This window comes from Patella vulgata, chromosome 1 (assembly GCF_932274485.2).
Source record: "Patella vulgata chromosome 1, xgPatVulg1.2, whole genome shotgun sequence".
NCBI classification, from domain to species: domain Eukaryota; kingdom Metazoa; phylum Mollusca; class Gastropoda; family Patellidae; genus Patella; species Patella vulgata.
In genome coordinates, this window is record NC_065879.2 from 40122684 (window position 1) to 40237255 (window position 114572).

Sequence of the window (114572 nt, forward strand, 5' to 3'; positions counted from 1 at the left end):
CAGTAAATAATGGTTAGAATTAATTGTGGATAGATTCTATGTTTTCATGTTTATTATAGGACCGTTAGAGTATACCGCCCATGAAATATCTCTTTATGTCGTGTACGTCCAGCGCAAACCGATTCTTTTAAATCGCCGGGGTTGCGAAGCTCGGTAGGTTACTAATACAATATAACTAGAAAAAAATAATCTGTTTTTTTTTTTTGGTTTTTTTTTACAATACGACATGATTGGTTGGTATGTTAACGTGATCTGAACACTAGAGCTTCAAAGAAAATGATCTGTACATCAGATAGGCAACTGCTATTTGATTTTAATCAAATTAGCTAAGGACTAACCCCGAAAGTCTTCATCTAGTCTATACGTTTAGATCAAAACTGTTTATATTAGATTGTGGTAACATGTACCAATTCATTGATACATTAGTCAAACCTTGTGATTTCTACATAACTGGTTCACGATGGTATAATATGATCTCCTCAAATTAATTACGTTCTTGGATTTTTGATAGAATCTAAAGTTATTTTGGCAGATGAATTTAAAAAAAAAGTGCGCAGTAGATCAGCAGGTCTATTTAATACGTAAGCCATGGGTCCCATCCCGGGATTATACGTCACAAGAAATATTATTGCATGTCTAGCCTCGTGGTTTTCCTCGCGCTTACAAAAGTGAATTATTAAAATATACCATATTATTATATGTTGGTCTCGAAATGACATAGCAAATGACCTAGTAAATGACCAAGAACTCTTCCTCTCTCTCTCTCTCTCTCTCTTTCTCTCTCGTTACCTCAACACAAGACATCCCTGTCAAAACACAAACACGAAAATGTCCTATATAAGAATGGAAAAGAGAGAAAATAGTAAAATATTGTTGATTTAGCGTCAAATGGTATCGGAAGGATTAGTAAACAGACGACATCTTGGATTAACATGTAATATTTCAACCGTCATAAAACTGACACACGCATTTTTCTATTAATCTCTTAATTTCCCATTGAATTTGATATCACCGATAGAATACGCGCATGGTGGCAAATAGCCAAAATACAAATTATAATATTTTTTCGTGTATTAAGATGTTTCCTATTAGACATATTAAACGATTTAAGCTCGGGATTCAGACATTCCATGTTAAAGTGGCGAAAAGACTGAAATGGAATAAAACTCGTCAAAACTAAGGCTGACTACACAATCTGATTAAAACACAGATCCTATTTCGTTTCGTTTTTTATAGTTCAAAATTTCTTTTTACTTGTCTTTACTACACTAGGATCTGGAATATATGTTATATTACCGGCGTTTTGGTTGAAGTGAGGGATAAGCCAATAAACAGTCTGTTAGTGTTACGGCGACTTCTTGGCGTGTCATGCACGGAACTCTGGGTAAACCACTAGAAACGCCAACACTGATTGGTTAATTATTGTCTGACGTCATAGGGTCAAAAGCCGCTCGTACGACCCCCGACACGACCATCGAGTAGGTCATCGAAAGTATAAAAAAAAAACGAAACAAATGTAGATCTGTATTTTAATCAGACTGATGTGGACAGTATTAATACCAAATAAATAGAAGACACTCGTTAATTATTTGCACATTGATCTATTTATAAATTATCGAGCAATCAAATTGATTATTAACCTAAATAGAGATTTTGGTCAAGGTATTGTTATCATCACAAACCACTGACAAATCAAACTGCTTATCTCTACACCAGAATATGTTCATCATCTACACCACAGTTTGTACATTCTACCGCAATTAGAAACAGATTGTTTTCCAAAAAGTGTGACGGACAGACGGATGGACATATTCTAGCTAACGCAGTTTTCTAAAAACATTGTCCAAATAATCTTTAGATCCATCCACTTGAAACCGAGACTCTTGTTAATTCCAAGAAATAACAACTTTTAACAACTGTCCCTGTATAACTTAAGGGCAGACCCCTATTAGGAAGTTAACATCAAAAGCGTCTTCTGTTGCTACTGTATAAACCGACAAAAGGGTTTTCTCAACTCTTGGTCAAAATAATATTCTCAAATTTACAGTGTTGGGTTTTTATTAAAGGGAATAAATAATTTACAGGTAAGATAATGTGGGTCATCTGCATGAAGAACAAAATCTGAAAGAAGAGTCGGGTAAAGAAAGATTGCCAGGCAATTTAGGAAACATACATGAAGTTCAATGGCGCCGACAAAAAAATATGTCTTGTTTACCATACACGCGGGGGGTTGGATGGCCGAATGCTGTATCATAAGGTCTGTCATTGAACCATATGTCAGTTCCGAAATTACATACCCTCTCTCTCTCCTAATCAATAACGTCCTACTTCTCTGCACTAAGGACGCCAGTTCAAGCTTAAAATAGCAGTAACTTAAATCTACATTATGTCAGAATTAGATAAAGAGCTAGTCGTTCTTGTTATAACAGTTCACAAATAGGAAATCAAAAATGAATACATTGAAAATTTCGGTCAAATTACTTTATTCGATGTTTTGAATATTTGGAATTTTGACAACAGATGGCCAGATGGAAACTACGTCCACGGTTCATATTCTCGATTGTCAAGTGACATTGGCATGATAATAAACACAGTCTCGATTGTCGATCTTTTTATCGAGCACCCAATATCTAAGCCATCTGAGAATTGCTTATGTGCTCGGCATGTCAATAGTGTCTAAATTTCTCTAAAGCTAGAGAAACGTCCCACAATAAACAAGTTTAGCTCTCGTGTAATGCCTCTTTAAATAATGTTTTTTCAGCACTCCAAACACGTGTTACATTTTATACTGTTTGGAAACTTTCTCATAAAATAACACAAAGACAAATAATGAAAATTGGACCAGAATATTACATGGGCACAAAGTCTGTCGACCCGTTCTATTATGAAGGCGAATACTATAAGGGAGATCCACAATCATGCATGGATGGCTCTTTGATTATTTTCCTCGTGTGGTAAATAAATGTTTTTTGATTTGACGTGATTTGTCTTTAGGATTTTCCATGTGGGTCCCACCACCCTCTCGTGCTTTTTAGATTCTCGTATATAAATAAACTGTGTTCCCAATATCGATATTGGTTTCATCTACCTTGATCATTTCAGCGTACCTCAATACAGGTGCGGATCCAGAGGGGAGGTTGGGGGGGGGGGGTCTACCGCGGGTTCACTAGTCCGCCGATATCTATTATTGTCATTTTTACGATTGATGATCATATGTAAATGCACACCCGTAACAAACTCTGACAACACAACCACCCTAACAATGAAACGTAACGCACCCACGCTGATAATGAAATTATGCACCCACCCTGACAATGACATAACCACCCACCTTGACAATGACATAATGCACCCACCCGTATATAACGCACCCCAACCTAAGAATGAAATATAACACACCCACACTGACAATGAAATATAAAGGAGCAACCCCGACCGACAATATGAAATGTCCAATTAAAACGTGGCTATATGTGGCTGGCAACAGCGACTTGGATAACTATTGGAACGCCGTCTCACATCTTGTACATCATTTATGAGTATGTTTGGCTGTAATTTCCTTGCAAGAGGAAATAATTTCCTACTACGGTTACACTTTCTTTCCACACCACGGACATTGCAAAGTGGTCATTTTTGATAACTGTATATAGTGTAAAATAACTTACACTTATCAATTATGTATAAATATGGACATCGCAATTCCAAAGTCTAAGACTAGACATGTTTTCCTTCCTGGAAAGATATGTGCGTCAAAAATGAAACTTGTACCTTTAAGATATAGGCACTGATCTGACGTTTTTGAATTTAGGTTTTATCATTCGTTGTATTGTGATTTGTGTGATATCTATCAATAAAAAATGTATGTCTTGCATTTTTCAAATCTTAGTAGTTGTTTCGATTGATTGATATCTTTTTATATTCGACATATCGTTCTAATGGTTTGTTATATTACAGTATCGTGGTGTTTAGAAATGGTTCCACTACTGATGTCTTCCGCCTTACTCCAGCCACAGTAGTGGCTCGTCCTACGTACGGAGTTCCTTTGCGCAAGTTTTTTTTTAGTGAAATGACTACAAAAAGGTTACTGGCCTATAAATCCCTTAATTTACACATAAACTGACCCAAAACTGTACTGCACATAGCGTAACACATAATAAACCAATTCTCATTGAAGTAAAGGTGAAGCCTTACCGCATAATGATATGAAACCCAACTGCTACGCGAAATTTCTCGCCTGCCGAACTTATTTCAACTGGCTGGTGTCACGGCGGCTTTCGCATTATAAGAAACATGGCTTTGAAAATGTAGAACGCATTACCACAAAGAACAAAGAAAAACTGTTCGGTAACTATTTTAGTGGTCCAGTCTTCACTATTTTTGATAGAAGTACTTATTTCAATACAAACGGTAATCGATATGTGTTGACAATTGTCCGTTTGAACCTATTTGAACTTGCGTAAGGAGTCTTAGATTGTATCACTTGTAGCGTTAAACACAGTTTAACGATATATTTAATTGTAGCTACGTGGTGTTGTGCTCATATAAAATGTTCTGAAACCTTCAGGAGGTCATGAGGTCGTTGGTTCTTTTGATAACCATGTAACAATATTTTGACTCTTGACTTCCCTGTCTGAGCTTGACAAAACATGGCGTAAAACCTTCAGTACGGCCTGCTGTTTTTTTGGGGGGTTTTTTTGCATTCTGAACATCAGAAACCCGCAAATTTTCATACGTTTGTTACGTACGTTTTTTTTTTGATACCCACCAGCGGATTAGTGCGCCCTAGGACTAGTAGACCCCTCTCGAAATTTTCACATGTGTTTGTCCCCGCCAAATGTGTCGCCCTGCAGCCCCTTTCACAGGCTTCTTCATAATATATTTATCATTTATTTAATTTTACTTTTAAATAGACGCAACCAATAGAATTCCATTTTCTGCGAACTAAAACTGGATGAAACAAAATTATTTCATTTTACTGTCCTTTAGGAGAGAGAGAGAGAGAGAGAAAAAAAAAACACACACGTTCACGTTTTTAAAATTTACACCAAAAGTCAACTCGACCTGCAGATTTAACAATTATTCATGTCGGTTAGAGCAATTTAAGATCCCGATTGATAGTATTGCATAAATTGATTCTATCTGTTAAACGTGGTACTGAAATGGTGATCGATAAAATCATCAATCAATGTTTACACAAATAAATATAAATGTTTACACAATTAAATAATGAATTACATGTGGTAAATATAAATCAACTTGCACCCAAATATATAACAGAAACGGTTCAGATATAGGCAGGGGGCGTGGGCTCCGTGAATAAGATGCTAGCTTGTTCACCAGGTCTCAGGTTCGCTCCTGGTGTTGGCCAAGAAAGTTCCTCGGGGTTTTCCGGCAAAATTTCCCATATATATAATACTGCATGACGTAACTCATCCGCGGTTTCCATGTGTAGAAAGGAACGATACCACTGGGAATACCGAGGATGGGCAGAAGTAAGCCTGTCTTCATTACCCCAGTTGGTGCAGAAAAGTAGCAAGTTAAACCTCTTTTCAAATAGACATGTGATGACATTTTCATGTTAATCGTCAGTAATTTTATACAGTGCTGTTTTACTTCAATTTTCTTTTTACACAATACTAAAAAAATACATATATATTCTAATGATTTATTTCAACTTAACATCTGTATTACAATAAAGCCTCAAACCAACAGCATACCAGTACATGTATAGGTACTTTACCTTGGTCCCATTAAATATAATAACCATGCCTATAACCAGTATATGTTTTAATGAAAACATGTATTTTATTTGAATAAAAAATCTTGACACATAAAGAAATACTTGTGCTAAATGTTCTGATTCATTGATTATTTCCATACTTTCAATTTCCACAAGATAAACTTTTGAAATTGGGCCGGTTTTCACCACCTTTATCCCAACCAGTTCTATTATTATATCAATGGAAATCATTCATCCATCTCTATCCTGTTGAAGATGCCAACTTTATTTGGCATTGGGCTTGGTCATACAGCATTTACTGTAATTCAAGTTACTTTAATTGAGCATTTAATGAACACAACTGCATGTACTAATTATCATTCCAGTAAGTCTTTATAACACATTATAAAAAATACCAATGTACATTTTGGTTTTTAATCAATATGGTTTTTGAAAAACATTTAAACTTTTGACAAATAATACTGGGCACAAAAATTTTAATTAATTCTTAATATAACAACACCAGGATATAACAGGTTTCTTTTATTTCAACAGGTTTTTAACTTGGTTTGTTAATACATGCACAGTGCTTTAAAATAAAATATAAACTATTTGCAACATACAGACCCCCCATCCCCACTTGTTTCTCTCCACGTTTCAACATGAATTGTTCATATAACAGAACCAATCTTTAATTAGAATGTCAAACTAATAACGGATTTAATTAAATATAGAAAAAATATCTGTAATAAAGAAAAATATCAGAAATCTTATCATGGAGGCAACTTATTTTCACATAAAAATTTGAGATCAATTATAAAGATCTGGCCACGGTTCCACAAAACATTCTCAGAAACTATGTGCAATGTTTTGGGTTCCTCATAAACAGTGATTGAAAGTTGAGTAAATTCTTAAGTCTGGGAATGCTTTGTGAAACAAGGTCAGGTATTTTCTGAAACTACAATTTAATACGACAGAAAAATAACATTCTTGTCCATATAACTGTACCTTGTGTTTGAGTAAAAACAATTTTGAAGTGACTTCAGTAAAGTTTAAAGTATATTCCTGTATTTTTTTTTGTTTTTATTTAATATCAATTCTAAAAATATGACTTATTTACCATGTATATCACTCACAAAATATTCTTTAGCTATCTCTTCTCTTCACACACTATTCAAATTTATATTCTTTTATACATAAATTCTTATATACATATATTAACAATTTAACAGTTTATTTACATTTAGGATCTATTTTAAACTGGATACCATATACATTTTGTTCAAGGAAAAAATTTAAAATAAAAAAGGCAATTAAAACGTGTTCTATGAATTTGAATCCTAACACCAAGCTCTTAAAGTAAGATAGCTATCTAATCAACAATTCTAATACATAAATTTTGTTCACAAGAAAACTATAGAATGGTAGACCACGAATATTTACAATTTTATCATAGTAAATCCAAATATTATAGGTATCGCCAGATTTCACTTTTACTCCTTTTTAAAATGTTAGGGTTATAAGCATAAAATGATATTTTGCCTGGAATGTGGAGGTTAAGATATGAACAATAATTACGACCAATCAACCAGCTAGCAAACTATAAATTATTGTAGTGGACCAGACTCTTTATTGGGCAAAGTCTCATGGAGCCTATCACGAGTCGGATGAAATGAGACTAGGTTTTTACTAGTAATGTTGGGTAACTAGTTCTAATTTGAACATACCTACCAACAATTAACCATTTGAGTATTATAATTAACATCATATCTTTATATCCTTTGGGTATAATATCATTTTAAACTATAAATCAAAGGCATGACTATACAGATTATTTTGTGTGACAAGGTACAACTAATCACAGTTGTCTATTAGTTGTGTGACTCAATTTTTGACAATTGAGTTCTCAGTCTTTTGTGTCAGTAATGACAAATACCTTTGAACACCAGTCATTACTGTAGAATTATAACGCAACAAGATTTGGCACAACATAAGGAAGTTCCCCCCCATTTGTCTTTAATATGCCCCAGGTATCTAAATATCACATTACAGACAATGACAAGGACTGAAAACTGTTTTAGTGACACTAAAATGAAATCATTAAGAAATGATTACCAAGGGAGGTAAATCTAATAATGGAATAGTCATAGAATTTAACAAATTTCCACAGAATGGAATGGATTAGAGTTCAGTGTTTTGATCAAAACAGACAAGTACAATTTATGTAGTACATTAGTAAATAAAGAAGTTATATACTACGATATCCATTCTCTTTCTGTCATAAAATATATTCAAACATATAAATCAATGTCAAGGTTCCGTCTAATATAAATAATCAAGTGTACCAAAGTTAAATATAATAAAGACATCCTAATTTGATCCTCGTTTTTGAGCAGCATATTAGTATTTGAAGAGTAATATTACATAATACACAATATAAAATCATTCACTACCATGACTTTCTTCTAAAGCATGATAAACACCATGTCACTTTAAAAATACCCAAGACATAATGATGAAATTCTATATCAAAGGTTTTAAAACAATATTTCATTTGTTTTTTACAAATATATACTGATACTACTTAAATAAACTTGGGTGGTATTTATCGGGTTTCGGAATAGAGTTCTTCAAAGGGTTTATCAGTCATGGGTTTTTTCTTGGCATCAAGTAGATATTTTTAGTCTAATATTGACAATCAAAATATATGGAATAATTTTTACTAATTTTCAAACGACACCAGCATCTTTGACATTAGCTTTCTTAGAATAAATAGTCTCCCAATCACGAACCTGACAACCACAAAGAAAGTAATACATATTCTTGCACAGTCCCTCATCAAATGGGTTATATTCATCGTCCAAATACTTCAGGTATGTAATTCTTTCACGAGAAGCGGCCTCCCAAGTTGTCATACCCTTAATCATGAGGTAACTATGGAAAAACAGTAAACCCAACACAACAAAACCACCAAAAAATAAAATCAGGATATCAAAGAAGAAAATAAAATTGCTGTTCAACCAGTCAGACCATTTATCATCATGGGTAATACCCTTCCTGAAAAACATTAAATACAAATACCGGTACTTATATACTGTAAAATTAAAAGAACATGCTTAGTTATTTTTATAAGAAACCATATTCATTGATTTTTATTCATTCATGTTTTTTCCCTGATTTTGTAGAACAGAATCACTACTCAATTAAACGCAACAAATATGTTTCAGCTGTCATGCTTAGTTGCGATATTTTCTTATGCAGTCGGCACATGTGCTGTAGCTCGAAATCCATTGTCACCACTCTTTGGGATTGAGAGAATTCAATTCCGGAATGTTCAATCAAGTTTCCCCATTTACTCAACAGTTATAAATCAGGTGCAATAACTTTGGAAGACCTTTTATGAAAACATTCAAACTTGATAAGAATCATCTGTAGCTAAAAACTAACTATTAATGAAAAGTACAGAAATGTCTACTAACATTTACTTTATAATCATATTTTTCTATTTAGGTTTGAGCAGCTCACCGCGTTGTAATGTAACAGTGATGTTATTTAATCATGTTTTTTGATTATCTTTTGGTACAATAGTCACATTTTAGACAACACTGAACTGACCTTGGAATACAAGGATAAACTGTCTTATTCAATGTACACTCAAAGCCATTAAATGTACATAACAATTGACAAAATCGAAATAATAAGCATCTGTGGATAATTTCATGAAAGAATTCACTACAAATGCACAAAACTGAAACATCAGAGAACCATGAAACAAAGCCAGGGCCAGCTGAAGTCAATATCGGGTATGTCCACCCTGAGCTCTTACACATGCCTGAAGTCGCCTTGGCATGGATTGGCACAGATGTCTTACTACACGCTGTGGGATTGTTTGCCAATAATTTTGGAGTGCCTGTGCCAACTCTGCAACAGTTTGTGGTGGCACGGCTTGAGTTGCAACCCGTCGTCCAAGTTCATTCCTTTCCAGCACGTAGTTAAGAGCAAAGTGTTCATGTCAACGTCGGTAGATACGGTGACGTCCATCAGGAAAGATGACATTTTGCCATGGTGTGTTGCTTACTGGCAAGTCGATGACGATGCAAAAGGATTTGACCTTGGTAAAGTTGACGGCAGTGTAACCCAAGAGCAGCCAGACGCCTTCGGACTGTTTGAGGGCTGATCTGACGTTGCCGTGTTCCAACAGTTCCCTGGCATTAGCAGTAGCTGACTGGAACCTGTTGCGCATATGCTGTAGTCGGATGTGGCGATCTTGAGCAGCAGTTGTTACAGGTGGCGCTCCAGGTCGGGGTCGACTGGCAACTCTTTCAGTGGCGTGGAAGCGTTGTCTGAGGCGAGCAATGGTCGATAGGTGGACATTAAAGTGTCTGACGATGGCTACCTGTGAAGCCCCCTGATCCAGCATGCCAATAGCTCTCTTCCTGTTTTCTTGTGTAAGGCGTGGCATTTTTCCGAAGTGATGAATGTTGATCTTTATTTAAAGGGCCAGAGTGCAGTGAATGCACTTTCAAAACGTGTGACATGGGACTGCTTAAAATTTGCACGAACAAAGTTCATTAACGAGAACTGATATTGGGTTCAAACCCAGAACTCCACAAAAAGAGACCATCACAAGTTTCACCTATGTGCCATAAGATAGGAAAGCCCAAGAAAACGTTTACCAGAAATATTTCACGAATTAGGCATTGCATTTTTAATGGCTTTGAGTATATCAAGGATATGATACCCAGTCATTCTACGATCAAACTGTTTAATCACACATCTCTTCCTTTATACAAATGATCTAAAAGAATTACTCAAACTTTTTCTATTCTTAGTTTTGTGAAAGTAAAACAAATGTAAGACATATCTTACCAAGTAATATAGAGAGTCCAGAAGACAAGCGTTGTTGTTGTAAGAAGGAAGAGAAGAAAGTATTTATGATTCCGTTCACCAACACATGCTTCTAACCACGGACAATGATGATCATATTTACGTACACATCGCTTACAGTCTTCACAATGCTTAGCTCTCATTGGTTGCTGAATGAAAACAAAAGAGTTATAAACAAGCCAACAGTGAGGCTGATGTCCCCCGCCGAAATCCCAAAATAAATAGATGACACATATTACACTGTAACCTAGGTATCAATTAATCTTGTATATCTGGCACTTATTTCATTCACATATGTTTAATATCAAATTTTTGTTTAAAAATTCGAAAAACCGTTTAAAATCACCATAAATCATCTAATTTGTACTTGTGTCCAGTTTAAAGCTGACCATTCAATTTTGATATATCTTGCTCATGTGTCCAATAATAATACTGATATTATTCGACTCAAAAGACAAATGTAACAGATCAAACTGCCCTTGTAATATAAATACACTAGTGTACATCGTGGCATCGAGTAGCACTCTGAAGCATCGTGAATACTACTTTTTGTACATGTTGGAATAAAGTTCTACTATTTTTCGTGAGACAAAAAAAAAAACTGTTTTTGTATAAAATTAAAGAACTACCTGAATTTCACAGAAATCACATCTTCTATATTTATACTGCTGATCTGAATGTTTATCTGTGTTTTGGCATTCTAACATAGTACAATTCTCATCATCTTCATCATCATCAGAATTATTATTAATTGTAGCCTTCTGTAAATATAGAAAAGGATGTTTGCCAAGCAACGAAACATATGCCCACCGCAGCCAACAAGGATTGCCTCATATTTTTTCTTTTCTTGGTAATGAAAACATTTACAGCACACTAAAATCTGATTAAGTCTATCAGAGGTAAATTTTCGTTTCTTGAGCATCTACAAGATTTTTTGAAGTGAACACAATAATTCTGGCAATAACTACCAGAAATTTTTGAAAACCAACAAAACAAAACAAAAAATCTGAAAATTCTAGACTGAAGAAAACGATAACAGAATTATTATTACTTTGTCCATCATTATGGCAGTATCAAATCAATAGAAGCCAATGTATAATGTAAATGGTCATACCTTAAACTACAATTGTTTGATTTGAACTGAAGTAATTATTAACCATAATTTTTGTTAATAACGATATCTTCGATTGTGTACGGTATTACACGCTATATTTAACCTTTATTTTGGGATGTTGGGGAATAAAGCTTACCTTCTGTTTAAGAGGAATAAACCCTGGATCAATAAAACAAGCTGTATAGTACATGGTTAGAGATAATAACAAGACAAATATATATCCTATACCATAAAATATATTATCCATTTCTACCAATGCTCGTCGCAAAACTGAAAGAAAAATTTAAATAAACAAATATTTAATAATTATAAAGAATTTTTATATAAAAATTGAATTCACCTTTTTAAATAGAATACAGGGGTATTTTTATTATATTGATTAATGTTTCATCAATACAAAAGATGTAAAGGCACTGATCACCATCAAACTCCTACTTGCTACGGGGGGTAGATGGCCGAATGGTTAGTACGTGCGTGCTGTATCATAAGGTCTGTCATTAGTCAACTGGCTTGCCTTCGATTCCCCGGTTGTACGTGACAAGGAGTAGGGTTGTCTGTATAAACCTTGTGGGTTTTCTCCGGTTCCTACGGTTTCCTCCCACTGCTAAAGACCCATACGCGCAAGCAAATTATTGAAATAAAACTGAACCATGTGTTAGTCCCAAAATGACCTAGTTTGTGTTGAGTGGGTGTTAAACCCCATTTTTCTCTCTCTCTACTTGCCCCAAGGACTAGTTAGTAATCACTCACTCCCCTAAAGGATTAAATCCATGGAAAAACAATATAACATCCAACATCCTACGTCACAGCAATATTCACACTTCAATAAAGTGGTCAGAAAGGAGTGATGTCGGTTACAGCCAGTCTCATGTCATCCTCAGTATCCCCAGTGATCTCATTCGGTTCTAACTCCACTAACTCCTGGGTTAATCTATAGGGGAGACACGTTTTCAAGTTATCCGCCTTTGATGATTGTGCTATTTTTATCGACTAATCCCATAAATCGTTAATTGCAAAGGAAGTTGGCAAAGGGAAGTTGAAGAGACAACGTTAGGAATTAGCCAGAAGGTTGCCTATTATACTAATTTATTAACAACAAATTACAATTATTATATAATATATTAATGAAGACCAGAAGTTTATATATACTATTCAAAAAAAGTAGGGGATATTTGATTTTGGGGGCATAATACTAAAATATGCAAATGACTACGAAAAAAGTCACTATAGAACCTAACAGAAGAAACATTTCCAGTTACATGTGACGCCCAAACGCACCAATAGCTACCGCATGGAATGCAGGTGATGCTTGGGATCATCATGGGGGTCCAACCCAAGATTTGCACGACTCTGACTTTGAATGTTACAGTCATTGTGGCATTGAATTCCAGGGTGGAAACATCAGTTTAATTGTTTTAGTGACCAGAAAACAAATTTTGATATGCGTCGGCTTACCCAAAATGAAAGGTTACGTGCCCTTGGCATGCTACAGATCGGCACAACACAGGCGGTTGTGGCGCGGACGATGAATGTTTCTCAGTCTGTCATAAGCAGGCTATGGTCCAGATACCGTGATACACAATCTGTACAGGACAGACCACGCTCAGGTCGACCAAGGGCGACAACTCAAGCCCAGGATCGATTTATCCGTACCTTGGCCTTGAGAAATCGTGTCATCACAGCAAATCAGATCAGCGCTCGTCTTCAAACAGACACTGGTGTGAGAGTGAGTGGCCAGACGATTCGGAATCGACTGCATAGGGGTCACCTTCGCGCCCGACGTCCTCGCGTGATCCCTTGTTTGAGAGATCATCACATTCAGGCAAGACGTCGTTGGTGTAGGGATCGTCAACACTGGGATAATCGACGCTGGAGCAATGTGATGTTTTCAGATGAGTCAAGGTTCACTGTTGATTTTTTGGACAGACGTAGGAGGGTGTGGCGTCGTCGAAACGAGCGCTTCCAAGACGTTAACGTCATCAGACATGATCGATTTGGGGGTGGTTCTGTTATGGTGTGGGGAGGCATCACTGTTGCTGGAAGAACGGCTTTACATGTTGTTGCAGGGCGTGTTACAGGCCAGTACTACCGGGACAACATCTTGGCAGTCCATGTTGTGCCGTTCGCACGACGTCATGGCCGCCGTTTCATCTTCCAGGATGACAACGCAAGATGTCACTGGGCCAGGATCGTTACAGGTTACCTCCAACAACAGAACATCACCACATTACCTTGGCCAGCACTGAGTCCCAACCTCTCCCCCATCGAGCATGTCTGGGACATGTTTGGACAGAGGTTATGTCAACGTCAACAACGTCCTGCCAATGTCCAAGAACTTGCTGCTGCGTTGCAACAGGAATTGGACAATCTGGACCAAAATGACCTTAGACGTCTCATTAGGAGTATGCCACGTCGGATCAATGCTTGTTTGGCAAACAGAGGAGGATTTACCCGTTACTGACTTGGTTGTGATGCTGTGGTAACTTTGCTGTTTGACCCCGGGTATCATTTTACCCTTATAATGGTCAGTCTGTGCCTTACTTAGTCTAACGATCATTTGGAATAAATCGATGAATGTGAACTTCATTTCATTTTGTCATTTGTTTCTTCGTCAGTTTCATTAGGTGACTTTAATAACACTTAAAAATCAAATATCCCCTACTTTTTTTGAATAGTATATTATGTAGATTCAAGAGTTTTATTGAGAACCAAATTGACAAGTATAATTTCAATAATAACAAGATGACTAGTCATCACCATCACGCGCCCTTGAACTTGTTTGGAAGGCATAAGGAAAAACAACTTCTTGGAATATCAATGGATTATTTCAAAATCTGCAAGTAAGTCATGTGACTTGGACCCGATACCCACATGGTTATTAAAACTTTGCTCATCTGCCGTCTATCCTGTTGTTACACATATTGTGAATCGCTCACTAGAAGATGGGGATGTTTCCGCATCCCTTAAGAATGCTCTTGTCAGACTCTTACTAAAAAAGGCAACTCTTGACCCAGAGAACTTAACAAACTACCGCCCTGTCCCCAACCTGTCATTTCTATCGAAAGACATAGAGAGGGTGGTCGCTGCAAGGTTCAAGTCTCACATTGAAATCAACAAACTTGATGAACCATTTCGATCGGCTTACAAGAAATGCCACAGCACGGAAACTGCACTCATACGAGTACACAATGACATTGTCAAAGGAATGGACAACAATGACTGTGTGTTTCTGGTACTACTAGATCTCAGTGCAGCCTTCGACACAATTGACATTTCGATACTCTTGCACCGTCTTAAACATCGTTTTGGCATTTATGGATCTGCTCTGTCTTGGTTTTCGTCCTATTTGGAATGTCGCAAACAGATGGTAGTTATTGGTGATTGCAAATCTGACCCACAGACATTCAAATATGGTGTCCCACAAGGCTCTGTCCTTGGACCCTTACTTTTTACGGCATACACTTCACCTCTGGGTGACATCATTCGGCAGCATGGAATAAGTTATCATTTGTACGCTGATGACACTCAGCTCTACATTGCACTGAACGGTTCCAATGAAGAACAAAATATTATTAAACTTGAAAAATGTATCGCAGAAATAAGATTGTGGATGAAACAAAATCTGTTAAAGTTGAATGATAATAAAACTGAAGTTATTCGTCTTTCAAAACGTAAAAGTGTTCTGAATATAAACTGTGATTCCGTGAAAATTAGAGACTCAATTGTTGGACCGACACCCAGTGTTCGCAACCTTGGAGTCATGTTCGACTCATCATTAAATATGCAGTCTCATATTTTGTCAGTATGTAAATTGTAAAGCCTGTAATTTCAACCTATATAAGATCGGTAGAATTCGACCATATCTGAATGTTGAAACTTGTAAAATGCTAGTTAATTCTCTTATAACCTCACGTTTAGATTATTGTAACTCTCTATTAGTTGGCCTTCCTGCTACAACACTATACCCTTTAAAACTTATACAAAATAAAGCAGCAAGAATTGTGTCGTTAACCCCATCACGCTACCCTATTACCCCAGTTCTAAAGCAGCTTCACTGGCTCCCTATTCCCTTTAGATTTATTTTAAAGTTCTCTGTCTCACTTATTTATCTTTACATTGTCCAGGATCGCCAATCTATCTCCATGATATGTTATCAAAGTACGAACCCTCACGCCAACTACGTTTAGTAAACCAACATCTCCTCAACATTCCAAAATCCAAATCTCTTTTTAGTGAACGTTCTTTCTCAGTGGCAGCTCCTAAACGTTGGAATGACATGTCCATCACCACAAAAACTAGCCCAACTTTCAGTATTTTTAAAAAGAATCTTAAAACAGAGTTATTTATTACTTAGCTCTTAACATGTTTTAGTCTGTTTGAAATATATTTTTTGATATACTTTTACATGTCCTGATATACTTTTACATGTCTTTTATATGTTTTATAAGTTTACTGAAATACTTTTACTTGTCTTTTATGGTATCTTATAAGTTTACTAATATATTTTTATATGTCTATTATATGTTGTAAAAGCGCCATAGAGCAGCTTTTTCCAGCTGGATTCTGGCGCTATATAAGTTTAATAAATTATTATTATTATTATTATAGTCAGAAGATTCAAACTCTGATCATAGTAGCTTGGCAAGGCACAGTCGCTACTCCCTGTAAGGTTTCCACAACAACCTTTGCCTACCTCAATCAGCTGCTGTATGTTAAACATTAAGCTTATACATCAGAAAATAAAATACTTTAATAGTTCGATGTTTGTATTTTTTTTTTAAAAGATTTCTCTGAACAGATAAGGTCATCAAAAAATAAAATAATAAGTTGATGAATGTAAAAGTGTTATAAAGGTACCTTGAACAGTTTCTGAGACATGCTCTAGAGAATAATAATTATATACCAAAAAATAATTCAAATGTGTAGTAAAAATCATTCAACAGAGAATTTTTTTTCCATGGCAACACAAAAATTATTAAATCCGACAAATTTCTAATTAGCAAAAGGCACAACTACTGTAATAGGATGATGTGTGTTCAAAGTTTCAAAAAGATATTTTGAACGATTTATGCGAAATCCATGGAAACACAAAACTGATTAAATCCCAGAAATTCCAAATTAGCAAAAGGCACAACTAATATAATAGGTCAAAATTTGTAGTAAGTTTCATGAAGATTACTTGAATGGTTTATGAGATATGCTCTGTAAACAAATTTGAACACCAAAAATAAGTCAAATTTGTTTGCATGGAATCACGAAAATCCCAGAAAATCCTAAATAGTATACAACTATCACTGACTGATGTTTGTACAAGTCAAACTTGTTTCCATGGAAACACAAAAAGTATAAATCCCAGAAATTCCTAAATAGCAAAAGGCACAACTAGTGTAATAGGTTGATGTGTGTACAAAGTTTCAGAAAGATATCTTGAACGGTTTATGAGATATGCTCCGGAAACTAAATCGTGACAGACGGACGGACCCCATTTCACTATCCCTCCCTAACTTCGTTCGGTGTGGGATAATAAACATAACAGGTTACAGAATGAAATATTTTAGACAAAGAAACGAATAGTAATAATAATAACAAAAGTCAACTATATAGATGTTATACATATTTGAAATCGGCGAAACATACTACAGATTTTGATAATACAATTAAATATAAATGAATTAGAAATATATACATTATTTACATAAATCATTCAGTAATTGGACATGAATATGGTTATCTACCCTTATAAAAAAAACGAACACAAAATCACTGGTTTGTAAACTTTTTTTGATTGGCTCGTAGACTTTAGCTACACTTAAGGCCAAAGCAGATAATTTGAAATCGTGGAAACCCCCCTATGGATTAACCCAGGGTGTAGTGGAGTAGAACGGAATGAGACCACTAGGGATGGTCTCATGTATTAGAGCAGGTTATCCAGTCTAATCCAATCAGCTGTTCTAATTGTGGAAATTCAACACTGATGTCATGGATAGATATTTGTCTTGTGTCTAAATGGTAAATGACAAGTGCATAGATATTTCATTGTCTCAAGAAAAAGTTTGTCTCTGTCTTGATCTCTTAGATATTGATAGTACTAGCATAATCCAGACTAGCTGCATGCACTGACCTAAAAATAATCGTATCTTACAGAAAACTATATATTATTAATGTTTCACAATATATGATTATTTACTTACTAGTGTCCTTGAATAAGAGAGAAGTTGGCACACCAACACATAACAGTGTGTGAAATATACGAACAAAAATGTTCGCACCACACTTGCATTTACGACAAAACATATTGATGATGTTAATGATTAAATCAGTATGTTATTAGAAGACACTGTCCAGAAGTTCTTGAAGGCCGGTCCTGAAAGACACAAAAAAATGAGAATGATGTTACCTTGTGCTTCAAGTATACTTTGTAGTATTTTAAAATAAACCAGTTTATAATTATCAAGAAATAAATCTTTCTTAAACAGAATAATAAATGTAACCAAAATGAGAATTTATTTTTATATATACGCTACTGATGTATCAGGAATATAACCTAAATTTATGATTAGCAAAAACTGACTATTGAAATTTAATAAAAGACCAACACTTGAAAAAAAACACTAAATACAGACTTTCAGGCTGTAAACAAATAAAAGGCTGTATTACAGAAAAATATTTGGCTAAATTTTTTTAGTAAAATTGATCAATACTATGAGTGTAAAATATTGCAATCTAAATTTCACATTACTTTCTATGGGGATGCTCAATTGTCAACCCGGAACGTCCTGGTTTAACAGAAATGCAATCAAGTGATGCAGAATTTAGTGCTGTCCCAGTTCTGTTAGTTCCGACAAGGGAGGAGGTGTGAGTAGAATTTTGGCCAGCGTAATTACATGTAAGCACAATGCATCTATTTCAGTTGTCCTGAGAAAATTTCTTATGCACTCCACTCATGCGTTGTAGCCCGAAGTCTCCAATTTCGCTAGATTGTCACTATTTTTAGGATTGGGATAATTCAATGCCAGAACGTTCAATCGAATATACCCTTTTATTTTTATACCACCATCTTTATTATTCAGTAATCGTCTGTTAACTTATTTTGTATCTTTACTAAATTTAAATACCAATGCAGAAAAGGTTTAATGACAATGGCATCTATAATATATAGACGTACAACTGTACGGATTTGGTTTATGCAACTAAGTGAGACAACAACAATTCATAAAATTACCCAATTTGAAACACTTTATCATAAACTCATTTGCCTTTAAATATCTCTTGTCTTGTCTAGCAGAAAGACAATAACATTATTGAAAAGAAGATAAATAATGACATGTCACATGACATGCACATCAGCCTTAGGGCTCACTTTATATGGCTAACCACTCAAGATTTAACAAGCATTTTGAAGCAATATGTGTCCCCTACTGGCCCTTTCAGTTTTACAATGTGTACATTTGTAAGAGGCTGCGAATACATTTCTGTGAATATATAATCCAAGTATGTATAGGTGGAATAAACTGTAATACTAAATAGACAGACAACACAATTAGTTTCACTAACTTTTGATGTGCTTCAATTTAATCTGAATGAACCCACACCAAAAGATTAAAAAAATTTTATCGTCGATTGATTCATGTAAAATTTGATATTTTTCTGAAAATGCAAACAGCACCCACAAATTTAAAATAAAAGAATCAAGAAAAACAAAATGGATGGACAACGAGAAAACCTATAGCCTAGTCGCATCAGGTTTTACTGATAGGGGAGTTATAAAACCGAGCCAGGGGCTGGGAAAGAGAGGTTATTTGCATCCAGGTGGCAAATGTCCTAGCTCATAGTCATTCACCAACCAAATTAATTAATAAGCCTAATGTTCCAGGATATTTGCCAATAACCTGGCGGCAAATAAGCATTCCACTTTTTTCAGCAATGCAAAAGATCGAGCAGTCACCATTTTATGAACATGGTCCATGGAAATAGCTTACCGGAGAAAAAATTGAGTATTCTAGGGTTAGGTTTAGGGATAGGTTTAGGTTTAAGGTTAGCAAATAATGAACACAGGTGTTAAAAGTACTTGTTGCAAACCAAGAGTGAATATTCTCTGCCAAACTGTGACATACAATTCCAGAAAAAAACAAATAGATGAGCATCAACTTTTCTAAAGTTTATAAATCACAAATCATATTATGACATTTTATGATTTTTTGTAAACGACAACCAGCACAAAACTAGATCTGGAACATATATTTCTCTAGGGTTAGGGTTTGGGTTAGGTTTACAAATTACATGTCAAACATACAAATTGAAGCTGTAAAAACGGTGGATTGTGGGTAAAACTTTTCTGAAGGGTTAGGTTTAGAATTAGGGGTATAAACATGGAAAGATATTTTCCAGATCGTTCAAAGATCCAATCTGTTTCACACAGTATTACGAAAGTCGTCTAATATCTCTGTAAAAGATGACAGCCTTCAACACATGACGTCATATCAAACAGCGGTAGCTGTCAATCATTGGCTCAATGGCGCGTGCATTGTTTTACATAAGACATTACTGATTCGAGCAGAATGGGGCCATTTACTTATTTTAATACACATTTACACTAAAACAGAAAATAATTTTTACCTACAAATACATCAAATATCAAACGTCTTATTTATTTTTCTAATACATAAAAAAAGGTTTTAGAATTTAATTTGTCGGAGGAAAAAAGTTAATATTTGTGGCTCATTAAGCCACATAGATGTCATCTTTATCAGTGAATGTCGCGGCCTAGCGAATATTCACTGCGGATCAGTGTGACAAAGATCTAGTACCAACAGTCACACTCACAAACTCACCACAGGAGGTGACAGAATCAGATTCATCATTCAGTTTCAGTACGAAAATACTAGGCCTAATACAGTTTGCCATACACGATTCTTGTTTTTACCCTCAACATTACGTAATTTACAGAATTCCACTTACTTCTACCTCAATCCCTTCATTTCTTTTCATTGATGTTAAAATGACAGTAATAGTAATACATAATATAATTTATGTTTTCTTTTTCCATTACGACCTTGACCCATGGAAAGGTAACTCTAAGTTAAAAATTACCCAGGGGCTGTAGCAAATATGGCTTACCTCCCTTGCATCATCACGTCAGAAATTGCATAGACCTTCCAGGGCCTGACTGAGGCAAATATGACTTGCCTCCCTTGCATCATAATAGCAAAATTGCCGTAGAAATGTCTATTTCTGTTATAATTTAAAGGGCCAATCCCGATAATATTTTGGAGAATAAAACTGTTTAATTTTGTTTTAAAACCCCTTACTAGGGCCGAGCAACTAATTCAATATTTGTGATATGTTTTCAAACAACTTACACCCGTCAGTCTTCATCTGGAAATGGAGACCGGTGTCCCAAGCTGTATTATGCGGTGTATCTGCATGGATAAAACCAGACTTTTATTTTATAAAAACAATGTGTAGGTGAAATTTACCTTTCGTTATCCAGTACGGCACATGGGTCATTCACTGAATAGACCTCTAAAGGAACAGCGATAGATTATCAGGTCACTCAGCGAAAAAATTGACCAGAAATCTTAAAAGGGTTACGTGTCCAGATAAGAATTTTGACGTTCACGTCCAAACAACACAATATTTTGAGCTGAAATTTTGAGACAAGGTGAATACACCATTCCTCATTATTTTGGCGCTTGAATTTCATACGAAGTCGGACTTTTATTTTTAAGACTCTGTTCAAATCGGGAAGTCCCTTTAAGGTCCTTATTGCAGAAAATATTTATAAACATATCTTTTTAAAGTACCGGTAGCTAATTTTAAGTCTCTAACTCAATAAGAGTAATAACATAAGACAATGAATATCATCCAAAGTCTTCGACATTGAAAACACTAATTATTTGTCAACTTAAATCAACACTGAAATTGTCATTGAATATTGATGTTGTGATCTTGTCGGGAAAAGATGGGCTGACAATGATATCCAATATTTAAAGTATAGCCAAGTCTCTAACTCAATATCATACAAAATCTCGGACATTGAAAACACAAATTATCTGTCAATTTAAATCACCATAGATGTTGTGATCTTACCGGGGGGGGGGGGGGGGGTATGGGGGGGGGAGATGGGCTTCTAATATCCAATATTAACTTAAGTTAAGACGCAATAAACATTTACCATTGGTTTGGTACCGTACACGATTCGTGAACCATGCCATAATTCGTTTCAGTGCCATTTTTAACAAGCGACTCGTTCTTTGAGTCTAGACATATTCCTCAAGTCATGTCAAATGGTGACGCCATATTCTTATCTGGAGAGCATGCGCAATAAATAATATCGGTGTAGAATGGAATAGCAAGACACTATATAGAGGTTGCCATTCGATTGAGTCTTCTGCCTTATTACGCCGAACATAACGGATTTGAAACTAGAGTAAAAGCAGAAACGATTGAATGTAAATCAGTTTACATACATTCATATTACTATACGCGTTACGACCCATTTGTGTCAATTTCTAGGTCCTAAATATTAGCAAGTTAGCTCCTTTAAGACAAAATAAACATTTTACCATTGGTACACGAATTGTGTAGGCCTACCATAGGCCTAATGCATTTCAGCACAATTTGTAACAAGGGACTCGAAGAAAGAGGCTAGACATATTTCACAAGTCAGTCAAACAGTGATACCATGCATATTCTTATCTGAAGAGCATGCATAATAAATACTATCTGTGTAGACTAGAGACTGCCATTCGATTGAGACTTCTGGCGTATTTCGCAGAACATAACTGATTAGAAATTACAGTAAAACCAGAAACGATTGAATGTAAATCAGTTTATATACATTCACGTTACATTATTATATGCATTGCGACCCATTTGTGTCAATTTCTAGGTCCCAAATATGACCGATTTAGCTCCTTTAAATTTTAAAGAAAAATGGCCACTAAAAAATACCGGGCTCTTTCAAAATATTTTTTCTGCCTACTATAAATCATTTAAAAAAAAAAATAATCTGTTTCTTTGTTCAAGGCCGATGCATTTAAATGAAATTATAATTACCCGGTTCTTAAGACAAATTATTCCAATTATAGCTTCACATTCAACCATAGCATAGGCATTTTTCAGGTTTACCTGCAAAATGGGACTGTCTCTAAAATGATGATTTAATTTATTTTGTTTTGTTATAATTTTATTCCTGTGGCTTTGACTGTCGCCATTTAAAGTGATGTAAATGAGATATTTATCTATTTCTTTATTGATAAATTTATTTATTCATTTACTTGTATTTAATTTTATCCCTGTTTTAGAAACCAAATGGCAAAACTAGAAAGTAGATTCAAATTTTAAAACCTAGTCTGTGGCGTTTTCTTAAAGAATTCAATTCCGTCAAATTTTCAGATAGAAATCATGGAATAACTTTATTTTGAAGGTTTGGATTTTTAATGACAAAAATCCAATGTTGACATTTTTTCTGAGTAGGTCTTCATTGTGCATGGACTAGCCATAAAAATTACAAAAAGTTACTTACAGTAAAAATGACCACAGACCTATAACCATTTAACTATCTACCTATATTTAATTTTAGCCATGCTTAGATTTATCACAAACCGAATGGCGAAAATAAAGTTTATAATTTCAACACCTCTCATGCAGAACCGTATACACTGTAATACATGACGAGACTGGAAAAAAAACAAAAGTTATAATAGGCCTACTTATAAAGACGCTGATCATCATTTGAATTACTTGGAATATATATAATTTTTTCTCGGATTAACCCACGCTAAAATATACCCATATTGATTATTCGTCATTGAATTAAGAAAACAAAATCAAAATATTAACGTTACATAATTTCCCGGCTTGGATTCAATTATAAAGAGGCCCATCAAATGCTTTTGGAGCCACAGTGGCTCATTGGGTAGGACATTGACTCATTAACTTGGAGGTCCCATGTTCGATCCGGCTTGGTTCCCTGGTCTTGTCAGTTATAGTGCAAGACTGAGGGCCTGGCAATAAGGGACAGCGTATAGTCGTTCGGATGGGACAGAAAACCGAGGTGCTATGTACACACAGGCGTACACATAAAAGATCCATTGGCAGTTGGAGTTCAATATAAGAGTAGGCTATAGTGCTGCTGTCTGGGCAAAATGTCCCTCATAGCACACCGTCCGTATGGCATATGCCTATTGTCATTAGCCAAGTCTGAGCAGAACAGTAGGACGTTAAACTCCATTTCATTTAATTTCAATTCAAATAATTTCAGTGAAAATTATAGGTGGCGTTGGCTGCATGGTTTTGACCATATATCCTATCGTCTGCAGTACGTGCATGCCAATTTTCAATTCGGTCATATCTTTGGGGTCTGATATGTTTGTAAATAGGCTACTGAACAGAATTAATTGAATCATTTTTGGATTGATACTTCTTTAAGAGATTCAATTTTAACAATAATTGTAGTTTGCAAGGGTTTCACAATCCTTCAAATGACGAACAGAGACTTTAAGATGAAAATTTCCACAGACCTATAACAAGGTCAATTGTAAAACGGTGTAGACTAACATATATATGATCCGAACTATAATCTGTGTTCATGGAACTATACTGAGCGCCATGGAAAACGCATCACTTTTTTTCCCAAATATTTTATTACTAGGTGGTTTTGTATGTATAATATTATGCAATACTATGAACTATTGTTTCACACAATGCTCCCTAACGCAAAAAATATCGGCCCTTGTGCACAAAAAAAAATTGCACGAGATGCACATGAAAAACCAAATATATTCACGTGCAGCATTGTGTGTGAGCCCTTTAAAAGCATGTTTTCAACTTAATGTGCAGTACATGAACTGTGAAATGTCAATCTGTCGTAATTTGTTGTTGGACGTGTGAAGGAATCGAGCTAGAGATGCTGAGACTTACTGAAAATCAACGGAATGAAGCCATGGGAATATCCCGGGCTGGCATGTCTACATGTGCTATTGCCAGACACTTCAATTGTCATTAGTCCACTATTGTAAGGTTGGTGGAACGTGTTCGAGTTACTGGATCAACACGTGACCGTCAACGTCCTGGTCCACAACGCGTTACAACCCAGGCTCAAAACCGCTTCATCCGGGTCACTCATCTGCGTGACAGATTCCGCCCAGCGCCTCGAACATGTGCAGCAGTCGTCGGAAGACAAGGACCAGTAAGTGCCAACACCGTAAGACGTCGTCTAAGAGAAGTAGGACTCCGTGCACGACGACCTTATGTTGGAGCTATCCTCAGGGATCATCACCGTCAGCGGCTTTTGATATGGACTCAAGGACACCAGACATGGAGAAGAGTAGACTGGCAAAGTGTGCTCTTCAGTGATGAGAGTTGCTTTCATCTTTATCACGCTGATGGCCGTCAACTTGTGTGGAGACGTCTTGGGGAACGTCTTGCCGACTGCTGCATCTTCGAAACGATTCGATGGGGTGGGGGAAGTGTAATGGTGTGGGGAGGCTTCACATTTCATCACCGGACCGCCCTACACATTTGCAGGGGTTGCGTTAATGCTGTAGCCTACCGTGATGATGTCTTGCAACCAATTGTTGATCCGATGTTTCGAGCGCACCCACAACTTCAGCACTTCCAACAGGATAATGCACGTCCGCATACCGCCTGTTTTAGTATGGACTACCTGGCTGCTAACAACATCAATGTCTTGGACTGACCAGCCATGTCTCCGGACATGGCACCGATAGAACATGTTTGGGATAAGATTGGACGCCGTCTGTATCGGAGACCACAGATGCACACCATTGCTGCTTTAGAACTAGAAGCTGCTCTTGTCCAAGAATGGAACAATTTGCCCCAGGCCTTCTTTCAAACATTGGTTAATAACAATATTCCATGCAACGTCGCTGCACAGCGTGCGTAAGAGCCCGTGGAGGACACACGCGCTACTGACATCTGTGTCGTACTTTTGGTTTTGACCCCTCTGACTATTTACCGTTGATTACAGATTAAACATCCATAAGTGTACAAATGTGTTGTTATTTATGTGTTCCCATTTGAATATTGTTCACAATAAGAAGCAAAATAAATAAGATATGTTTACAGGACCATTTTGTTATACAAAAAACTAAGTGATGCGTTTTCCATGGCGCTCAGTATATATGATATGCAAATGTAAAGTTTTCAATACCGTAGCGAGAGGTCGATTCGTCAAACACTTGCACTTAAGGATCCTGAGCTAAGATCTGTCACCATTTCAATCAAGTGTCCTGGTTTCGGATCAAGACACATAAGACATAAGATTAATTAATTTAAGAAAGAAAAAAAAACTTCGCCTCACTCCGCTCGGCAACCATACATTCAGTCATTCACACGGTTTTTGTTTTTGAGTTGGGGTTTTTTTTTGTTTTTTATTTTTTATTTTTTTTTTGGCATGTAGATTACAAGGATTAGGTCTACCAATGGTTGATATTTTAACGTCAATAATTAACGTTCCTGAATTTACCCCTTCCCCTTCTTGATTCTAGCAAAAGAAAACAAAAGTTGCGTATTATTCATCGTTGGGTCAAAGTTCACAGGCAGAACCAGCCTCGTTCCAAATTGAAAGGAAATCAAGATGGCGACTGCCGATTAATGGAGGAAGTATAGACTTTTAAATGAATTTTGGTCGACGTTTGCTCAATATTATGACCTAATACATGGAAATATATTAATCGCAACTTTCAACCCTTAGTGTGTAATGTAAAAATGTGGATTAATGGTGGCATACCTGAAAGTAAAGGCGAGAATTAGGGCGAGTCAGCCGCGCGCTCGTTCGCAGAATGGGTGCTCAGGCATCAAAAGAAGTGCGAACGAACACTAGTAAACCTAAAGGAAAGACAAAAGAAGCCCGTGTTCCATCAGTAAATATATTTACTGAACACAATGGTAAGTTTAGGTCATTAATGATCGATACCATATATCATTTTCAAACGAAAACTTCAAGATAGAAATGTGGAATTTGCTTGTAAAAAGACAACTCCCGATGATGTCAACATTGATTGTTACAATAATAACATGAAAATTTTTACAATATTGTTGCCATTTTAGTAACAAATACAATAGCCTAATTTTTACAAGAATGGAAGTCTGTAAGCCCATTTAAACAATCTTATATCTTTGTTCATTTAACTGAATGGTCATGGTGATCGATAGATCCAAGTAGAGGTCAAATTATAAATCGGGAGTCCATCATTGATGACAAGTTCATTGACATTAGCATTATTCAAGGCCTGAATCATCAGATTTATGAGATGAAAAACTGTCTCAGAATTTATAATATTTTCTTCATTTGTAGGGTGTATATATAATTATATGATTTTCTTAAAAATTTGTGTTGTGCAGTTAGTATATGATTGTGTAACTTCTTTTTGTCTTTATTCGTCCTCTTCAGTTTTGCCCGTTTATTGAGAGATCTTATCTTATGACTGCTTCTGAAAAAGTTGAGATTAAAGACTAATCTATGTTTGTTTCTTTGTAGTGACAATTGCAATAAACTGCACTGTCACCAAGAAATTTTATATATAAAATTGGATATCATCAAATTATCAAAATCAAATAACCATGAACTTCAGACAAAGAAGCTATGTATTACTGTAATATATACATACTAAAACAAAAATGTTATATTCGAAATTAGGGCCATTTACCAATTTCCGACATACACTACATGTACATATACTAACCAAACAATTGATTTTTGAAGGTAAACTAATATGAAAAAAAAACATGTTCAACATTTTCCATTTTCTGACTCATGAAGCCACAATAACATGCTTAACAACTTTCAATTATCATTCATAATTATTGCAAGTGGAGCAGCTGATGAACTAAAATATAGGTAAGCATATGTATACATGTATATGTATAGGCTTACATGTGTAAAGATGCAATGTGGAGATTTACTTTCATGTACTTTTGGCTCAAAACAAGACAAGTTTACATTACAGTTACTAGAAAACCCATAGAAAGTGGGCACTAATAATTGGAGCAAGAGAGTTATTATATCGAATGTCTCAGTTTCATTCAGTTCTATACTGGGTCTGACTTTGTATCTTACTTTATTCTTTATTTACATGTACAAAACCAGCGACCTTAACTATGACATTTTTTATTAGGCATATATTATACATGTATGTAAAATGGTACATCTACTCTACAATCTACATACATGTGCTAGATTTACTAGTACTAGTACTAATAATAATAAGTAAAAAAGAAAAGGTTTGATGTGATAAAATATACAACTCAAGAAACAAAGTCAAACTGTGATGAGGTACAAATGTACTAGTATACTTTGGAGATCTGTAACATTATATTCTTACTTTGTATTCATCCCATTGCAGATTTCAATGAATAAATCATCTTTTCTACTCAGTGGAGGGACTTCAAATTTTATTCAAATACACAGTCTAATAATATGTTCTTTGCTCTCATTTAAAATTGGGGGGTTGGATGGCCGAATGGTTAGCGTGTGCGCGCTGTATCATAAGGTCTGTCATTGATTCAACTGGCTTTGTTTCAATTCCCTGGTTGTACGTGACAAGGAGTAGGGTTGCCAGTCCAACCTCATGGGTTTCTGTGGGTCCCCCGGTTGCCTCCCACTGCTGAGGACCCCTATGCGCAAGCGAATTATTGAAATAAAATTGAACCCTATGTTAGTCCCGAAATGACCTACATGTAGTTTGTGTCCAGTGGAGGTTAAACCCGATCTCTCTCTCTTTCTCTCTCTCACTCACATTTAAAATTAATTGTTTTCAAGTACATGTCATAGAAAGTTTGTAATCTTTGACCCAACCCAGTTTAAAAGCATTTGGGGTAAAGGGATGAAAAAAGAATACATGAAGGTGACAGAAGATTACAGCATTTCTACACAAATGATGTTAAACCAGTCTGAGCTTATTCAATTGACCACTTTACACAACATGTTCATTAAAACCAGACTGGTGTTAGAACTTGATGGAATTACATGTAATTCTTTCTTCTGAATCAGATATTTACATGTCTCAATGGAAGTATACTATATTCTAAAGTTTTAATTTTGTGTTCTTAAATATATTTTTATGAAAAAATTTATGATTACTGGTATTTATTTACTGCCCTGGAGATAAATATACACACTCCCAGATTAATTTGAATTTTGAGAAGCTTAAGAAATACATTATTAGCTATTAATATTTTAAATGTACATGTACATATAGCGTACAGTTTTGTATTTCAACAAGAGTACAATGTATGAACCAGGAGCTGTAGCCATCTTGGAATCAAAATAAGTCACTTGATGCGCATTCAGATTTGCCAAGTCTTAGACTTTTTTTTTTAACGAACACCACAAGAACAAAATTACAAAGCGTAAGCTTATGCAACCAGTTTCTGGTTCAAAAATCCCCAATGAAAATAGGCAGTTAAATTGATATACAAAATATATCATACATGTAGGCCTAGATGTACATACAGGTACATATGCAGCGTACATCAATCCAAACGCCTGAGAATAGCGAAAAATTGGTTGAAATCTGTGTTTTGTCTTATTGTGAATAACTCCTCAAAAGTCATGAGTGTAATTAATTATTGATGTAGAACCACGGTGGCTAAGTGGAAAAGACGCTCGCTTGCTAACCTGGAGGTTGCGTGGTTGATCCCTGCATTTGCCGAGAAAGTTCATCGTGATTTTCTGATGTGGTTTCTCCTTGTCAATCATGGTCCAAAAAACTGAGGTCCCGTGTATACGTTGGCGTGCACATAAAAGATCCCTTGGCTGTTGGAATTCGACATAAGAGTAGGCCATAGTGCTGCTGCCTGGCCAGCCCGGGCAAATTTCCCTTATCGCACAATGTATGGCATATGCCTGTCTTCATTAGCCCAGTCGGAGCAGAACGGTAAAACGTTAAACCCCCATTTCATTTCAATTATTGATGCAATTCAATTGTCTCTTATTTTTGATTGTGTTCACTTACATTTACACGTAGTTATGACTTGCATGTGGACATGTAGTCCTCGGACAGTATTTGGAACTATGATTAATGGATTGGGTTGGGGTATTTTATCAGAATGTTCTTTCTTATGGACTAATAAAATGAACAACAGCCTGTTTATAATCAATTATTTATAAATATGGTATAAATAGCTATGACTATGAGTGCGTGTATATGTAATATGATTAGCCTAAAGCTGAATACATCCTTCTAATTAGATTTTTCTTGTCATTATGTCAATCTGTGATCAACTGTACTTTAATTAATGAATGACTGGACAGCATGAGATACATGTAGTTACCATACTGGTAGGAAGGAGGATACTATTTTAATTGGTCTTAGTTAACATCAGGTTCCATTGAATATTTGATTGGCAATAAATACAATGATTTGTTGATTACATGTACATGTATTTAATTGTTATTAATAATTAAAGGATCAATTAATTTCTGGATTTGTATTTGGTCATTTTGAATACAGTATGACAATTACATAAAAGCAGTCTACCCAAAACATAACATAACAAATCATAAACGATTTATGATGCTTTGATACATGTATCAATCCTGCCAGAGAGCTTTGAAATCTGCATTTAGACTTACACATATGAATGAATACATCCAGGTAGATGTACATGTATAATACAAAATACTGTAGTCATTGACTCATTGACAATGACATTGCTTAACCTGTTATTCATTCCAACTTTACTGGCTGTGTGCGTAAATGTATAGAGCTTTCACTTAAAAATGATTACATTCCATTCTTATGCAATCCTTTAGTGTACATGTCTTGTACATTCTATAATCAAATACATGATTATGAAGATAATGTTCCAATTCATTCCCCATTCTCGGGTCCTTCACAGTTACATTATGGGAGATTAGATAAAGAGCTGGATAACTAGATAATGTAAAGGGAATTAGCTGAAAATTTCAGTCAAATTAATCCACTCTGAACCGAGAATTTAACGATTGAATTTTCGCCCTAGCCTTGATCATCATTACTAAAGTCGGTACAATAAAAAAACATAGTCTTGATTATCTATTTCATGATTAAATCATGAATGGAACTTGGAAGTCGAACAGCAAAGCGGAACCCAATCCAAGAAACATCGCAGGCTAGCGATTACATCAAGAGTTAATTATGGTCTGGATAAGTTAATTAATGTCTAATTAATAATTTAGATAACATTTCACAATCGGGCCTAAAGAAATACCTGAAATAGGCATATTTACATGTAGCTCTTGCATAACGTATGTTTAACTGAACTACATTTTACAGTTACACTTTAATTTTTTTTTTCTTTTAATGTACATGTTTTAAACAAAACATTATTGTATATAGTTTTGTATACAATGAATAAGCTTAAATTTGGTAAATGTACTACACTGTGTTTATATTTTAGACCAAACAATATGGCTGTACACTATTGGGCTTTTTTTTCTGGTATAATAGGCTCAGCTGTCACAGTTGCTTTTCATTTGCATTTTTATTTTTTCCCTTTCACAATGCGATTGTCATGCTACTATGGCCTTTATAGATTTTTCTTCCTTATTCCTGACTTTGGAAAGTGATTGATGTGGAAAGAAAAGAAATGGAGGAAATTGAGAATCAGTCATTCTAAAATCTTTGCATCCATTTGCTGAAATTGTATTTCAATCGATCACATGTACATATAGGCCTACATAAATGTATATGACATTTCTATTTTAAACCATCAGAATAAAGTCAATATTTATTAGTTCCCTTTTAGTACATCTACATATGCCATTAACTGATTTATTTTAGAATTTGATATTGGCCTATACATGTATATACAAATGTAGCTTACATTTTCTGTGCCAGGACTGAAATTGAAATGTCTTATTTTATAGACCTATACCTGTAGTACATGTAATTTAATTATGTGTATTATCAAGGGTCCCAAGAATCAACATCTATAGAATTTATATGCAGGGCTGGTGTCAGACTATCTTGTGCCTTAGGCAAGACCATTAAGATAAAATGTTCTTGTTTTGTGCTTTAGACAGCAGCCTAGTTGAGTTCAGTGGTCCTTTTTACATCAATCATACATGTACATGTAGGCCTACATGTAGACAACCCATGCCATTGTTATTTGTTGAAAACTAATGATTTGTAATGTACAAAATGTTAGTTGAGATGTGAATAAGGAATGAAAAGTAAAATATACTTTTCCAGCCGTTTCTGGATCATCAGTGTTGTTTTTGACAGTATTGAGAGATAAGTGACCTTCAACTTGCTTCTCAACACTACATTAATCAATATTCTTGTGGAAAAAGGCATATCTGTGTTTGATTTTAGATTACAGTCTAAAACATAGTCACATCAAGTGAGGTCTCCATTCTTCTAAAGATACATGTAGACAGCCATACTTAGAATATTTTTCAGTAGCTTCAGCATGTCAGAATTAAAGTTAAAGCCCCTGAATGTCATATTTGATATTTTTATTTTACAATATCTAATTTTTACAGCTTAATCCACACTGAAAGGTACCATACCCATTATTTAACATATAAAATTTCAATCGTTCATATGTAGATACATGTAATCTTCCAGCTTGGTTCAGTCAGATTTTAAAAATTGTGGCACTGGCTTGTTTGGACCATATCCAGAGGATGCCGAATGTGGACAAATTTTCAATTAGTTACATTGTATGCCTTTTCAAATTATACTGAACTAAAATTGAATCCATTTTGATCTGTTATTCCTTTTAAGGATTCAACTTTCACAATATTTTACATTTAGTTTGCAAGAGATTAAAAATATTCGTCAAATATGATGATCAGAGACTTTGAAGGCTCAATACCACTCTTGTTGTAACTGAATAATATGTCCCAATCTTTATTCTGGTCAACAAATTGTACTATTTTACAATATTCTAATTAAACATACATTATGCCAGAGCAAAATCTGATTATTGCAAGTCTTAATTTAGGCTTCAGATGTTATAGAAATTATAAATTAGATCATTATTTAAACAACAAGCCCAAAATCAACTCTGTAGACCCACGGATGGCTCGGCTACAGCTCGGATTTAAATAGGAGTTCACTTATTGATAAATTCAAATATGGCGCACCCTGATGAGAATACGTCAGTTAGATCGAGGCTAAATGATAGAGTGTACTTAGCGAGGCCGCTGTAGAGCGTTTCCGCATGCCATTGAAAACTTTACTTGATAATCGAGATATGTAGGTGGAGTTAACGCCTGTCAATCAAACGATCGGCCAAGGTGAAGGCACATTTCACTACCATTTCTAGTCAAATATTACAACGATGATAACTATGTTCAGAATAAAGTAATTTGACTGAAATTTTCAATATATTCTTCTTTCATCATCTACATGTACTTTTGAACTGTTATAGCAAGAATGGCCAACTCTCTATAAAAATCTCCCATAATGTATCTTTAATTGATGATACAAATTTCATCTTAACACACCTAATTTAAAAAATTGGAAAAATTCAACTAAATTGAAAAGCCTGACGTAAAGTTTTTCAAATGTGACTTGGATTTAAAAAATATCTTTGAACCCTCTGGACAAGTAAAATAGGATTTAATGGATAATTTACTTACACAACAGGTAGGACACTAACCCATCTAGTACTTAGAATAAGGCTATTTTTTTATTTTCTGGAGCTGTCAAGCCAGCAAGAGTGTTATTGTCCCTTTAAACATAGATTCTGATACTGTTCACAATCAAAACTACTTTTATTTAAAAACAGTATTGTCCAAACAATATTTAAATCAATAAATTCTAACTTGGATTTATACATCCATTTAAAGGTGACATACATGTAGGTTTTTATTGATTTAAAACCACCATGTTTATATATCTTAGACAAATAAAGTACATGTAATGATAATTCTTCTTTCGTTTCTGGCAATATCGCTTTGATGGAAGCGGATGTTAAATAAACGCTATTTCACACACACTTTCCTTTTCGTACAAGCAACTTTGTTTTCATGAACGTTTTTTAGTAACCTGATGTACTTACATGTACATGGATTTACATAATAACAACAGTCTTGACTCTTTACGTACGTATGTACATCAGGACAATCTAGTTTGTTGTGCCTTTAATCTGCTTACTTAATGTAATGTATTTGTTTTTATGATGCTTAAAATTAGGGTTCTAGTTGACCAAATAACTTGCACTGGTTTAAAATGGTTTCAGTATATTGAGAAAGAATTTATCTTACATGTATGCCATATTGATGTTAGTGTGAAATAGGCTAAGTTAAGATAATATTGATATAATTATATCAACAGAGACCACAGTAGCTCATCATATCCAATCCATAGGATGATTCATATCATGATAAAGTGGACACTTTTTTGTCATTTAACACCACAAGGGCTCAACAAGAGAAAGCATTTCAGAAATTACAATCCAATTATATATAATGGTTTGGAATGGCAAGCAAAAAATCAATAGTCACTTTCCATACACTGTTAGTAGACAGACATTTGGATGTGTCCAGAATATTTTACTTGTGTCTGGGTTTGAGTGCCGTCTGTTTATGATAAATGTACATTACATATGTACATGTAGGTATCCTGACGAATATTTTTTTTAGTGACAGATGTCTTTTATACATGTAGCTTTATGTTGGAATTTGTTGGTTGATATCGGTCCTCTTTAATTATTGTGTCAAATTTAAAGGTGTAAGATTTTAGTGTGTTTTTGTACAAAAAGATAAATAATATCGGTAACTTAATTGTGGCGCTGTAACTGTGTGGATGTTTTCATTCAAAGGCATACAGTAGTGTAAATTTAAGCTTTTAATTCAAACCATAATTCAATCGTTTTCAAATATATATTAAAAAATGGAATACAGTTGGCATGAATATGGAATACCTTGTTATTTTCTCAAAGGTAAGATTTTCTGTGTTCAAGCTGTGCTTTTCACAGAATGATAATGCTTGCAAATAGCTTATCTTCCAAGATTTTGTTGTTGCATGTAGGTGGTGTTATTTATATACTTGACTGCTTTACTTTGGCAGCTTGGCACTGTTACATGTAATGTACAAAATTTAATAGACATATATGTATGTAGCTTATCCACTTCAAGATTTTTCTTAAGTTGCAGGTCCCCTTCCCATTGCCCATTGCAAGTTTAATTCGACTTTTGCGTACATTTTTCAGATGTCGCCAAAAACACTGCTTAATTAAGAAGATCCACAACCCTTCCTTCCTCCCTTAAGAACGCAAAATCCCCTTCTATCTTGGATATGGACGACAAAATGGGGGGGGGGATGGTGAAATGGCCAAAACTGACGATTTAAATTTAAGTCAACTTAAGGAAGAGTCGTGGGTCTTCTTAAGCAGTGTTTTTGATGACATCTGAGACTCGTCGAGGTATGCACAAAAGTAGATCGTTGTACACAAACGTCAAATTAAATTGTCATTTAGGTTATTTCACTTATGGGTCCCCTGTTTTGTCGTTCTTATCCGGGATAGAAGGAGATTTCACGTTATAGCAGACCAATAGTGAAACTTTTAATGAAAAAAATTATGTTGTACACAGAAGTTGAATGAATTCATCAGGGAGGTAAAGGAGTGTTTTTAAGGGAGGAAGGAAAGGTCGGGAATCTTCTTAGGCAGTGTTTTGGTCAACTTATGCAAGAAAGTCAACTGTTGTACTCAAAGGTCGAACTAATAAACTCGAAATTTCAACATTTGTCGGACTGCCCACCCCTATGATCGAATGAAAAGGACATGTCTCATCTGAAAGACTGATTATCGAGTCTAAAGACTATTTGGCATCTATTCCTTTTCCTTCAGGATGTAGATGTATTAATGGTAGAATACATCTTTCAGACAGGACCACCTATAATAATTTACACATGTATACATGTACATTCCAGAATACCAAAATTGTGACATTTCATCAATGGTAGGTTTACATGTAATTCTGAATAAGGCCAGTGGCAGTATTACCGGTAACAGTAGCTATGGAGCATCTTCAGAAATGAACAGAAACATCTTCTGACTGCTTTTCCTGAGAGTCCTTCACTTCAGAGTTACAAATGATTATATTTTATGCATTACACTCACATTGTACATGCAGTCTGTCTGGAGCTCGAAAAACTTGCCATTATTGAACTGGCCATTTTGGATTGTTTTTATCATTATTTAGTTTAAATGAATCAGGACTGGATATGTACGTAGAATGATGTAAATGATGCCATGAGACGGATTATGAATCACTTTGGTCTGATATTGATTGATATTATAATGGAACTTGAGTAAGGTCAGATATTACAGTTAAACCTGTCATTGATATTGTATAATGGAGGACACGTCCAGTTTTGTGATTCAATATTTTTTTCTCTCTGAAATATTCTCACTAAGAGTAAGAATAAGCAAATTTAATTTGTACATGTATGATGTACATACTGTACATGTATGTAACTTGAGAAAAAGTCAAATTAAGTCTGGTTGAATTTTTTTGAAAATGCTTGATGTTACTGAAGTTTGTCATGATGAATTTACAAGTTATATTGATATTATGAATATGATTCACAAGTGGAACAGGTGACACCAGACATACAATTACCTGTGATATTAGTTACAGAAAATTTGCTATAAAGTTTGTTTATCTTAATGAAAAACTGCATTAAATTATGTATTTATAAATTATAATAATGAAAACAGTGTATACATGTACATGTGGTGCAAAAAAGAAAATACTGTTAGCAAGTGCCAAAAATATATGTCATATTATAATTATATTTTACTTCCAAAATGACCTAGTTTGTGTTGAGATAATGTTACACTGCCTGTCCCTCATTAAATTTGTTTGAAGTTCTATGCTTTATAAAGTTGATTATGCAGTTTGGATACAATTGTAATTAAGAATATGAAGAGTCTATACTACTAATACTATGTAACTTCATTAAAAGGAAACCTTTTGTCTTTACAATAGTAATTACATTCCCAGTGGAGTTCCTAGGGGTGGTAGTATTTCTTTTTAACAAGGTATTCGGTGGACAAGATCACTGCTACTAATATATACATATCACATGTATGTCGGGTTGGAAGCTTTTCACTTGGAAAGGTTTTGGCACCTACATGTATCTACATGTATGAATACTTTTAACTTTTAGGTAGAAATGTAAGCTTTGACCTTGAAGGATATTAATGAACATGTTATAATGTTAGATTTTCTCTATGTTCCTCAGGGTTTTTAAGCCTGGTTTCCTCTTGTCAGAGGTTAAGGAGAGAGGGCTTTTCAAGGAGCATTGTCGAGGTGGATAAATCGAAGTCCCATGTACCTGTTTGCAGTTTAAATTTGACGAAATACATGTAGCACACTGCAGGATGTATGTACATGTATGATCATCTTCATGAGCCCATTTGGTTGGTGAAAAAAAGTAGGATATTAAATATACGTTAGTTAAGAGTTTAATAAAGAATTGGCCATTCTTGCAATAATAATTCAAAAATAGATGATAAATTAAAAAAAAGAAAATATTGAACATTTCTGTCAAATTACCTTATTCTGAACAAAGTTGTCACTGTTGGAAGTTTGGACTAGAAATAGACAGCAACTGTCTCTGAGAATTGCTGAACTTTTGACGATACATGTAACTCCACCCACATATTCTCAATTATAAAGTAGCTTCTCAATGGCTACAGTACCCTCGATTAGCAGGCCATTCATCGGTAGTCTCCGGTATTGGAGTCGGTGATAACGGACCGGTAAACTTTCACTTGGTCAGCCATTTATTGATTTAATTAATATGAAAGTGCTTAATTTGATTGTTGTAATACTTAATTCAGATATTTTTGGGTGCTGTAAGTTGCCTACATTTTGTCTTCATGTTTAAATTCAAGCCATCCAAGGGTCTACAGAGTTGATTTTGAGCTTGTCATGTAAACAAAGGTCTAATTAATAATTTCTGTAACATCTAAAGCCTAAAGAAAGACTTGTATTAATAGGCAGATTTAGCTCTTAATTAATGTGGGAGGGGGTGGATGGCTGAATGGTTAGCGTGCATGCGCTGTATCATAAAGTCTGTCATTGAGTCAACTGGCGTGGTTTCGATTCCCCGGTTGTACGTGACAAGGAGTAGGGTCACCTGTTTTATCTCACAAATCATTATTGATTATGATATCAAAACTGGCTGTTTTCTTTGTCAACAATTTACCTTCAATTAAATGAATTATGTGTATTTGATCATCCTTAATATTTGTAAGATGTAAGATATATTTGTATAATTCTAATAAACAAAGTCATAATTTAATTGTTTATATATACATGTACAGTAAGTTGCAGCATTTCAGTTATTTTATCTTTATCTGAGTTTTATCCACGATGACCGTAAGTTGTGCTCTATTAATTAAACTAATAAATGTAATTACTATCATTATACTTATATTGACATTTTATACCAATTATGTAAATAACTGTTGAATGACAAATTGACGCATACCAATGTGTTCACTTACTTTGTCTAGATTTGAAAGTTCGGAAAAATAATGCCAAATATAGTTTGGTTTATCATGAAACCATTGTCTGTGACAACCTAATTTAAGGAGTTTATTGTAACAATCTTTTGCAAGAAATGTTTCAACAATCCATGATAAGAATGGACACTCATACAAATGTACATGTAGCACAGCCCGGTGGCCTATTAAAATCCTGTTTGCAATCAAATAAACGTGGATCTTTCTTAAATAATCTTACTATTAACCGAAAGTATTGTCATCCAAAACCTTGTTCACAAACTGAGAAAATTGATTATTTACCTCAATATTTACGATCTATATCTTGATGTGAACCCAACCCTTTACTTGATAACATGCCAAATTATACAGTAGTCATCAACTTCTGAGACTTCTTTGACAAGTGAGTCTGTTGATCTGATACAGAGTCTGAACCATGAATCTAGGTCAAATTTTGAAGCAGGTGAGATGGTATGAAAGTAATTCTGTTAAGACAATTGTCTGTATCTTCTACAAGTACAATACAAGGTAGTCAAGGTGGCTACAATATGTACATGTGATTAAGCCATTGGCTCGCTAACCTGGAGGTCCTGTGTTCGATCCTGGTGTTGGTCGAGAAAGTTCATCAGGATTTTCCGGCGTGGTTCTCCCTTGTTAGCAGAGCAGGGTGGAGAGTCTGGCAAGGGAAAATGTGTAGTTGTTCGGATTGTATGGAAAACTGGGGTCCCGTGTACACATTGGTGTGCACTTATTCCAATTCGAAATAAGAGTAGGGCGTTCCTGTAGTGCCGCTATCAAGGCAAAATTTCCCTCATAGCACACTTGTTAGCCCAGTCAAAGCATAACAGTAGTAAAACTTATGGAAAAGCTATTTTTTATAGACTTTGACTAACTGTTCATTATGGAATACATGTACATGTACATGTGTATACTGTATGTTGATAATATTTGGAATTTAATCAATAAACTCAACTAGAAAACAAATCTTGATATGAATTCATCTGTAATACAGGTTATTCATTGTTGCAGTACATCTGTCTAAAAATCTAACCAAATGTTTTTTAACATTGTTCATTAACAGGCAATAAATTCTGATATTTTTAGACAGTGGCATTTTTTTTTTATTTCACATACCTCCAGCTGAATTGCCATGAAAATACCTCTGATGCCAAACTTCAGTTGCACTTTCAGAATTGTTGGAAGATTTTTTGAACACCTTAGATTTGAACTGGGAATTATATATGTATAAAAAAAAAATGTAAAGGATAAGCAGTGTGTCTGGCGTATTAAATGAATGTAACAGATGTTGAAAAAAAGAATGATATAAAATGTATTTAGTTACACTATGATCATGATGTGAAGCAGTGTCAAGCGTACATGTATATTAGAGTTTAAGATAGTCAAGTTTACAGTCAAAGATGTTCTGTTTTATACAAACAAAACTTTAATTTAAACCACACAATGCATATTTCTTAAATCAGTAACATTGATTCATCTCCCTGGGGCACACTGGCTTTATGGAATGTTTTTTTTTTCCCAGAGTTAGATTTGAATTAAAGATACATTAGTTAGGAGTTTAATAAAGAGTTAGCCATTCTTGCTTAGCCGCTTAGCCCCCCCCCCCCCATGTGTAGGACATTATATTACGTCCTGGACAACTGCCATTCACTTGTGTGAAGGGCGTAATATAACGCCTTGGAGGTATTTTACCTAACCTATTCTTAGACCATAGTACATAGTTCTTCGTCACTTCGTCAAATTAATTACACAATAGGGGGTAGTTAACATTTTAAAAACGTCACACTTAACGAGTAAAATGTATGTTTAAATTATACATCATCTCGTTTTCATTGTGTAACTGTTGTGGTAAAGTCAATTTAGACGGACTCCTCACAATCGATTATTAATGTAAGCTTACTATTGTTTGTTGTCACATTCAGAAAAAAAATATATAATTTTGTTAGTTTCAGATAGGGAAGTGTTTATTTGACATTATTAGTTTAGTGTTTTAGTTTTGGCCAGAAAAGTAGAACTTCAGATCACTGATGAAAATTTAAGACTGCCCTCCTCCAATACATGTACAAATGTAATGTACATGTGATGTACATGTATGATAAAAGTCCCAATATTTCAGCTAACGGCACATTGACAGTAAGACTATACACAATAAGATTTGCATGTAGTCTTAACCAAATTAATGTTGGCCCAAATATTAGGAAGACAGATCAATCATTTGTATCCACAAACATTCAAGGCAATGATCACATATCATGTAACCTAGGGTTTTTTGTCTCAACCCTTAATCTTTACAATGCCCATTAATGTGGATATATTTTGTTATCCCCTTGACCAGCCACAGTTTCTCTCAGTCATAATCAATCAATCATTTGGAAAAATTACCTTAATCAGTATGTTAAAATCCACCTCTACTTGAGAGTATTATACGAACAAAAAAAATCAAATTGGAATTTCGGATGTGTATATTGTGTAAGTCTTAATGACAATGTACCAATTATTCTCAGATGAAAGGAAAATCTTTTTAGCAGAAGTAATGTAAGCGTGGAAAATCAACAAAGTATGGTGAATGTTGTTTGAATAAGCCAGATGTTTCATCATAGTCAGTTGTAATAAATCACAACTGTTAGTTTACTTTCTCTTCTCATATTCACTATCTTTACTGTACACCCCACTATCTTAACTATTAGTCTTACTATGCATGTACATGTACATGTATGTTTAATTTTATAAGGAAGTTAATATAAAATAATGTTTTTTAGCTGTTGAACTGTGATTTTCACCTGACATCTTGAGTTCAAGTTACAGTAATACAAGTTTATTTATAATATTGCATTATCAATTTCATGTGGAATACTGGTGATTAATGATGGATATTACATTATCTACGTACTCAACTAAGGCATGCATGTCAGTCATGTCACCTAAACTTTTTAACCCATTAATACTATCTCTAAATATGGAGCTGTCGGAAATCCTCATCATTTATTAATAGGGCATTAGGTAAGATTAGATAAAGAGCCGACAGTTCTAAAAAATAGATAATGAAAACAGTATATGTTGAAAATTTCAGTCAAATTGCTTCACTCTGAACCAAGATGTTAGCAATTCAATTTTAGGCTTGTCTTGAACGTCATTACTGACTCTGTTGCGATAATAAACCAAGTCTTCATTATCCATTTTTACGTTAAATTATCCATCAGAAAATGTATTCAAATCCACTAAATACCGCAGACTAATGATGGAATCGAGAGTTGATTATTGTCTTGATAAGTTAATTGATGTCTAATTATTAAACATACTTTATGCAGGAGCTAAATCTGCCTATTGCAGGTCTTTCTTTAGGCCTGAAATGTTATCTGAATTATTAAATTAACTTATCCAGACCATTCGAATTCTTAATGTCATCTATAGCCTGGAATATTTAGCGGATTGGAATCCCATCTGCTGCTCAATGCTCATTGATGATTAAAATAAAATCAAAAAATGGATAATCAAGACTTCAGTAATGATGATCGAGGCTAGGGCTAAAATTCAATGGCTAAATTCTTGGTTCAGAGTGGATCAATTTGACTGAAATTTTCAGCAAATTCCCTTTACATTATCTAGTTTTTAACTATTATAGTGAGAACTGCCAGCTCTTTATCTAATCTCCCATAATGGCATAATGTATGTTTAAATTAGATAACACTTCAGGCCCAAAGAAAGACCTGCAATAGGCATATTTACCTCATGTATAATGCATGTTTAACTTTAAACATTGAAATGCTTTGACTGATAAGTTTCTTTTGATTTTCTAACATTTAGCTCCAAGGTCATTATCCACTGGTACATACAGTACATTATGTACATGTATATTGCTGTACATGTACCAACTCCCACTGACACCTAATCGTCAGGTGTGACTTCAGTGGATTATTAGGATCCGGTCATCATCTAAACATTTAATTAAGCATATCAATCCTACTGCTTTGATTCTATACTAAACTACGACACATTTTAGAAAAAACAAACATTCCAAGACATCCAAGTCTTGTAGGCCCATGTACGCTGTACATGAAATGGTGTGATACATGTAGGTTCAACTTGGATTCAGAAGTCCAAACTGTTGGAATGAATAGATCCTCGGTAAAGGTAAAAGTTTGCCAACCAGTCCGCTTTTTGCACCTTTTGTTTATCTCAGATAGCAAGACATTCAAAGAAAATGATCAATTTATACATTTTTACACATTTAAAGTGTCAAAAAATTTAATTATATTTATTTTGTTTTTTGGGTTAAATTCTTTGATATACTTGAATTTATGGCATATAAATTGACGATTCAACCAAGCAGTTAATGGCCTAAACAAGAGCCCTCGAACATGATTTAAATAGAGGCCCCAAAGTCTATTGAATTGGTCTATATTTTCTGTAACACAAATTTTAGTACATGTATATGATTAGGCTTAATCAGTATTTTTTAATCTTCAGTTGGTTATCTTTGTGAAATAAAGTAAACAAATATTAAGGAGGTATTTTATTTACTTTCAATATGACACTAGTATAATACTGTATGTAAAATGTTATCATACAATTTGTGTACTGGTAGTTTATCAATTGGTTATCTATTTATACTGTGTATTATAATACTTGATTATGTTTATATTAGAATGATTAAACCCAGAATCAATACACACCATATTAATCTATTACAAGAGGTGCCAATATTGGTAATAAATGAGTGTATAGTGTTATAAAAGTGTTATGATATTTGATCTATTGTTTTGATATAAATACAAGGTTTTCTTAGAGAAGGAAAGTAAATTTATTGAGTTGAGGGAGTACTTTCTGTGTATTTTTAGTACAAACAAGAACAATATAGATTTGGTAAAAGTCTTAACTCAGGATATGATCATTATAGGATTTGATTTGTAGTTAAATATTGCCACATGAAATTATCTGCAGATACGTTATTGTAAAATGTTGATGTGAGTGTGAACATTGCATGATTATGACTCAAGGTCTTATGATATGTAGTAAATATACATCAGTGAGTGCTAGCGATTTATCAGCCAAATTATTGAAAACTTAAATCTCACGATTATAAGGTCTTTTCATAATATACATGTAAGTGCATGTAGTGAACGTTTCTCTGTGCTAGCTGTTGATCAGTCAAATTACTGAAAATTAAAATCTCACGATTATGAGGTCAATGATGTACATGTAGGAAACATACATCTGTGCTGGATACTGATCAAGTCAGATTACTGAAATTTAAAATCTGTTTAAAGTGATCAACAGATTCAGCCTGGAATATGTAAACATCATCAATTGAATTAACATTATGATCTGTGTCATAATTCAATATATATGTACATGTATGTATCCAATCTAATAACTTGTACTTGTGTTAATGTAAATTTGGTAAGTCTTGTCTAGATGTAAATATTGACTATCTACCTACTAATGTACTGAGTAAGTACTGTTACTGTACCCAGACAAATCAACCATGTTGTTCAGACCCAGACGACCTTTATGTACACCATGTGATTAAAATATATGTTTATTTATACTCTATCTCCAACCTACAACATTCATGAGTGCATTGTATATTTTCATAGCCAGGTGAAGTCTACCTTTTTTGTTCACAGGATTTAAAGGAAAATAAAAATATATTTGCAGAGAGTTAAATGGAGGATTAAGTTTAAAAGGGTGAAAACACTTAGATGTAAAACGTGTGTTGGTCAAAGACATACATGTATTATGTTGTTAGTCTAAATCTAATTTCCGTTGGTTTCTTTTATCATGGAGGTGTGATCAGAAGGTTTAGAATTGTATCTGCTGATTGATTCAATAAATGTTCATTTCTGATTTTTTTACGTTTTGCCCAAGGCTGAGTTTCAAGAACGTGCTCAATATTTAATGAAATTGATAATTTTGTGAAGTCATGAATTTAACCCATATTTCATTGACATCACATTAACCAATTAATAATGTGGATAGTACCAATTTATTAACGGAGCTAAAACTGTTTGATTTTGAAATGGGTTGAACTGATCTGTTATTATTTCGATTATTGATGAGGCCAACTCACTCAAAATTCAAAAGATTACAAATTTTAATTTCTGGGTTTCTGTATTGACAGTGGAACACAAAATCGGTTACAGTTCAATGTATATAAACCTAAACTTTATTTACATTTATAGACGTAAAATGCTATACAAAATAGATTAGATGGTCATCATCATACAAAACAAATCAGCATATAAATTCCAATGAAATACATGTATACAGTTTTATTTTTGGTTAAAATCAGAAGTCTCATCATTCTAACTTTTGTTTTTTAGAATTGTTGTCATAATTCGTTATACTTAAATAAAACACAAACCATTTTAAGAATCGTTTTAATTTTTAATCTCAAAGTAATCTATACTAATATTTGTGACTGTCGTTTGTCTGTCTCTCTGTCTGTCTGTTCGGGGTTGGCGGCTACACTAGGTCTGCTCCGAGTCTGAAATTTTGGGGTAAAGGGGTAGCTCGGACCGGGGAGTAACATAGGCCAGGTGGCGTTGGTCTACCACTTTCGGTTTCGGAGTTCTGACCCCCGAGCGAAGCCGGTCTGTTCGGGGTTGGCGGCTACACTAGGTCTACCCGAGTCTGAAATTTGGGGTATAGGGGTAGCTCGGACCGGGGAGTAACATAGGCCAGGTGGCGTTAGTCTACCACTTCCGGTTTCGGAGTTATGACCCCCAAGCGAAGCCGGTATGTTCGGGGTTGGCGGCTACACTAGGTCTGCCACGAGTCTGAAATTTGGGGTATAGGGGTACGTAGCTTGGACCGGGGAGTAACATAGGCCAGGTGGCGTTAGTCTACCACTTTCGGTTTTTAGATCCCTGGCAGAGTGTCTGTATCATTGATGAAAATTAAGTGAATTTGGTTTATAAATTATAAATGGAAATTTGATTTGCACTGAAGCAAATACAAAAGGCAGCAGATCCTCTGAAAATACACCAAGAAGGGTTGAATTACCCCCCTCCCCCAAAAAAATTTTCCTCCCTTCGCTTGGCAGCTATTATTTCCACCACTCAGCAAATCCTGGCTACATCCCTGCATTTGTACACATATGTGAACAGGTGTGTATTTATAAGTGTGTCTTTCAGCATATCCTCTAAAACTGACCAGGTGATACCCGATTTCTCCAAGTTACCTTGTTAATCAATGACTGGGAAATTCTTGTGACCTTGGTCACTGGTAGTGGTCATTGTTTGTCTATTGATTTCCAGCCTCAAGCTGTCTATTTATTAGAGATTGTGAAGATAAAGCATTTAATCCACTTCACCCCATGTTTACTTCACATTACACTGCTGAAAACATGTCAATATTACATGGCAATGTGCACAGTCAGTCAATGAACAGGATCTCGGTACTGAGGGATTAAGAAAATCTCAACTATGTAGTAAACAGACTGTCACTCAAACAAGAAAAGATTAAAACTTTTAATTCCAATGTCATTCAAGGGCTTCTAACATTTCTATGATACTCATGGTATAATACGCTGTTCAGATAACTATGTAGCGTTCACAAAGACTGTAGAAGATATTAAGTGAAACTTGTCCAACTGTTCCATACCCTTGGTAATCTTTTCTGGTTGTTCCTGGGACAACACTCGTCGAATAAAGCCCAAGCCTCGGCTAATTCAAGTACAATCAACATTCAACTTGGCATGCTTATTCTGTGATCGATTGGCAGACTTAGATTTATTGTTTATAATGGTGTTTATAAATTGTCATACTACATGTACGGTATGTACATGTAATGCAGCTTTAAAGAATGAATACTGTTTAAAGGAGATGCTACATGTATGGCAGCGATGATCAGAGATTGCAACCTACATGTACTTCGGTAATTATGCACAGTATCTTATTTGAAACAGCAAATTTTCCTCAAAAAGGGATGAAATATTCATGCACCAATTTTTGTCAGTAATAATCTAGACATTGTGAGACATATAAATGCACAAGGCAGTCCAGTCCAGAAGACATAAAAAATCATACATGTGGACAAAAAATTAAAAATATCATTTTTATTATTGAATTACATCGCAACCTACCTACATGTATTAATTGTGTTGTAAAAAGTCGCATTGCAATTTAGCTAAGCAAATTTTGCTACATATTTGGAATTAGAATGTCTGATGGCAATTGTAAAACACCAAACTGTTGTAGCTTTTTCTGCACATTTGAATAATTGTTCAGTTTTGGTTAGAGTAAGTGGCAATTTATTGATGTCTCTTAACTGTTTGAGTTTATACTTAATGTGGCGACATATATTACACAATTATAATTAACATAATTCTTACTATGTTCATATTATCTTCTGTATTTAAACATCTGTTTCCTATGTACAATTTACATTTCTTATCAAATATAATTATTTTAATCCTTAGCTTATACATGTATCTTTCTGTATGTACATGTAATGGTACATGTTCAATTTGGTGACCTGCTCATCCTATGATACCTATCGTTATCACTCACTGATAAAAAGTACAGTTACATGTACTTTTTAATTTGTCATCATTAACTAATGCACAACCTTCAGAAAACAGCACTACAAAATTATGTCTGAATCACCAATAATTTACACAGTATTTTTGTTGACTTTAGAAGCTCATCAATCAGAAGTCAATTTACAAACAAAATAAACATTTATTATGAAAATATGCCAAATTTTGTATTGTTCAATGTACATGTTTAGCGGGGGATACATGTAGTATTGCAGTATATTTATATTCAATTTATTTTCACAGCCCAAATATTTTAAATACATATTAAATTATAATTCCATTAATCTCAGTACGTTTTCACTGAAACAATCCAAAGATCCAAACTTCCTTCCCCACTTCACCTTACATTTAATAATTTCAAATAATATAATATCAGATTTTAAACTTGCAACCCCCATTAATATGAAAATTATTTCCACATGACTGAAATATAATTATGATCAAGAATAGACTTGATCTTAATTGTGTATAAATTTATCAGAATGACATTTTATTGATTGAAGATTTGTATGGTCTGTAGTTTCAATGGTTTATGTCAATTTGACATGAAACAACTATGTCAGATAAATCGTTATTTGAACCCGTCTGCTACTCAGTACCAAGGCTGCTAGAGATATTTTCTATTTTAATTCATATACAACCGCTTCCTGTAGCATTTTAATACCAGGAACTTTTTAATAATGATATGTCATGGTGCTCGAATGTAGTTGGTTAATGCATTTTACATTCACTCACACCCTTTCGATTTGTTCAACTTATTTTCTCAATCAAGAATTCTGGACTATTTTTAGACCACTTCCGTCTTTAAGATGTGAACTCCAAGATGATGCTAATGTAATGCACATTAAACTAAAGATTATACTCTGGTCTGGCCAATAGCCCAACTCGATAGAAATCCGGATGCTTGACTCAGATGTTAAAATCATTTTGATTACATCACGTAAACAGTACCTTTTAGATGGAAGCCAATCTAACATATTAAGAAATTAGTTCAAATTACAAATTAAAAGAATCACAGTCATGTAAACCTACATAGTTTGTTGACTACGTGTAAATTTTAGTTAGATATCTTATTTAATTTCTCTAATTGGCATCATAGAGATCGACGTAATAAATCAGACCTTTGACAATATCACTAACGATAAATTAGTCTGGAGGGCACAGCTGACTCTGCTGAACAATTCTCTGAAATGAATATTGGATTTAATCAATTATCTTATGTACCGGTAACTGTTTTAGTCATAGTTAATAAACTGTCAGTTCCTAAAGTGTGTGTGTGGGGGGGGCAGACAAGCTTTTTTTTTTCTCCCGATCCCGCTGATTTTAAAAATTGTTCAAAAAATCGCACGTGTACCTTCGCATCAATGACGATTCTGCTCGACGAACCATTCATAACTAGGTTTGTGTAGATATGCGATTTATAGCCGACGACAGATCTGTTGTTCTTCACATCTAAATTATTCCATCAGTTTAGTGCCATTAGTGATATTAGCCCTGGGGGAAAAGTATAGATTCCTGATGTTAATAATGTAAACCTGAACTGTGTGGTTCTGGTCTATAGACAATAGGAGGTCAGAGGTGAAAATTGTTCAAAAACCTTGGTATACTTGACCTGATAATGGTGAAAGTTGAGCTACAATTAAAACACATGGAATGATATTGATTCAAACCTCTCTAACCAATTTGTGTTAATTAGTAAGATAAATGAAGTACTATCTAGGGACCAATTTATCCACTGTTATTACTATTAATGATACTTGATGATAAAATGTAATAAGATTACTATGAATTTTGTATTATTCTTTTAAATATGATTACATAAACGTTTAATTAACAAACTCAATTCAGGAATTAAATTGATAATTTCATTGTTTAACGACTTACATATTTTTATATGTACATGTACTTGTTGTCAATTTATGTGATGGTTGGGCTATGTTTCACAGGTCTCAATAATTTATACACACGTTCTCAAGCCTATGCATTTTTATCTGCCCACATTAAAATGTAGTAGTCACTCTGTTGGTCAGTTGTTCACTATTTCTTGTGAATGCTCTTAAGGTTATATTTATCATCTGATCTTTTTAATATTATATGATTAGTGATACTTGTACATGTATCTGATAACTTCCAACTGGCATGAATATGTTTCATTAAATGGCAACCTATCTTAGTAGAATTAACATTAATTTATCAAAATGATGATGCAACTGGCTGATAGAATTTTTAGGAATAAGCAATTCAAAAATATTTCACAAAATTTCAATTATTCAGATACCATGTAAATGTACATATATGTACCTGTACCTGTAGATCATCCAGGATTTGTTGAAAATCTATTTTAGTTTCCTAGAAAAAAGAAATTCCCATCTAGTCATTCCCTCTTCGTCTAACTAAACTAGTCATGTTTTATTAATTTTCCAAGTATGTCAATGTTGTTCAGTAGATATGAAAGTTTACTAAATCAGTATTTGTCTGATTAAAGGCATACATGTATCTCACACTAGTATGTCTGATTTGGCAAACTTCCCTGTTAAAATTATACAACTTCTAGCTCCCCTGAGGCCATCTTTATACCAATCATGTCGGCTTTATATTGGTCAGCCGACAAACTATGATAAGCTATAATGTTACAATGTCACTATATGACAAAATCTTGTATTATTATCTTTATACCAAATGACTGTCGATTTTTATTTTATTTTTATTTAAATATAGAAATAGGTACATGTATATGTCAATTGTCAACTAATCAAATCCAGCTCTAATACTAAGGTCACAAAATGTGTTGGGGTGGCCTACTTCTTTTGACCAAAACCAATATAGATATTATATATTATATATATATATATAATCTTGACAGATATTTTTTAATTTCACAATCTGGAAATTAATAGTTGTTACAAATAAAAAAATATTAAAATTCCTGTGCCCTAGCATTGTAATACATGTATCTTTCTTGAATGCATACACTTTATGCACCATACTATATGTGAAGATGTTTTATTCAGTGTACCTGTATGTGTAATATTTCTACATTAGTTGAGTCATAATACTCATCAAACTGTTCTTTCAACACTGTGAAAAATGGCATGACCTCGAGATCATGTCTACTTTTAAAGATACATTCCCACATACAAACTGGGTGATTTAATGGTATATATGGACTAAAAACATATTCAAACTAATTAATTTGTCATAATTTTGCTTCAAATCCTTCTCAAACACTGTAATTGCGAGGGATTCCCTGCTATAAAAATTTGATCAAACCAGGTCATGTTTACGTCACGTGACTTACCTCTCTTGGAAGTCAGAGGAGAATTCATTGTATACATAAGACGATGTTGTCTTTAATTGCTTACTATTTATTAAAAATATCGAATCCTAATTAAGTCTAACTCTTCATAAAGTTTATTAACTTACATCAAGCGCTCAATGTTCACGTGTGACCTTTGACATCACGCATACCGAAATTCCTAATCGCCAGGCTGTCGATTAGGGGAACCCTTACATTTTTGTCCTGTATACACTCCATGAGTGTTTTTCGGGGAATCCAGTATTTTTCTAGTAAGATTGGATATCTCTACTTTCCATATATACCAAGATTGCCATATTTTTATTGGAAATAACCACCCGATAAATACTTTTCTGGGAACCCATCTTTAACTGTTTAAAATCGCTGATAAAAATTGCACAATAACTACCCTATCTATTTGCTTCAGATCTATTTTAAAATGATACATTTTTATTTTAAATAATTTCAAAAAATAGTTTAGTATTGATGAACCACTAACTCTTATCCCTACATGTATTTCATTCGACTCAGAGGTACGAGATGTACATATCCGTAGTTGCAGTCAAGTGAAAATATACTGCGGATCAGTTTGAAGACTCATAAGCTGTAAAACAAAAATTTGTTATTTAGTATTAAAAGGTCATTAATGGTTTCCTTATCAAGATTAAAATATCCAAACTTTCTGCCCCTCTCCTTAATATTTATGTCTCTACTTTCTACTTTTTTTTCCCTTTCTTTTTTATTTAACACCTTTTACTCATAGTCGTACAGTTATTATTTAACTTAAACCCTACTATAGATAATCATTACTAGATGATCATTAAAATTATATTCATATCAGCCTAGTATTTATATAAACATCAAGTTGCTTGTTTAATGTATCATATTATTCCCTATGAATGTATACGTATAAGACATCTGAATTAATACTGTTTAAACTATCAAAATAAATAACATTTTGAATTAAGTTGATATTTTGTATTATTTCGATTACCTTATAGTCCTTGGGCAATTTCTGTACAATTGAATTCTCATTTTGAGAAACAACTATTGGCTTAAAGCTGAAAAAACTTTGATCATAAAACTAAACAAAACTGTAAGATTGAAGCCAAATTATATTTAATGTATGCCAATGAGAATCACATGTTATGCAGTTTAAATTGAAATGGGTGTATAATGAGATCTGCACTCTTTCACTTGAATTCAAAATTATTTTCTCAATTATTTATACAAACCTACTTTTGTAGAGACAAATGTATATTTTGTATAATTTCAAAAGTAGATCAGTTCAAGAGCTATTGTATTTAGTTAACTAGATAATTCAATTGTAGTGGCTATAAAAATATAACAATAACTTTATTTACTCTAGGTTTGGTAGTAAGATTAGATAACGATAGTATGTAGTGATACAATCAATGTTTACATTCATTTCTATCTTTCGTACCATAACAATTTATGTAGATTTGTGACCTTTCTTTCATTTAGTTTAGTAAACTAAGATATTTTGTATGTAATGTATATTGACCGTTAGTACATGTACATGTATGTATATTTGACCATGTTTGTTGTTGACTTTCTTTCTTCAATATAAAGAGACATTAGAATTTCCCAACAGGAAAAAGACATTTTCCTTTGCTAATAATCAAGAATCTAAGATCTTGCTAAATTTGATCAAACTTCATCAAACCATTTGTTTACAAACATGGATATAGTACATACAACTCATATATACTATTCAAAAAAAGTAGGGGATATTTGATTTTTAAGTGTTATTAAAGTCACCTAATGAAACTGACGAAGAAACAAATGACAAAATGAAATGAAGTTCACATTTATCGATTTATTCCAAATGATCGTTAGACTAAGTAAGGCACAGACTGACCATTATAAGGGTAAAATGATACCCGGGGTCAAACAGCAAAGTTACCACAGCATCACAACCAAGTCAGTAACGGGTAAATCCTCCTCTGTTTGCCAAACAAGCATTGATCCGACGTGGCATACTCCTAATGAGACGTCTAAGGTCATTTTGGTCCAGATTGTCCCATTCCTGTTGCAACGCAGCAGCAAGTTCTTGGACATTGGCAGGACGTCGTTGACGTAACCTCTGTCCAAGCATGTCCCAGACATGCTCGATGGGGGAGAGGTCGGGACTCAGTGCTGGCCAAGGTAATGTGGTGATGTTCTGTTGTTGGAGGTAACCTGTAACGATCCTGGCCCTGTGACATCTTGCGTTGTCATCCTGGAAGATGAAACGGCGGCCATGACGTCGTGCGAACGGCACAACATGGACTGCCAAGATGTTGTCCCAGTAGTACTGGCCTGTAACACGCCCTGCAACAACATGTAAAGCCGTTCTTCCAGCAACAGTGATGCCTCCCCACACCATAACAGAACCACCCCCAAATCGATCATGTCTGATGACGTTAACGTCTTGGAAGCGCTCGTTTCAACGACGTCACACCCTCCTACGTCTGTCCAAAAAATCAACAGTGAACCTTGACTCATCTGAAAACATCACATTGCTCCAGCGTCGATTATCCCAGTGTTGACGATCCCTACACCAACGACGTCTTGCCTGAATGTGATGATCTCTCAAACAAGGGATCACTCAAGGACGTCGGGCGCGAAGGTGACCCCTATGCAGTCGATTCCGAATCGTCTGGCCACTCACTCTCACACCAGTGTCTGTTTGAAGACGAGCGCTGATCTGATTTGCTGTGATGACACGATTTCTCAAGGCCAAGGTACGGATAAATCGATCCTGGGCTTGAGTTGTCGCCCTTGGTCGACCTGAGCGTGGTCTGTCCTGTACAGATTGTGTATCACGGTATCTGGACCATAGCCTGCTTATGACAGACTGAGAAACATTCATCGTCCGCGCCACAACCGCCTGTGTTGTGCCGATCTGTAGCATGCCAAGGGCACGTAACCTTTCATTTTGGGTAAGCCGACGCATATCAAAATTTGTTTTCTGGTCACTAAAACAATTAAACTGATGTTTCCACCCTGGAATTCAATGCCACAATGACTGTAACATTCAAAGTCAGAGTCGTGCAAATCTTGGGTTGGACCCCCATGATGATCCCAAGCATCACCTGCATTCCATGCGGTAGCTATTGGTGCGTTTGGGCGTCACATGTAACTGGAAATGTTTCTTCTGTTAGGTTCTATAGTGACTTTTTTCGTAGTCATTTGCATATTTTAGTATTATGCCCCCAAAATCAAATATCCCCTACTTTTTTTGAATAGTATATGTACCCACCAATATAACTATCATATCACGCCAAATTGTTAAACAACCCAAAAATTTACCAAACTGCAGAAATTCTGAAAGTTCTAAAGCCTCTTGAAAATGTACATGTATGTAGATGTTTCTGTTTTCTTTTGCATGTTTCTTAGTGCTTTGCCATGTGTTAATATGCTTTTGCAACCCGCATGTAAAACCAACCTTTGTTTCCTGTTTTCAGGAAGCCTTTTTTCCTTTTCAGAAGCCTTACTCCAGAATCGTCCACTTCCTGATGCCCCTTTAGATCCAACATCAAAATGGATGTCAAAGGAAAATCTTTTAGCTGGTCAAGAAGAAGATCCAAACTTGTTTGTGGCTTTGTATGATTTCCAGGCAGGGGGAGATAACCAGATCTGCATTGTTAAAGGTTAGCTATGTTATTTATGTGGTAGAAATGTAGTTTTGTGACTGACCCTAGTACATATATACTATGACTCCATGTTTTATCTTTATATAACCTTCTAATTTTGATTAATGAAAATTACTCGGGTTATTGTGAAGTGGCATGGTTTCAATCCCAACCTGGTATTTGACAACCTCATGGGTTTTCTCCAGGTCATCCTGTTTCATCCCTCTGCCATAGACCCCTATGCGGAAGCGAATTTTGAAATAAAAAAAATGACCCATATATATGTAAGTCCCGAAATTTCCTAGTTTGTGTCAAGTGGACATTTTAAACCTCATTTCAGTTTCTCTCTTTGCATTACAAAATAGAGTCCAGATGAATGGAAATTTCAAGTAATGTTTATATCATATATAGCTTCAATGCGAGCTTGCAGTGCACATAATTTAACATAATTATCAATATGGGTTAAAGAAGTTAATACTTGAACTAAAAGATCTCTTTTTATGTACATGTACTGTGATATGTTTCTCACTACCTATTGCATGTAAGATATGTAAACTTATAATTTTTGACTGTTGTATGTTTTATATTTTAACATTTGTGGTGATTATTTCAGGTGAACAAGTGACCATATTAGGATATAATAAAGGTGGCGAATGGTGTGAAGTTAAAAACAAAGCTGCAGACGTAGGTTGGGTTCCTAGTAATTATATCGCTCCCGTCAACAGTTTAGAAAAATTTTCTTGGTATCATGGTCAGATATCACGTAACGCCTCAGAATATCTTCTCAGCAGTGGTATAAATGGCAGTTTCTTGGTGAGAGAAAGTGAAAGTAGTCCAGGTCAGAGATCAATATCAGTGAGATACGATGGACGAGTATATCACTACCGAATTAGCGAAGATTCTGATTTAAAGGTAAGGATATGTTTATGCTTGTGCTTTGAGGGGTAGCCTGGTGATCAACAGCAGTGCATTGCAGACCTTGAGTGTGTTACCCGATCTAGGCCAGTTGAAGAGTCCCCTGCCATTCAGTTTCCTATAACATAATTTGATCGTCCTTAAATCTGTGCAATTTGTCAGTGGCATGTAATATTTGAATCTGATTAAAATTCTCCATTGGGTTGCACAACAAAGGTCATTATATTGTCTGAGACTCAATTCAAGATAACCTTTCTTGATTGAGACACATTGTATTAAATAAATATGTTTGTATTGACTGTAGTTTAGAAATTCTAATAACAAGAAAGCGTCACTGTATTTTATTGTATTCTCAGGTTTATGTGACATCTGAACATAGATTTAATACATTAGCAGAATTAGTACATCATCACTCCATCCATTCTGATGGCCTAGTCACCACATTACTGTATCCAGCACCAAAACGTAATAAACCCACTGTCTTTGGTTTTAGTCCTGAACCAGACAAGTGGGAAATAGAGAGAACTGAAATAGCTATGAAACATCGACTTGGTAAAATGCATTTATTTGTTATTTAATTCATTTGAATACATAAAAAAATATTTTCGGAATTGTTGGTTATTTAGTTTACCCCTTCTGCCTGTGTAAGTTTATCTCTCTGTCTGTATAAAGAAAAAAAATGGGTAAATATTTTTTAATACTAGTGTGGTTGTTAAATTATATTTGATGACAAATTCCATCCGGTTGCTCAAATACTTGCATATTGGCTAATGGAGCCTTTTACTTTTTGTTTGGCAAGAATACTCAAGGTAGCTGTCCCAGGTTTATTTTAGATAATATTATTAATATGAACAACTGGTGAATTATGTATTAACAAGAACAAAACGAATAAACATATTAACAAAGAAGCCTCTTCTTTGTCAAAGATATCTTACAATTACATGTAGGAATCTTATAAAAGGACTTGTCAAAATATTGATGCTTTTGTGTTTATGTCTGGCTGATCAAGTCTTCCGTTGGTTGTCAAAGGATTCTTATACTAGTCACAGGTTCAAGTATCAGAAAAACAGCCGGCACTAATTTGTTCTTTGTTATAACTATGTCAGTCTTTGATGGGAAACTCTTAGTGATCATTTCTGAATATCAATATTTTGATCAAAAACTTTCAGACAAGGTATTTGCTTATATGTGTGTCAACATATACCTTGTGAAATCTGGGATGGGTCCTTTAAGAAATGTTGACAGTATTAATAGTGTGGTTGTCAGACTCTAGAAAAACCTCTTATTTTATCCGTGAAGTGTACAACTTTACATAAGCTAACACATGACGTATTATCTAAGTTTTACCACATCCATACCCTCCAGATGAACAATTTAGATCTCAATTCTCAGTAAGGTGCAGGTTTTTACTGTTATAGTTTATAGCCCTTTCCTCAAATGTGTACCCCACACCCCGACCCCCTTTATTGGCATGACAAAAACCGTGCACATGTATGATGTATTTTTAGGTGGTGGACAGTATGGTGACGTATATGAAGCAATATGGAAAAGATATAACAAGACAGTAGCTGTTAAAACTTTAAAGGTTCATATATAATTATGATTAAATTATACTCTTGGCTTATTTATTCAAATACCTTCTGGATTTATTTTAGTCTTGGCTAAAGAGAAAACATAGATATTCAGACCACACACAATAGAAACTAGCTAGTCTTACCAATGATTATATTGATTCAGAAATTATTAATATCATCAGTCCCATGGTCATCGAAAGTTCACATTAATTTGAATTGATTTCATACCACCACCTTTATTGTCTTGGAATCATCAGTCATTGACTGATGGATAACTTATTTATATCAATAAACACCAAGTCTAAAATTGTATCTAAGCTAGGGTCTTTTTTCGTCTTAAATTGAAATGAAATGAAATGAAATGGAGTTTAACGTCCTACTGTTCTGCTCCTAACCTGGGCTAATGAAGACGGGGCGTCTTAAATTGAGTAACACATCTAGTGTATTGTGACTTTATAAGTATTTAAGATACTGGAATTTAGAGAAGTTAGAATAATAGAAGTACATGTCATTGTTGGAGTATTATAGTAATATGAAAGATTTACATGTGTTTATAAATGACATTCAGAAATGGCTAGTTAATTATATTTTGTGTATGTATTACAGGAAGATACTATGGCCTTAAAAGATTTCCTAGAAGAAGCCTGTATTATGAAGGAAATCAAACATCCAAATTTAGTACAATTACTAGGTATGTATGATATTATATTTACTTTGTTTGGATGATATTTGGGTTATTTCAATAAAAACCATTATATAATAAATATTATTGTTATTTATGTCAACCTTTATATGTATTACCATCTGTGAGAAAATTCTGCAGCCCATTTAATGACGCTGAAGGGGTTGTTGTCGGCTATAATACTACAAACAAGTATGCAGACTAACCTTTCTTCTCCTGTTATTTTAATGTCTGCCACCACAATAGTGATATAGCAGAAGTGATGAACCATGGGTCAGACTCTTAAATAGTTAAGCACAACCGATGGGATTTGGGATGGATTTGATGGGATTTGGGATGGATTCGGGGTGTTAGTCAGTCATTGAAATCTTTCATTAGTCAAATGAAAGACAATAGGTAGCAGGCTATATGCTCATTAATTAATACGTTGAACAGTTTTACCCAAATATCACAATCTTCCAGAGCTACCCGTCAGGCATAAATTTATGACTGCACACATGACATAAATAGATGCATTCGGTGGAAATAAAATCCGAATTGAAGAAAATAAATGTTTCTGGTAGATATAAGATTAAGAAATTGCTTTTGATTTTTCCTGGCATATTGGGTCATATACTGCAATAACTCACTATCCCACCCAGGGCTGCCGACAACCAGTATCACAGTGCAATTTGTGATACATATTTTGTCCGTTGCTAATCAAAAATTAAAATCTAATGTTTTTGATTCGGAGTAACTGCGAATCATTAATATTCCTGTCATTTTGGCTATTGACATGAAGATTTATCCAAATCTTGAAGACTAGAAGGCTTTCTCAACAATTTCAACGTGTATAAAAAAATTAAAAAAGGAAAAGTACAAATTTATTTCTTGATTATTTCCTTCAAATTGGTCATAAATAAAGCTCAGAAAGCTCAGGTTTCTTCAGTCAGTTAAACTCATTTCTACTTGAATTATTAACATTCTTACTTTTGAACTAAAGATAAGATAATTTTTGTGAACCATCAATCCATTTTTCCCAATAAATTCTTACTTCGACTTAACTTTTTCTTGTAGGTGTTTGTACTCGGGAGCCTCCATTTTATATTATAACAGAATTTATGACCCAGGGTAATTTATTAGATTTTTTACGTACTAATAATAAAGAAGATTTAGGACCAACAGTTTTAATGTACATGGCTACCCAGATAGCATCTGGTATGGCACATCTAGAAGAAAGTTTATTTATTCATAGGTAAGTGGAAATAAAATTATATTCTTTAGTATTGCATCAGTCCACAAAGGATTACATTTGAATAGTCTTCATTAATTCTTGGTCTTGCTTTGACCAGGTTGCTCATCTTTTTCTTGGAGGCCGATGCTCATCAAAAAAAGCCTAATTTAAGTACGATCAACATGAAACTTAGCAGTCTTGTTCATTTGACAATTGTACATCAATTGACTGACTTCGAATTTTGATATGACGTCAACAATTGCAAGCAGAGGTCACAGTCACGCAAAAATCAGCGTTTTTCACGCAATTTTTTCAAAATAAACGCAAATATTGACTGACGCTGCGTAATTTACACGCAGAAAATTTACCGACGTGAGAATAATTAGATTATTGTATATGTGGTAGTTTGTACACTACGTCATCAATTTATGTGCTTCACGTGGCATTTACAAACCGCTACTGTACGTAGTCTCCGTAGGTTTTTATATCCTCTTATTTCATTCATAATCTTTAAGTTCATGGCAGTAAGCCTTCTATACGTAGCTATTCTAAGACACCCCCATTTTTTGCCGTACTCTAAGCAATAAACTAAAGCACATTTCATACAATACTTTGGATTGGCTAAAACACAATCTACTGTTTACATTCCGCCAATCAAATATTGACTTTCGTAGCGATAGTTTGCTCTTTACTTCTTGTCGAAGTGAAAGATTGAAATGACTGCCGTCAACCATAGATATACCATCAACCTCCAGTCTTCATTAGACTAAATACAGTATCAATAAAATAAAAACGCTTAAAATAGGGTTGTTCAAAATCGATTTTACTTGCTTCTATTGAGTATTTTGAGAGGCTCTAAGTCACGCAGATGTGAAGTAAAGGGCAAAAAGGCAAGATTTTGGAATGTCTGCGTATATTTACGCAGCTTGAAATTGATTCACTGCGACCTGATTCCAAGATGGCTGCGATGACGTCATACTCAGTTCCTGGTCCATATAGTACTATCGTACTTGTTTACAATAGATAATCATTAATTATTTAAAAGTCTAGAAATTTATGCCAATGGGATAATGCCTTAACATCAAGTTTTTGTCCAGAAATGAGCTTGTATTCCGAAAATATGATCAGTTTTAACATGCAGTGTACAGGATACGATTCTATAGAATTCTAGTAAAGACTAGACTTAAGACTCCAAAGTAGAAATAGAACTCAGTAATTGTAGTATATAGAATTGTGGCCTTTGTATTTCCAGTTCGATTACTAAATACAATATGGAACCCTAGCTCCTAATATTTCAGTTTTTGTTACTCATAATTTAGCTCACAAGGGATATGCATTGTACAATATCGTTTTCAGACTTAGTCCATGTCATTAGATTTACTACATGTAACAGTTTGAGTTTGATCGCAAGATATTTTGTATTTCCAATTGTTTATATTCTGATGATGTTATAGTTATAAAATGGTTAATGACTTATGACTTTGTTCCAGTGACAAATGAATTGTGCTTAATTATATTACAGAGACTTAGCTGCTCGTAATTGTTTGGTTGGAGAAAATCATCTGGTAAAAGTGGCTGATTTTGGGTTAGCGCGTTTGATGAAAGATGATACATACACAGCTCATGCTGGTGCTAAATTTCCTATTAAATGGACAGCACCTGAGGGTCTGGCATTTAATCGTTTTTCTACTAAATCAGATGTATGGGGTAAGATATTGTCTTTATCAAAATGTTGTTTTTAATAATCTTTTAGTTAAAAATTTGCCATCCTAGCTCAGCCTAATTGGAAGAAAGACATACCTGACGCTTAAAACTCAATACTAGAATACAATGAAGACTGCTTTATGAACTATGATTAAAAATTGTGTTCTTTGTATGTTTTATTTGCCCGACATGTGTAAGTTTATATTAAAAAATATCTTGACTATACGTGAATCAAGGGAGTTAACTCTTTTTTAGGTGCCCAAGTACAGGGCTTGCTACGAGATGCGATGACTTTCGCATTCTCAAAACTCACGGTGACTTGTTTTTGCAGGAGTAGATAGTTCCTTGCGCACTTCGTTCAAAGAATAGTTTTTGCCAAACTCTTTGCTTTTTTGTCAATATTTATCTTTTTTACAAATCAATCTATTTTTGGCTCAATTACAACGCGTTATTATTACTTATTGATTAAGAAGTCAATCAACGTACTTATTGACTACAATAACAGTCATACCATGTGGTTCGTAATCCGAGAAATTAGCACATTTAACATTAATTTTGATAATCCGGTAAAAAAAAACATGTATTCTGATTATTCATAAATGCTCCAGTAAGTTGCCTTTAGTCAAAATGGCAAATAAGGATTTTCTTGGCATCTTCGATGCTTGATCCGTACGAATTCCAGGTAGAATAAACAATAATAGACAAAAACAAAAATTTGTGTCAAATATAAAAAAATACCACTGTGCTGTATCAGCTTATTTTGGCAAAGGCATTTTCTGATAAAAAATCCAAATGACTGATGAACTACTGTTATTACGAACATCTCGCTTTATCCATCGAATAAACAAAAACAGTAATTTATTCATGAATTTTACTGACGTCACCTTCAAGCTGGTACATGAATTAAATACGGAAAATTTCCTGAAAGGTGTACAATGTACCTAAGACTTTCAGAAGGATTACAACGTACCTATTTGTCGTTATTTTTTTGTGGTAATCACATATATTAGCATATTCAGAATACGAAATTCTCCATAACAAATTACCAAAAAAATTTGTTGAAGTTTGGTTATGTTAAAGTAAAGCAGCTAATAATTACCCTATTTCCTACCAGGACCTCATTTGGCCCAATTCTGACAGGTTCATTTCACAATGGATTAAGAACCCTGGTTCTTTACTCATTCATTTTGTTGCTGATTAAACAACTATTTTATTCCACATATGATATTTTTGACTTTATTGGTATGCAGCCTATGGCTCACGTAAAACCAATTTGCGTGAGTAAATTTAACCACTCGCCATACTCGTGCAAGATTAATTTTGCGTGAGCGCTTAATTGCTCGCCATCATTTTCTTGTGGCAAGCCCTGATGTAGGTGTAGCACTGTATACAAGTCATCATTTGTGTTTCTGTTTTCAGCATTTGGTGTATTATTATGGGAATTGGCTACATATGGTATGTCTCCATATCCCGGTGTGGATCTAACAGAGGTTTATCATCTATTAGAAAGAGGCTACAGAATGGAACGACCAGCCGGTTGTCCAGCTCATGTTTATCAACTAATGCTCAAGTGTAAGTTTTCATCCTCCTGTAATATAATGAAACAGATAGGTTAATAATTAAAATTACTATTGACGAGAAAATATTGGTATATTTGTTATATTTTAGGCTGGCAATGGGAACCGAAAGATAGACCAACATTTAAGGAAATACATTATCTATTAGAAAATATGTTTGACATGTCCAGTATTAGCGAAGGTGAGCATTAATTTACGGGTGACACAGATTAACATGCCTCGAAATGTTGAAAAAAAAGCTATCTTGTAAGCGACAGGTAGCTTTTCTTCATACTTGTTGCTTCAGTGGCTAATCTGTCACTCTCAATTATACACTACCAATTACGTCATTGGTTCACAAATACTCTTAAATTGTTTTCGTCCTTACGTATATATATATATATATATATAAAAAAAATTTATCTGGACAGATTTTTTTATTTATTTATGCATTTATCTACCGTAAATGACATAATATGACACAGCTTTATTTCTTCAACATCAGAAGGCCTAAAAAAATTCCAGTAAAAATTCTTGCAAGTCCGTGAATCAGCTTTGGCTCAGCGACTTGAAGATTCGCGAAATTCTCGAGCCTAATCCAAATACACATGAATTCTGCCAAGTATCAAATATGTACCAAACTTGAATATAAAGGCTAATGACTTTGCCTTTGAATATCAAAACATGACTTCACACCTGTGCATGCACTGAGCCTATATTTACCCCGTGTGGAGGACAGGGGGTTGGATGGTCAAATGGTTAGCCTGTGTGCGCTGTATCATAAGGCCTGTCATTGAGTCAACTGGCATGGTTTCGAATCCCTGGTTGTATCTGACAAGGAGTAGGGTCGCCTCTCTAACCTCATGGGTTTTCTCCGGGTCCTCCAGTCTCCTCCCACTGCTAAAGACCCCTACGCACTGTTCATTTGAAAATAAGTGTGCCCACAGTAATAATTTTACTTACCCGATTCTGACAGGTCTGGATTTTTATCAATCGAAAATTACCTATATATATATATTATCGTAAAGGAATATATTTAACTGCAGTGTGTTCAAACTGTTATTTTGTACCTTGTATTTATTCAAAGATGTGTGTTCTGGATGTGTGTAAATGGATAATTTTCTCTTATTTAAATCCTTTATTTTATTATCAACAGAAGTGGAAAAAGAACTAGAGAAAAACGATAAAAAGAAAGTACCAGGTCTTCCGTCCAAGAAATCTCGTGCCCAGACTATTGAAAATTCAGATTTTATGGAGGGAAGAAGCAGTGCAGGTATGAATACGAATGTTAAAGGTGGATGAATTTCCGGCGTTGTTTCCCCATGTCAGTTGTGCAGCAGGAAGTGTCTGGCAAAGAACAGTGTTGAATCTTGCAGGATTTAACAAAAAAACAAGGTTAATGTACATGTTGGCATGCACGTTAAAGAACCCTGGACAGTTGGAATTCGAGATAAGAATAGGCGTTAGCGCTGCAGCTCGGAAAAAATTTCCATCATGGCACACTGCATATGGTGTGTGCCCGTCTTCATTAGCCCAGATGGTGCAGAAAAGTAGGTCGTTAAAACCCATTTCATTTTATATCCAATAATCTTTGTTTCTATAATACTTTGGTAGGCCTAATTAATTATGAATAATTGCTTTTCTTTCAGGACCCACTCCACCATCAGGTAGACGTGTTCTGCCTCCACTTGATGATACAGATGTTATGTTACGTCAGGCATCTGATGCCTTGAGTCGTAAAACATCTAAGAAAAAGGCAGGTCCAGCTCCAACCCCACCCAGAAGAACAACATCGTATCGAGATAGTCCTAGTGAACAACCTGATTTAGATTCTGAACTAAAATCACGAATGAAGCTTCAGAAAGCAAAATTAGAAAGTGTAACAGTTGTTGAGGATATGGAGGATCCAGATGGTCTCGATAATTTATCAGCTGTTGATCCAGCATCTAGAACTGCTAAGATTACTTCGCGCTCAAAACATGAAAGTGGCTCACCTAAATTTCAACCGCGAGATGCCTATCCATCACCTGATGACAGTGGAACAGGAAAATCAAGCTCAGATATTTTAAAAATGGCTCAGATAGATAAATCAAAATACCTTATTTCTGAACAAAATGCACGAAATTTTGAACCAGGAACAACAGAGAGGAGTAGTGGCAGACAACGTATCCTGCATCGTAGTGCTAGTCATGATCAGAAAAAAGTGCGGCCCGAAAAAGAGACGAGCACAAGTGAAGAAAGCGCAGAAGCTGGACAACATCATGCTCAAACAGGTGGACAATATCCTAAAAAGGCAATTCCCTTACCGCAACATTCACAGTCGGTTCGTAAAAAAAGTACGCCTCACCGTCCAGATGTCCAACATATGAACTGGACTGCCGAGGATGGAGATAAGAGAAATGGTAGTGGTCAGCAACTTAAATTAGGTAAACTCGATGTAACAAATGTAACAAAAGCGATTAATCGTTATGGACCCATTCCAAAAGGTGTTCGAATAGGAGCTTATTTAGCTTCTATGGAAAATGAACAAAATAACCACAATCGTGAATTATCAACAATAGATGATCAAGATTCTGGAACCGATACAGCTAGTGTGATATCATGTCCTCAATTAAAAGAAAATGGTAAAGTTTATGCTAAAGGGGGACGAGGATTAGGTGGGGGTCAGGCTAATGCTGATGGTGAACAGGGGATAAAACAAACCCCCAATTTAAAGCCATCGGCTGTTGTCAAATCACAATCTTCACATATAATAGTAGAAAGTCCTAGCACAAATGCGAAACCACAGTATTCTAGCTTACTTCAACGCCATAAATCAGATCTGACGTCCAAGAAAGGTAACAATTTGTCTGGAAGTAAAACGGATCTCACTTCACATAAATCAGAAACAGATCTGACGAATACGGGCGAAGATCAGTCGCCCAATAGGGCAGACACACCGGTACAAAAGCCAAAACCCAGTCCCAGATTTAGTAGAATTTTTGCTGATGTACAAGATCAAATGTCGGCCAGTGTTAACTTTGGATCACCTCAGGATAATGGAGGGTCATTCCGAGGTATTCATCAAAAGCAAGACTCTGACCCTGGACCTCCTCCAGGTGAAGCTTCTTGGGGTCCAAATACCTTTCATGTCGGTGATAGTGCCAAGATTTCAAGAACAGCTTTCCATTTGAAAGCTAAGTCAGCCGACGACAGTCTTAGTGGTGGTGGTGAGGTAGATCCCACATTGGATAGACAGAGGAAGGACAGTACTCAAATCCAACCAGAAGATCAAACAAGCAAAGTTTCTTCATTTAAACCTTTTAATAAAACAAATACTGTTAAAGAGACCAACTTGGATCAAGTGACCGCGGAATTATTAGCTGGAAATAATGCAAACCAGGATAAACAAAAAGATGAGACCATTTACAAACCTGTGTTTCCTTCTTTAAAACCTGTTGGAGGTAAATCTCCGGATCCTATGACAACTTCCGTCATCGAATTATCCCAAAATCTTGATCCAGTATCTTCGGATTCGGACGCTCCAGCTGTTTCTAAAGATGCTATTTTGAATGCATCAGACAAACTTAAATCGTGTATTGATAAACTGGCTTTAGTAGGGAACAAATCTAGCACAAATTTCATGTTGTTGTCTGAGGAAGTGCAAGGATTTTACAACCTGTGTTCTCAATATATAGACTCGTTACCACCACACGCAAAGTTTCACACACGAGAACTCTTGTCTCGATTACAATCCCATAGTCAGAATTTAAAAACATACACTAGTAATACTCCATCGGGAGGTGGTCGCCTTCTAACAGACATTCAAAGCACTAATAAAGAAATAATGACCGTTATAGAGAGGTGCTAATTAGGTGTCTTTGAATGAATGGATGATAGAAATAATAATTTAAAAAATAATATAATGTGACATGGATAAAAGTGATTACCTATTAGGGTTAATTTTATTTGTATAACCTAGTATTTATAAACGGTGAATATTGGCGATCGTTGATTTAGGCATTTGTGTACATCAATAACTTTGTATTATTTCATTTTATGGTTGTTGAAAGAAACTAGTAAGATTATTGCCGGATTTTATTTATTGATATTGATTAGATTATTTCTCAAAACTTAAAAGCAAAAGATCAGTAATAATAAATTGTGTTAGATGAATGATTTTCGAATTTGTAAAATTGTCAGTGTTTTGGATCACTAGTTAATGTGGCTAAAATTGTGTGAAGACAGTTTTTTGCGACCATTTGCAACCTCATTGTACAATAAACCTTTTTTCAATGGCTTTGGACAAAAAAAAAAATGGATTTACTCATCTGTGTGTAGATGTATTGGATAATGTGAAAAGGATCAATCACTGATGTTTTTGCGTGTGACAAAATGATATTTAAACGCTAGCATGTTTTGCTTCAAATTATATATTTTTTCTAAGTTTTTGTTAAATTATTACATAATTTGTATTCAATGTTATTGCAACTTTCATGTTACTCATCCGAAATACATACGTACATGATCAGATTATTAATCAAGGTTTAGATTGTATCAATGTCTTAATGCCATCAGATTAACATAATGGTTTCAAGCTTTGGACTTTCATATTACACATTATTTTGCTATTTTTGCAATTTTTACTTCAAAAATATGAACATTATAACATGCTTGTATAAATACAGGATTATTATGGTTTTGTTAGACCAAATCGCCAAAAGCAGGAAAGCTCGACACACGTTTCTTGATAGATATTTGTAGATGAACAGTATTTAAATAATTGTTTAAAACAGTTATATTCAATCTTGTTAGATTCTCAGCTATTTTCTTTTTGTGTAATGTTTGTACATGTAGATAGTCCAAAATATAGAATTGCTCAGAATTCAATCAATTTGAAATGTTAAGGTCACAGTTGAAGTGATGAAGATATGAAAGTAGTATAACAGTGTACTATTCTGCCTTGTTTATAGACTTATTTTAATGGTGAACTTTTGTACATTCAGTTGTGTTTTAACTTGTATTTTAAAGCTATGATAGTATTTACCAAGCTCTTGTATATTGTATATAGAAAACTGGTTATATTCTACGTATTAGATGAAAGAAGTACAAATGGAACAAAATGCTTTATATTTTTTAGCCCAATCACTCATATACATATAGATGTGTTATATAGAAGTATCTTATATAAATATATAGAAAAATTTTCCTACATTTTTATAAGCCATTTGTTTGTTCACCTTTAAGAATTATCAACTGACTCAAGAATGTCATATTTTTCTCATACATGGGCTTTATGATAAAAGCGTAAAACAAACGGCTAAATAATATTAATAGCCTACATTGAATCCCTTTAATTCAGACTTTTTTGCAGAAGGCAAAAAGTTTAGTCTTCAACTTTTTCATTTGTACTTGGTTGACAGACAAAAAAAAATTACCAAAGTCTAATGAAATGCATTACATGTATCATTTATATTACTGTGTTTTGCCTTGGTCCTTCTTTGAACTGCAAACAATTTATACCAATTATTACAAACATGGCTTATAGATTTATACAAGTGATGCTTTCCTTTCTTGCTACACTACAGGGTTTTATTATTCTTTCAACAAGTTCCTTTATATATTATATCTTTATTTTTCATCAATTGTTTCCTATATGTTATTCTAATTTGACATTTATAGATTTACTCATTTCACATTAAGAGTTAGCTTCATTATTTTCACATAAATGTACATGTTTGTCAACTAAGTTCTAAGAAGGTCTAATTAATCTGCATCCATTCAATGAGGGGATAACTTCTGTTTTCAAAACATGCAACTACACCATTCATGAATTTGATTTTATGTGCATCTAACACAAAATTATCAAAATGCAAACTATCTTATTTTGAAATGTTGATTGTCTTGATATCTGATTTGGGTAGAGCACTAGGTTGCGTTAAATATTCTAATAATCAAGTATTGTGAATTTGTCTCTTGGAACTGGCTAATAAGGTTGTAAATTTACTGTCAAATTTATTCATTTCTGCTCAAGTATTTGTTTTCAGTATTGTAAGTATTATGCACCCACAATTATATAAGTACCATTGTAGAAATATACATTTTATTTAATCAGAATTTTATTTTGTGTTTACTTATATTATGTAATTAGGTAATGGCATTTAATTAAACTAATCATTTATTTCATTTCTGAATGAGCGTAGATCTAAGAGCCATTCTTCATTTTTATACGTCCACATTCATAATGTGAACGTATTATGCCGTCGCCCCTGTCTGTGTGTGTGTGTGTGTGTGTGTGTGTGTGTGTGTGTGTGTGTGTGTGTCTGTGGTTCGCCTACAGGGCGCAATTCTTCATGGATTTTCTTCAAACTTGGTATACTTATTCCTTATACCCCAAGGAAGATCCCTATTGTTTTTGGTGCATGCCCGACCCCCCGGGGCAGAGCCACGCCCATTTCTAGTATTTGTTTGTTTGTCGTCTACAGGCCACATTTCTTAACTAATAATCTTGAAACTTTGCATACACATTCTTTGTACCCTAAGGAACATCCCTATCGTTTGGGGTGCATGCCCAACCCCCAGGGGCAGAGCCACGCCCATTTTCTTTTCGTGTGTCTTTGTGTCGCCTACAGGGCGCAATTCTTACTGGATTTTCTTCAAACTTGGTATACTTATTCCTTATACCCCAAGGAAGATCCCTATTGTTTTTGGTGCATGCCCGACCCCCAGGGGCAGAGCCACGCCCATTTCTAGTATTTGTTTGTTTGTCGTCTACAGGCCACATTTCTTAACTTATAATCTTGTTTTCTATTATTTTTGGTGCATGCCCGACCCCCTGGGACAGAGCCACGCCCAAAATTTGTGTGCCTTTTGTGTCGCCTACAGGCCGCCCAATTTTTATGTTTATCGTTTACTTGGCAGATGTATTCCTTATAGCCTAAGGGCATCAACTATTGATTTTGGGGAATGCCCCGACCCCCAGGGACAGAGCCACGCCCAATTTTTGCCTTTAACGCCCAAAGGCCACAATTTTGAATGGATTATCTTGGAACTTGGTATACTTATTCCTTATACCCTAAGGACGGCAACTATTGATGTTGTCATTTCAATAACAGGATATGGTCCCTATTTATATTGTTTCCATATCCAACCCCCACGGGCAGAGCCACGCCCAGTTTTTGTATTTATCGTCTACAGGCTGCAATTCTGAATGGATCATCTTGGAACTTTGCATATTTATTCCTTATACCATAAAGACAGCAACTATTTATTTTGATGCTTGCCCCGACCTACTGGGGCAGTCTCACACCCACTTTGTTAGTATTTTGTCTGTAAATTTGGCAAAACAAACCCGACGCCTAGCCTTCTTTGCCTCTGATCATATTACAGGCATTTCATATTTCATTCTCTTCATTTTAAAAAGTACCATATCAATCAAAGCTGGAATGTGGACGTATATTGCAGCGTTAGCGATGCTCTTGTACTATGTAGAAGCATAAAAGGTATTTGATAGACAACAGCTCAAGCTTCATTTAGGCTAATAAAATATATTTTAACATTATGGTCCCTATTGATTTGATCCCAAAGATTAGGATTAGGTAATTTATTAAACATTATGAATTGATCAACCAGATTAAAGCATTTGTGATTATTTAGACATAATTGTAGAAAAATAAATAATTCTAAAGAGATTATACTGTTTTCTGTGAATAATTTATTTTTATAATCACTACTCTCTTTTTAAAACTTGTTTCTGACACTTATGGGGAATTACATTACTGATCATATAAAATACTTACCATCAGTTGTATAATTGCTAAATACTGTATCTATATAGAAAAATAGAAATGCAATTTATATTATAAATGTTATTGAGGTTTTATTTCAATTTTGAAAATGTCAGGCAATTAAAAATTGGATTAGCTAATATTTAAACCTTCTTATAAAACAAATCATTCATTACTTTGTTCAGAATTTTGTGTTTTTACAAGATGATTCTAAATGAATTTATATAATTAAATTATTAATCCACTAAAAATTAATGGCAAATATTGCATCTAAACTCAGTATTTTATCTTCCTAATAATTTATTATGCTTAAAGTAGCTAAGTCTCTAACTCAATATCATCCAAAATCTTCGACATTGAAAACACGATTTATTTGTCTGTTTAAATCAACAATTATGTTGTGATCTTACCGGGAAAAGATGGCTTTCTGATATCCAATATTTAAGACAAAATAAACATTTTACAATTGGTACACGAATTGTGTACCATAATGCGTTTCAGCGCTATTTGTAATAAGGGACTCGGAAAACTAGGCTAGGCATATTCCACAAGTCATGTCAAACGGTAACACTATATTCTTATCTGGAGAGCATGCCCAATAAATACTATCGGCGTAGACTGGAATAACCAGAAGCTAGAGATTGAAATTCGATTGAGAATACTGGCGTATGTCGCCGAACCTAACTCATTAGAAATTACAGTAAAAAAGAAACGATTGAATGTAAATCAATTTATATACATTCATATTACATTATTGTATGCGTTGCGACCCATTTGTGTCAATTTCTAGGTCCCAAATATTAGCGACTTAGCTCCTTTAAACTTTGCTTATTTCAACATAACTGGTATAAAGTAAGCAGGACAATAATATTTATTTTTAGGATACAGAAGCAAATCAATTAATTAGTTTATATTAATCAGTTTCCTAATAATTTATTTATCTCAATATAGATATAAAAATATTTATGTTTTTTTAAGTTTAAAATTGCTAGAGTTTTTTGAGTTGTGAAAAGAATAGATTTTGTTCCACCACTAATTGAAATAATCCATTTGATCAACCAATTTCAAAAGTATTTTTTTTTTACTTAAATAAGAGGTTATCTCCTTCGCAAAAAGTTCCTTTATGTCCTACTATCTGGATGAGTAGGAAAACAGAATATCTTGAGTGCTAGTAATAACCAAAGTACAGCACACTTTCGAACACATTAATGATTTAATACTTAAGAGATACAAAGGATAGAATATTATTAATACAAAAGTACAACAAATACTGTTACCTATGTAAATAGAGTCCCAACCTTGTTAATCCGTACATTTAAGTTCCAATAAAATTGTCTGGACTGCTGGATCAGACCTATTTATTATAACATCTTTTCTCCCTTTTTTGTCTGAAATTATTTCGCAGGTTGATCTATAAGATATATTTTACTTTATGCCAATCCTGATGAGTCGGACCTCAACAAATACCAAATGATACTTTCTACAATTATTTTTATAACAATATAGGAACTTATAAAATATTGTCTTGGCTCTATGCTCATTATATATGTAATGCACATCTAAATTTGATTTATTTTTCTGTGATATAATTAATATGTACTTCTCTGTTTTATTGTTATCAACAGTATAAAAAGCTTCAAATTTTCTTTTCATATCAACAGTAAACTACTTTCTTATTTACTTGACGATGATATCATTAATTAATTTAATGATCGTGAAAATGGTTGTTTATTTTTGTTTGTTTTTTTTATTTTTTATCCCCCCCATTTCTCCCTTGTTTAAATGCATTTTCTTTATCATTTTACTAACCAATTGCTTGTATATTTTTGTGTCTTTCCTAGTCTATGATTTATATTATGTAATATGATTATTGTATATTTCATTTTGTCATATCACACATCTGATATATATATATAAACATATGTAAATAACAATATTTATAAGTATATAATATATATATATTTCTCAGCTCCTATTGTCTGAGTGTGCTGTGAGTGTAAACAAAGCCTGCATCAGAGTATCTTTGAAGAATTCTCCCTGGGATGGGAATTTTCAATAAGGTCCGAGTTTCTTGATATTAAAAAAAAAAAAAAAATGTGAAGATGTAAATCAAATCTATTATTCATATAATCCATTAACAGTAATATTGTATTAAAGTATTTACTTGTAAATTTAAATGGGGCTCAATCTAGGATTTATTTATAGTTAGTCCAGACATGGCTAGTTTTACTATGCAGTATAGATTATAGTCAGGGAATGCCAATATCTTCTACTTATAGTGAACACCCATTCCCTACAAAGTAGGTTTAACTTTACTCTTTCTTTCGAAATACTATAAATATATAATGGACAATAGTCTATGATTGAACTTGATGCCACTATACTTGAGTAGGGAGCCCAGCTTATGTTATACAATGTGGAAAATTGATTATTAAAGGATTTATCTAAATTAAGAAAAGGATTTAACAAGCTTTGTGCAATGTAAGTCTGTATTATGTAATAAGCCAAATTTTTTTGTAATGATTTTGCATTACAAAGGAGGAATGAGTGTGTTTTGGGAAAAGGGGGTGGGTGGGGGTAATTCACCTAATGTACATTTATGTCTAACAAACTTAATTAAAAACTGGAAAATAATTGAAATATGTCGTTCTCTTTTGTGTTTAATTTATAGAAAAGGGCTGTTTCAAGATCCATTTAGCTAAATTAAGTAGAACAGATCTACTGCTTGACTTTTGTAGCTGAACATGTATTTATGAATATACATACTATGTCCATGTGTGATGTGTTTTGTTCAAGGGTTTGTCTTGTGTGTTTCACCTTCACTTACTATTAGGTCAGAATAAACTATTCAAGAGATTAGATCTGATTTGTATTAGTGAGGGGGGTTTGGTGGCCGAATGGTTAACCCCTGCACGTTGAATCAGAGGGTCTGACATTAAGTCAAGTGGCGTGGTTTCGATTCTCTGCTTGTACGTGACAAGGAGTAGGGTCGACTGTCCAACCTCGTGGGTTTTCTCCGGGTCTTCCAGTTTCCTCCCACTGCTAAAGCCATGTACGTGTTGGATCAGATGGTTTGTCATTAGTCAAGTGGCATGGTTTCAGTTCCCTGCTTGTACGTGACAAGGAGTTAGGTCACCTGTCCAACCTTGTGGGTTTTCTCCGGGTCCTCCAGTTTCCTGCTAAAGACACCTACATGCAAGCAAATTATTGAAATAAAATTGAACCATATTTTAGTCCCAAAATGACCTAGTTTGTGTGGAGTGGATGTTAAACCCCAGCTAGCTCGCTCTCTCTCTCTCTCTCTCCCTCTCTCTCTCTCTCTTTATTCTAATGATAGGGAAGGCTCAAAACTTTCTAGACAGGTCCTGGTCCCAACTAGAAATGGAAAACAGAAGAAACGCTACTCATAAAGTGTGTGCATTGTCAAACACCCTGCCTCTGAAAAAAGGAGAAACCAGGTTTCTAAAATCATGAGGTTCTGCTTGCCCCATGCATACAATACTGTCCTTATACAGCTCTGTGCCCTTACATTCATAAAGTGGATTCCAGGTAAGGTATATTAAACACCCTTTTTGGACAGCCTGTAATAATATATAATTATGTCATATCAGAAGACAATATTGAAATGGAGCATAAAGAAAAAGAATGAAATGAATAAACAACCTGTAATATATAATTATGTCATATCAGAAGACAATATTGAAATGGAGCATAAAGAAAAAGAATGAAATGAATAAAAAAAAGTATGAAAGATAAAATGGGACAATGTAGGCCTAACATATTAAATATTAAAATTGTAAAATGATTTATTAATTTCGCTTGACAAGGTAACAAAGTCGTTGCTTTCTGAAAGTATCTAAAAAAAATATCTAATTTTTTAAGTTAAAATCGTGAAATGAAAATGTCCATAAAAATATAATAAATATCCAACATTACACCTGTGGGCGTTGTAATACCAACTTACACCCATGCCGAAATTGAAACATAAAGTGAATATTTTGTTTAAAATGTTAATTTTGTGCATGAAATGTCGACATAAAAATGTAGAATTAGAAACAACAATTATGAGTTTAAAATATTTCTTTCGTTATGGAACTTATAATACAATATAACAAGGTCCATACTTTTTTGAAACTGAAATGTAGAAACACCAATCATGAATATTGTCCCATTTCGTCTTCCATATAAAAGTTCTGATTCAGCCATCGAACTGTACTGAATAATACGACCCATGATTCAGCAAAAGCGTCAAAACAAGACTTGTTTATCCAGTCGCTCACTCATCGCACATTTTGTTTAGGCAATAAAGAGCAAATATCTAGTTGGTTTGGGGGTTTTCTTTTTATTAGAAAGAGGGGGTATAGTCGGAGGGGCGGGTAATATAATTTTATATGTAACTGGGTATAATTAAATCTTTTGAAGCAGTACTTAAAATTATGGAAAATAATGCCACAACAATGTCCAGGTATTCAAGTCTACAGTGAAATAAATGGACTATTCCATCTAATACGCGTTATTATTGAACTGACCCGTTTCTGTATTGGCCACAACAAGCCAGAAAAGTGAAAGTCCGATATATTTTAAGCTGTTTGTATTTTTCAAGAAGGTTTTTAGCACAAACTTATCATGTCGGAAACGATACCGATATTTCCGAAAGTTGGCAATATTTTAGTACAAAGTGGAAACATTGTCAACTGGAATAGATTAAAGAGAAAACCAAATAACACATCAACAGAAGAGGTATGAATCAATGTTAAAAATATTTAATATAGACAAGTTGGACGAGGGGCAAGGGACACGGAGCAATGGGTATGGTGAGGGGGGGGGGGGGGGGCTCACAGTTGAGTGCAGGTGTTAACAGTAGGCTACACAAACAAAAATTTGTAGCTTACAGTTACCGGTACTGGTTTGCTGGTAATGTATCTAATAACTGCAGTCTAAAGCCCGGCCCATACCGCCACGACTTGCCCAGACTCTACCCAACGCAACGTTTTGTCTCAGATAATCAGTGCAGTGTGGACAGTCCCACGACCACGATTCATTCGATTTCCATCGCGCCGTGGCCCGTCAGCCCAATTGAACATGTTCAATCATAGTCGGATGCAGTTGGTTGCAGTCGTAACTTATCGTGTAACTCACGACGCATAATCTGTGGTCGGGCCTGTGTGGACTGGTACCGTCGTAGGCAAGTGAAGTAAAGGCGCGACCCAATTTTTTTTTACAACTAACCAAGAGCTGAGTCCTGTCGGCTTGCGTGTAGTCGTAGCGGTATGGGCCGGGCTTAATATAGTAAAAATACAAAAAATCACTTGGGAACCCCAATCAATCATAGTTTTAACATTTTGAGGGGCCCCATTTTGACTACCGTAGTTACTTTAACAAGAGCTAGCCACTATCAGACATCATTGCTAAAGTATTAACTACATTAGAATTAGAGTATTGGTTTGCTGGTAGTAATTAGTATATCTATAGCTCCCATCTAATAACACCAATATAATGTCCACTAAAATCATGATAACGACAACAATTTCAACAGACTAGAAACATAGTTTTAACCTTAGTGAATGGCGTCCGTGCTGACCCATCTTTGCCAATCACGTCATCTCATCTCATAACAATGAGAAAATGCAGATTTAAGGGTGGCACGAAGCAGGTTGCAGCAGAGCGGGCATAAAACTTGAAATAAACTTCTTTCTGAAGTTCTATAGCTGGATATAATCCCCTAATTACCTGGTCTGATTGTAGGGTGGTCTATGGAGGGTCACCTATTTATTCAGTATTGGTTTGCTGGTAGTAATTAGTATATCTATAGCTCCCATCAAATAACACCAATATAATGTCCACTAAAACCATGATAACGACAACAATTTCAACAGACTAGAAACATAGTTTTAACCTTAGTGAATGGCGTCCGCGCTGACCCATCTTTGCCAATCACGTCATCTCATCTCATAACAATGAGAAAATGCAGATTTAAGGGTGGCACGAAGCAGGTTGCAGCAGAGCGGGCATAAAACTTGAAATAAACTTCTTTCTGAAGTTCTATAGCTGGATATAATCCCCTAATTACCTGGTCTGATTGTAGGGTGGTCTATGGAGGGTCACCTATTTATTCAGTAAATTCAATCATCCTGAGAGCTATTAAATTTCAATTATGAGATTGATGCAAATCACCATAGATAACTTCCCCCTTAACTGTCTGGCAGATGGGTAAAGTGAAAAGAAATTAATATTGAGCCTATCATTTGGTTGGTCAAATAAAGTGCCCCGAATCTAATAAAACAGTAATTTTACTTTTCTTTTAATTGAATACCTTGAATTTGACTATGGAATAAAAAATTTTGACACGGGGGGGGGGGGGGGGGGTCTAGTGGTTTAACACATGCTCATGACACCACAAGGTCTGTCATCGAGTCAAGTGACATGCTTTCGATTCCCGGCTTGAACATGGCAAGGAGTAGGGTCATCTATTAAACATCGTGGGTTTTCTCCAGGTCCTCCAGTTTACTCCCACTGTAAAATATCCCTGCACGCAAGGGAATTATTGAAATAAAATCCACCCATATGTTAGTCCTGAAATGTGTGTCGAGTGGACATTAAACCCCATTTCTCTCTCTCGCTATATCCACTCTGTGCGACATTTTTCGGGCATACTTACCAAGACCTTAACTCTCGATGCCATCGGATGGCTCCGATATTTAGTAGATTCTATTACATTTTGTGGTTGATGAAATAAGCGTAAAAATGGATAACCATCACTTTGTTTATTTATTGTAATAACGATAGTAATGACAATCGAGGCTGGACTATAATTGTATTGACGATAGCTTGGTTCAGAGCTGAAGTAATTTGACAGAACTTTTCATATATATTCTCTTTTCAGTACATGTATCTATTTTTTTTTAACTGTAGCGAGAACTATCAGCTCTTTATCTAATCTTACCTAATGCCGCTTTAAAAGTTAACTCATGGGCTAGAATAGCAGAAAAGAGCATTTACAGAGGTTAAATATTCTTGGGGAGAGTGAGGCCCCTCATACCCTTCTGCTCCTTGGACATGACGATTGATTGGTTGTCTGGAATTCATGTCAGCCCACCTAAGTTGCATGAAGACTATATTGGACCATGTTGCTGCCATTAAATTTTCCAAATTTTCTCCCGGCTGTTGCGCCTCCGTGGACTGTAAACTATAAACAATTGAATCATTGAATGGAATGAAGGTCAGCCACTTATGTTAGGTTATATTATTAGACCACTTTAAGTTGCTGTATTCACAGGCTGGAATAGCAGGAAAACATGGTTCTGCAGCCGTCAAATTTCCTTGGGGGCCCCAACATGGGTAACTCTGCACGATTGGCTCTCACTGATGACCAGCGTGGCTGTCTGTAAAGGGAATGTTTTCGGGCATTGCAGGTATGCCTCTCTAACATTCACCGGGCCTGAATACCTGTGTAAATCACAAACTGAAAAATTACACCACTTTGAACAGATGACACATGAACTCACCCAATCAGTGATATTTCTTTATAAATTATTCTTAAATCCTTTTCATTCTATTTTTTGAATGGTGGCTTCTATATATCTGTTATATATCAAACATTCTTATGGTTGCCGAAACTGAGTGTTCGGAAAATAAAAAAAGTGAGTTATAAAAATAGTGTTTAATATAATTTTCCAGAGAATTTAAAAGGAGTGACTCAGTATTACACTTAGTCATGCCATGACAGATCGAAAATCCTACTAAAAATTTGGGAGAAAAAACAATCATCGCAACTTTAATGATGTTGAGATATGTATTGCATGGATTTATCTTTGAATTATGGGTTATTAACAATTGCTACATTATATTGCCTAAGTTGTAATACTAACTGCTCTACTGGAGGTGAGCAGGGCTTGAGAGTTGAGACCATCTCAATGTGGAGCAGGGCAATGTCAGACCTGGTGCAATGATCTTCGTCTGGTGCATTCAGTAAATTATCAAATCTGCAGACAATTCATGTCCAAACCATAAGAACTGTTTGTAATTTACTATTATTAACAATATAAATTGTTTTTACCATATAATTTTATTTATTTTGTAGATTTGTGAATGTGTTTCAGTGTGTTTAAGTAATTACCTAAAAAGAGCAGACAGAAATCAGCTTCAGGTATTTCTTCGACTTTATAATTCATCCGACAATCTTCGATATTCCAGTATTTTCAGATGTGTCACCCATATAGTCCTCGTCTGGACCTCTTGTGTACATGTAGGTGGGAGGAAGGATTAACCCTGAAAGTAGAATTATTGCTTATTTGCAATTAAGATTCATTTATATTTAACAGTGGCATAATTAGTGAAACCAAGAACCCCTGTTGAATTTTAACAGTTATGGCACTTGCTTCACATGCAGAAAGAAACTTGTGAACGCTCTATTAACAAAACTTATTTATGAAATTGAAATGCATTATTAAAATTTTGCATTTCTACAATTTCTGATAACTCTGATTATAGAACTATTGCCCTTGTCATAGAATCTTGTTAAAGTGGCTCTGATTTTATGCAGTATATAAAGATTTTGCTCTTTATATATCTAAAGATTTCCAATGTGACAACCGCTGTGGACTGTTTCGTTGTCTAGCCACCTATCTTTATTTTCTGACAGTGGTAACTTATACTTTCATATTTAATTAATATTTCAGTATGCTACAGAATTAGTTTGTGAAAATAAAGAATTTATTGAATCATTACCTGCAGAGAAGCGAGATGATCTGAAAATCACTGGTAAATTCTTGTTAATTGAATAAATAACAATGATAAATATTATTAATTAAAAGTTTAAGGCAAAAAACCCTTTTTGATTTGGGTCAAAAGAAGTGTTTAATTGGGTTGATCGGATGTGTTATTGTCCCCTGCCTTCTGTCCATCACACTTTTTAAGACACAATAAATTTATTTCTAATTGAGGTAGAATGTTCAAACTTGGTGTAGGTATTTATTAGTTCAATGCCTTAACAGTGTTCAATTATGCACATTTTGCACTATAGCTAAGCAGAGATAAGCAATTTGATTGGTTGAGGCTTTAGAACACAATATTTTTGGTTCTAATTGGTGAGAGTGATGAAACTCATGTATAGAATCATTATATCAATACCTTGCTTAGGCTAAGTAGCGATAAGCAATTTGACTAGTCAAGACTAGCAACCCTGCTTTTAATTGAGGTAGAATGCATTATGTTTAAACAATATGAAGATGTTCATTAGTTGAATGTCTTCACTGATTAAAATTTTTTGCTAAAGCTAAGCAGAGCTAAGCAATTTTTTGATCGATGCTTTGGGACAAGATAACTTTGATTCTAACTTATGAAGAGTGATGGAGTTTCACTACCAGGTACTTCAAAACCTTAACTGAGTTTGATCGTGAACATTATCTGCTTAGACTAAGTATAGTTAATCAGTTCGATTGCTTTACACCTTTCAAAAAGATATATGTGCAATAATTGATATGTGTCATCTATTTATTTTGTGATTGTGGCGGGGAACATCAGCCTTACCGCTGGCTTGTTTCTATTAGTGTTGGAACTGGATTTAAACAATTAAATAATCATTTCAAAATATTAGAGATACATTAGTTAAGAGTTTAGTAAAGAGTTGGTCATTCTTGCTATAATAATTCAAAAATAGATGATAAAACAAGAAAATATTGAAAATTTCATTCAAGTTACTTCATTCTCAGCCAAGTTATCATTGTTTGTAGTTTTGACAAGATGTGTGCACAGTGGTAGCCAGAGCACTGGTATAATCGGGACTTAACCTCGCTTTCCCATTTTTAAATTAAATTTTTAATTGGCGATTCGTTTCAATCTAGTTAAAATCTTGAGTATCCGATGCCATCGAGAGTCGATTAAGGTCTTGTTTTGTTAATTAATGTCTAATTAATAGTTTATTTAACATTTCATGCCTAAAGAAAGACCTGCAATAGGCAGAATTAGCTCTTGCATAATGTATGTTTAAAGAAAGTCAAAAATAATATTTATACGCCCACATTTTCATGTGGATGTATTATGCCGTTGCCCCTGTTTGTCCGTCCACAATTTGGTTATGTACACACTACATGTCACAATTTTTATCTGATTTCAACGAAACTTGAAATATAGGTTTATCTCCCTAAGATCTCGGTTCCTTTCGATATTGGCATGTATCGGACCGTAACTTCATGGATTATGGCCCCTGATTAGCTTGTGGACCCTATAGAGGTCATAATTTTAATCCGATTTTGTTTAAACTTGAAATGTAAGTTTATAACCCAAAGATCTCAGTTCCTTTCGATATTGGCGCATATAAGACCTTAACTTGTGTACACTATAGAGGTCATAATTTTTATCCGATTAAAAAAAACGTTTCAATATATCACCGTTACACCCTAAGGATGGTTAAGTTTGATATTCGTGAAAATCGGCCCAAAACTGCCAGACAAAATGGCCGCCCCTCGTACTCAAATGGCCACAGATCACAATTAAAAGATTTCCCCATTGACTTTAATGTTAATTCTCGTATCTTAGACCGGCTCTAACGTTTTCCCAAATTTTCGTTGGGTAGAACGCTTTCTACCACAGATGGAGCAACCTCTTGCCCAAAAGCACGTATGAGGTTCTTCATGAAAAACTTGAGATAAACAAGCTGGAAGTAGAGACTTGTAAACATGCAGTTTTAGGCCCTACATTTCAACCTAACCAACCTCTCAACTCTTGTATCCTTCCGCATCAAAATTATGAATATTCACCAAAAACTGGCAGAAAATGTATTTTCAAACCCTTTTCTTCGATTCTACACCAAAAATTCAACAAAAATCGCCATGCAAAAGGGGGAAAAGGAAGAGGAAGGCTATAAATAGCTTTGGCCCTTGTTTCGTGGGTGACGGCGTAGGAATATTTGGTGATCTGTGTCCAAATAGCGTAAAAAATATGGTACATAAAAGTCGTGAACCCTCTAGAGGTCACAATTTTCTTCTGATTTTGATGAAACTTGAAATGTAAGTTAATAACCCAAAGATCTTGGTTCCTTTTGATATTCGCGCGTATCGGATTGTATCTTCCTGAATTAAGGCCCCTGAATGTAGAAAAAATCATGTTTTTAGCTTGCAGTCCATGTAGAGGTCACAATTTTTATCTGATTTAAAAAAAAACTTGTGAATATATCACCATTACACACTAAGATCTTGGTTCCATTTGATAATCGCGTATATCCGAACGTAACTTCCTGGATTATGGCTCCCGATTGTTCGAAAAATCGCATTTTTAGCTTGGGATTCTCTAGCGGTCACAACTTTTTTTCACGATTTTAAAAACTGTTTAAATATTTCACCATAATGGAGGTTGAATTTGAATTTCGAGAAAATCGAAATGAAACTGCCCGACAAAATGGCCGCTTTTTTGTACGTAAATTGTGTAAAAGTATGCTACGAAGGTTGTGGACCCTCTAGAGGTCACAATTTGTATCCGATTTTGATGAAACTTAAAACATATCTTTATATCCCAAAGATGTCAGTCCCTTTTGATATTTGCGCATTTGAGACCATAACTTTCTGGATTATTGCCCCTGATTGTACAAAAAATCCTGTTTGTTTTTAGCTTGTTCTCTTCCAGCTCTTGCAAAATGTGGGTGTATCCTGCCTGGCAGCCGCTGATTTCAATATCTTTTGCTTAAAGATACATGTACTTAATTTAAGATTTTAATAAAGAGTTAGTCATTCTTGATATAAAAGTTCAAAAATAGATGATAAAAAAAAAAAATATTGAAAATTTCAGTAAAATTACTGGTACTTTATCACTGTTGGAAGTTTGCACTAGAAATACGCATCAACCGTCTCTGCACTGTCTCCGAGAATTGATGATCGTTTGATTGACTGATGATAACTCCGCCCACACAAGTAACATTTTCAATGCCTACGGTACCCTCGATTGTCAGTACTTTCATTGGCAGTCTCCGGTAGTGACGTCAGTCATAACGGTAAATGTTAGCCAGTGAAGACGGTAAATGTTAGCTTGGTCAGCCATTTAATGTTTAATTATTAAATGAACGACTGTTTAAATCCACGTTGTATCCAAGCCGTCCGAGGGTCTATGTAAATAAATGGCTAATTAATAATTTTTATAGCATTTGAAGCCTATAGAAAGACTTGCAATAGGCATATTTACTTTATTTAGCTCTTAACTAATGTATCTTTAATAGGTTGTCAAATCACTATTATATTGGAATCATTCCAGCACTTAAAAAAACATTCACATAAAAATTTGAAATATTTTCTGCTGGTCCATTGTACTTTGAAATTGTATACATATCATTTTTCACTAAAAGACTATTAGAAGTAGGGATTTGTCTCAATTGTCCATGTTTGTGGTTTAAAAACATGTCAGCATAATTTTGCATGGTTGGCCGAGGTAACATTATTGTCCCCCGCCTTTCGAAGAAAGCAGGGGACTATTAAAATGGGTTCGTCCGTCTGTCTGTCCGTCTGTCTGTCCGTCTGTCTGTCCGTCACACTTTTTGGGACACAATAACTCTCTTCCTAATTGAGCTAGAATGTTCAAACTTGGTGTATGTGTTTATTAGGTCAATGCCTTGATGGAGTTCGAAGATGAGCATTTTCCGCTTAGGGTAAGCAGAGATAAGCAATTTGATTGGTTGATGCTTTGGGACACGATAACTCTCTTCCTAATTGGGCTAGAATGTTCAAACTTGGTGTATGTGTTGATTAGGTCAATGCCTTAATGGAGTTCGAAGATGAGCATTTTCCGCTTAGGGTAAGCAGAGATAAGCAATTTGATTGGTTGATGCTTTGGGACACGATAACTTTTAATTGAGCTAGAATGTTCAAACTTGGTGTATGTGTTTATTAGGTCAATGCCTTGATGGAGTTCGAAGATGAGCATTTTCCACTTAGGGTAAGCAGAGATAAGCAATTTGATTGGTTGATACTTTGGGGCACGATAACTCTCTTCCTAATTGAGCTAGAATGTTCAAACTTGGTGTATGTGTTGATTAGGTCAATGCCTTGATGGAGTTCGAAGATGAGCATTTTCTGCTTAGGGTAAGCAGAGATAAGCAATTTGATTGGTTGATGCTTTGGGACACGATAACTTTAGTTCTAATTAAGTGAGATTGATGAAACTTGGTGTATAGTTTCATTACAGTAATACCTTGACTAAGTTTGATAATGAGCATTTTCTGCTCAGGGTAAGCAGAGCGATACGCAATTTGATTGGTCGAGACTTTGGAAAACAATAACTCTCCTACTTTGATTGTCCCCCGCCTTTCGAAGAAAGCAGGGAACTATTAAAATGGGTTCGTCCGTCTGTCTGTTTGTCTGTCTGTCCGTTCCGCTTATGGTAAGCAGAGATAAACAATTTGATTGGTTGATCTTCGAATTGAGTAAATGTTCATGCTTATTGTCCCCCGCCTTTTGAAGAAAGCAGGGAACTATTAAAATGGGTTCGTCCGTCTGTTTGTCTGTCCGTTCCGCTTAGGGTAAGCAGAGATAAACAATTTGATTGGTTGATGCTTTGGGACACTATAACTTTAGTTCTAATTAAGTAGATAAACAATTTGATTGGTTGATGCTTTGGGACACTATAACTTTAGTTCTAATTAAGTGAGAGTGATGAAACTTGGTGTATAGTTTCATTACAGTAATACCTTGACTAAGATCGATAATGAGCATTTTCTGCTCAGATTAAGCAGAGCGATAAGCAATTTGATTTGCTGAGACTTTGGAACACAATAACTCTCCTTCGAATTGAGTTAAAATGTTCAAAATTGGTGTGTATGCTTATTGTCCCCCGCCTTTCGAAGAAAGCAGGGGACTATTAAAATGGGTTCGTCCGTCGTCTGTTTGTCTGTCTGTCCGTCACACTCCTTCGAATTGAGTTAAAATGTTCAAAATTATTATAACCAGGTATTGATAAAAGCATCAATTGAGCAATTCCAATACAATCCAATACAATGAATATAGGCAAGGTAAATAAACAAATAAATGGAAAAAACAAATTGAAAAAGAAACTATTATAAATTAATTAAATATGTAGTATGCAATAATGAATTGACATTTAATGACAGAAAGAAAACAGTGAACTTTGCACAACTTGCAGCAAGATGGAAAATAGACCCGTTGATACAACCAAACTCTAGATCTGTAGGCATAGAGCATGTTTTCCCCTTAATATGCTATAATTATTCCATCAAAAACATTGTATGCTTAGACTATAAGTAAAGATATACTGTTTGATTGTTCAATACTTTGTAAAAGATAATTTGTGATAAATTTATATGTGTCCTCTAATTATTTTCCTATTTCGGCGGGGGACATCAGCCTCACTGTTGGCTTGTTTCCCTTGTTTTGGGGTCAACCATGACACTTTCAAAAGTAAACATTTCACTTTCAAAAAGAAAATGATATATTTGCCAATTTCTCAACTGACACCATATTAGTGAATTATAGGATTAATAATATTTTTTTTTTTTTTAAAAAAGGTAGGACTGTGTATAAGTGCCATTTATTTTAAGGCTTTATTTTAACATTTAAACATATGAGATGACGTTAAATAAATGCAGTTGTCGCTTTAATCGAATGTAGCTTGGTTTACTAATTTAAGTTTCGATTAGAATGTTATAATAAAATGATGGAGTTGGCACTGTTTGCAAAACAAATCAACACATAAAATTTAATTAATTGGACATTTTATACTAATAAGCCAAATGAAAGCAGTAGGATAGGGTGTCATTCAATTCGATTTAAATTTTCATTTTGGAAGACTTAGCCGAAGGTAGTTTAGTTGTGAAATGAATTTAATACCTATCATAAGACAAGATCTTCTATTTTAGAAATACAGATTGATTTCATTATCTGTCTTTATTACAGTTAAAGTTGTTTTATATAACCGAGAATCACCAGAAGTTTTAATCGATGCTGTTGATAAGGGTGAGTAACACTAGTGAAAACAATTTGCCTACAAAATATGGGTATTACAATATGTCACCGGGAGACTGTCTTCATAATGTCAAGGAATTACTATTATGACATATACATACAATACAGATCAAGCTTACTGTTCCAAACCTGCTCATGTCCGGTGGGGGGGGGGGGGGCCAATGGGAATATAGGAAGTAAGGTAATAAATGATCATGAGAGTCTCTGACTTTCACAAGCATGATTTACGCCATCAGTGGTGTAGTTTTTTTTGTAAGTACTTAAGAAAGATTATATTTATCAATGGTCATGAAGGCCTTGTCACAGTTTTTCTGTAATCCCCATGTAATTTATGTACGAATCTTGATCATTACTTTATGACTAGCTAGATAACCTTTTTACAGATATGACATTAAAGAAACCTGTACTCAGTCGACCTATGAGGTCAGTGTAACAGACATGTCACAATTACTTGATATTATGAGCATACGATTAGAATTGATTGAATAACTACATAATTTATGTGCGAGTCCGGAGTTCTGAGTCTACCCGTACTCATATAAAATAATTGTTGTTTTAAAAAAAAGAAGTTCTGTTAATACCATGCTAAGAGTTCTGAATTAACGACAATATAAATAGTCTTTTATATATGTACAGTACATTCTATCGTACATCTAGATTTCTTTTTCAGAAGTCCCTTCACTAAATATGAAATAATTATTTTTACAGCTCTGTCTGATCTTGGTGTTAGTTTTGTAGAGACTGTTTTATTAGCCATTCCTGATACTGAAAATGAAATTACTGTAGAAGATATCAAACCATTCTGGACAGTTTTACAAACATTAGTAGAACAAGAAAAAGTTTTCTTCCTTGGAATATGTGATCTTGACAAAGCTCGCTTTGAACAGTTATTTGATTGGGCAACAGTAAGTTGGATATTAAACTATAATTTTTGTCTTTAAATGTAACTGCATTGGCGGATGTTTTCTTGGCTTGATTTCTTCTGCATAGGTTTCCTTATATTGAAAAGGTGGTAAGTCTACATCTGTAGTTTATTAATTCTATTTGGTCGTCTGGGGAAAGATTCTTAGATGTTGGAAATTATAGGATTTCTTTTTTGAAATTTGAAACATTCGTTTAAAGACATACTGCGTACATACTGTTACCACTAAACGAGAGGTAAATGGGGGAGCTACACGTACAGTTCACAAAAGCCTGTTCCTTTTTGTGCTATGACCTTTGACTAGCGGGAACAGTCATATTCCAAACTTGTCATTGGTAGAATAAGATGCTTTGTGTTTTTTTATTTATTGTAAGCCTCAGCTTATTTCTCACTTGTAACCTATTACTGTACTTTTATTTTTCACAAAAAATGTCATCCATTCAATTTGAGTCAGTGATACTCAATCAATTAAATTCTGTTAAAGTAGATATATATCTTTTCTGACTTTTCTGTACAATAATAAAAATAATTCAGTCAGATACCCTAGTTAGGAATATGCCATGACTTAAGCTTATGTATCACAATGATGTTACCTAATTTCAGGAGACAAATGAACTAATATTTGATAGACAAACAGTGCCCACAGTTTCTATGAAGGACAATAACTGTTTAGGGGTCCAGGAATAAAACACATTGACATTGTAATAGTTATTTCGTTTATTGAAGTGTTATAATTTTAGGTTAAGCCATGTATAGATCAAGTTAATCTAGCATCATGTTGTGTCATGCCAGAAGATTTACGAGATTTTGCCAAATTACACAACGTGCAGTTATTAACACATAATGATCCACCAGGTTAGAAGACATTCTTGTTTTTATACGCCCACATGAAATTTATATATATTGTTTACGTTAATGAGAGGAAGAAGCCTATTTAATTTCAATAATTTCCGTTAATTATTTCTAGAGTTTTGGTCCTTGTCTCACTTTGTTAAACCTTGTAAAATTATCATCTGATCTGTATGAAATTTATATGCATTATTAAGATCCATTAATTACTTCTAGAGTTATGGCCCTTGTTTCACTTTGTTGAACCTTGTAAATGCTCTAACAACTAAAATTATAATGTTCTTTAAATGGCATTTAGTAACTGGATAGAGTAACAACAAAACACATACTTATGGAAAACAGCTACTAGTGTATTTAAGGCGACGTGTCGTAGAGTATTCTCTCAACGTTATCAAGCTAATACAGTAAAACAGGTATGAGGCAAATATATATAGACAAAATGTTGTTGTATTTTGTCTATATATATTTGCCTCATACCTGTTTTACTGTATTAGCTTGATAACGTTGAGAGAATACTCTACGAAACGTCACCTTAAATACACTAGTAGCTGTTTTCGATAAGTATGTGTTTTGTTGTTAAAATTATAATATTAGTCGATCTGTACGAAATTTATATACGTTATTAAGATCCATAAACGAATAAGCCTAGTGAATTTCAACACTTTTCGTTAATTACTTCTAGAGTTATGGCCCTTGGTTCATTTTATTGAACCATGTGAATACTCTAACGACTCAAGTTATTATCCCATCTGTATGAAATTGATATCAGTGTCTTGTAAACGCTCCTATTACCTACAAAAGTATAAATATGTGACAACCCTGATCGACTGCTCTGACGATTTAGCCACTGTTTTAGCTGTGTTTTGTTACCTGGCAACTTATCTTTGTTTACAAAATTTACAGAGGATGATGGTTCTAAAAAAATTTCTCTAGACTCTACAATTTTTCCTTTCGGGTAAGCTTGAATGCTGTCTTCTGGCTATCTTTTTTGTTCGAGACAAAGCTGCTTTAGAAATCTTGTTATTCTGAAGGAAATTGGACCTAACAGTTTCTGCTTTCTTTTATTTTAGATGTTTTACCTCTTCAATCTCTACAAGATGCCATTCGTAAATCAAGTACAAGCAAGGATGGAGATAACTGGGAGCCATCTTGGATTTCACGCTACTCAACGATAGTTAAATGTAGAGGCATAATTTTAACGAAGGGCTATGTCATCAATTTAACTCGAGACATTAAACGAAAATCATAGATATCATATAGGTCATCATCTCTTTCAGTTAGTTTAAAATAAAAGTGTTTCTATGGGGTATTATAGGGATAATAGAAGCTCGCAGTGTCTGTTCTGTCTCTGGCAATCATATTTTTCGCAATGGAGTGACTTTTTGAAAATGAAGAAATGCTGCAATTTGTGCAAAACTCTTCTGTTTCATATTGCACACTAAACCATAGAACCGTTTAATTTGTCAAGAGTGCTTTCCCTTTCATTAATCAAAAAAACCAAATCAGACCAACACAATTTAACATATTATTTTGACCTTTCGAAGAAAACGGGGGACTATTCAAATAGGTTCATCCATCTGTCTGTCCGTCACTTTTTGGACACAATAACTCTCTCCTAATATAGCAACAATGTTCAAACTTGGTGTAGGTGTTTATTACACTGTAAACCAGGTAATCTATTGTATCTAGTACTAATTTCTTTCACATTTGTTTAATATCCAATCTTTGTTTAAAAATTCGTAAAAACTGTTTAAAATCACCATAAATCGTTTAATTTGTACTTGTGTCCAGTTTAAAGCTGACCATTCAATTTTGATAATGAGTGTCCAATTTACAAGTGTTTAATATTTCAATCACTATTAAAAAAATAAACAACCCAATTGATTAATGATGTATAATGATTAATTTTTGAACAGTGGTCAGGAAATTAAATACTTGGACACTCATTATCAAAATTAATCAGTCAGCTTTAAACTGGACACAAGTACCAATTTGATGATTTTGGGTGATTTTAAACGATTTTTACAAATTTTTAAACAAAGATTTGATATTCAACGAATGTGAAAGAAATTAATGCTAGATACACAAGATTAAATGATACCTGATTTACAGTGAATGCCTTGATGGAGTTCGAAGATGAGAATTTTCTGTTAAGGGTAAGCAGAGATAAGCAATTTGATTGGTTGATGCTTTGGGACTCGATAAATTTAGTTCTAATTAAGTGAGAGTGATGAAACTTAGTGTATAGTTTCATTACATCAATACCTTGACTAAGTTCGATAATGAGCATTTTCTGTTCAGGGTAAGCAGAGCGATAAGCAATTTGATTGACCGAGTCTTTGGAATACAATAACTCTCTTTCGAATTGAGGTAGAATGTTCAAACTCGGTGTAGGTGTTGGTTGATGCTTTGTAACACAATAACTTTATTTAGTTCTAATTCAAGTTACAATTTCATATTTTTAAGTTATATTTTTAAACATGCATTATGCAAGAGCTAAATCTGCCTATTGCAGGTCTTTCTTTAGGCCTGAAATGTTTTCTAAAGTATTAATTAGACATTAACTGATCCAGGCCTTAATCAACTCTCGATGGCATCAGAGTTCTCCGATATTAAATAGATTAGAATGGTTCAGCGATACTTTGATTTAATCAAATATGGAGGACTGAGACTTAGTTTCGATCAACCAGTACGGTGGTTGAAATTATTGCACACGTCTGTCAAACCTTCAAAGGCTAATATCGTCGCTTGCAATAGAGTAATTTGAATGAAATTTTCAAATTATTCATTTTACATCATCGACTTTCGAACTATTATAGCAAGAATGGCTAGTTCTTTATCTAAATCTTACATAATGTATCTTTAAAATGTATTAAAATAAAGCCCTAAAATAAATGGTATCTTTAAACATTTCTACCTTGTTAAAGAATAATCCTATAATTCACTATTGCCAGTTGAGAAATTGGCAAAAACATCATTTTCAACTTCAAATTCAAACGTTTGAAGATAGCTATGCCATGGATGGTGGAGAATTGGAAAACAAGGGGGGGATGTGTAATTGTGTTATTATTTCTGATGTGAAGATTTTTAAGTGTGAGAAAGATAACCTATGATGGTATAATAGTGAATTGACAACCTATTGAGCAAAAGACATAGAAATAATTATGTTTTGACTTTCTTAGAAAATATGAAATTGTAACTTTAAGTGAGAGTGGTGAAATTTGGTGTATAGTTTTATTACATCAATACCTTGACTAAGTTCGATAATAGGCATTTTCTGCTGAGGGTAAGCAGAGTGATAAGCAATTTGATTGGTCGAGACTTTGGAACACAATAACTCTCATTCTAATTGAGTTAGAATGTCCACACTTGGCGTAGGTGTCTATTAGGTGAATGCCTTGATGGAGTTCAAAGATGAGAATTTTCTGCTTAGGGTAAGCAGAGATAAGCAATTTGATTGGTTGATGCTTTGGGACACAATAACTTTGGTTCTAATTAAGTAAGAGTGAGGACACCTGGTGTATAGGTTTATTACATCAATACATTGACTAAGTTCGATAATGAACATTTTCTGCTGAGGGTAAACAGAGCGATAAGCAATTTGATTGGTCGAGACTTTGGAACACAATAACTCTCCTTTAATTGAGGTAGAATGTTCAAACTTGGTGTAGGCGTTCATTAGGTGAATGCCTTGATGGAGTTAGTTGATGACCATTGTCTGCTTACGGTGTAGTACTACCGGACTTCTTTATTGGTTGTGTTTGTGATCGTAAATAACACTACAGTAATACTGATTTCCCAACTTTATTACTAAATTGTACTGGCTTTCAGGTTCCTCGTTCTCAATGGTAATGACTGGTAAGAATTTCTGGGTGAGCTCTAATCTAGCTCTCCTCTACACCCTAATTTATACCCCCTACTTTCCCAGGTCTTCAATAACCTTGACGTGAATTTCCACGCCATATAAGGAATAAAACTCTATATTTCCCACAAACAAGACAGGCAACATTACCTATTTTTGGTCAACCGACCATAGGTCAATAAACAGCTAGAATTTGATGACTATTTTGACAATGATTATAATTTAACTAAAACATCAACGTTTTTTTAGAACAACTATAACCACGTTCATTTAGTACTTATGATTTGACTTTATAGACCAAATTGAAGAGACAATTTTATAAAGAGCCAAAATAGTCTCAAGGGCCATAGTGCTACAATGGTAAGCAGAGATAAGCAATCTGATTGGTAGATGCTTTGGGGCACAATAATTTTGGTTATAATGAAGTGAGAGTGATGAATATAGATTCATTATATCATTACCTTGACTAAGTTCGATGGTGAGAATTTTCTGCTTTTGCTAAGGAGCGGTAAGCAATTTGATTGGTCAAGACTTTAGAACATAACTTAATATAGATGTTCATTAGGTGAATGTCTTGACTGAGTTTAATGATTAACATTTCGAGCTAAAGCTAAGCAGAGCTAAGCAATTTCATTGGTCGATGCTTTGGGACAAGATAATCTTGATTCTATCTGATAGAGAGTGATGAAACTTAGTGTATAGTTTGATTGCTCAATACTTTTGAAAAAAATAATGTGTGATTAATTAATGTGTCATCTATTTATTTTGGGATTTCAACGGGGGACATCAGCCTCACTGTTGGCTTGTTTTTTTGTTTTGTTAAAGATACAGTCTTGCAATCTTATAAACCCATTTTTATCAGAAAGTATCGAATGGAGCTACAACAAATTGATTAAAAATATTTTGACCATTGTGTCTGAGTTTGCTGGCATCTCACATTGTATGATAGCCATGCTCATTGTCTTACTGCTGGAGTACTTTTTCCAATCATTTATGTTTAGGATCTTGATTATGAGAGAAATCCTCCTGCAGATACATGTTTAGGGCATGTATAATGTACGGTAGCATGACTGTAACTACATGATTTAACTGCTAGCATTAATGTAAAAGGTTTAATTATTATATTTAAATTATTATACTAGATTTGCCATAATATGTTAGCATTCATATTAATTATACTAAATTAATGATCTTTTATACTGTTATTGCATTCATAATGTTATTGTTTACCCAAATGGTTGAGATATTTTATTGTAAAATCAGAATTATTGTTGTCAGAATTATTGTTGTCAGAATGATTGTGGCCAGAAATGGTTGGACTGTTGAAATATTTTATTGTAAAATCATTATATTAAACATGCATTATGCAAGAGCAAAATCTGCTTATTACAAGTCTTTCTTTAGGCCTGAAATGTTATCTAAATTATCAATTAGACATTAATTAACTTATCCAGACCATAATAAACTCTCGATGTCAAGGCTAGCCTTCGATGTTGGCTGGATTTGATTCTTATATGCCACTAACGGCCATTGATAATTAAATCAAAAAAAGTGGATAACCGAGACTATGCTGTTTATATTAATGATTTTAGTAATGATGACCGAGACTATGCAAAAATTTCACCCGCTTCTTTCTTGACTCGTAGTGGATCAATTTGACTGAAATTTTCAGCAAATTACCTTTACACTATCTAGTTTTTAACTATTATAGCGAAAACTGGCATCTCTTTTTCTTATCTCCCATAATGTATCTTTAAGGAAATGTTTTTGGGTTTTTTTTTAATAATTACAGAATGTCTTTGGAATTGTATTTTCACAATATTGGATCATAGAAAATCCTTTTAATACAAATGTTGAAACTTGGTGTGGCGATAATACACTGCCTTGGCTATTCCAATTTTTTGTATGAATTCTGCTGGTATGAATTACTGTCTTTTTTACTAGTCTACATGAGCTACTAAACTGGTATTGTTATTGTGCATGTACATATATGATAGAATTTATCAAAATTAAGATTCTTTTGGGGCTTACATATACAATTATATTATATAGATGTTTGTGGTAATAAACTGGTTAAAATCTACTGTTAGTTTTAATAATAATACATTCCAAGTAATCACTGTGATAAAATCATGAAAAGAAATTAAAATAGTAATAAGATTTTTATTTTTTATTAGAAAGTAAAGTTCTAGAGATCTGTCTTTGTCTTTTTGTTTATATTATTACAGAACATTTATCTTTACTCCGGGGTGGGGGGGGGTTGGATGGCTGAATAGTTAGCGTGCGCGCGCTGTATCATAAAGTCTGTCATTGAGTCGACTGGCGTGGTTTCGAATCCCCGGTTTTATGTGACAAGGAGTTTTCTCCGGGTCCTCCGGTTTCCTCCCACTGCTAAAGACCCCTACGCGCAAGCGAATTATGTAAATAAAATTAAACCATATGTTAGTCCCGAAATGACCTAGTTTGTGTCGAGTGGACGTTAAACCCCATTTATCTCTCTCTCTTTATCTTTACATCTGCAACTATCAACATTTATGCTCTTAGAAACACTTCACGTGTAATGAAGCGCTATATAAATCGAACAATAATAATTTATAAAACATTTATAAAAAATAACCTTAAAGATCATGCTTTACAAACTTGCCCTTTCATAGCTGTATTGGTTAAAAACCACAATAATCAGTTTAGAGAAAAAACAGATATGAAATTGACTTCGCAATTGGTAATATTGAGACTAACATGATTATATTAGCTACTTTTGCTTCAGTTCCAGATTTTATTCGATTCATGGATTTCATGGTGGTAGTAACATAAGGTAATTTTTTTTATCATCTTTTTTACAAGAGTTTCAAAAGTTATCCAAAGTTGCCTACAAAAATGAGACGAATATTTCTAAATTCTTCACTGAAAATTTAAAAAATGAATAATTAAGGTGTTTTATGGAGAGAACTTTTGTGAAAATTCTCAAATAGACAAAAATCAGGGCCAAATTAGGTCATTTCAAGTCCTTGAAGAGCAAACTTGAGTGAGGGGGGAATGTTTATGTCAAGATATGAAATTTCAAGCTTTGCTGTTTCTATTTGTAAATACACTACCTTGAATACATACATGTATCAATGTTGACTGTACAGCAGACTAAAGCTGACAGTAAAATTTCTTGTCAGTATTGAACTGGTAATAACATTCCAGTTACCTCCTTGACATTTGCTATCTCTGTCAATTGACGAATAAAACTGAAACTAATACATATTAAAAAAAAGTGTTTTATTTCTATCCAAATCTATATAATACATGCTCAGAATATGAGAACAAAAAATCCATGTCTATCTTACCTGTAGCCTAAATGTCATCGAAAATTTTGAAATTTAGGGTCAAATAACTATCTCACAAATTTTAATAGCCTGCTTAGATTTTCTTGCTATATTAACTAGGGGGGAGGGGAAATTGCACAGAATTTTGTGTTTTATTTAATTGAAATATCCTTTTAATTAGGTTTATGTTAGGTTAAGGCATCATATTTTAAAACTAAAAAGTTAATAAAAAAAAAAACATTTATAATTAAACAAAAAGTTTCAGCAATATAGTTTTAAAGTTACTAATTCATTACACACAGGACAATAATACTGGTATTTAAAATACAGATGTGACGTCATCCTGTGATGTTGGCCTACCATTATTTTAAATAATGGTATGGGCAATGTGCCAAGCATACATTATTTATACTAGTTGAAATATTGGACCCGCATGACGTATTTCATTGAAATGCACGTGCTGGATAGTGTCTGTATTTTAAGTTGTTTAATGGTCTTGTGCACACTGATCCGCGATAATCACTGATAAGGATGATATCGATACTACTTAATGAGCCATAAATATTAACTTTTTTCCTCCGACAAATTAAATTCTAAAACAGATTGGTGCAAGACATTTTGTAATATATATAGATATAGCACTCGTGCAATATCAATATATTACTTAATTTCTCGCACTCGACCATTAAACTACACTTAATATTTGCAATTAAAAAAATAATACCCAAATCAAAAATTATTTTTTTTGATTTTTTTCAAAAATATTTACATAACTTCAATAATGGAATGGCTTGATAAAGCTAAGGATACATGAAATCACACATTTATATGACATTGTAAATTAAAGTGTACTTAACTACTGATATACATCAAATACCCAGAAAAATGAATTTTGGGGATTATTTGAAACTGACGCGTTTGAATTAAACAGTCTTTAAAAAAAAATACCACATAAGATCAAAAATCTAAATTACATGTATGTATAGCCCATGGTTACTTTATCAACTTTACGGCAACTTCTCACCAATCTGATTAAAATTAAGTTCGTTCGTTCGTTCTTGGTGTTTAACGTCTGCTTCCACATAAGTGATATCGCAGACAAGACATAGGAGAGCCGAAGCTGATTCCTGTTTTTTAGAATATGATTTTGCAATCTTTCCATTTGGCCTGAGGCCATGGATTTGGTTTAGTGGGAAGTTCTTCCCTTTATTTAATATAAAACATATCGTTTGGTAGATGATCTCGTCTGCTTCTGGATTGGTAGATGTCATCGTTTTAGTGTTTAGGTGCCAGGCCCATCTTATCGTGGCCTCCCCTTACTCCACTATCTGGGTTTGGTATCAGTTTTATTTGCGGAATAGTGTTTAGGTGCCGAGTTCGCCTGACCGTAACTCCCCTTACTCCACTATCCTGCTAGTTTGGTAGATGTCATCTTTATGGGGTTTGTGTTTAGGTGCCAGGCCCGTCTTATCGTGACCTCCCCTTACTCCACTATCCCACTCTGTAGGTTTGGTGTCTGTTTTTGGTGGAATAGTGTTTAGATGCCGAGTCCGTCTGATCGTGACTCCCCCTTACTCCACTATCCTGCCAGTTTGGTATAAATCCTCTATGTAGTTTAGTGTTTAGATGCCGGGCCCGTCTAACCGTGACCCCCTCTTACTTCACTATTCTACTTAGTCCAACTGTGTCCATTAGGGCGTGGATTTGTTCGAAGATTTGCAGTTTCAGATCTGGTCTCGGGAAGAGTAGGTTCTTAGTGTTGAATGGTATGTTGTTGGTCTCCATTGTTCTCACTAGTTCCCTTCTCTCCTCCTCGTATACCTCGCAGTCTACCAGGACATGGTTGGTGGTACATTCTTCTCCGCACTCACAGATGATGACTTGGTGTTTGTAGTCTCGCAGCCACTCTTTCACCCTTAGCTTCGATATAAGTCTACAAATATCTCTTCTAGGGTGATTGAGTGTTGTCTTTGTGTAGATCTTGTCATCCAGCCAGAATCTGTATGTGTCAAGTTCAACGAGATTTAATTCCCAGATTGAATTGACCTGTCTTTTGACCATACTGTAGATTTCCGTGGTGCTGTAGTCTATGGTGCGGAGTGGTGCTGTGTCCTTGAGACCTTCATTGGCGAGTTGATCTGCCTCCTCGTTTCCTCTAATGTTGACATGTGATGGAATCCACACGAGTTCTACTTTGCTTCCCTTCTCTATAACCCTCTGGTACAGCTGCCTGATTTCCAAAATGACTTCTGGTCTTGAGTCCGAGTTGTCATTTTGGATTGAAATCAGACTGCTCAGAGAGTCGCTTGGAATGACGAACTTACTAGTCTTTTGATGGGAAATCCATGATATAGCGTCACGAATGGCCACAAGCCCTGCAGTGTGCACCGAACAGTTATTGGGTAGTTTCCTGCTTATTCCATGTTTCCCGTTTGGCAGGTATATTCCAAACGAGCTGGTGCCCTTTTCAGGATTGCGTGAGCCATCCGTGTACACATGGTCCCAGTCATCAGACGGCCAGTTGTCTTCCAGGTGTTCTAGAGAGAAAGCACGTGCAGCAGTGGGGTTGTTTTTCTTGTCAATTTTCTGTAGTAGATCTAGATTAACCGGCGGTGTAGGGAGCGTCCAAGGGGCGATCGCTGGGGGGTCGTGTTCATTTATCACGAGCTCCCCCAGTTGCAGTTCCTTGATTGTTTCCCTGATACCCTGGCCGAAGCTTTTCTTTCTAGGATCTCTTACATATCTTGTCTTTTGTAGACTGACAAAAGTAGGGGATCTTTCGCCCAGTTGCGAGATCTTGGCCCAATACCTTGTCGCAAGTTCTTTTCTTCTTAGGGATAGGGGCAACTCCCCGGCTTCCTGTAGTAATGCCTCTCTCCTAGTCCCAAGCCCTACGCCGATCACAATACACAGAGCTTTGTATTGGATGGTGTCAAGCTTACTTAAGAGTTTTGGCGCACAGTTCATGAAGGCCGTAGTCTAATACAGAGCGTATTAGAGCACGATACACCATCATTAATGTAACTCTATTGGCACCCCATGTGCTGTCCGTTATTTTCCTCATTAAATTTTGGATTTTGGTGCATCTATCTACAGTCTCGTCGATGTGCGGTTTCCAGGTCAGCCTTCGGTCAAAGATTACACCAAGGAACTTGGTTTGGTCTTTAAACTCGATGGTTTTCCCGTTCATACACAGAGTCATTCTGTTTATCCCTCTATCCCTGCTTACAAGCATGCCGACTGTTTTCTTCTCCGAGACTTTGAATCCCCAATCGTTTGCCCATGCCATGAATTTGTCTACGGCCTTCTGCATGTTCTTTTGTAGTTCACAGAAGTTCCTCCCTTTCCTCCATATGGTACTGTCATCAACCAATTTAGCAAACTCTGTTTTGGCGTCGAGGTAGGAAGATTTCTGTATGTCGTTGATCATGATATTGAAGAGAGTCGGACTGATAACCGACCCCTGAGGCGTGCCATTTTCTAATGTTTGCACGGCACTCAGGAATCTGCCTACATTCACCTGTATCCTTCTATCGCTCAGAAAGCTTTTGATCCACCGAAACATTATGCCCGTTATACCAATACGTCCTAACTTGAAGAGCAGCCCGTCTAGCCAGACTAAATCGAAAGCCTTAGTTAAATCTACGAACACGACACATAACAGGTTCCCAGAGAGGAGTGCCTGCGACATGACTTGCTGTAGTCTCACCAAGTGGTCCGTTGTTGAACGCCCTTTCCTGAACCCGCTTTGATTTTCGTCGATCAGTCGGTTGCTCTCCAGATAGAACTGTAGCCGTATGTTAACCATTGTTTCCAAGGGTTTGCACAGTGTGGATGTCAAGCTTACTGGTCGATAGGACTCTGCCTTTGTTCTCTCTTTACCTGGTTTTGGAAGAGGGATGACGTTGGCTTTCCGCCATTCTTTGGGTACCTCTCCTGCCAGCCAGGATGTGTTGAAGAAGTTTAGTAGTATTCTTTTGGCATTTCTAGGCAGATGTTTGAGCATCGAGTACTTTACTTTGTCCTCACCAGCCGCACTATCCTTCTTGAGGGAAAGAGCCTTATTTAACTCCTCCTCAGAGAAAGGTAGATTAATTGGTTAAGCCCCTTCATTAGGTTCAATTTCTAATGAAGGGTGCTGTGAGTAAAAGATTTCCTTTCTCTTCAGGAACTCTGGTGATTGGTTTTCGTCCCTGCTTGCGTCAGCGAAAGCTTTTGCAAGTAGATCTGCCTTTTCATTGCCGTTGGTAACGTACTCATCTCCATTCTTTAGGTTTGGTATGTTGAATGACCTGCGCTTCCCGTTCATGGCGTTCAGCTTCTTCCAGACGGCACCTGTTTGCGTGTTTTGATTCAACGCATTACAGAATGTCATCCAGTGTTCGCTTTGTGCCTTCCGGATGGTGTCTCTTGCGGCGTATTTCAACTTCAGGTAGTTTTGGTGATTGACTTCATTGTAGTGGCGTTTCCGTAGGCGTAGTGCCTTCTTTCTTTCGTTAACCGCCTTCTGACATTCTGGTGACCACCAAGGTTTTCTAATCCTTGATTGCCCTCCAGAAGTCTTGGGAATGGAGTCGTCTGCGGCTCCTATAATAGCACTCGTGGTGTTGGCTGCGTACACGTCGATGTTGGTATCGATGATGTCTTCTTCTTTCCACCCAAGGCAGCCTACACGGAAGTTAGCCCAATCAGCCTCTTTTATTTTCCAATTGGGTTTCCCGTTATAGACTTCCCTGGTTGTTTCACATTGGATGCAGAGTTCTATCAGTAGATGGTCGCTGCCAAGTGTTTCATCTTCGTGTACTTGCCAGTCGCAGCGGTTTGCCATACCAAGCGTACAGAGCGTGAGATCCAGGTGTGAAGGTGGGGCATTTCCTCCAACAAAAGTAGGGCTCTCGTCATTCAGTACGCATAGGTCGTTCTCTTCTATTATTGAGCATAGGCTAATCCCCCGATTGTCATTCCTCGGTGACCCCCACAGGACGTGTTTTGCGTTGAAATCCCCGCAAAACACAAATTCGCCCTGAGGAAGCTGGTCGAGAAGTGACTGGAAGTCAACTGGTTTTCTCGTGACATCTGGGGGTACATAGACATTCACTATTGTCAATTTTGTATTATTGCTCAATGTGATGGCTTTGCCCTTTGCTTCTAGAGGGTCCTCTACGTCAAGCGAAACAGAATATAATTTAAGTTATCACTGACGTAGATGGCAAGACCGCCGCCACGTGTCGTGCTGCCCGGTCTGTCCCTTCTCTGACAAGTGTATCCGGGCAATTGGATGTCGTTCTTGGTTGGTAGTAGCTTGGTTTCTTGGAGGCATATTACATCTTTCGGGTTGCGCGTGATGTATTTTCTCAGCTCAGCACATCTGGGAGCCAGTCCATTAACATTTAGTTGTAGAACTTTTACCTGGCCCGCCATGATGACTGTCCGGATGGATGCCTCTCTGTCTTGTCTATTTATTGGTCAATTGGCGTTTCACATTCCATAGGAGGTACCTCATTAGTGTTCGTCTTTGGTATTAAAACCGGCAAGCAACTGGGCATATCGCCAGTGCTGTAGTGACGAACATGAGATATCCTTCTACGGAGTGCGAGGTTTGCCGTTTGATCGCCTTTTGTGGTTTCTTCGTCGTCGTCTTCTTCTCTTGATCTTTTTTTTAACGTGTTGATTGAATTAATCATGACACACGGGACATCGGCGTTGACCATGTGTGTCTTTATTTTGCCGAGTAGGCTTGCCATCTTGGTAGTTTGGTCCTCATTGGACACGGCCACCCTGAGGAACTCGATCATGAAGTTCATGAAGCCACTTTCCGTTTTAAATTTTGGAATGAAGTGTTCTTCATTTTCGAATCCTCTTATTTCATCTTGGATGGATTTGTCTTCTGTTTGACCTCTATAGGTTTGGTAGATGTTTTCTTCTCTTTCTTCTTCTTGTCTTTACCTTTACGGGTAGGGGTTGCATCGGACGTCGAGAGAGTCGGTGCTGGAGCTTGTTTTGGTTCCACCACCGGTTCTCTGACTACTTTTGCTTCTCTCTCCTTGTTCTTTACTTGCTGGGTTGCCTCCCTAAAGGTAAGTTTATCTTTGCTTTGCAGACGTAGCGCTGCTTTGGTCGCTTGTATTCTTGGGCATTGCGGGGAGTTGGCTGCGTGGCTGCCCTTTCAGCTTGAGCAGTTAATTTTGCTACCCACCCTACACTCAGCCACCGCGTGTTCTCCTCCGCATTGGGCGCATACGGTTTTTCCCTTACAGTACTTTACCGTATGTCCTAGTTTCTGGCAGTTGCCGCACTGCCTCACCCTCTGAACATAGGGGTGGGTACGGCGGTTGAGGTACACGATTTTAAGGGCCTCAGGTGCGGTACCTTTCTTGACGGATAGGGCGACGCTTCCCTGATCTTTCCCCTGGGCCACATTAAACCGATATACCTCGGTAGCATGGTACCCCCTCTCTGTAAGATCTTCCAGAATTTCCTCCCCGGTATATTCGGCCGGTATCCCATGAACAACCACCTTATCAATAGACAAGGTGATCGGTTCGGACACCGTCAAGGTCATACCGAGAAGTAGGTTCTGGGCCAGCGTTAGGTCCATGTCAGACCTACTTTTTAGGGCAAGTCTAACATGTCCCGGCACTGTGATCTTTATGTCGGGTATGTTGATAATACCCCACTTACTCTTCAATTCCTTCCCCACGGCCGTAAGTTTGGCTCCTTGGAAGGACTTACCTTCCAGTGGCCTCACAAGTACGACGTGGGTCTGTTCTTCTCTCCTTTTTGTCGCAGGAAAGAACTTTGGTGCAGGGCTGCTTTTAAAAGCGTCAGCCATTGACATGGGTGAGCTAGCCTCTGTCGCCATCGTTCTTATGCTACCGAAAAGTAAAATCGAAAACAAAAGGAGTGACTGAACAGTGTTGGTTAAGGATGTATTCTGTCGTTAATTAATGACGTAAGCTGATATACCTGTTGTTACCCCTTTCCACAAAGAAGCGCTAGTCAATCAGTGTAATTAATACTAATTAACTATGGGTTCCTATTGCTTGTATGGGTGTACTTAACAGTTATCAGGCTTATTAGCTATAGAAATAAATTAGCTTGTTATTGTTTTAAGAAGCTTGTGACGAGTTCAATCAGTTGATTGGCTTGTACACTGAGCTTCTTTGTTAGTAGATGATAGAAAGAAAAGTGAAATGATTAAATAGATACAGAATAGAGAAAAATAGAAATAATTAAATAAATAAATAAAGATAGGAAGGTGGTATATAGAGTTGAAAAAAGGGGCAAAAAGAAGAAGTAACAAAAAAATAGATTAGATTAGGAGTAATATATATATAGAAATAAGGTAAAAATAATATCCTAACAATATCCTAATAATAAAGCACTGAGGAAGCAGGTAAGGGAAAGAAAATAAAGTAAATTAAAGAAAATAAAGTAAAATAAAATAAGATAAATTAAGAATGCAAAATATAAAGACAACCTTAAATCTATTTTTGGACTAGATGATCTTTGTAGTATCTAGTGGTCTTTCTGGGTTTGAGAAGTCTTTTTGGAGTCTTAGCTAGGCTACTTTATCTGAGATAAATTTAGTCGATAGCTTTGGAGCTCTGGTGCATTAGGTGTTATCAGTACGAGTTCGTTCGTTCTTGGTGTTTAACGTCTGCTTCCACATAAGTGATATCGCAGACAAGACATACGAGAGCCGAAGCTGATTCCTGTTTTTTAGAATATGATTTTGCAATCTTTCCATTTGGCCTTAGGCCATGGATTTGGTTAAGTGGGAAGTTCTTCCCTTTATTTAATATAAAACATATCGTTTGGTAGATGATCTCGTCTGCTTCTGGATTGGTAGATGTCATCGTTTTAGTGTTTAGGTGCCAGGCCTGTCTTATCGTGGCCTCCCCTTACTCCACTATCCCTCTCTCTGGGTTTGGTATCAGTTTTATTTGCGGAATAGTGTTTAGGTGCCGAGTTCGTCTGACCGTAACTCCCCCTTACTCCACTATCCTGCTAGTTTGGTAGATGTCATCTTTGTGGGGTTTGTGTTTAGGTGCCAGGCCCGTCTTATCGTGACCTCCCCTTACTCCACTATCCCACTCTGTAGGTTTGGTGTCTGTTTTTGGTGGAATAATGTTTAGATGCCGAGTCCGTCTGATCGTGACCCCCCCCCCCTTACTCCACTATCCTGCCAGTTTGGTGTTTAGATGCCGGGTCCGTCTAACCGTGACCCCCTCTTACTTCACTATTCTACTTAGTCCAACTGTGTCCATTAGGGCGTGGATTTGTTCGAAGATTTGCAGTTTCAGATCTGGTCTCGGGAAGAGTAGGTTCTTAGTGTTGAATGGTATGTTGAATGGTATGTTGTTGGTCTCCATTGTTCTCACTAGTTCCCTTCTCTCCTCCTCGTATACCTCGCAGTCTACCAGGACATGGTTGGTGGTAAATTCTTCTCCGCACTCACAGATGATGACTTGGTGTTTGTAGTCTCGCAGCCGCTCTTTCACCCTTAGCTTCGATATAAGTCTATATAATTAATTAACCTCTGATGTAAAATTAAGTCGGCTGTTAACGTTTAAGTGTCCGACACGCCAAAACGCTTTTCAATTTTTCAATTACGACCTTAATCCGGTTGATTGGCTGGTGACGTCACAGGCACTACACATAGGATATACATTATCTATACAATATCTCACCGTCTGTACAATATAGCACTATCAATACACACGGCAAGTTGACAAGCGTCTGTTGACGGTCCAATTACCACGTGACTGGCCTAATCATAATCACCGAATTATCGTCTTTCATTTGTGATTGGAATATTTTAGAGTGAATTTCAAATGCCGTATCATGCCGTAGATCCATTTAAGCTGCCTTTGTTTAAAAAGGCCACGTGTCAAATGAAGACGACTCAAGAAATTAGCACATTTACCGGTAATTTGGATAACCCCGTCGTACTTGATATACCAAACGTACAGAAATACAAATGGCGCCAGTCATTTGTCGATATATTCATTATTAGCTATATATAATAATAATAACCATTTCTATACATAAAGAACAACTTTTATCGTAACTCAATTTGAAATTTACAGTGAATATGGAATTTTCCGATGACTATGCATAACATGTACAATAGATCGCCCTCATTTCTCAGCCAATCAACGCTGGGAATCTTATTACCATTTACGGTTACATGTACTACGGGTGTAGTAAATGAGGTTAAACTTCGGCACGAAACTTGCACGGGATCATACGTGGAGTTCCTGGTGCCGTTTGGTGAGTGATCAAACTGTCAATGCAATTGTAAAATACTTTTATTAAAAAGAAGATAAACGATTGTTGTTTAAACGCCAATCAACAAATAATACGAGGCTACTTGATTACAAAAACACTGGTGAGCAATAATTATTGGGTAAATAATAATTATAAACAACTGATGAGTAAAACTTAATGGTTTTATACAATTAATGTGTGGGTGTACGATTCTACCATTAGTTCGTTCATGAGGTATTATGCACACGTTCCACTTAGAGTGATGTCTTTGATCTGGCCGGCGTAAAAAAAGATAATTAGCTAATCAACATTCTTAATCCAACTAACACTCACTGCTAACACCGACGTGTAAATTAATTTATAACCCATGCCTGTTTTCCTTTTATAGTCGGATTGATTAATTAATGACAAATATTAACGACACTACACTTTATGTGGAAAAGCGATGTGCTCGCAGTAAAAAAACACATAGCTGGACCGGTATATTATTTACATATTAAAAGTGTTCGTCCAATAAGTTCCATATTGTAAAAAATTAATTAAGAGTACAAGACTTCAAAGTTTAAAAGTTGTAGGCAATCTAAATTGGATCTTAAATTAAAATGAATTACAAAACGAATTATTCCGTAGTCAATTGTTTTATTTAATTAAGAACTAAGGGAGATTAAGGAATCAGTCAGGCGTTAATGAGTACACACGCCGGCTGTATATAGGTAATTAAGGAATAAACATTCCGAAAATGCATTCGGTCTCTGGCGTCTGAGGGGATTAAGAGTGTTTTCGATAATTGGCAAAGTCGTTTTCACGGGAGGTCCATTTTTACGACTTTGAGTGAAGATAACTGAATTAATTTCAATCAGATTGGTGTGAACTTGCCGTAAAGTTGATATAGTAACCATTGGCTATACATATCCAAAAGTTCCCAAACCCATCTTATGTGCACTTTAATGGTATAGATAGAGCTCGGAAGCTCGCCACATCACTAATTCTAGATCATGAATTTCTAGATGTTCCGATTTTTATACGTCCAGATATGGTGGCTGATAGTGACCATGTTAAATCTCGCCCTTTTCATAACGCGACAACACGACATCACGACAGTATTGACGCAATCATACGACACTTTATTCTGTCGTATCATCGTGTTATTTTTATCGTAACGTCGAGATGTCGACTTATTGTCCTAGTCTCTTTCTACAAGTCACAAAAATACAGCTGTACTCATTACATCAGATACATATAAATAGATACATATAAATAAGACTCGTCAAAAGAGATAATAGGAAAACGTTGATTCGTTTTCTAAAAAAAAATGAAACTTTTTGCGCCCAAAATTGAATTATATTTGGTATTATATTCAAAAAATCTAGAATTATAATAGCAGGACAAAAGTGAGTCAGCTATGTTAATTCCTTGAATAAGAAGTGGTGTCGGTAGGTATCGAACAAGTATGCATTGCCTCGTGTACGACACCCACCAATACTTATAGATTACTGAAGCGATAGTTTAGAAGCGATTTCAGAAGATTTCCAATTTATTTTATTAGAGTGGGAAGGGGATTATATAAAACCTCAAATCAGACCACATAAAATCACCGCTTGGTGTAGCACGCCATCCCAATAAGTGCAGGGGAGGTTTTTTATGAGGTGAGGAAAGCGATTTGCAGCTGTTATTGACCTTATCTCATATTCATCCGTTTGGCATCACTAATGGGATCGGGGCCTAGATGATTAAAAATAGGCCCAGTATTGCCTTCAGCTATGAACACACTCCGAAAGTCCTCTACGCACCCCCCCCCCTCTTATTTTGTTTAACAAATAATTTCGGAATCAATAAAATGGTAGGTCCCTATCAATGATGTTTGATACGACTGGAAATTAATGTGTCTAAAATTGATTAAACAACATAGGGTAGTAAATATTACATTTTGAATCCGTATCAATGATACATTTACTCAAAATGGATCACCATTTAACTTGAAAACAAGGGAAGCAGCCGATCGAAGAAAAAAAGATTTTAAAAAACAAGTTTCAATATGATAGTAGTGGTTCGGTCATGCATTTACATCTGTGGGTGTCATCCTTTCTTTGAAAGTAATGATTGTGCCAGATTTGAACAAAGTCCATCTAGATTCGCGGCCTGTAGGTAAAGTGTTGACAGATAAAACGTAAAAAAAAAAACAGACCTATAAAAATATATTTTCTAAAACTATTTTAATTTTGAAATTATATTATTTTCACATGTGCTAAGTGTTTTAGTGAATAGTTATAGAAAGGGTCTTGTAGATTAAGACTATAGCGCATGTGCACTGTGCAGTTTTAAACTTCCGAGACGACAAGTCGATGATACGACGGCACGACAAAATCACACGACCTTACGATGGTGTTTAACGTCTGCTTCCACATAAGTGATATCGCAGACAAGACATACGAGAGCCGAAGCTGATTCCTGTTTTTTAGAATATGATTTTGCAATCTTTCCATTTGGCCTTAGGCCATGGATTTGGTTAAGTGGGAAGTTCTTCCCTTTATTTAATATAAAACATATCGTTTGGTAGATGATCTCGTCTGCTTCTGGATTGGTAGATGTCATCGTTTTAGTGTTTAGGTGCCAGGCCTGTCTTATCGTGGCCTCCCCTTACTCCACTATCCCTCTCTCTGGGTTTGGTATCAGTTTTATTTGCGGAATAGTGTTTAGGTGCCGAGTTCGTCTGACCGTAACTCCCCCTTACTCCACTATCCTGCTAGTTTGGTAGATGTCATCTTTGTGGGGTTTGTGTTTAGGTGCCAGGCCCGTCTTATCGTGACCTCCCCTTACTCCACTATCCCACTCTGTAGGTTTGGTGTCTGTTTTTGGTGGAATAATGTTTAGATGCCGAGTCCGTCTGATCGTGACCCCCCCCCCCCCTTACTCCACTATCCTGCCAGTTTGGTGTTTAGATGCCGGGCCCGTCTAACCGTGACCCCCTCTTACTTCACTATTCTACTTAGTCCAACTGTGTCCATTAGGGCGTGGATTTGTTCGAAGATTTGCAGTTTCAGATCTGGTCTCGGGAAGAGTAGGTTCTTAGTGTTGAATGGTATGTTGAATGGTATGTTGTTGGTCTCCATTGTTCTCACTAGTTCCCTTCTCTCCTCCTCGTATACCTCGCAGTCTACCAGGACATGGTTGGTGGTAAATTCTTCTCCGCACTCACAGATGATGACTTGGTGTTTGTAGTCTCGCAGCCGCTCTTTCACCCTTAGCTTCGATATAAGTCTATATAATTAATTAACCTCTGATGTAAAATTAAGTCGGCTGTTAACGTTTAAGTGTCCGACACGCCAAAACGCTTTTCAATTTTTCAATTACGACCTTAATCCGGTTGATTGGCTGGTGACGTCACAGGCACTACACATAGGATATACATTATCTATACAATATCTCACCGTCTGTACAATATAGCACTATCAATACACACGGCAAGTTGACAAGCGTCTGTTGACGGTCCAATTACCACGTGACTGGCCTAATCATAATCACCGAATTATCGTCTTTCATTTGTGATTGGAATATTTTAGAGTGAATTTCAAATGCCGTATCATGCCGTAGATCCATTTAAGCTGCCTTTGTTTAAAAAGGCCACGTGTCAAATGAAGACGACTCAAGAAATTAGCACATTTACCGGTAATTTGGATAACCCCGTCGTACTTGATATACCAAACGTACAGAAATACAAATGGCGCCAGTCATTTGTCGATATATTCATTATTAGCTATATATAATAATAATAACCATTTCTATACATAAAGAACAACTTTTATCGTAACTCAATTTGAAATTTACAGTGAATATGGAATTTTCCGATGACTATGCATAACATGTACAATAGATCGCCCTCATTTCTCAGCCAATCAACGCTGGGAATCTTATTACCATTTACGGTTACATGTACTACGGGTGTAGTAAATGAGGTTAAACTTCGGCACGAAACTTGCACGGGATCATACGTGGAGATCCTGGTGCCGTTTGGTGAGTGATCAAACTGTCAATGCAATTGTAAAATACTTTTATTAAAAAGAAGATAAACGATTGTTGTTTAAACGCCAATCAACAAATAATACGAGGCTACTTGATTACAAAAACACTGGTGAGCAATAATTATTGGGTAAATAATAATTATAAACAACTGATGAGTAAAACTTAATGGTTTTATACAATTAATGTGTGGGTGTACGATTCTACCATTAGTTCGTTCATGAGGTATTATGCACACGTTCCACTTAGAGTGATGTCTTTGATCTGGCCGGCGTAAAAAAAGATAGTTAGCTAATCAACATTCTTAATCCAACTAACACTCACTGCTAACACCGACGTGTAAATTAATTTATAACCCATGCCTGTTTTCCTTTTATAGTCGGATTGATTAATTAATGACAAATATTATCGACGCTACACTTTATGTGGAAAAGCGAAGTGCTCGCAGTAAAAAAACACATAGCTGGACCGGTATATTATTTACATATTAAAAGTGTTCGTCCAATAAGTTCCATATTGTAAAAAATTAATTAAGAGTACAAGACTTCAAAGTTTAAAAGTTGTAGACAATCTAAATTGGATCTTAAATTAAAATGAATTACAAAACGAATTATTCCGTAGTCAATTGTTTTATTTAATTAAGAACTAAGGGAGATTAAGGAATCAGTCAGGCGTTAATGAGTACACACGCCGGCTGTATATAGGTAATTAAGGAATAAACATTCCGAAAATGCATTCGGTCTCTGGCGTCTGAGGGGATTAAGAGTGTTTTCGATAATTGGCAAAGTCGTTTTCACGGGAGGTCCATTTTTACGACTTTGAGTGAAGATAACTGAATTAATTTCAATCAGATTGGTGTGAACTTGCCGTAAAGTTGATATAGTAACCATTGGCTATACATATCCAAAAGTTCCCAAACCCATCTTATGTGCACTTTAATGGTATAGATAGAGCTCGGAAGCTCGCCACATCACTAATTCTAGATCATGAATTTCTAGATGTTCCGATTTTTATACGTCCAGATATGGTGGCTGATAGTGGCCATGTTAAATCTCGCCCTTTTCATAACGCGACAACACGACATCACGACAGTATTGACGCAATCATACGACACTTTATTCTGTCGTATCATCGTGTTATTTTTATCGTAACGTCGAGATGTCGACTTATTGTCCTAGTCTCTTTCTACAAGTCACAAAAATACAGCTGTACTCATTACATCAGATACATATAAATAGATACATATAAATAAGACTCGTCAAAAGAGATAATAGGAAAACGTTGATTCGTTTTCTAAAAAAAAATGAAACTTTTTGCGCCCAAAATTGAATTATATTTGGTATTATATTCAAAAAATCTAGAATTATAATAGCAGGACAAAAGTGAGTCAGCTATGTTAATTCCTTGAATAAGAAGTGGTGTCGGTAGGTATCGAACAAGTATGCATTGCCTCGTGTACGACACCCACCAATACTTATAGATTACTGAAGCGATAGTTTAGAAGCGATTTCAGAAGATTTCCAATTTATTTTATTAGAGTGGGAAGGGGATTATATAAAACCTCAAATCAGACCACATAAAATCACCGCTTGGTGTAGCACGCCATCCCAATAAGTGCAGGGGAGGTTTTTTATGAGGTGAGGAAAGCGATTTGCAGCTGTTATTGACCTTATCTCATATTCATCCGTTTGGCATCACTAATGGGATCGGGGCCTAGATGATTAAAAATAGGCCCAGTATTGCCTTCAGCTATGAACACACTCCGAAAGTCCTCTACGCACCCCCCCCCCCCTCTTATTTTGTTTAACAAATAATTTCGGAATCAATAAAATGGTAGGTCCCTATCAATGATGTTTGATACGACTGGAAATTAATGTGTCTAAAATTGATTAAACAACATAGGGTAGTAAATATTACATTTTGAATCCGTATCAATGATACATTTACTCAAAATGGATCACCATTTAACTTGAAAACAAGGGAAGCAGCCGATCGAAGAAAAAAAGATTTTAAAAAACAAGTTTCAATATGATAGTAGTGGTTCGGTCATGCATTTACATCTGTGGGTGTCATCCTTTCTTTGAAAGTAATGATTGTGCCAGATTTGAACAAAGTCCATCTAGATTCGCGGCCTGTAGGTAAAGTGTTGACAGATAAAACGTAAAAAAAAAACAGACCTATAAAAATATATTTTCTAAAACTATTTTAATTTTGAAATTATATTATTTTCACATGTGCTAAGTGTTTTAGTGAATAGTTATAGAAAGGGTCTTGTAGATTAAGACTATAGCGCATGTGCACTGTGCAGTTTTAAACTTCCGAGACGACAAGTCGATGATACGACGGCACGACAAAATCACACGACCTTACGATAAAATCGGGCGATCTTACGACAGAACAAACTGTCGTAAGATCGTCTGATTTTGTCGTATCATCGACCTTATTTTGTCGTGCTGTCGTATCATCGACTTATCGCCACGACAAGTCGATGATACGACGGTACGACAAAACACTAAACTGTCGTATCATCGACTTGTCGACTTGTCGTCTCGGAAGTTTAAAACTGCACATGCGCTATAGTCTTTATCTACAAGACCCTTCCATAAATATTCGCTAAAACACTTAGCACATGTGAAAACAATATAATTTCAAAGTTAAAAGAGTTTAAGAAAATATATTTTTATAGGTCTGGGGTTTTTTTTTTTTTTTTTTTTTTTACATTTGATCTGTCAACACTCTACCTACAGGCCGCGAATCTAGATGGAATTTGTTCAAATTTGGCACAATCATTACTTTCAAAGAAAGGGTGGCACTCTCGGAGGTAAATGCATGACCAAAGCACTACTGTCACATTGAAACCTGTTTTTTTTTTTTTTTAATCTGTTTTCTTCGATCGACTGTTTCCCTTGTTTCAAGTTAAATGATGATCTATTGGAAAGAACGTATTGAGTAAATCTACGCTATCACTAATACGGATTCAATATGTAATCAATGTTATACATGTTATTTTTCAGTCGTATCAAACATCATTGATATCATTTTATTGATTCTGAAATTATTTGTAAAACAAAATAAGAGACGTGGGGGAGGGGGGGCGTATGAGGCTATCATAGTGTGTAATCATCTAGGCCTCGATCCATTGTTTTTGGTGCTTGATATTTTGCGGGGGAGTCGCAGTGTCTAGGCAGGTAAGACGTTGGTTCGGTAACCCGAAAGCTGGGTGTTCGATCCCTTCATTGGACGAGAAAGTTCATCCAGATTTTCCGACGAGGTCTTGTCAATTGTGCTGGACAGAGGGCCTGGCACGTAAAATATCCCTTGGTAGTTGGAATTCGATATAATGGTAGGCCATCGTGCGCTGTCCTGGCAAAATTTCGCTCATAGTATGGCGTATGCCCGTCTTCAATATGACAGTAGTGGTTCGGTCATGTATTTACACCCGAGAGTGTCATCCTTTCAGAGGATCGCGTGGCTACGTGGGCAAGACGCTGGCTAGCTAGCCTGGAGGTCGGGTGTTCGATCCCACACTGATCAGAAGTGAATATTCGCTAGGCCTCTGATAAGGATGACATCGATGCAACTTAATGAGTCCCCAATATTAACATTATTCCTCCGACAAATTTAATTCTAAAACATTTTTTTTTTATGTATTAGAAAAATAAATAAAGACACTTGAAGTATTTGTAGGTAAAAAATATTTCCTATGTAGCGTAAGTGGGTATTAAAATGTGTAAAAGGCATCATTCTACCCGAAGCAGTTACGTCTTATATAAACAATGCACGCGCCATTGGTCCAATGATTGACACCGCGTGACGTGATTGCATGTGTTGAAAACAGTCATCTTTTACAGAGATATTAGACGACTTTTTTCACAGATTGGTTCGATCCCTGCATTGGCCGACAAAATTCATCAAGATTTACCGGCGTGGTTCCCCCTTGTCAGTGATGCAGGACGGAGGGCCTGACAATGACAGCTGTCTAGTCGTTCGGATGGGACGAAACACCGAGGTCCCGTGTACACATTGGCGTGCACGTAAAAGATCCCTTGGCAGTTGGATTTCGATATAAGAGCGGGCCGTAGCGCCGCTTCCCGGGCAAAATTCCCTCATAGCACACTGTATGGCGTATGCCCGTCGTCTTTAGCCCAGCTTAGGAGAGAACAGTAGGACGTTAAACCCCATTTCATTTCATTTCATGCCATCCTGTCTTTGAAAGTAATGATTATGCCAAATTTGAACATCTAGTTCCGCAGTCTGTAGTTATACCAGAGGGTTGACAGATAACACCTTAAAAAAAACAGATCTATGAAAATATATTTTCTAAACCTTTTTTTATTTTGAAATTATATTGTTTTCACGTGTGTTTGACATATTATTTTCCAGTTGTATCAAACATCATTGATACCATTTTATTGATTCTGGAATTATTTGTAAAACTAAGTAAGAGACGTGGGGGTGGGGGGGGGTATGAGGCTTTTAGAGTGTTTTCGTAGTTGAAGATATTACTGGGCCTATTTTTACTCATCTAGGCCCCAATCCCATCAGTGATGTCAAACGGATGCAAGCCTATATGCGATAAGGTCAATAATGGCTGCGAATCGTTTTCTCCACCTCATAAAAAAAACTCCTGCTATTTGGGTGACGTGGGGGGGGGGGGGGTATGAGGCTTTTAGAGTGTGTTCATAGTTGAAGATATTACTGGGCCTATTTTTACTCATCTAGGCCTCAATCCCATAAGTGATGTCAAATGGGAGAGAGAGAGAGAGAGAGAGAGAGAGAGAGGGGGTTTAACGTCCACTCGACACAAATTAGGTCATTTCGGGGCTAACATATGGTTTAATTTTATTTCAATAAATCGTTTGCGCGTAGGGGTCTTTAGCAGTGGGAGGAAACCGGAGGACCCGGAGAAAACCCACGAGGTTTGACAGGCGACCCTACACCTTGTCACGTACAACCGGGGATTCAAAACTACGCCAGTTGACTCAATGACAGGCTGCGAATCGTTTTCTCCACCTCATTCAAAAAAACTCCTGCAACTATTGGGGTGACGTGCTGCACTATGATAATGCTGTGATTTTAAAGAATGTGACCCGATTTGGTTTTTTTACAATCCCCTTCCCACCCTGTCTTCTGAAATCATTTTTAACCTATCGCTCCAGTCATCTATAAATAGTGAGGGGTGTCGTACACATGGCAATGAATGCTTACTTGTTCGATACCTCCCGACACCACTTTTTCTTCAAGAAATTAACTTAGCTAACTCACTTTGGTCCTGCTATTGTAATTCTAGATTTTTTAAATATAATACCAAATATAATTCACTTGTGGACACAAAATGTTTCATTATTTTGAGAAAACAAATAATTAATCAACGTTTTCCTACTATCTCTTTTATATTTATCAAATCTACTACTTAGGCCTATATATGATGTAATGAGTACAGCTGTATTTTTGTGACTTGTAGAAAGAGACTAGGACAATAAGTCGACATCTCGACGTTACGATAAAAATAACACGATGATACGACAGAATAAAGTGTCGTATGATTGCGTCAATACTGTCGTGATGTCGTGTTGTCGCGTTATGAAAAGGGCGAGATTTAACATGGCCACTATCAGCCACCATAATATATTGATGTTATGAAACTATACACCAAGTTTGATCACTCTTACTTAATCAGAACTAAAATTATTGTGTCCCAAAGCATCAAACAAGCAGAAAATGCTCATCTTCGAACTCCATCAACGCATCCACTTAATACACACCTACACCAAGTTTGAACATTCTAGCTCAATTAGAAGGAAAGTTATTGTGTCCCAAAAAGTGTGACGGACAGACAGACAGTCGGACGAAACCATTTTAATAGTCCCCTGGTTTTTTGAAAGGCGGGGGACAAAAATGTGCAACAAACATGGATTAATGTTTAGTTTAGTTTCAGTTAGTGCGTTGTAAAAAAAAATACAGCAATGATAAAATATTGTCTGACACAATAATATGTATTATTTACATTCATAAAATAATGTTATGACACAGTAAGATATTTACAAAATATCTATTTAAGACAATAAAGAAGAAGAAAATCAAATAATACTAATAATTGATCTAATAAAAATGAGATAGCAAATTCAGTTTGTTTAATTTTTCTAACTTCTGCACTAAATAGTGACTTAAAAATGCATTATGTAAGAGCTAAATCTGCCTATTTGCAGGACTTTCTTTTGGACTCAAATGTTATATAAACTATTATTTAGACAATATCAACATGAAAAGCCTATAATCAACTCTCTAGTCCATCGGATGACTGAGATATAAATGGATTGAAACATGTTCGTAATTTAATAATTTAATTGAAAAAAGAATAATCAAGACTTAGTCTCGATTGTCAAATACCGTTGCTACAATAATAAACAATCTATGCTACTTCTTCAAACACCGATAATCCAAATGAAATTTTTAATATAATCAAATTCGGTTTTTGAACTATTATAGCAAGAACGGTCAGCTCTTTATTTAAATCTTACATAATGCATCAATGACACTTTCAACCAGATGCAATTTATTGGTCAATTAACATATTTTTGAGTGTAAAGGTTGCAGTAGAAGTTTCTAAGAGTGGTCTGGAGATAAATGAAGATTCCATATGTAAGATGCACGGGGATCACGGTGGCTAAGTGGGTAAGACGCTGGCTCGCTAGCCTGGAGGTCAGGTGTTCGATACCTGAATTGGCCGAGAAAATTCATCGAGATTTCCTGGCGTGGTTCCCCCTTGTCAGTGATGCAGAACAGAGGGCCTGATAAGGACAGCTGTCTAATTGTTCGGACAGGACAAAAAAACGAGGTCTTGTGTACACTGATGTCCCGTGTATACATTGGCGTGCACGTAAAAGATCCCTTGACAGTTGGAATTCGATATAAGAGTAGGCCGTAGTGTCGCGTCCGGGCAAATTTTCCCTCATAGCACACTGTATGGCGTATGCCCGTCTTCATTAGCCCAGTTCGGAGCAGAACAGTAAAATGTTAAACCTCATTTCATTTCATTTTGAAAGATGCACCTTTTTTATGACAGCAGCAAATACCTGAATTGAATCAACCATGATCAACAGTCTCGTCAGAATTTAACACTTGACACACACCCAATATCAGAAACTAAGATCTACGGTAATTGATATCTTTCACAAGATTAGATCTTGAAATAGCATCCATTTGACCATAGGCGTAGGGGCTCGATGACAGTTAGGGGGGCAGAACCCGAAATGCCCGAAAAAATTTCGGGTTTACAGACAGCAGCGACCTTGTATACCCCCCCCCCCCCCAAAGACGATTTTTGGAATATTTGACGGCTGCAAACACGTTTTCCTGCTATTGCAGCCGTTGAACAAAGCAACTTCAAAGTGGTCTAATATAGCCTAATTAAGGTGGCTGACTCGGAATTCCAATCAATCGTTTACAGTCCTCGAAGACGGGACCGTTAGGAGTAAATTTTGAAAATTTAACTGCCGCAAACGCGTTTTCCCGATATTTCAGCCAGTGAACAAAGCAACTTCAAGCGGTCTAATATAGCCTAATTAAGGTGGCTGACTCGGAATTCCAATCAATCGTTTACAGTCCTCGAAGACGGGACCGTTAGGAGAAAATTTTGAAAATTTAACTGTCGCAAACGCGTTTTCCTGCTATTTCAGCCGGTGAACAAAGCAACTTCAAAGTGGTCGAATATATATTATAGCCTTATTAAGGTGGCTGACTCGAATTCCAATCAATCGTTTACAGTCAACGAAGACGGGACCGTTGGGAGAAAATTTTGAAAATGTAACTGCCGCAAACGCGTTTTCCTGTTATTCCAGTCTGTGAATACAGCAACTTCAATTTGGTCCAACATAGCCTACCTGGCTGACCCGAATTCCAAACAACCAATCAATCGTCGCGCGGTATATGGAGGCCTCACCCCCCCACGAGAAAAATTTGAAAATTTAATCACCGTAAATGCGTTTTCTGCTATTCTAGCCCGTGTAAGCAACTCCAAAAGTATCCAATGGTTTTGTAACTGAAATCCCACTCTGAATTCTAACCATCCAATCAGACTGTTGCATCTGCATTCACAAATAATAATCGATGCCTGAAAAATGTCGCACAAAGTAGAGTGGCTCCAGACAAAATGTTTTAATCCATAGTCAATTCAGTAAAAATTCGTGATATTCAATTACAAGAAAAGTAAAATTAGTGTTTTATTAGGGCTCGATGACAGTTGGGGAAGCAAAACTAGAAATGCCCGAAAAATTT

The 114572-nt window shown here is 35.5% G+C and overlaps 3 protein-coding genes across 7 annotated transcripts; 2 read left to right on the plus strand and 1 right to left on the minus strand.

The window, feature by feature from the left end:
• Nucleotides 1-5651: 5651 nt before the first annotated feature.
• LOC126832463 (palmitoyltransferase ZDHHC12-B) lies at nucleotides 5652-26036 on the minus strand. 3 transcript variants are annotated; one of them, XM_050563267.2, is made up of 6 exons: nucleotides 25897-26036; nucleotides 17912-18084; nucleotides 11857-11990; nucleotides 11236-11367; nucleotides 10589-10755; nucleotides 5652-8776 (listed from the first exon to the last, which is right to left on the minus strand). In XM_050563267.2, the coding sequence occupies exons 2-6, from the start codon at nucleotides 18012-18014 to the stop codon at nucleotides 8449-8451; spliced, it is 864 nt and encodes a 287-aa protein (XP_050419224.1). In that variant the 5' UTR covers nucleotides 18015-18084; nucleotides 25897-26036; the 3' UTR covers nucleotides 5652-8448. The 3 variants fall into 3 exon arrangements, with proteins under 3 accessions (XP_050419224.1, XP_050419208.1, XP_050419215.1); XM_050563251.2 differs by lacking the exon at nucleotides 25897-26036 and adding an exon at nucleotides 22779-22797; XM_050563258.1 differs by lacking the exon at nucleotides 25897-26036 and adding an exon at nucleotides 20679-20804.
• Nucleotides 26037-26317: 281 nt separating this feature from the next.
• On the plus strand, nucleotides 26318-67541 carry LOC126832439 (tyrosine-protein kinase Abl). Of its 3 annotated transcripts, none has more exons than XM_050563207.1 (12): nucleotides 26318-26633; nucleotides 53524-53709; nucleotides 54305-54603; nucleotides 54963-55158; nucleotides 56115-56191; nucleotides 56787-56871; nucleotides 57919-58096; nucleotides 59598-59782; nucleotides 61199-61351; nucleotides 61448-61537; nucleotides 62492-62608; nucleotides 62985-67541. In XM_050563207.1, the coding sequence occupies exons 1-12, from the start codon at nucleotides 26528-26530 to the stop codon at nucleotides 65183-65185; spliced, it is 3873 nt and encodes a 1290-aa protein (XP_050419164.1). In that variant the 5' UTR covers nucleotides 26318-26527; the 3' UTR covers nucleotides 65186-67541. The 3 variants fall into 3 exon arrangements, with proteins under 3 accessions (XP_050419164.1, XP_050419173.1, XP_050419182.1); XM_050563216.1 differs by having other exon boundaries at nucleotides 53545-53709; XM_050563225.1 differs by lacking the exon at nucleotides 26318-26633 and adding an exon at nucleotides 45984-46094 and having other exon boundaries at nucleotides 53545-53709.
• A 6096-nt stretch (nucleotides 67542-73637) lies between these two features.
• LOC126812421 (glutamate--cysteine ligase regulatory subunit) lies at nucleotides 73638-91777 on the plus strand. The gene is made up of 7 exons (XM_050538818.2): nucleotides 73638-73841; nucleotides 77182-77247; nucleotides 77780-77861; nucleotides 83993-84052; nucleotides 84770-84966; nucleotides 85724-85838; nucleotides 86903-91777. Exons 1-7 carry the CDS (start codon nucleotides 73728-73730, stop codon nucleotides 87079-87081), a joined length of 813 nt encoding a protein of 270 aa, XP_050394775.1. The 5' UTR covers nucleotides 73638-73727; the 3' UTR covers nucleotides 87082-91777.
• Nucleotides 91778-114572: the final 22795 nt, after the last annotated feature.

What these genes read in the sequence shown, in the direction of transcription:
- LOC126812421 (XM_050538818.2), top strand. Translation starts at nt 73,728, where the DNA reads ATGTCGGAAACGATACCGATATTTCCGAAAGTTGGCAATATTTTAGTA. An exon ending in ATAACACATCAACAGAAGAG is followed by an intron (nt 73,842 to 77,181) that starts GTATGAATCAAT and finishes TTTATTTTGTAG; the next exon opens with ATTTGTGAATGTGTTTCAGT. An exon ending in AGATGATCTGAAAATCACTG is followed by an intron (nt 77,862 to 83,992) that starts GTAAATTCTTGT and finishes TCTTTATTACAG; the next exon opens with TTAAAGTTGTTTTATATAAC.
- LOC126832463 (XM_050563267.2), bottom strand. Translation starts at nt 18,014, where the DNA reads ATGTTTTGTCGTAAATGCAAGTGTGGTGCGAACATTTTTGTTCGTATA. An exon ending in TCTCTTATTCAAGGACACTA is followed by an intron (nt 11,991 to 17,911) that starts GTAAGTAAATAA and finishes TTTTTCTTTCAG; the next exon opens with TTTTGCGACGAGCATTGGTA. An exon ending in TTATTCCTCTTAAACAGAAG is followed by an intron (nt 11,368 to 11,856) that starts GTAAGCTTTATT and finishes CTATATTTACAG; the next exon opens with AAGGCTACAATTAATAATAA.
- LOC126832439 (XM_050563207.1), top strand. Translation starts at nt 26,528, where the DNA reads ATGGGTGCTCAGGCATCAAAAGAAGTGCGAACGAACACTAGTAAACCT. An exon ending in GCGAAGATTCTGATTTAAAG is followed by an intron (nt 54,604 to 54,962) that starts GTAAGGATATGT and finishes TTGTATTCTCAG; the next exon opens with GTTTATGTGACATCTGAACA. An exon ending in AGCTATGAAACATCGACTTG is followed by an intron (nt 55,159 to 56,114) that starts GTAAAATGCATT and finishes ATGTATTTTTAG; the next exon opens with GTGGTGGACAGTATGGTGAC.